Source organism: Apodemus sylvaticus, chromosome 14 (genome assembly GCF_947179515.1).
Source record: "Apodemus sylvaticus chromosome 14, mApoSyl1.1, whole genome shotgun sequence".
Lineage (NCBI taxonomy): Eukaryota > Metazoa > Chordata > Mammalia > Rodentia > Muridae > Apodemus > Apodemus sylvaticus.
Window position 1 is genome coordinate 29,736,511 of NC_067485.1, and position 144,179 is coordinate 29,880,689.

At 43.2% G+C, this 144,179-nt stretch overlaps 1 protein-coding gene across 1 annotated transcript; it reads right to left on the reverse strand.

The window, feature by feature from the left end:
• Positions 1 to 24,212: 24,212 nt before the first annotated feature.
• On the reverse strand, positions 24,213 to 87,320 carry Ly86 (lymphocyte antigen 86). Its single transcript, XM_052156700.1, has 5 exons — positions 87,112 to 87,320; positions 55,488 to 55,574; positions 54,448 to 54,576; positions 29,572 to 29,624; positions 24,213 to 24,664 (listed from the first exon to the last, which is right to left on the reverse strand). The coding sequence occupies exons 1-5, from the start codon at positions 87,245 to 87,247 to the stop codon at positions 24,581 to 24,583; spliced, it is 489 nt and encodes a 162-aa protein (XP_052012660.1). The 5' UTR covers positions 87,248 to 87,320; the 3' UTR covers positions 24,213 to 24,580.
• Between the last annotated feature and the right edge of the window lie 56,859 nt (positions 87,321 to 144,179).

Below are 144,179 nucleotides of genomic sequence, written 5' to 3' on the forward strand. Positions count from 1 at the left end.
CTGTTTACTGGATGTGACTCCAGGGCAGACAGTTTGCCAGGTTCCTGGAAGGCAGAAGCTTACATTTGCACACCTGGCAGTGGACTGGGGCATTTCACAAGACCGGAGGAGAAAGCTGCAGCTGGCATGTCTGAGAAAGCAAGGGGAGAGAAAAATGTGAGAGCAAACCGCACTGGGGTGGCGTGGGTCGAGTCCCTGCCTTCTGTCTCCCCAAGACTGGACTTGCCTCTGCCACCAGGGAGAGCCTGCATCTCCAGCATCTCCAGCATCTCCAGCATCTCCAGCAGCATCAGCATAGGGTGGGGCCGAGTCTGGACCAGATACTGTTCTTCAAAACACCATTGTTTTTGGTCAAATGCAAAAGATAATGAGAAGAACAGTACTAAAACTGGCCCCAATGTTAAGCTGCTGTTTTCTCTGCATACTGGGGGAAAAGAAAGTAGAATTATTATCAAGACAATTTGTGCCCACCTGGGAAGCTCAGGGAACTTGACAAAGGCAAGCTTCAGCTGTGGCTTCTGCCTCTCCTTAGGTTCGGTTTTACTTTCAGCCTTCAGGATGATGCTTGACAACTGCACTTTGAGTGTGGGAAAAGTGGCGGGACCACAGTGTCCTTGGCATGTTTCAAAGGCATTCACACGCTTCGCTTAGCGCTTCTGACGGTTCTGGGAGGCACGTATTACACTCATCCATCCTTTACAGATGAGCACGAAGAGTTTAGCAACAAGGTAAGTAAGGTACGCTGAGAGTCACTAGGCAGCCCCACCCTAGCCCGCGCTCTTTCCATCCCCATGGAGAAGCCTCCCTGGCTTCTGAACCTTGGCCGTTTAGTTAGCTTCCTGCACAGCTGACTCAGCCTGCTCATGAGCCAGAGCTATCCTGGAGAGTCCTGGGCATGATAATCTCAAATCACGGCTTTGTCCCTGGGTTTTCCCACCTTTTTATGTTATTCGGGACAGGTTTTCCTCTCTTCCTAGCATTTATCTTTGGCTAACTGTCAATGTACCTGACTGGAGCAAGGCAGGGACGGAGAGGTAGAAGGCAGAAGAGAAACACCTATTGAATGTGAGCGCTAAGTTTATTGATGGCAGGAGGAATTCCTTCACAGCCTGAAGACTCCTCCGAGCTGTGGGCTTGGTATTCTAGCTGGCATAGCTGTAAATACTATTGGTCCTCTGGAAACTTTACAGCTCTAAGAATTGGTGCCACGGGTTTGTTTGTAAGGAAAGCCTGAAGACTGACCTGTAGCTCTCTGTCTTTGAACTTACAATCCCGCCTGTGGCTCCAGAGTTCTGGGATGACTCCTTTGGGTCACATTAACCCAAGACAACACCCACCTTAAAATCTCCAGGAAGCTCTGGCCGGCTGGTAGACAGAGCAACAGTGTCTGGGAAAAGACATGAATCACAGGATCCCAGAGTGATTCAACAGAGTTAGATTGTGAATGGAAAGGGGGCTTAAGTATATCTCGACCCCAGTTGTTTACATACATTGCCTTTTTGTATATGCAGTGTGGTACATAATTTAAAAATATCATAGTCGAGATTTCTGTATGATTATTTTGTGCATGCGCATGCATGAGTGTGTGTAGGCATATCACAGAGTTTGTGTGCAGAAGGCTTCCATCCGTCCATCCCACGAGGCTCGGAATCAAAGCATGATCAAAGAGCTTGGGGGCAAGCAACTTCCTCTGTTGAGCCACCTTGCTGTAGTCTCCAAGATGATGAAAAGAAGAATGCTTAGCACGAGGGAACCCATGCAATGCACCTGGCTCCGTATCAATATTTCCCCTTCCGTGGACTTTCCTGAAATAAGATCTCCTATATAGATGGCAGTTTAGGTTCCATGGAATGTGGTAAGATGTATGCCTCATGTTTCAATAATTACCAATGTGTTTCTAATGTATTCATGGAAAAATATGGGAGCCATCTTGCCATTAAGCTATTTTTGAAATCTTGTGGAAAACTGCCAATGTTTCTGCGAGCTAGCTACGAAATACTCTTGCACATGAGAGGGAATTGTCGGGATGTGTCTTTGGTTGTCTCTTTGGTAAAGTCTTCGTTAAGCTAGCATTATTTTTAGAGCCAAAATAAGTATACAAGCAAGTAAAAAAAAATAGGGATAGGAACAATTAAAATGTTCCTATTGTGAAATGTGCAATTTAGAAATGATATTGTGTAGTATTTTTGCATTGTATTTCATTTTATTTATTTATTTTCCTTTCTTCTTTCTTCCTTCCTTCTTTCCTTCCTTCCTTCCTTCTTTCCTTCCTTCCTTCCTTCCTTCCTTTCTTTCTTTCTTTCTTTCTTTCTTTCTTTCTTTCTTTCTTTCTTTCTTTCTTTCTTTCTTTCTTTCTTTCTTTTTCTTTCTTTCTTTCTTTCTTTCAAGATAGTGTTTCTCTGTGTAGCCCTGGATATCCTGGATCTTGCTCTATAGACCTGGCTGGCCTTGAACTCATAGAGATCCGTCTGCCTCTGCCTCTGCCTCACGAGTGCTGGGATTAAAGGCATGAGCTACCAGTGTGTTTTATTTTCTTATGATGTCTTGCTTTGCAAGCTAGGCTGACCTGGAACTCAATTCATGACGCTCCTCCATCAGCCTCCAGAGTGCTGGGCTGAGAGGCTTGGTCTGACTTCCATGGGAACATTGTTGTTCAGGAGCCTGGCCCATTTGATCGTACGTTCAGTGGCTTTATAATGTGGGATCCACGCTCGCTTTAGTTCTCTCGATTTGTCCCTTGAGTATCTTTACGTACAGTGTGCTAACTTTATCAGTGGTGCTGTGGATGTGCACTACACTTGTTTTTAGAAAAAACACTATTCAGCGATAACAGTATCTCCACCAGGACCTTCTTCCTGTAAGCCTTAGTGCCCACGCAAGTTAAACCTGAGCCTAAGGGAGCATCAGACCCTGCTGACCTTATGAGGAACTTTGGTTTCTGCCATGATCCAGAGGACAACAGATGTTGCCACACAGGAAGGATCCAGTCCTTTGATCTGCACTGTTATTTTGAGTATGGCCACGGAGTTGTCACTGCTGTCTCTGGGCCAGTGGTATTATCTGGGCCCTGAGGGAACCCAAGTTCAAGAAAGCAGGATGCAGAGAGCCTACAGCTTCTGGGAAATGGCATTAAAGCGGAGACCTCCCTAACCCGTTTCTGACCTGGGGTGTGGCACCTGGGGCTTCTTGTTCGGGCATCTCCTCTCCTGCCCCCTGGGGCTTTCCTAGTTCTCACTGCTGAAGCCATGAGCTTCCTCACCCTTCACACCCATGGGCCCCACACCCTTCCTCCCATCAATTCTCTCTGCGTTCCCGAGGCCTCTATAGCTCCTGGTCTGGGTCTGTCTTGGCAGTCGATACTGCATTCCTTGAAGGGAAACCGGGTCAATCTTCTTGGTTTTGTTTTGTTTTCTGGCCGGGTGGCTCTACTCTATGTGATATTATTCATCCATAGAGAAGAATAAAAGGACCTTGTTTTTAAGAAAATGGAGACCAGTAAGGGGTTGCAAACTTAATTGCAGCCAGAAAGGCAAATACTACATATCTTCTTGTTTGTGGATCCTGGATTTTATAGCAGTAGACACAATCACGAATGTATGTCTTACATGAAGGAGAAGCAAAACTGACTAGGGCTAAGAAGGGGACCAGTGGGGGAGGGAGGGGAAGGAAAAGATAAAGTGGCATGTGGGGACCGTGGTCAAAGTACATCACACACTGTTGTGGAGATGTCCCTGTGAAAGCCAGTGCGATGCATCACGAATTCACACCAAACTCCTTCACATAACACTCCACTGTCTTCAGCGTTAGATCGGGCTTCTCTGAATCTTCCATCTTGTCCCTCCATTCCCCATGAGTTCTGTAGCCACTGTGCATGTGGCTCAGTTTCCCCAAATGCACAAAGCTTTCCTGTTAGCACAGGACTCTTTTTCCCTGGGCTTTTGAGGGGGGTCCTGGGATCACACTCACTCTGAGCCTCATTGTTCTAAAAATGCACATTGCACACCTACTTCAGAGTGCGAGGTGCAAAAGACCAGATTCACACAAGTGTTATTAAAGGAATCCAGTCTGTACACGCACAGCGGAGCCGTCCCGCTCCGTTCCTGACTCACGGAGCCGGGGAAGGCGGACTCTCTTACCCGGCTTTGGAAAACAATACAAGTTCCCGTGAGACTTCACGGTAGGAGCCAGGAAGTCCTTCTGCAGAGCTTGCTAAATAGTATATACTTAGTTCACTTGCAAATGACACCCAGGACTGGCTAAAGCTCTTTCTCTTAGGTAATAGGTGTGAGATCGGTGTTCCTCGCCAGTGGCTTTTCACTCCTGGGCTTCGGTAAATTCCTACCTCTCCATCGACCCCGGCAGGCCCTTCTTCCCGCCGGAGGGTAGAGGTGTTGTTTCAATCCTTCCCTTAAACCAGAGGCTTCTGGTGCGGTGGAAATCAACACTCCTTAGAGATGCTTATCCAAGTCAGCAGGTGCCTTTTCTCCGATTACAAGAAAAGGAAAGACTTGTTGGAGAGGGGTGGGGTGAAGTAGACTGGGATCGACATCGCCCCCCAGGAGCAGAATTTGAGAAGCTCTCCAGGGGTGCTCTGATGTATTTTCATGCAGAGAGAGAAGGTCTCAGACAGTCTTGGCTAAAGCAAAGAAGTCTTAGCAAGTCTGGTGGGTGTGTAGGGTGTGGGAGGGATTCCAGTTTGATTCTCTCTCTCTCTCTCTCTCTCTCTCTCTCTCTCTCTCTCTCTGTGTGTGTGTGTGTGTGCTCGCTCGTGCTAGTATTACAGGTGATGGAATAAGGCTCAGTAAATTTTCAAACTAGCACTACAATTTGGATAATTCAATGCCCTATAAGACTTATTAAGGCATGAAATGAAATATTATGCAAAATAATAAAAACACAAAATGGAAGTGAATTAGATTCTGGGAGGCATAATATTCTCCACATATTTTATAAAGAAATCAGAAAGTCCTTGCCTGCAAAGCAAGGGGACCAAGTCAGGTAATAGTCCTATGTAAATGTTATTTTCTGATTTTGATCATTGCTTCGTGCTTTCGTCTTAATGTTTCCAGAACCTCTAAAAGATATGTAGGACTTCTTTGTATAATTACTGAAAATATTTGTATAAGTCTGATTTTCAAAATTAAAAGTGCAATTATCTGATTCAACTATCTGGTCTGAACATCCTTTGGTGGCCACTTTGCGCTGCTTCCAGACGGTTTGCCAGTTCGGTTCTGCCATCTCTAATTAACATGCAAGGAAATGAGGAAATGGCGTTTCCAGAGTTTTCCTGGCTTTTCCAAATCCCAAAGCCAACCCCCTCTGGTCCTCCGACTGCTTCCTGCCTGCAGCAGAAAAGGAGGCGGACTTTCCTCAGTGTTCTTCAAGATATACTATTAGAGACTCTAAGAACGACCTAGTGCTGACACCCAGGGATAGAGACGTTCTCGCTTTTCTTATCTTTCTATTATCACTTCTAAGTTAATTTGATTATGTGATTCGCCCACCCCCACGCTTAACTTTTAACTTTGTCTGGACATTTTGCTGTGGCTTCTCCAAACCTTCCCTGTCTGAGCTGACCCACGGTTGTTCTGTATGTGTGCCAGTTCGCGATAGGTATTTAAACTCCATCTCTCAAGAAGGACGCCATGAAACCTGGCTTTGCATGCGCAAAGACAGCTGGGTGCAGCATCTGGGCAAGTATCCGGATTGAGCTGCTCAGACCTGGGAAAGTCGCTCTCACAGCCAAAAGAATTGGTCATTCCTGCAGCGTCCTTCCACCCCCTCCACTCCCCGGAGTTGGGCTCTCTGTAGTGACTGGATGGCAGCTGCCCCTAGACACACCTTCCTATCAGCCCAGAGGAAGTTCAGCTTCTTTTCTTGCTTGGCTTCCTGGACCGAACATGTAGTTGCTGGGAAACTACTAGACAGTCAAGCCATAGCTGGGAGGATTCGGCAACTGGAAAGGCACAAACATCCTTTATCTGTAGGGTGAGGTTGGTTTCTGTTTGGGCTTGTGCTTTTGAAAGGAGGAAATAGTTTTCATAAGCATCTGATAAGATGCAGGAAATGTCCACAAGACAATGAGAAGCTGTGGGAAGCCGAGCAAGAGGATTTTGTCGTTGATTACTACTGCCATCTCCTGGCAGAGTTTGAGAACTACAGGGTATGGGCTTCGCGGGTAAAGCTTGCTTACCTCTCCCTAGCTTTTTTTTTTCTTTTCTTTCTTTTTTTTTTCTTTTCTTTTTTGGATTTTTGGGTTTTTTCGAGACAGGGTTTCTCTTTATAGGCCTGGCTGTCCTGGAACTCACTCTGTAGACCAGGCTGGCCTCGAACTCAGAAATCCGCCTGCCTCTGCCTCCCAGAGTGCTGGGATTACAGGCGTGGGACACCACCGCCGGGCTCTCCCTAGGTTTTTTTTTTTTGTTGTTTTGTTTTTTAAAGCAAGTTCTTAGTGGGACGAATAAGAGAAATACCAAGAACTATTTAAGAACTATTTTTTAGATAGAGTATTTAGCACCATCTTTCACGTGTCCTTGAACGATAAACACAAGAATGAAGACTAAAAGTACAGTGTGTGGCTTTTCTTATCTGAAGCAATAGGGCATCGGTTCTCAACCTGTGGATTGCATATTGGATATCTTGCACATCAGATATGTACATTATGGTCCATAACAGTAGCAAAATTATAGCTATGAAGTAGTAACCAAAATAATTTTATGATGGGGGCGTCACCAACCACAACATGAAGAACTGTATTAAAGGGTCGCAGCATTAGGAAGGTCAAGAACTATTGCTTCAGAAGAAAAGAATTCACCAGGGTGGCTTATTATACTTCTGCATTAGTTGCTTTCTGGATAACATACCCGACATAAACATACCCAGTTTAGGGAAGGAAGGGTTTCTTTTCATTCATCCTGGGGGTGTGGGTGCAGTATTACAGGGCAGGGAAGACTTGGCAGCACCAGATTTGGCTGGAAGCAACAGAGGCTGGAGGTGACGGTGGCCTCAAGTTTCCAGTCCACTGATCAGGAAGCTCAGCCTCCTGATCTTCCTTCCCCCGTTTTTATTCTCTACAGGATTCCAGCCCACACGTTGGTGCTTTGCATATTGAGAGTGGTTTCTTCTCTCCAGCTAAACCTTCCCAGAAAGCCTCACCCACAGTTCCGCAGGTGTGTCTCCTAGGAGCCAGAAAGAGTGACCTGCTACTGTTCTCCATCCAAAGCAAGTGTTGCCACAATCTGGATTTTAAAGACCCTTTTTAAAAAAGGTTAGGGAAAGGGGCCGGAAGGATGGCTCAGTGGTTAAGAGCACTGACTGCTCTTCCAGAGGTCCTGAGTTCAATTTCCAGAAACCACATGGTGGCTCACAACCATCTATAATGTCATCTGATGCCCTCTTCTGGTGTGTCTGAAGAGAACTACATTGTACTCATAAATAAAATAAACAAATCTTTAAAAAAATATTGTTAAAAGTATAGGGAAATCTGGAAATCATGTTGGAAAATTAATGCAAACATAAGAAATTGAGTAAAAGTTGCAATATAAGATGGTGTGCCTCTTCCCTAAACCAAGCAATGAAAGTCAGGTAAGATTTGAGACTGTTAATCTCACAGATCTGAGAAGACTACAGACCCATATCATGGTCACATTAAATCAAGCAAGCTTTCTTTGTAAACACAGACTGAAGGGTTCAAGAGATCGACACTGGGTGTGGAGAAGATAAGGTTTTTATACCTCAGCAGTAGGGGCTTTCTAATAGGGGACTTGGCAGGCAAACAAGTAGGGGTCACAGAAACAGACCGGAAGCTCAACAAGTTGGTTATAGGAACTTCCTGAAACAAAGACATGGTTTCCAGGTGGTCTTAACAATGAGGTTGTCATAACAACTTTTTGAAAGAAAGGCCTGGTTGCAGAGAGACCAAATCTTTTGAGTTCAGACACCATCTTAGAGAACCTGACCTAAGGTTGAACTCAAGTTAACTAACTGGCCAGTATCTAGCACCAGTTTCCAGGTTATCCCCCACCCCATAAGACCTGCGTCTAGCACCAGTTTCCAGGTTATTCCCCAACAAATCTGCATCCCTAGGTTACAAGCCTGATCCTCCCCCCGCCCCCCGCCCGCCCCACCCCCCACCCCAGACTCAGACTCCACTTCCTAACCACCACAATCTGGAGGAATGCAGAAGTTAAGTTTATGGCTCCCAGCACCTGCTGACTATGTTAAAGGCCATAATGGTTCCCCAGTCAGATGCCTACCAGGCTAGATACCCCCTTCTTGCCTCTATAAATGCTTGCCCGAGGGCTGGAGGGGGAGGGGGCTATCATTCTCCTACATCAGAGACAGTGGTGTGGCAAGCTGTGGCTTGGATAGGGAGACTCTAATGTGATTGCATTGGAGTCAGCTCCTTGGTCATCTTTTGGGGGTTCATGAATGTTTCATGGCACAAGAGTCGCCATTTCCTGGAACAGGCAACATAGACTCTTTTGTAGTTAAGGCTACAGATGGGCATAGACCACTCCTTGAGAAACAGATATCATTATAAACAGGAGTGACTTTCAAGCCCAAGATGAAATCAGTCTGGTTTATCAGGCCCTGCCCCCCCCACCTCCCCCCCATTATTATTTGGTATTAATAGTTTTATACACTGGCCCTTACCCTCCTGGAAGGTAAATTCTCTTATGTAAGGCTTAGTGCAGCAGACACCTCATATACATACACTGGTAGACATAATAGGCCTTCCCAGGTATTAAGGGTTTGGTTTGGAAAGAAATTATGTTTTATATTTAATAGTGAAAGTGCTGGTACCATTGGTGTAGAATTTCTGAGCCACATTGGGAAGACAGCTCCGTGCTCTGTCTCTTCCCCACCAACAAACCTCAGGTTCCTGTCATGGAGGCCTCTCTGGCCTGACTATGTTCATAGAAGAGCGAATTATGTCTGACTTGTGTAAACCAGTGTGAGAATTTTTGTTACAACAGTGGTTTCTACTGACTGAAAAAAAAATCAAGATTTTATTTGGAGACTCTGAAGGTAAATCACATCAAATGAAAAGCTGAGGGCCAACCATGTGGCTCTCTGGAAGAGAGTAGCTTGTTTAGCCCAGCTTAGCTGTGAAAGAAATAAGAACGAAGAACTCAATTATCCAGAGCAATCACTGGGGGATTGTATTTGCTCTGCGAGCATCTTTAAGGTGCTAGCCTACTCCTTCCTTTTGCTGTCAGAAGGACACGCCTCCTACCAAGGCCTCTGAGTGGACCACGGAGAAAGCAGCCCCATGTCCCCACCTCAGCCAGGCTGGCGTAAGGAGGAGGGAAGAAGGGAAAGAAGAAAAGCACCTTGATTTTAACTGTCGGTCAACTCTGGAGAAATCCACCTTTCCCTAAACTAATCCCTCATGAAGTTCTCAGAGCTTGGGACCGTAATAAACACAGCCCTCTCTGTGGCTGTTTTCCTGATTGGTGGTATAGCGAATGGGGTTTCTTCCTTCCTTCCTTTGTTCCTTCCTTTGTTCCTTCCTTCCTTTCTTCCTTCCTTCCTTCCTTCCTTCCTTCCTTCCTTCCTTCCTTCCTTCCTTCCTTCCTTTCTTTCTTTCTTTCTTTCTTTCTTTCTTTCTTTCTTTCTTTCTTTCTTTCTTTCTTTCTTGTATAGAATAGAGTTTATTTGGGGCATGAGAAGGGGAGTTGAGAAGAGAGTAGAGAGAGAGAAAGAGGGGAAAGAGGAGGGAGAGAGAGAGGAAGGAAGGAAGGAAGGAAGGAAGGAAGGAGGAAGATGATGGTAAGGAACACGTGGAGAGGGGGAGGGGCGAGAGGGAGAGAAGGAGAAGGGGTCAGGGAGAAGAAGGGCAGAGAGGGGAGGGGTTTCTGAAAGGGTATGCTTATGAATTTATCCATCAAAGCCTTTGGGTTGGGCTGGCTGTGTAGATCAGTGGCAGAGTGCTTGGCCAGAGTGCACCCTAGTCCTGGAAAAGCAAAATGAAGTCAGAACATAAGCCTGTTTGATTATGCTGTTTGTTGATACATTCAGCCAATAAATGTTTTCAGTGTGTCCTTGATAACCTAGAGTTACCGAGTTCTCTAAATCTGCTGATTGCTTAGCAATATTAAGAAGTGAGGAGCCGTGAGCCAGGAGTCTGGAAGAAGTCTTGTCTCTGCTGCTCAGTTTCCTGTGTCAATCATAGGTGGATTTTCAGTCTGTGAGCCCGTTTCTTTATGTGGAGCATGGATTTTAGGATAGTCCTCGGGTCAGGGATTGCTACAAAGATTACCTCTGGTGAGCACACAAAGCCTCGAGTAGGAGGCAAGCTGTGAGCACACAGCAACATTATAAGCATATAGTAATGATTGACAGTTACTATTGTTATTTATAGGACTGAAGCTCTAGCCATGTGTTATCCAAAGTGATGTCAACTACCAGCTTCCTGTGGCTACTGAGAACTTGAAATGAGGTTAGACCAAAGTGGCATGTGCTATAAATATACAGCACTAGGCAGGCAGTGCACACCTGGAATCTCAGCCCTCCAGAAGTGGCAGCAGGAGAACCAAGAATTCAAGGTCATCCTTGCCTACAAAGTGAGGTGGGGGTCAGCCTGAGCTATATGAGACCCTTTCACAAAAGGGAACAAAAGGTAGCAAACTAAAATACAAAGTATAAGCTAGCCATGGTATAAGCTAGCCAAGGTAGTGCCTTTAATCCTAGCACTTGACAGGCAGAGACAGGCAAAACTCTGAGTTGGAGGCCAGCCTGGGCTGCAGAGCAAGTTCCAGGACAGCCAGAGAGACCTTGTCTCAAAAAACCAATATAGATATATTGTGATCTCTATCTATCTCTATCTCTATCTCTATCTCTATATCTATATATCACAAGCACACATGCATGAACACACACACAGTATTCTGTTTTTTAAATTTTTATAAAAGATTATTTTTAAGTGTATGATTGCTTGCTTGTATGTTTGGGTACTGTCTGTGTATGTGGTGTGGTATAGTGTGGTGTGTGTGTGTGTGTGTGTGTATGTGTGTATGATTATGTGTTGCCAGCAGAGACCAGAAAAGAGCATCAAATCCCCTGGAACTGAAGTTACAAACAGTTGTGAGCTGCCATGTGGGTGCTGGAAACTGAACCTGGGTCCTTTGTAAGAGCAGCCGGTGGTCTTAAAGTGCTGACCCGTCTCTCCAGGATCCAGACTGCAATGTAAATCTTAGTACAAAATCAAAAATGTAAAATTGCTTGCCAGTACTTTACAAAAATGTTGATTGCATACTGAAATGATAACACTCTGAGAAGCTAGGTTAAATAAAATACATTTTGACATTTGGCGTGTATTTAAAACGTTTGATTGGCATACAGATTGTTCACATTCATGGAGAGTGTCAATCCATGGGCTTCAAGTGTGATGTCATGTCTCATGTCTATGAGCTCAGGTAGTACTTATTTCTCTGGGTTGAGAATATTTCAAATTCTCTATACTAGCTGTTTTGTAATATTCATTGTCTTCTCATCCATAGTTAACCTACTGTGCTAGTCCTAATATACATTATTGATATGAATTCTACCCATTTCTATTTTAAAAAGGAGTTACCAGAAAATTATGACTTCCATGCTTTGTGTACCAGATTGTTGTTGGATGATCCATCCAATCAGGTGGGCTGATTAGAGGGGTAGGAGGCAGGGGACTTGGGATAAAGTGAGCCAGGAAACTTCAGTCCACTTTACCAGTATCTTGTGGTTATCATGGAATCTGACAAAGGAGGCAGCGGCTGCTTCTCATGAATGTTATGGTCACGGATACAATGCAGATGCAAACCCATAGGTATTGCCTGGGGTCACTGTGTGGTCACTTCAGGGAATGACACTCCATCCCAGGAGTCTAAAGACAGACTGAAGAGCTGATGGTTGAGACAGATGTGCAGGATCCAAGGTAGAATCGCAGATGCAGCGTGGAGCCTGTTGTTAACCAAGAGTGATAGCAGGCTGTTAACAGAGACCGGAGCAGAGGAGGGATATGATTGTGGGCAGGACATTTGCTTCCCCAGGGCACTGCGGGTACTTATATTTGATTCCATAGGCATCACTTGTTAATCTAACCTGTGCTAGATTCTCTATTATAAGCTGGAGAAAATGCAGTGTGTGCTTTCACAGTGCTCATTGGCTAGTGTTGAAGGCTGGGGACAAAACAGTTAGTTGTACATGGTGACCGGGGGCTAGAAGAGAGTGTGTCAGGAACTCTTGTCTGGAAGAGGAATCCATTGTGGTTTCTTTGGAGACTTCTGGGACAGTAGCCAGGGACAGGGGGAAAAGCACATCCAAGTCAAGGCCACTGGCATTGTGTGCTGGGGCTCCCAGATGCATTGTGTGCTGCGGCTCCCAAAATACTGTGAACTGGGGCTCCCCAAGATTCTGTGTGCTGGGGCTCCCAGATGCATTGTGTGCTGGGGCTCCCAAAAGCACTGTGTGCTGGGGCTCCCAAAAATATTGTGTGCTGGGGCTCCCCAAAACACTGTGTTCAGGGGCTTCCCAAAACACTGTGTGCTGGGGCTCCCCGATGCCTTGTGTGCTGGGAGCTTCATACGGCTCAGTGATAATGCTGAAGACAAGAGTGGTGTCTGGAAGATGGAGAGAAAAGGAGACACAGCAAACATGGAGGGTTGAGGGGCAGAGAGAGTGTAAGCAGGGGAGTGATGTGACTACATTTGTGGTTTAGAAAGCCTTCTGATTAGACTGTAGGGTTCTGGTGAACTCAGTTCTATGTCCTCTCCCAAAAGGGTTATAAAGTCTGGGCATAACTGATGTAAACCAGCCGTTTGAGGACTCCAGGAAATAACTAGTAGCAAGTGGACTGGGGAGAGGTGATTTAGAGTCCTGGAGAGTTGCCGTGTGCCTCCATGTCTTTCTCCTCTAGGACTTTCTTTAGGTTTAATTAGAGCCTCAATCCATCAGGGGCTTCAGGACCAAAAAAGATTTAGAAGTGCAAAGAATGGGAAAGGTGTTTCTAATATTAAAAAAGAATTGGGGAAGTTTCTGTTCTTACTTCCTGTCTCCATTCTGCAATCCTGCCCTGAAGCAATGTCGAGGTGGCTGTAGGGGCACCATTGACAGCACCAGTTTATAGAAGCCTGAAGTCCTGAGGAAGAAGAAACATCTGGGATTGGAGGAGCTGTGGTCTCCAGGGCACAGGGGAAATCCTCCTGGCTGTAAAAGATACTTACGTTATTTGGCCTTAGGTATGTGTCTGCATGCAGCAAACATGTGCTGAAATGAAGTAATCATGGTCCCACGTTTCCATCTGTTCTAGACTGGACAGGGTCAACTCCAGGGCAACTCTCACTGCTGCTGGGAAGAGGGAAGCAGCCTCAGAAAGCTGGGTATGAACTCTCCATTTCCTGGTGCCTGGAGCTGACTCTTCACAGGCTGCTATAGACTGAGAGGCAAACTGTAGGCTAGAGCACAGATGAGCGTCACACTCGCTGCTGGGAGACTGGGGGCACGTGCAGGCACTTTGGCAACTGAGCTTCCACTGAAACCGCTAGTAAATGGTTTTGACACAGATCACATCCGTGGAAGGCTGGCCAGAACTTTTAGCTTAGATCTGACCTGGTCTGCTGAACAAAATAGTTTGCCTGTCTGAGTGAAAGCATCAACATGCCCCCAAAGGGTTTAAATAATATCTAGAGTCTGCAGGCAGAGCATCCAAAAGAGTCACCATCCGTTCATTTGCTAATGTACAGCTTTCCTGGGGCGTGGGAGGAACCTGCAAGAAGTACTAAAGCAGAGAGGTCACAGAGTCAGAATTATCTAACGAAGATTTTACAGACGAGATTACAAAAAAGCTCTAAGCAGTAAGGGCAAACATCCCTATAATGAAGGAAAGAGTCTCAGCAAACAAAGGAGATGATATTAAGGGGAAGAAAGAACCAACTGGGCATTTTAGGAATAAAACACTATAATAATAATTTTAAAAACTGAATGGACTCTGTAGAAACAACAGAAACTACATGGCAAACCTGGGCTACTTAAGACCCCTACTCAAAAGAGCGCACGTGCACGTGTACACACACACACACACACACACACACACACACACACACACCAAAACAAAATCCCAGTCCAAACACCAGCTTGCGTAACTTGCAGTTTGTGCCTTTGCAGTTTGCAAAGAAGACATTCATCTAGACCATGCAGTTTGCTGTTCTGGGTAGAAGGGGAGAGAACCAGTGCATTCACAGTAGGAGACGATGACACTGGGAGGACAGGCAGGAACGCTTGCCTGGAGTAACGCAGTCCCAGTTTTCTGCCTCTGGGCTACAGAGGATGGAGAATGCATGGTTGTCACCAGCTTCCCTCAGCTCTCCGCATAAGAGTGTTCAAACTTCAGGAGCTTGGTGAACCGACTGCTAAATAGCAGCTCAGGATTGAGCACTGTGGAAGTATTTGTGCTATGGCCATTGGCAGAGCATTCAAATCCCTGAAGAGACTCTTGTGAGATTCCTAGCACAGCAATGCAGTCAGCCAAAAGAGATGCAAGGCCATGTAGGACCTTACCACCCACCCATGTTTAATGCTTGACACTGGAGTATGCGAGGATTTATGCCAGCGCAGGGTGAACCCGCATTGGTGGCATGCTACAGCAGGATAAAGAATGAGCCTTCATTTTCTATAAAGTGCATTGTTTGCTTATTTATTTATGTATTTATTTATTTGTGTGTGTATGTATGTATGTATGTATGTTTAAGTGCCACAGTGATTTTTCTTTTTTCTTTTTTCTTTTTTTTTTTGTTTTTTTTTTTTTTTTTGAGACAGGATTTCTCTGTGTAGCCCTAGCTGTCCTGGAACTCACTCTGCAGACCATGTTGGCCTCCAACTCAGAAATATGCCTGCCTCTGCCTCCTGAGTGCTAGGATTACAGGCGTGCACCACCACCACCTGGCATGTGGTGCCACAGTGATTATGTGTCACGCTTGGCAACAAGTTTCTTAACCTCATGAGCATAGCTCTGAGACTGAGGTGTTTTTTGAAATTTTACTTATTATTAGTATGTAGAAGTCTTATTTATTTATTTATTTATTCATTTATTCAATGTATATGCATGCCTTATCTGCATGTGCACCTGCATGCCAGAAGAGGGGCATCAGATCCCATTAAAGATGGTTGTGAGCCATCACATGATTGTTGGGAATTGAACTCTGGACCTCAGGAAGAGCAGCCAGTGCTCTTAACCCACTGAGCCATCTCTCTAGCCCCCATAAAAGTCTTCTTGACACTTTCAAGTTGCCTTTGTGTTTTTGCATGGCATAAAATGCTCACTGGAAAAACCAGAGAGAATCTGTCATGGAGCCAACTATATGATAAGATGAAGGGTCCTGCTACACAACTTGGGATAAAGAACAAGCAATTGGAGTTCTACAGACCAGAAAAGAAGAAGAGAGGCTGTGTAAACTTTTGTTTACACAAATAAATAGCTCATGACCCCCGATCCCCTCACTCAGTAGGTAGACAGCACATTGTGAAAAAATGGTTGCAGGTTTGAGAGCCTTGGGCATCATCTTTCAACTGACATATCCAACAGGCTATGTCCCTGGCCTCATCTCATTGTGTACCTGGTGCATAATGCACAGATTATGAAAGAAGCTTTAAAAAGTAGCTCTGAGGATCTGAGTGCTTAGTTGTACTGTACATCAGCTGAGGACTGACAGGTAAGCCAACCTAGCCATTTGGGACACGCTGCCTCCCACCCAAACAGACCTATAAAGAAGTGAGTTAGCATCTACTTTCAGGGCTACACCAATAGCTCCAGAGTGGAGACACCTCCTTCAACACAGGCACACTTAGTCTCTAGGCTTTAACAAAACCATGTCTCTGTGAGGAGTATACCTCCTACAGCCACCAGATTCTAACTTCTGCCCTAGTTAATGGGTAATTTACTTAACCTCTCTCAACTTTACCTCTAGACCAGGCTTTTAAATTGGGCTGGCAAATTTTCACAGTGCAATGGTAACTTCTGCATTATAACTTAAGAGAAAGCACCTAGCCTAGTGCCCTTAAAAGCAAGCCAGCGACAAGTATTTTAGGATGGAATAAAAGAAATTAAGTGCTGGGGTGAACTCAGGGCAGAGGTGTTCAGCTTAGGAGTCTTATGAAGGTACTTTACTGTGCTATCTTTCCAGCGTTCTGGAATATTTCATTCAAACCAATTCATTTGTTTATATTGTATCAGAGACCTAGAGAAAGAGCAGGGCTTTCTCACTGTTCCAAAGCCCAAATTCTCCAGTAAAGGATACGAACCTACTCACCTGTTCCATTGAGAGGCTTGTGTCTGTGCCCGGCCTCAGTTAAAGGGACTGTTACTCTGGTAAAGAATAAATCATTCTGAGAAAAATTTAGAGAATCTGTTTGAATAATTATTTTTATTATTATAGTGTCAACATCTGTCAACATTTCAGGATCAAAGACATTTGAGATTGGTACAATAGCAGACACTTTGTTTTAAAAATGGGTGAGGACTGGGAAAGTCATGCCAAGTCAAAGAGGGGCCCATTTCCTTTTCTTACCTTCCAAGGAAAATAAGTGCAGATCAAATTTGATTTTACTTAAAAAATTAATGCGAACATTTTAGCTATAATGTTTTACATTAAATAGATCAAACTGAGCACGGGGACACCAATGGAGGAGTTAGGGGAAGGACTGAGGGAGCTGAAGGGGTTTACAACCCCATTGGAAGAACAATATCGACCAATCAGACCCCACCCCCCAGAGCTCCCAGGGACTAAACCATAAGCCAAAGAATGCATATGGAGGGACCCATGGCTCCAGCTGCATATGTAGCAGAGGATGGCCTTATCTGGCATCAATGGGAGGGGAGGCCCTTGGTCCTGTAGAAGAGGCTTGATGCCCCAGTATGGGGGAATGATAGGGTAGTGAGGCGGGAGTGGGTGGGTGGGTAGATGGGTGGATGGGTGGGGGAGCACCCTCATAGAAGCAGGGGGAGGGGGATGGGATAAGGGGTTTTCGGAGGAGAAAATGGGAAGGTGGAAATAACATTTGAAATGTAAATAAATAAAATAATGAATAACAAAGATATAATATTTAGGACATAAAATGTTTTGTTTGAACTGTTTCTAAGTATTCTCTGGTTTAACACAATCACAGGGGTGTGTGATCGTCACCGCTGGGCATCCTGAGAACCCTTCCATCTTTGCACATCTGCCTTTCAAAGCTTTTAGGGGTGAGGTACTGTGCATGACACACAGGCACTCTTCACAAGGCGATCTGGAATTAGGCCTTTATTTATGTCAGTCCCTTGTGACCTGTGGCACAAGGTACAGAGGTCACACAGTGTGGAGTGTGCCTCCCTCCACACCCCGGAAAACCCATGAGACCCAGAACTCTTCCTTTATCCCTTCAGGAGCCCATTGCACTGTCTAGTGTGTAATGCTCTGACACTTCTCATGCTCTCCTGCCCCAAGGCTTGTCACTGAGTGTGGCCTGAGCTTTCATAGATTGGCTAATGCACACAAAGTCAAGGCTCTTTTCTTTTCTCTTTCTCCTCCCTCCCTCCCTCCCTCCCTCCCTCCCTCCCTCCCTCCCTCCCTTCCTTCCTTCCTTCCTTCCTTCCTTCCTTCCTTCCTTCCTTCCTTCCTTCCTTCCCTCCTTCCCTACCTCCCTCCCTTCCTTCTTTCCTTCCTTGTTTCTTTAGCACAGAAAGCCAAAGGCATGACGATTCTTTGTGTAATTGCTAACAAATGCTCGTTATACATAGTATCTACAATCTTCTCAAAATTTTTCTCTTCTTGTCATATCCTTAAAATCAAATACTTGGTACATTATTCTAAATTTGCAATTTCTTTTGCCACCCCATAGATTGGATTTGGAGCATGATACCTAGATCAGCCATGGGACCTGGGTTGTGCTTTGGCTCAGAGTGGCACAAATCATAGGCTCTGGGTTATGTCAGGGAGGGACTCTGTAACAGGAGTCTGCCTGTCTTTGAATGGAGGGAAGCAAGGCCCCATGGGGACAGTGTGGGTCTTTCAAGTGGACTTCCAGATGGCAGTAGGGGAGGGAAAGAGGAGCTGCGGGGGGGGGGGGGGGGGGAGAGCAGGTGGGGTAAAGTGGGATCCAGTGGGATCCTCATTCTGCTGGGGATACAAGGGAGTGGGGAATCCTGCTCACCAGGGATGCTGAGATTTCGGATGTGCTTGTAGCCTGTGGTTGCTAAGAAGATGCTGAACAAGAGAGACCTGCTAAAGAGTCCCAGGCAGGTCTGTGTGTGTGTCATGGAATGTCTTTAGGCACTCCAATTTCTACCTTTCTATTGCTAGGAAGCTATGGTCATTGTGACAGTGATTCTTTCCTATTCTACCTCTTATCACCCTCTTGCCAGGCTGTTGTTCAAAGTCTTGAATCTCCTGGAGGGCCAGGATTCATTGCCAGCATGTTGGGAGCAACAAGACCCCCATGCTCACGATTGTTTTATCTTCTCTCTTCTTTGTGTGACCTTCATGTTCAGGTTCATGGAACAAGTCTTACTCTCCTGTCAGTGGGTCCCCCACAGAATGCTGCAGGCGCCTTAGCATCTCTTGAAGTCAATTGAGAAAGCCCAAGGTTTGTTCTTCAGCCTGTTACAGGGAAGATGCAGTGGTCGGAATGGCTCTGGTGGCTGCAGAAGTGTGAGGCTGCTTGTTCATATCTTGGTAGATCAGGAAGCAAAAATAGGGTAAGAAATAGGGGCAGGCTATAATAACCTCAAGGTGTACCCACAAGTGACCTGGCTCCTCCAAGGGCTGCCTCATGCCTTGAAAGTTTCACAGCCTCCCAAAACAGCTTTACCACCTGAAGACCATGTATACAAGCACACGAGGCTCGATTGATATATAATTCCTTTTCCTGAAGAGCAAAGAGACCAAGACACTGAAGTAAAGAACTTACTTCCTCGTCATCCAGAGATAACCAGATCATAAAGGGAAAAGGTAATTATTTTTGGCTCGATTTTGTCATTTTAGTTCATGATGAATGGGTTGAGTTGCTTTGGGCCTTTGGTGTGCAGGGCATCGTGGTAGAAGCACATGGTAGTGTAAATCCACTGAAATTCATCAGTTGTAAAGCAAACAGGAAAAAGAAGCTTAGATCTCACAATTCCCCAAAGCCTTCCCCCAATAACCTAAAGACCCCGTGCTAGGCTCTGCCTCTTAAAACCTCTACCATACCTCTCAATAGCATTAAGAACACAAAAGGACCCCGTAAAATGACATGGGTCCCTGGAGACACACATGCATCGAACCATAGCACATCTTAAGCTTGAGGAGAAAAAAGTTATATAGATATATCTGAAAGTGGAAGAAGGTTCCTTTCAGTTCCAAACTTAACAACTGTAAATGCATGTAGACTAGAGGAAAAACAACTCTTTTCAACTCCCATAATGCCATGCCTGCGTGATCTAGTGAACAAGAGTGTAGACAGAGGCACTGGCCTTGCTGACTGAGAAACCCAGTTGGTTTGCATCCGAGCCAAAGCCCCCCAGTGACAGGCTGTCCATGTTATAATGAGGCTAAGAACCTTGGCCACCTCTCAGCAGCTATTTCTGGCTGTTAAGTAATTGTTAAACTGGCAGTTGCTACATTTGGATCTTCACGTCTTTGAGGTGTGTCTTTTATTTGTAGGGAAGAAGTTGAATTAAAATATACACACGGTTTCTTTCAAAGATCCTTTTGGCTTGGTTACAGTGTTTCCATTTTGGGGGAAACTTCAATTTCTCTTTTGGGGAAATGTATTTTTCATAAATATTTTGGAGAGCTCATGGGCTCCAGCCTGCAACTATGAACATGCCACCACCCTTGGTCTAAGAAAGCTAGCCATAGAATGCTTAGATAAAACAGTGATACACGTGTGTGTCAAGCTGATGAAGGCTCTCAATTGTGCTGGTCAGTATCTTTTGCCAGCTTGACATAAGCTCGAGTCATTTGGGAAGAGGGAACCTCAATTAAGAAAATAGAATATTGGGCTGTAAACAAGTCTGTGGGGACATTTTCTTGCTTATTGATTGATGAAGGAGGAACCAGCACACTGTGGGCAGTGCTATCCCTGGGCAGGTGGGCCTGGGTTGTATGAACAAGCAATTGAGTAGCAGTGCTCCTCTGTGGTCTCTGCTGGCTTCCCTCAGTGAGGGGTTGCGATCCAGATGTGTAAACCAATCAACACTTTCCTTCCCAAGTTGCTTCTGGTCAGAAGGTTTCGCTATAGCAAAAGAAATCAGCTAGGACAGGTATAGTTCCTGAAGTACACCTAACACAACAGAAGGGGGATGACCTTCCATTGTTTGGTGCCATTATGGAAGACAGGAGGTGTAAGATGGGAGAAAGGGGATAGGAGATGAGGCATTGCCTCTACCAGTGAGTGGCCATCTTGACACATGATGGTGCTGTGGCATCCCAAGCACCGTTCTGAGCTGTACATCATTTGAATCATTGGAATCTATCAAATGTCCATGAGTTAAAGTCTTGGGCTCAAGAACACTGCTGTTGAAAGGCGGTATCATTTGAAGAAGTGGTCCCTAATAGGGGGAAGGCAGGCCCCTGGGGCTCTGGATAGAGTCTAGACCTGTGCCTCATAGCTTCCCCAGGACACAAGAACTCCCTTTAAAGACACTTCAATAGGGGCTGGAGAGATGGCTCAATTTTCAGCAACTACATGTAGAGTAGAGGGAAGAGTAGAGAGATGGGGCTCATAACCATCTGTAACAAAGTCTGATATTTACTTCTGATGTATCTGAAGACAGTGACAGTGTACATACGTAAAACAAATAAGTAAATCTTTTAAAAAGATGCTTCAATAATATTCTACGCAGAAAGGTTGAAATTTCCCTCAGAATCTAAAGAAGGGCTGGTGAGGACTATGGCCACCACAGGTGAAAACTCCCAAAGAGGCCTTTCATTCTGGCAGACAGTGTAACCTCACTAAACTGGTTTTCTTTTTCTCTTCAGAGGTTGAGCAAGTTCTTGGAGTTGTCCATGGTGATTTTGAAACAGTATCAAAGTCTTTTAAGGAGAAGAGAAGTGAACTTAAATTATTTGATACACAATCTGGGTTCCTTCAGTGCTCTCTGCCGACTTACCACATCATCTAGATCTCTGGCTTTCGGTACCCACTTAAAAAGAAACTTCTTTATTTAATTCAAATATATCCTCCACCCCACCACCTCCTAGTTCTCCTACATCCTCTCCTCAAATTCAAGGCCTTTAATGACTCTTTAATGACTATTGTTACATGCATATGCAAATAAATATGCAAATGACACCAGCAGAGTCTGTTTACTGTTGTTTGTATATATTTTTAGGATTGACTGATTGGGGTTGGATAATCATTTAGGGGGATGTCCCTGGGGAACATTAATTCTCTTCCTTTCAGCAGTCTTTAATTGCTTATAGCTCCTTATCTAGGGTCCCATGAGACTCCCTGTCAACGCTGCCTTGTCAACCTGTATTGTCATTGTTTTTGGTCTTGCTTAAGCAGCCATGATGTTGAGATTCTACGAGTGTCCTTTTCCTGTCATATTTAGAAGACAGTCTTGCAATAGATGTCCTCCTAGTTCTCTGGCTCTTACAAGTTTTTTGCCCTGTGCTCTACAATGTCCCCTGTGCCTTAGGTGCAGGAATTGTGTTATGAATGCATCTGAATGAAAACAGAATTAAGGAATCTTGCCTGCTCCTAGGTATGCTGGAGGAGAGAGTTTACAGGGAGAGCAGCATAGCCAGAGACATCTGTGAAAGTCTGGCGTGAACAGGACCAGACTGAGTTTGGCCTTGTGAGAGGAGGGGGAGAGGGAAAAGGGAGAGGAGACAAAGGAGAGGGCAAAAAAGAGAGCTAGACCAATAGGCTAGGAAGGCAAAGGGTAGACAAAAACAAAGCCAAAACCAACAGGTCAGATGTAGGGAGGGCAGCTGGGGAAGTTTAGGGTGGGCATGGGGTGTGCCAGCCACACCCATCACAGGCAGGGCCTGAGGGATGCTTGGAGAACCTGGAGGCCAGTTCCACTTTGATATTTATACATTATTAGGCACCTCAGGTTCTCTAGGGTTTGAGACCTAGCCACGTCAGCTGGCCCGGCACCCACCCAGTCAGTCCTGTGTGTTCCGAGCAGCTGAGGCTCTCTCTAGCGGGCTCTGTGTGCTGCAGAAAGAAGCCATTTTTTTTTTAATGAGAAGTGGGAGCTCCACCCTCCTGGGAACCCCTTTGTAAAGCCCCCATTCTGCCCACCACACCAGGATTTACATACCATTTCCCATCAGAGCGAGTCTGGCCATTCTCCTATCGGGTCTAAATTGTATTTTGTAAGAGACTCTTAACTACTGGCTTTTTTACTCAGCTTGCAGAAATGAAACTGTGGTGAAAGCCAAGGCTTAGATAAGACATTAGGAAAGTAAATACGTGGAGGCAGAGGAACATTTTCTTTTTCTCACAAATCATGTGCTTAGTGAAAATGTGAGTATATTCATGCAGCCCTAATCGGGGTCTGCTCTGTAAATGAAAGTCCCTGTTTAGCCTAAATTTATAGAATCTGAATGTCTATGTCTCTGGCATGAGGTGTGCGAGTCACACACACACACTCACACACATATACTCAGACATACACACAAACACACAAACTCACACACACATATACACACACACATATATACTCCCACCATACACACAAACACACACACATATACACATATATACATATACATACACACACATACAACACAAACGCCCCCACATACACACAAACACACACACTCACACACACACACACACACACATATACATACATACACACATACAACACAAACACCCTCTTCGTATACACCTACACAAACACTCATACATACACATACCCCCCACATACACACACATACAGTACAAACACCCCCTCCACATATACACAAACACACACACATTCACACATACACATATCTACACACACATATACAAACACAACACAAATACACACATAACCACACCCACACATATACACACACATACAATACAAACACCCCCCACATATGCACACATACACTCACACATATGCATACACACATACTACACAAATACACACATACAAACACACATATACACACACATCCCACATACACACAAGCACACACATACTCATACACACTCACACATACACACACTTCCACATACATACACGCACACAAACATATATGTACACACACACATACATTTTTTTTTTTGTTTTTTTCGAGACAGGGTTTCTCTGTATAGTCCTGGCTGTCCTGGAACTCACTCTGTAGACCAGGCTGGCCTCGAACGCAGAAATCCGCCTGTCTCTGCCTCCCAAGTGCTGGGATTAAAGGCGTGCACCACCACTGCCCGGCCACACACATACACACACACACACACACACACACACACACATATACATACACACATACACACACTCACACATACACCCCCCCCCCCCCAGAGGTATCAGGTTTAAGGAAAGCAAACGGAGAGAGATGGCTGGGTCCCTTTCTTGCCTCTGGGAGCCTGTGGCAGCTGTTCTGAGCTGGTGGGAGTCTGTGTGAGTTCAAGTCTCCTGAGGGCTTTTCTCAGTCTCAGGAATGTGCTGAGAACGGCATGGGGCAGATGCCTGGAGAGAGGGGGTGGAAGGGCAGATGGCTCTGTAGTTAGAGGCTTGCTTCTAGGCCTGGCACGGCTGTCTTTGTCTTTTCTTGTGAGCAGTATGGATCCACTGTTATCATTTTCATTGGCCCTCAACCCAGGAAACTTCAACACTACTTCTGAAGCTCTGACTTTCTCTGCCACATGTTCCTGCTGTAAAGTGACACTCCAGCACAGGTCAAAGCGTAAGGCCACGGTCACCAACGGAAGAGTGCAAAGCTGTGGGCCGAGCGTCCACTTCCCCTTTGTAAGGTAGTTGTCCTAGGGATTTGTTACAGAGACAGAGGGCAGACAGACACAGGATGAAGGGAAAGAACAGGGGGACAAGTGGGACAGTGATGTCACACTTGGTGGGGTTTCATCAGCTTCTCCCCCTCATGGTCTTAGGGCCCAGGAGCAGCTATGACACTTAGAGCTCTGATTTTAGGGAGGCCACCATCCTCTTGGCTTTCTGAGACTTACTTGTTTGGCATTGGTGGCCGACACTTGAATCTGAAACAAATAACTCTTTAACCACAGATTGTACTTACAGTCATTGAGCAAGCCACAGTGAATAGGTACAGGGCAGCTTTTATTTTATTATTTTATTTTATTTCATTTTTTTATATCCCAGGCAACTTCAAGGAAGTGTTCCTAGGAAGTAGTCCTAGTCAAGGAAGTAACATTGATGAGATATAATTAAATAAGGAGTGCTGTTACAAATGGGGATTCAAGACTACTTAGAAATAGATAGTTTTGGAGGCTTTATTATATCTGTTGGGTCTGGGAGCTACATCTGTCTTTGGAGCTAAGATCAACAGAGTGACCCATGAGAAATTTCTTTGTAAAGCCTCTCTCTTTGTCATCAGTGGTCCTTGCAGGTAGCTGAGTCCAGGGGGTCCCCTGAGGCTGAGTTTCCTGTGCATTTTCTTGCAAGCCATGCTCAGGAGCAGGTGACGGTGGCATTGGCACAAGCCACAGTAGCACGGTTTTCATTGTACAACTCCAGCAAGAGCTGGTATTCTCCCTGCCAGGGACACAAGCAGAGCATTAAGACATGTGACCCACACCACCACCAACCACTTAATACATAGAGCATATCCCTCTCTACTCAAGGACTGAGTAGCTGCCCACTCCACCCACTGCAGAATGAAAATATCTGCAAGAAGTTTCTGTCCTGAGCATGTGTAGACTTCTTTGTCTTGTGAAGATTCTCTGGACAATCCAGTGTAACACAGCATAGAGTTTATAGATATCAAGTATTATAAGTAATCTGGAAATGATTAAAGTGAGCCCAAGAAAGAGCATAGGTTATATAGCAAAGATTGCTTTAAATAAGGATTTGGGAATCTGTGTAGTAAATGTTTTTCAATTACATCTATTTATTTATTTATTTGAATTATTAGCATGCACCACCATGTGGGACCTCAGGATAGATCTCAGATCATCAAATACCTTTACCTGTTAAGCCATCCTTCTGCCAATTATCTGTGAATTTTGCTATTTGTTTTAGGGGAGTCCTGGAACCTCTCCCCCATGAATAATGAGGAATAGTTGTATTTATTGAGCATCTTTTGTGTGCTTCCAGTCTCTGCAGATAAACTTAATTCAAGCCAACTCCTGGCCCTGCATAGCTTTCATCTCACCGAGAGCGATGAAAAGTCTACAGCCTAAGGAACTCTGCAGATGTAGTCACTATGGAGACATTGATGCAGGAAGTGGGGTGGAAAGGGCAGCTGGGACAGGTGGACGGATGTTGGCTTGCCTCTCTAAGTAGGATGATCAAAGGGAGGCCTTGGAGAGAAAATGACCCTTAGGCAAAGACCTGAAAGAGATACAAGAGGTGACATGCTCCTGAGGGGTTGATGTCTCCATACTGGAGAAACAGACAAGAGGCCAAAGGCACTTCATGGAAGGGGGAAAGAAAGGGAGATGGAAAGCCCATAGGAGGCCAGAGACTCCGAGCTTGGCAGACATGGTGGGAGAAGGACCCAGGTGTGACAGTCTTCCCAGGTATGTTAGAAGGATCTCTGTGGCTGCTCTGCTTCAAAGAGGCTGCAAGTGGCATTGGCCTAAAAGACGATACAGCATCAGCAGGAAGGGGCTGTAGATCATGAATGGCAAGATACATGTGTATCTATACAAGATATATAAAGGGTGATTTCCATCAGGGAACCAAGCCCTTCTGGAGGCTGATGGAGGAGGCATGGGCTACATGACAGGGGTCTGCCGTAGGGGCAATGGATAGAGAGCAGCCTGTGTCTGCTGCTGAGGAGAGCGCTGAGTGAGCAGGCTAGAAGTGTGTATCTGTGTCCTTGGCAATTCACGGTTCAGGTTCTACCAAGAAGGTGTCCGTATGTTTTGGAAGTCCAAAGGATTTCCAACTTTTAATTCAGAGCAGACACAGACAAATATAGGATTATATGCAGGACCCTAATTTGGGTCAAGGGGCTGGGTGTGTTAAAAAGAAAATAAGCTGGTGCTATCTTTTTTTTTTTCAACATAAGGAAATGATAGCAATGGGTATGCCAATTGCCCTGATCTGATCAATATATACTCTGCATGTACCCTGAGAGACACCACATTGGACCCTATAAACATGCACAGTTACGATCTACCAACTAAAAGATAAATTTTAAGTTAGGAATGTGGCTTCGTTGGTAAAGAGTTCAATGTGCCAGCTCAAATACTTGAATTTGTATCTCCAGAATCTGGGCAAAAACCCAAGGATGGCACTCCTGGCACTGGGTTGGTGGTGGTGTTTGAAGACAGAGATAAGAAGATCCCTAAAGCTTATTGGTCAGCCAGCCCAGCTGAATTGATGAGTGCCGGGTTCATTGTGAGACCTTGTCTCAAAAAATAAAGGGTCAGGGATGACAAGATGGGCCAGTGGCAAAGGCACTTACTGCCAACCTTGACGATTTGAGTTTGATTCTTAGAATGTATATGGTGGAAGGAGAGAACTGATACCTGCATGTTGTCCTTCGATTTCCACATATGTACTGTGACATGTGCACATAACACACACACACACACACACACTTGTGCATGTGCAACTGCATGCACATGTGTACACAAATACACTAGTCAGTATATACCACATACATATATAAGTAAATAAATAAATACATTTCAAGAAAGAAGAAAAATAACCAAGGTATTGAAGAGTACATGCCAAGTGGGAAGAATTTGGCGTAAGAGAAACCTCCATCAGCTCAGAGTCCATCTCTGGAGGTCTCAGTGAAGGAGGGGGAGTGAGTAGGCCTTCCACTAAAACGCCCTCAACTAGCAGTTCTTAGGAAACCAGAGCCTTTCCTAAAAACTGTGCAGAAGTTCTTTCCAAAGCTGTATGGCAGCCAATGGTGAGCTGAAGGCCCTGGGCACACAGTGACTGTTTGTGACCAGTGTTTACAGCCCCTCTTGGGATCAAGACCCCCAGTTGTTCTGCTACATAGGCCTGTGGGGAAGGTGTCCAGAAAGCTATGTTCTCTGTTGGGTCTGCAGGCTGGGTTAGAAGCTTGCCTGATGTCTGCTTCCCATGTACAGGCTGCAGAAGAGGGCTCAGGACATCTGGCTTACTCTGGGCTGTATCTCTAGGAGCACTGTTATTGGTTGAAGAAGGCAGGCAAGAAGTATCCTGCAGGCACTGTAGACTTGTTGACTACATATCGTTGATTACAATATGGTGCCTGCTTATGATGGCTCTACTTACACTGGAGAGAGAGGAAAATAGTCTCAGTAGCATCTGTGCTTTGTGTTTTCAATTCTCATTTTTTTTTCAGTCCTGTGGCACTCAGTTCAAACCTCCTATATCACCAAGCAGTGACAGTGAATCTCAGTGCCCAGTCATGAGAGAGAAGACATTATTAAATGACCAGCATTTTCCTGGGTATCCTGCCACTAAGTGAACATGTTCTGCAGGCTGGATGGAGTCAGTGCATTTTCAACTTAAGCTGTTTTCAACTCATGCAGAGTTTAGCAGATGTAATCCTGTGCTAAGATGAGTAAGATCTATAAAGCCCTTTATATCTCTGAGGGTAAATTTCCTTTCAAAGAGCTTCTATGACTTTAAGAGTCCCCTCCCCTGATGGTGCCTTCATTGCATAGGGATTATGAAAGGTAACTGATTTTTAAAAGCCTGCAAGGCAAAATGAAATCCAATTGTTAGCAATTATTACATCAGTCTCTAGTGGGGTATCAGGAGAAAAATGAGGAAAGGAAAAGCGTTCAAGTAGCAACAATGTGAAGAAATCTCCCTGGGAGAGTTTGGTCCTGTGTTAGGAGTGAGGAGCGCCTGAGTTTCCCTTCTTGGAAAAAGTTGTTCCTTTCACAGAAAGGCAGGAGAAGATCACTGGAGAATTCCAGAGAGGGAGGGAGAGAGTCCAGTTGTGAGAAGGAGTCCTGTAGAAACCGAAGTGGACTCTGACACCTAGGAGCTCACAGGGCAGGACAGGAGGGAAACAAACTTAGAGCAGAAACTGAGCTGAAGAGACTCCTTATGCAGGAGACAGTGTCTCTCCTTCGTGTTTCAGATGACTGAGAAGATGCAGCCAAAAGCAAGATGCTTAAATGATGACATTTTTATGATGTTCCAGATTGTTCTTTCAAGGAGCATCAGGGAAACGCATGGTGATGTCAGAGCAACTTGAGTTCATGCACATTAGAAATAATGTTATTTCGAATAAAATGAACTTCATGGGAAAGCCTAGTCTTAGCTTTGAGTCTAGTTCGTGGTTGCTCAGGGCAGTCATCTTACTTTGGCTTGACTGTCCCCATTATAAAGTCTGTTGAAGCAATCCCCAGAGTAAGGTCAGAAGATGTGGGATCTTTAAAAGAGATCTACCTTTGTGAGTGGATTGATCATTATGGACTAATAGATTAAGGAGTAATGGGTTTTCTTGGGAGTGGGTGCATTATAAAAAATTTGACTCCTTTGTCCTCTAATGTCCTGACTTATGTCCCCAATGTGCTGACTTAGGATGTTGCAAAGTCCTCACCAGCAAGAAGACCCTCCCCAGATGTGCCCCCATTACCCTGGATCTACCAGACTCTGGAGTGGTGGTCTAGGTATACCTTTATTCTTTTGTCACCTGTGTTATGTGGTTATGTTTGTGTGTGCAGATGCATGTGTACATGGAACACATATAATTGTGTGTGCACATGCCTGTGCAGGCCAAGGACAACTGTGGGTGTCACTCCTTGTGTATCATCTACCCTTTTCCTTTTTTTTTGAGTCAAGATCTCTCACTGAGCTGAAACTCCCTAGGCTGGCTGTCCAGCAAGTCCCAGGAGCCTGCCTGGTTTTGCTTTTCCAGCACTTGGGTTATAAGTATGTACTGTCTCATCTGGCTTTTCTAATGTGGACTCTGGAGATCAAACTCAGATCCTTATGTTTGTGAGGTAGCACTTTCCCAGCTGAGCTATCTCCCCTTCCCTGTTCTTTATACCTTATACAGTAAATAGAAGGAGACTAACATCCCAGCTTGGCAGTCACAATATGGCATGGTAACCAGTGGGACATTGAAGCCTTTGGGGTTTTGTAAACTCTCCTTTCTCTAGGTTGCCAGAAGCTAGTTGCCTCCTACACATCCCACCCAATGCTAGTCATATGGAGTCACCCCACACAACCCCGATCCTGTGGACATGATGCCAGCATTTCAACTCCAGTAGGTTTTGTTCTGGTTCAACCTAAAGGTTCAACAGAACATCAACATGAAGCCTCAAAAGGACAAATCAGCATGTTAAGCATGCCTCCTAATTATTGCGTGTGCCAACGCTTTCAACTATATAAGTCTAGTTCTCCTCTTCTTTGCCTCCTCCTCTTCTTCTCCCTTCTCCTTTTTCTTCTCCTCCTTCTCTTTTTTTCTCCTCCAAGAGGTGAAAATCAACTCTTTAACACAATAATACACAACAACACCAAACAGGAAACTTTACCTGTGGAACATCAAGTCCAGGGTTATTGACAGGGCCGGCATAGTATATCTGTTCTGAAAAATATATAGATCATAGATAATATTATTCATTCATTTAAAACATCCCCCCAAATAAGGTTTTCATATCATCTGTGACCATAGAGATGTAGATCAAGTCTGGGAAATAAAAGAAGAGTAGCCATTGATATAAAAGCTTTAATTTCCTGACTTCAAATGGATCTCAGTCATTCATGAAGAATAGTCTCTGCCCACATACATGTTGCTTGCTTCCCAATGATGAGGCTGACAGTATAGGAGCCTCTGAACAGAGCACTGTCCAGATAGTGAGAAGTGTGGAAAGGAAACAAGCAGGTATGGAAAGACTCTGGCTAATTGAGAATCTAGACTGGAGCTAGAAATACAGGGTGAAATTTTTGAGACCTGTGACCAGGAGTTCAAAGACACTGCATTAGTCCCAGGAGAAACATCCGATAGCTGTGATGCAGGCAAGGGTTGGGTTTGGTTTTTTTTTTTTTTTTTTTTTTTCTCTAAGTACAGTGTCTGTTACTACTTACTGCTGAAAGAGTCATGTGGTATCATTTTCCCTATGTCCAGGCACACCGAAGATGGCGGATTATCAGCTGTCCTCTTTTCAAGAAAAGAACAGCAAAGAATTCAGGTTCACTTGGTGGTGTATACTTGGCCCAGGGAGTGGCACTATTTGGAGGTGTGACATTGGAGTAGGTGTGGCTTTGTTGGAGGAAGTGTGTCACTGTGGGCATGGACTTTAGTCTTCTCCTGTCTACCTTCAGAACAAGATGCAGAACTCTCAGCTCCATCTGCCACATGCCTGCCTGGATGCTGCCATGCTCTTACCATGATGATAATGGACTGAACCTCAGAACCTGTAAATCATCTCCAATTAAATGTCCTTTATAAGAGTTGCTGTGGTCATGATGTCTCTTCACTGCAATGGAAACCCTACCTAAGACACACTCTATCCCTGAATTAAGAAGAGTATGTTCATTCTTTCTTCTGCTTACTTCAAAGAGTTCAAGGTATACAGAGCAAGTTTCAAGATAGCCAGGGCTACACAAAAAAATCCAGTATTGAAAAAAAGTTAAGACAACACCACCACCACCACCACCACCACCAACAACAACAACAACAACAGCAAGGCAATTAAAAAACAGTCCAACTGCTTGTTTTTAGTTTGCATAAAAAACAATGGGTTATACCATGACTTCTTCTGTGTCTGTTTATTTTGAGACACGGTCTCATATAATCCAGGCTGGCCTTGGGTTTACTAAGAAACTGAGGATGATCTTAAATTTTTCATCTTCCTGCCTCAGCACCTCAGGTACTGTGATTGTATGAATACCATTGCCAGTTGATATGTCCATTTTCACCTATTTATATTATGGTTGGAGAGTTGGATGGAGTGGGGCTCTATAGGATCAGGATTAGCTTGGAAAACAATGACGACGACAACAACAACAACAACAACAACAACAAGCCACTGGTTGAAAGACTCGAGGCCATTTCTTACCAGGGATACAAGTAAGGGACAGCATGTGTGAGAACATACTTCCAAAAGCCAGAAAAGGTAAATGCTATGTGAATGACTGAATTTGGTGACCTGGAGATCAGTCCTAGGTGTCTGTTTGCTTCTGTTTCTGTTTCTGACTCTGACTCTCCCCTCTTTCTCATATTAAAACAAAATGTGTTCATCTGTATATGCACATTTGTGTGTGTGTGTGTGTGTGTGTAAGTGTGTGTTTGTGTTTGTGTATGCATGTGTGTATCTTTTCCAGGGTGACCACTGAGGCTAGAAGAAGGTATCAGATCTTTGGGACTCAAGTTATAGGCATTTGTAATCTGCTTGGTGTGGGTACTGGGATCCAAACTCTGTTTCTCTGATGGAAATACTTTTAACCACTAAGCCATCCATTTCTCCAGCCCTGCCTTTCTTGTAGATAAGCTACTTCCATTTCTAAAACTATCTAGTGTCCCTGGTCCAGTTCTTTGTTCCTGGACACATGGACCTAGAAATCTCAGCAGGTGCCTCTGGATTCTGATCCATGCCTATAACATACATATGGAACTTTGCTTATTTTTTACCTCCTAAAACCCTCTTGCTGGTCCCCTTTCACTCCAAACTATCCCCCTTATGTTTTCTCTCTGTGTGGTTGGGTCCCTGTGGGTATGCATACTGTATGTCTATGTTATTGCTCTTGTGTGACCCAGGGCAAATGGCTTGAGCTACGATGTATCAGTAGTTGCTACACCACTTTGGCTCCTGGTGGGTCACATGCACACACCTGCCCAGGAACTCTTTGGATACTCAAAATCACACACCACACACACACACACACACACACACACATACACACACACACACACACATACACACCAGTGAAATTTTTGATGTACTGTGACTAGCTCAAAGGTTGGGCACTCTTAAACTTTCTCCTACTAGCAAACACTCCCCTCCAGTCTTCCTGAGACTTCTAAAGCTTCCCCTGATACCAGTCCCATTCGGGAAAATGGCCAGTGGCCACTTACCCAAATCCTTACATGGCTGGTTGGCTTTCTCTCCTGCAGCTCTTATATCCTCCCCAGAGGCATGACAATTCTCTCTCTTCCTTTCTCCCAGTTCCTAGCTCAAGAAAATCTAAAGGTCCTGCCTCAGTCTACCTGCCCAGCCATTGGCTGTTGGTTCTTTATTGATTGATCAAAAACCAACTGGGGACAAGGACCTTCAGTGTTTGGACATGCAGATTCTTGATTTTGGGGGCCAGATAAATTCAAAGCATTGGAGCCAATCCCCAGCACTAGGATGCAGAGATAGATGGGTGTCAGGCCCAGCTCTCTTTGTTACTAGCAAGGTGACAGTGGGTAATCTTGGCACTCAGATTCTGGACTCAGAAAATAGAAATAGAAATCTTGCTGCAGGGCTCAAGGAGGACTAAAGGCCTTGTCTGTAGCCTCATCCAGCAGTGTGGTCCTCAGGAGGGGTGATGATAGTTGTCACTAGTGGATTGTTAGCCAGCTCAGAGGAGGCTCACTTGATGGATTCTGGAAGTTTCAGTGACCCTCAGTTTGGAAAGTCTTGTGTAGAAACATCTGTTTTTCTTTTTCACATTTTCAGTTTCGAACATGGAGGGGGCTAGCTGTTTGAAGAACACTGCTCAGATGATACTGTTCTTCCCTGGTGCCCACTTAGTGCTCCGAGCTTTGCCAGTGTGAGTTCTTTTTCACTCCTAACAGGTCCTTCTTTGGGAGAGGTCTTCATTAAATTGGTGTCCAATGCTTCACACCTTCAACTAGAGCTTTTGTGGGGTCCACGAAGCCCCTAAGAATAGCTGCGAGTAACTCAGGGAAGTGACGTTTTGTTGTTAGCTCGACAAAACAACACCTAAAATTAAACCCTCGTTCCTTCCCTTCTCAGGCCCTCTTCGTTTCTGAGATTCCTTTAATTAACATTCTCACCCTCTATACTATAAAAAGATTCCCAGGATATTCTCACCTATTTCTTCCTTTCCCTCACTGAAATATTTCTAAAAATTGGCCTTTCCCTTTCTCTTTACTAAAGAGAGTAAATTGAGTTTAGTTCAATTGAACTTAAGTTGATTGCCTTTTTGTTGGTCCAGGTATTGACATCATGTTTACTATGCAAGTGCTGTACCAGTAAGATCCACTCCTACTCCAGAAAATGACTTCTGCAGTGGGAACACAAAGGCCCCACAGGGTCTGGAAGACACAGGCTTGGGGTGAAGGTCTGTGCCTTGTTCCTTCCATTGACTACTCCTGGTCTCTGCTCATAGTGTATCTGGTACTGGTACTGCCTCTGTCTCTCTCTCCAGTAATGACAGAGAGAGTGGGAGTACGTCTTGGTTGAGTGAGTCTCATGACCTCAGTGAGAACCCAGTACACTGAAACTCTATTTCAAGGTCTTTAGTTCTGGCTGCACTGTTCTAGTCCTTGCTAGGCTCAGTTAATCATTCTGTACTGCTGGTGTGTAGGTGAGCCATGTTTACAGCAGATTCCACTGAGCTTAGCCAAGTGCTCCATCTTTTTGTTCTCTGAAACCAAGGAGAGGCTGGAGCAAATGAAAGTGCTCCCAGAGTGGAGAAGTTCTGGAAGTGGTGGTGCTCCCAGATTGGTCATCTTGATTGGCAGCATTAGTACCCTTCCTCAGACCTGCTAGGCCCTCATTAGAATCCTTCTACTTTCTTAATATGTAAGCATTGCTATTTTAATATTTAGTGTGGACTAACAATTATGATGCCAAGTCTATTAGTTTATAGAACAAGGGCTTTATTCACAAAGGTCATTTTTATGTGCTATGCTGGGGATTGAACGGAGCGTTTTCCCGTGTTAAGCAAGTGCTTGACTACTGAGCTACCATTCTCAGCCCTTATTTATGTGTTCACTCAGACTTTTTCTCAGGGCTTAACACCAGCGATTTACTTTATGATTGACCAGTGAAATCCTCAAGAGGAATTGGATGTGCAATAGCTTCCGTCTTGGGTGTAGCTGTTGTTGCTGTGTGGAATCCACATCTGAATCTGCCATGGGCATCTCACCCCATCCTAGGAGGGTTTCTTCTCTGCCTGGGCTCTCCAGTTATACTTTCTCTTGCCTTGGCATCTGTTTGAAACACCCGGACTTCTAAAGCTGCAACAGTGAGCCTCCAAAGGCTATAAAATTACCTGTGGATGTGTATGTAGCCATTGTAAAGGCACCTGTGCTGGGGAGTGTTTTGTCAACACCAAAGGAGCGAGAGTCATCTGGGAAGAGGGAATTATGCTTGAGAAGATGCCTCCATCAGATTGGACTGTAAGCAAGTCTTTGAGAAACATTTTCCTTATTAATGATGGATGTAGGAGGGCCTATGCCACTGTTGCAGTTCCAGCCCTAGATAGGTGGTCCTGGGGTGTCTAAGAGAAGTAGCTGACCATGAACCTGAGGAGAAAGTCACTAAACAGTCTTCATCCATGGCTTCTGCTCCAGTTCCTGCCTCCAGGTTTCTGACTTGGGTCCCTGCTTTGGCTTTCCTCCATGGCTGATTATAATCTATAAGATGAAATACACCATTTTCTCCTTTGGTCCTGATGTTTATAATAGCAATAGAAATCAAACTAGGACAACACGCAAGCAGTCCTTTCCTTTCTTTTGAGAAGCTCACATTCGTGTTGTGGATGTGACCCCTGTCCTTCCTTGGGCCTCCTTTTCAACACCTGACCTTAAGTCTACAGTGTGTACACTCTCTGCTTAATAAACATACTCATTTTGATTTACTCTCTTTCCTGTGATATAGTCAATATATCTGAGCAGAGATTCTTAAGGATATGAATATAGATGTAGGGGGTCATATGAGTCAGGCTGTGGGTATCAGTGCTGGTCTGTCACCCTCAATAACTACTGACCTTTTTTTTTTAATTATAAAGGCAACGTTTATTGGGGGCAGCTCTCCTTGGGTGGGTTCACTTGTCTGAAGGAATAAGGGGAATAATGCCAGGGAAGTTGCCATGTAGGAGAGAGAGAGAGAGAGAGAGAGTGAGAGAGAGAGAGAGAGAGAGAGCGAGCAGAGAGGGAGCAACTGCTGACATTTTGAAGCCATTTTCTTCTTGGTGGGCCAGTAGGGCAGAATGGTTCTTTCAAGGTATACTGATCAAGTGTCTATTGAAGACATTTAAAGCTACCCAAGGTAACTACACAGTCCTAGTGTCATTCCTCCCAATAAAGACAACTAAGATCCACCCTGTCAGCAAAATTCCAATAAACAACACAGGGCTGTGAGGTATAGTTTCCACATTGTGTGTCAGATCTCATGAACTGGTCTGTCTCATGGCTGGAAGTCTGTATCTGTGAAGGGCAAGGATGTCAGCTTGACAGGATGGAGAACTTGCTAGGAGAGTGGCCTCCAGGCAAATCTGTGAGGAGGTTTCTATATGGAGTCAACTGAGGTGGCTGTTGAGCTATTCTATGGTCTGGAACCTCAGACTGAAAAATGATGATGAAAGTGGTCAGTGCGCCGGTGTGCACCTTGGTCTGCATCTTGTCTGTGGATGTGATGTGGCTAGACACCCCCTTCTTCAATGCCATGATAAACTGTATCTCCTGGACAGTGAACCAAAAGAAATCCTTCCTCCTTTAGGTTCCTTGTGTTAGATTTTTGATCACATCAGTGAGAAAAATTAACTTTAACTTTAGTGTAGTACCCCTGGACCAAGGTCACCCTTCATTTCTTGGGTCCTTACTGGTAACAAATTTTTCCTCTCTGAGTTGATGAATTTGACTTTTTTTTTAACTTTTCATTTACATATGTAAAGGAAACCGCTATCCTCTCTCTGCCTTATTCTACTTAGCACACTGTCCTCCAGTTTTAATCATGGTGTTAAAAATGATGGGATTTGCCGGGCAGTGGTGGCGCGCGCCTTTAATCCCAGCACTTGGGAGGCAGAGGCAGGAGGATTTCTGAGTTCGAGGCCAGCCTGGACTTCAGAGTGAGTTCCAGGACAGCCAGGGCTACACAGAGAAACCCTGTCTCGAAAACAACAAAACAAAACAACAAAACAAAACAACAAAACAAAAATGATGGGTTTCCTTCTTTAAGGTAGAATAGCAATCTTCTGTGTAGCTCCATCATAATGGCTTCTTTCTCCCACTGTGCTGTTTCCACTTCCTGTCTACTTGGATACTTTTTTTTTGAAGAAAGGGAACACTTACACACTCTTGGTGGGAGCATAGTACAACTATGGAGAAAAAAAATGGAGATGCCTTCAGAACCTTAATCCCCCAGAACACTCTGCACGCAGAGAAGGCCTGTGAATCTGGGAGACACAGTCTGTGCTCTGCAAGTACACAGTGGGATGGAGCTCAACAAAACCTAAAGTGAGAGGCTAGGAAAACCAGAGAGAGGCAAAGGTTAGTGGAGCAGACTGCCTGTCTCTGGAAGGAGAGGCAGGGAGTGAGTTACTTCACTCCAGTGAGCTATGAATAGGAGACAGTTTCCCCTCTCTACCTCTGGGTATTTCCTGAGCCAAATCTAGACAAAGGCTGAGCGCAGTTTCTCCAACACAGCTCTTCATGTAGCATGCCCAGTTCTCCTTTTCTTTCCTCTCCTCTCCCCCCTCCCCCCTCCTCTCTTCTCCTCTCCTCTTCACCCCTCCCCTCTCTCCCCTTCCTTGCCCTCCTTTCCTCTCTTTTTCTTCTTATCTCTTTTCTACCCCACTTCTTACCTTCCCTTTCCCTCCCTTCTTTCCCTTCCTGTGTGTGTGTATGTGTGTGTATGTGTGTATGTGTGTGTATATGTGTGTGTGTGTACTTGTGTGTGTTTGCACATGTGTGCAAGCTAGGGATTAGACCCAGGTCCTTGCCTGTTTCTGGGACATTTTACCATTGACTTCTAGAGTTCCTGAGTCATTTTTGAGAATTTTCATTTTTGTTCTGCATATATGGGTATTTCATCTGCACACAGATCTATGCAGCACAATGTGCCTAGAGCCTTGAGGCCAAATGGGGCCATTGGATCCCTTGTATCTGGAGTTACAGGTAGTTGTAAGTGACCATGTGGGAGCTGGGGACTGAATCCCAGTCCTCTGGAAGAGAAACTTCCTTCTTGAGCCATTGCTCCAATCATTTTCGATTTGCTTTAAAGGGCACCCCAGGAATTTCTGCCACACATCTGCTTCAAGTCTTAGATGGGTCTGCAGGACACTGCCACGTGCTTGTAGGGAGTATGTGCTGAGGGATGGGAGACATAGAAATCCAGAGGTGGCAATGGCCCTCTCTGGTCATCCCAGGTCAAGGGATTGCCACCTGGGCATAGGATTCTGCTTTAGAGATGACATGGAAAGAAACTAGAAAATCAATGATGTTAAATTCCAGAGGATGCCTTGACCTAGGAGCCTCCTCACCTTGAGAAGGACAAGTCTGAAAGACCCACCCAGTTCCCCCAAGCCCCCCAAAATGGTGATCAGATCCACAATATAGTGATGGCTAGCTTTTCCTCCTCCCTGGGTCCTTTTCCCAACCCTGCCTCACCACTGTCTATTTTAGGCTTCTGAGCCTCCTACTTCTGTGTTTTCTCAGGGAGGATCCCAAAGGTAGAATACTCCCTGGTAGACAGTGCCTGTTATGCTTTGAAAAGTTGGTCTGCAGTCAAAGCCATGTGATGCCACAGTATCAAGAGGGAGTGGGATCTTGTTGCCTTTGGGTCACCCCCTCATAGAGGGATTGCTGCCCTGGCTCTGCAGGAGCTGCACCTGTAAACAGGAGAGCAGGTTTCCAGTTAAAGCAGAGCGGTACCCTTCATCTGTTCTTCTTGCTCCTCCTCCATGCTATGAAGAGGCATGACGTGGGCATCCTTAGCTTGGACATCCCAGACCTCAGAACTATGGATCTAAACAAAATTCTTTCCTTTATAAAGTATCCATAAGATTCTGCTATAGAACTAGAAAATTTGCCACATCAGTGCCCTATATTCCTTGTGTTAGGGTTTCAATTGCTATGATGAAATAGTACTACTCAAAGCAACTTGGGGAGGAGAGGGTTTGTTTCATCTTATACTTCTAGGTAACAATCATCACTGAGGGAGTCAGGACAAGAACTCAACCAGACCAGGAACCTGGAAACAGGAACTTATGAGAGGCCATAGAACAGTGCTTACTGGATTGCTTCCTATAGCTTGCTCAATCTGCTTTTTTACATGACCCAGGACCACCTGCCTATGGGTAGCACCGCCCACAGTGGACTGGGTCTGCCCACATCAATCTTTAGTCAAGAAAATACCCCACAGGCAGATCTTATGGAGGCATTTTCTCAGATGAGGTTCCCTCTTCTCAGATTCATCTAGTTTGTGTAAAGTAGACAAAAAAACAATACCAAGGCTACATTTGAGCTAGTGCTGGTTCAGGAAACTCAGCTGTTGATTCATTTGGACCTGTTCCTGAGGACAGGCCACCTTGTTTACGGATCATGTTGGAATGATCTGAACTTGGTTCCCCGACTTTTAAGCCAAAAACCAGGAAGGAGAATTTTTATGTCTTGAACTGTGCCTGTGAATTCTCAGAACCTCACACTTTGGGAAAAGGTGGTGGCTGAGAGAGAGGAATTTTAAAAAAAAATGTTTATTTTCTTTTTGAGAGAGGGTTTCACATGTGTCAGGATGTTCTTTAACTCACTTTGTGGCTAAGGATGGCTTTGAACTTCTGATTATTTTGTGTCCATCTTCCATGTGCTGGGGTTTCGGGTCTGTGCTACCACACCTGACTTATATCGTGCTGCAGATCTAGCCTAGGGCCTTGTGTATGCTAGACGTGCATGCTGTCATCTGAGTTACACCATAGCTAATACCTACTGGCTGTGCGTAGGGTCAGGTGCCCTGGGAAAATATGTATGGTCTGCTTTGTGAAACCATAGCCCTACTTTAGAGACCATAGCTGTATAGCAACCATGGTTACTTTTCCTCTAGATGAATTATTTTCATTTTGGCTCAATGAGTTCTACTTTGAAATCTTCCCTTCCACATGCAGCCAGACTTCTGACCCCTTTGTGGGATTACACTGTCTAGGGAAATCTAATGGTATTGACAACTCAGAACCATTCACATTGCAATCTGTGAAATTGCAACGGATCATTACAAAATTATCAAACAAGCACTCTCCTGGGTTGAATAAATCACAGCCTTCTTCTCACTCCTCTCTAGTGGTTTAGGGATGTGGTCATTGGCAATCTTTTCATTTTAAACAGCAAGCTAATTTTGAAGTAGGAATGGTTTCAACACATGAGTAGGTCGTTGACTTCTGGCCACATTGGTTCTCTTCTGGGTAAGGGCTATGCCAAATAAGGGTGGTTATGAAGTTGAGAAACAGTGACAGTCATGTCCCAGTGAGGCGAAGCTTTGATATGAAGCAATGATCTGACCTCCTAACAGAAAAAACTCCTATCTTGCTCTGGGCATGTGGGCAAGCATATGGTCTAGGGAGTTCATGGCGGTTTGGTTTTCACAAGGTCATTTTAATCAAAAACACAAGGAGCTCAAGGCTCCTTTGGATTATATGTAGCCACTTGGGCTCTTGACATGGCCAGCAGAAATCAGGAAAAAGTGCTGTTTTTCTCAGGAACAGTTGCATAAGCAGCAATGATCACTCACAGATGGCCACAGACTGGTCCCCAGAGACTGTATATGCCATATCATGTGGCAAAAGGGACTTTGCAGATGTAATCCAATTAGGATTTTGAAACAGGGAGGTAGACCTGGGTTACCTGGATGGACTCAGTATAACTAGAAGGTGAGAGGGAAGAAGGATCTGAGGAGAAAGAAGGGAGGCCATGTATAGGTGGAAGCAGAGTATGGAGAGGTGTGGCTGTGAGCCAAGGAATACAACAGCCCCAGAGACTGAATGGGTAAGAGAGCGGCTTCCTTAAGCTTTCAAAGGCATACAGCTCTCCAGATACTTGAGATTTAGGTTTGTGGCATTCAGACTCCAAGAGACCAAACCAGGACTATGAATTGCATATTCTGTGACAACTTGTTACAATAGCAGTAGGAAGCCAATACAGAGGTGTTGGATTAAGAGAGGACTCAGGTAGTCAGCCTGAGATGGGGCCACAAGTGGTAGCTTCCTCAAAAGGGCACTTTAGTGCCATGACACAAACATATTCTAAGAGTTGAGCCCAAGAGAAAATATTAGGGTTTGAACTGGACTGCGGAGTGAGATTTCTAATGCAAGTGATGCCAATGAGTTCAGGACAGACAATTATAAGCAATACAGAGCAGTATGAAGCACTAGGTCAGATTTGCCCGATAGAACATTTTGCAAAGATCCCATCAAATATGACTGTCCCCCCCCCCCCCCCATGGCCATAGAGCTTACATTGTGGCCAGTGCAGCAGATGAGTTGGCTTTTTAATTTACTTTAAAAACATTTTTGGATGACTCTATATGCTTTGTGGTTATTTTGCTGGACAATGAAATTCTGGGTCAACACTAACAGAAATGTGACATGAGACACACGGGCCATGTAAACGTTTCAGGTGGCCATATTTAAGAAAGGAAAAGAAAAAAAAAACAAGGTTAGTGAAATATGTTGTTTAACCCAGTTATTTAAAATACTATCATTTTAAGCATGCAACTAATATAGAAATGAAGTATGTAGATTTACAGCATCTCTCATTTTGGATTTGCCATGTTTCCAGGGCTTCAGACCCTGGAGGCTGATGGCTACCATACTAGTCAATGGATGAGGAAGAGGATCCTGGGAGGAAGTAGTAAGACTTATTTGGAACTTCCTTCCTCTTGCCGGGTTTTATTTTCCTTTGCTGCTTAAGCTTCATGTGAGAAATATGTAACTTCTGGGAAAACCAGAAAAGAGAATTCAACTTGTTCATTATTTTTCTCTCTTTCTACCACCCTAAGCCTGGATTTCTGTAGACTCTAAATATCATACTCAAATTTTACCCTATCAATTGGTGGAGTGAAGGGGCTTCCAGGTAAAGAGAGAAGGACATGGGAGAAGAAAGAAAGGGGCTTGATCTGCAGAAACCTGGGCGGGGCTGGCAAGAACACCTTGGCTGAGGATTCAACATAAGCTTTGAGGAGGCCTATGTGTCTTGGCCTAGGAAACTCTGCAGCCCTGCAGAGCAGAGTCCTGGGAAATGTTTTAGTTAGTTAAAATGCAAATACCAGCAACCTTAGGGTCAGATTGTGTTAAAATGGAGGAGCTGAGCATTGTCTTTTTAAATTAGCTTCCTAAATGATTATTGCATGAAAGTGTGTGAGTCACTGAGTTAGATTTATGGAATTTTATAACTGGGTAAGGACTAGGAAAGAAGCTAAGCATTGTCTTAGAAAATTAAAATTGCTTCTGGTACTAGGCCATCATTAGCCTTACTAGATTGGGCTCAACCGTACAAACTGACTAATGTTAAAAGACAATTTTAGACCCAAACTAGACCATTTGCAACTATACTTGAACTTGAGAATGGAGACAAACACCAGAACGACACCCTAACAATCAGGGTCTCTCCTTTCATTTTAACAAGGAAGAGTCCCCCTTGGCTTGGTCATTGCTCATATCCTCTCTTTCATGGCCATTGTTCTTGGGCCTGTGTTCTGCAGTCTAAGAGTGCAGTTCTACTCATTCAAGAAGGAGCCTATTGCTTTTGTTGATTCTCCATGAATTTGCAGCATGAATTTGTGGCTGCTGAGGAAACCCAGAGCTACTTAAAAAAAGGCTACAAACAAGGAATAAAACATGAAGATGAGAAAGGTTGAAAGCAGAGTGACAGAAATGCAAATGGAACTCTCCCTAGGGTATAGGAAGGCCAGGGAGACATCACTGACCTCTGGGGAATATGTAGGCTTGGACCAAAGACATTTATTTTCTTGCTACCTGTGAGGAAAAAGAGCTTCAGCTTCTAAGCCCCCAAGGCCTCTAGTGACTCTCCAGGTGCCTCGTTAAGATGCAGACTTCCACCCTGAGACTGATGATGTCTGAGAGCCTTTGAGCTCTGGCTTGAGATGCTGTCAGTAGTTGCTTCAGGTGTCTGCAGTGGATGGTATTCAGAATGCCTACTGTAGAGGCAAGGCTTCCCACACATTAGCCTACCTTTCTTCTTCATCATCTCATGGGTTCAGTCCCATTTTCCTTATTGTACAAATGAGAACACTGAGGCTCAGAAAATAAGTGGCTTGCCCAAGGTCACACAGTTAAGTCTCTAGATCTGGGCGTAGTCCCTAGATGAGTACCATCATTTTTGTAGGTGAGATCTGCAGTCATCCGGGCTCCGGAGACTTGCCTCCCACTCACAGACCTGTAAGTAACTCCCAAAACTTATTGGTTCATCAAGTTAGATTTTGGGAGTGTCCTCTCTGTGCTGGTTTGAATATGCTTGGCCCGTGGGAAGTGGCACAATTGGGAGGCATGGCGGTGTTGGAATACATGCGGCCTCATAGGAGAAAGTGTGTTACTGTATAGGTGGGCTGTGAGGACTCCTGGTACTCAAGTTCTGCCCAGAGTGGACGAGAACATCCTCCTGGCTTCCTGCAGAGGACAGTCTTCTGCTGCCTTTGGATCAAGATGCAGAACCCTTGGATCCTCCAGCACCATGTCTGCCTGCCGGCTGCCATGCTTCCTGCCATGATGCTAATGGACTGAACCCATGAAACTGTAAGCCAGTCCCAACTCAATGTTTGCCTTTATAAGAGTTGTCTTGATCATTGTGTCTCTTCACAGCAATGAACCCTATGATAGTCTGTTACTGTTTTCCTATCTGAGGTAAGCACCCATCGCTCTAGGAACATTGCCACTCAACAGGCATGTATGTCTTCAGAATTCTTTCCATGAGCCTGAAACTTCAGGATGGTCCATCCATCGACAGCTAAACAGTCTCCAAGCAAAGCTCATGTCTGTTCCATGGTGAGAGTTGCTGGGGTGAGCTTAGTCCCGTTCTATCCCCCAGGAACCATGCAGAGTGATGAGGCAGGGAGCAGGACATTGTCCTGGAATGATATTGCTTTGGGTGACATGCTGCCTGCAGTGACAAAATGACAGCAGGAATGAGGATGGCGGGAGAGATTGTGCAATTTTCCAGGTAGGTTCATCCATGGGAAGAGGAATGGAGACATCTTGTCATTTAGGCTATTGAGAAGGTTGATGAAGGTCAGGACGAGAAGCCCGGATCAGGAGAGATGGAACATATAGTGTGGGGACCATTGGAGCATAAAATCTGCAGCAACAGGGCTTGCAGAAGCAGGTGGTCTACGATGGCCCCAGAAGCCAGATAAGTGAACAGCTGGAAGAGGGGTGACATATTTTCTAATTGAGGCTTCAAATGGAGCTGCTTAATCTCCTTCTGTTAGGGCAGATATCAGTGACCAAAATCCCCGGGCTTGCATTTGTTAAACAAGTGAATAATGAGGCATGTGGACGTGCTGTGTCTCCAGCCTGCTTTATGGAGTTGTCAGGTTGTCAGCCTAGATCAATGCTCTTCCATGTTCTGCCTGGGAGGTAGTTGCTGGCCTTGTCTTCTCTGATAGCAGTGCAGGTAGAAGGCATTGTACAGAAAGTGCTTAATGGGAATTTTTCTAAATCTAGGCAATCAAGAGGATGCATTCTCCTTGTTCTCCCCCTCTTTCATAGATCATGGAAAGCGGCGCATGGAAAGAGAAGTAATGAAGGCGCTAGGGAAGTAAATGAATTCTGACCCGAGGATTTAGATGAATTTTGGATCTGTGTAGACGGCAAGGCTGAGGTATCTTAAGCTCATTAGATATAGATGCTCAGTGAGAACCAGGACAGCAGGAAACACCCCCAGGATGGGGCGGAATGGAGGACAAGTAGTTATAATCGAGTACCGAGTACATTTACACTTTTGACTTTTGCATATGCAAGATCAGTAAGCACCATAGTCCAAGCCCTTAGATGTTCTCAGGGCTAATATCTGCTCTAAGGGCAATATCATACTTATATATAGCTCTGGGTGGATCTATTGGGTATTAAATTTCTTGTAGTTATGATGTATTTACCATATCGGGCAAACAGTTAAAATAGCAAAGTTGATTTATGCAGAAGATATGTCAGAGAGCAACTTTTTTTTTTTTTTTTTTTTTTTTTTTTTAGACTGAAGGATTATTCAGTGGCTTGGGTTGTGGCTCTGTTGGTAGAGTCCTTGTGTTGCATACATGAGGCTCTGGGTTTGATCTGTAGCACTGCACAAACTGGGCATGATGAAGTCTGTAGCCCCAGCACTCAGGGGAGAAAAGCACCAAAAAGTGCTCCTCTGCTATGTAGTGAGTTTGAGGCCACCATGGAAAACTTGAGATCCTTCCCCAAATTTAAAAAAAAAAAAAAAGCAACCAGTTAAACACTCTGAAGACATCAAAAAGCCCAAGAATTTTTTACTCTGCAAGAAGTGTCACTATGATCTGTCTTTCAATCCAAAGAGTTTAAAGTTAATGAGTTTAATATCCAAACACAATTTTGCCCTGTATCTTACTTACATGGTACACGAAGTGTCATATCTTCCCATCTGTTGTATTTTGGATATATTTAAGTTCTATAGTTTTGAAGGAAAGTGTCTTGGCCAGGGACAGAGGCACCATGAATCAGCAATCCTTGTGGGGTGAGCACTGTCTCTTGCACCTCTCCAGGATTCTAATATGAAAGTGACATTATTAAGTCCTTTCGGTGTCTATTGCGTTGTGCTGTGCCTGTTAGAGATGTCTGTCTCAGAGGAGTCATTTATACATATACGTACAGATGTACCCAGTGCCTTTACCTGACTCTCATACTTGCCTCTCCTAAGTATTTAAAGATAGTTTAGTTGGGGGCTGGAGAGATGGCTCAGTGGTTAAGAGCACTGACTGCTCTTCTAAAGGTCTTGAGCTCAATTCCCGGTAACCATATGGTGGCTGTACCATCTGTAATAAGATCTGATGCCCTCTTCTGGTGTGTCTGAAGACAGCAACAATGTACTCACATACATTAAATAAATAAATCTTTAAAAAATAGTTTAGTTGGCTTGGGGAATAGGTTGGTGCTTTATTATTCAATGTAATAGATATCAGAGCTAGTCCTATAAGAAAAAGAAAATATGTATTTTGTCTCAGCATATGAGAGGCTCCTGTCCATGATCAGGTAGCTCTACTGCTTTGTGCTTGTGAGAGCAGAAAGGAGTATGTTCAGAGGAAATCCATTTCACTCATGACTAGGAAATCAGAGAAAGAGACCTGGGGTTCCACGCCTCCAAACACCTAAGGTCCTCCCATGAGACCCCCACCTCCTAATGGTTCTGTCACATTTGAGTAGCACCATCACCGCAACAGATCCTTTAAAGTAGGGGTCCTTCAAGGACATTTAAAGCAAACTGTAACAGCTATGTACAGCAAGGTACCCACAAACCAATTCACTAAATATTGAGTTATTTCTAAAGTCCTTATTTACTGGGTGCTGTGAGATCAGTACTAATCTTGACCACTCTGGCTAGAATTCACAGATGTTTAGCCAAGACCAAGTTTGACAGCCATATGCAAGTTATCACCAGGACTGGAAAAAAAAAATCTCATACTCATTGTTTACCCCATGGCCTTAGTCTGGGCCTTTGCTCAAATTTCTGTGTTCATTTCCACTTATGGTCCTACATAAAGTATATGAGTTACCAAACTCCTTTGAGTAATTCCTCCCATTTTTTTTTTTTTTTTTTGTTTGGGTGGAGTGTGATGTGGAGGAGGCCTCTTCCTACTTTCCTGCTAATTTAGTTTCATGGTCAGTAAGTACCATAATTAATTTTTGGCTCTATTTAGCTTATGTAATTCTCACCATCCTGACATGGGATATTTTTGGAAACTCTTTGAACTACATTAAACCCACTGAAAAGAGACACAGAGAAGCAACATGCACACACACACACGCACACACACACACACACACACACACACACACACACACACATACACATACACTGAACTATTGGTAAGTCATATCTTTTTTTTTTGTTTGTTTTTTTGTTTTTTGTTTTTTTTTTTTCGAGACAGGGTTTCTCTGTGTAGCCCTGTCTGTCCTGGAACTCACTCTGTAGACCAGGCTGGCCTGGAACTCAGAAATCCGCCTGCCTCTGCCTCCCAAGTGCTGGGATTAAGGTGTGCGTCACCACTGCCTGGCAGTTTAAGTCAGATCTTAAGGGGAGCGGTATGGCTTTGTTACAAGTAAGATTGTTGGGTCTATAGTATGGTGTGAGTTAAAGTGGGAAAGACCAAACTTGGGGCATTTCCTCAGTTAGATGTCTAAGGAGTTATCTTGTTGGGGCTCTCTGGAACTCCACCTCATCTGTTAAAATAAAGCTAGGAAAAAAAAAAAAACCCAAACCATTTCTTTCTCTTCTGTTCTCAAAATATTATACTTCTGACTGCTAGATATGTGAGATTTACTCCCATCCCATCCACTTCTTCAGTAGCAGCTGGGTATTGAACAGTTCAACTTCAGTTCTGACAATTATCAGGTTAGTGTTGGCCCCAAAGGTCAAGTCCCACAAGACTGCCTTTCCCCTCCATCTCAGATGCTAGCCACAAGCAATAGGCTCTCAGAATAGTCACTCTTCCTCTGCAAACGAGGAACTCACCCCAGCCTTTTCTTTTGCTTGGTAATTTGCTAAAACAGCTTGCAGAACCCAGGAAAATGCTTGCCAACATTTCTCTGTTCCATACAGGGGATAGACGTGAACACACAGTCGGGCTATGTGCAAGGCTGTGCAGAGCTTCCATGTTTATTCTACACACCTTACCCTCTAGGGACCCACACCCATCCTTTAGGGGTTACTCTAGGGACCTGCACCCACACTTTAGGGGTCACTCTGGAGCTGCCCCCAGCATGGACATGATTTGGTATTAACTAAATCCCCCACATCTTATCAGAAGACAGAAGTGCGCAGTGGAATGGATGATTTCTGACTTGTAATTTGGCTTTGCATTTCTGATGATCAGCTAAAGAACCAACCAAGACTGACATCAGTAGAACAAAGATACTCATTATCCAAGAAAGTTCTAGAGATTTAGTAGCTCTATCAATGACCAAAATGAAACAAAAGATCTTCCCAGTCCTTCTGAGGCTCAGGAAGTTACAAACGTTTTAGAAGCTGCTGGGAACCAAGGACAGAGGACATTTACTATAAATCCACAGCACCACAGAAACCAATAACAAGGCTTTTACATTTCCTAAGGTCCACAGAAGCTTTGGTTATACACATGACACCCTGGTACAGGCTCCTAGTGCAGTCCAGTGCTATGATAATGCTGACTGATACCTGTAATGACTTTCTGAAATGAACAGAGCGCTCTTCGGCTATGGTGGGGACTGGACTAACTTAGTTTGCTTCTGACTTCCAGGGATTTTTATTTAGTCTAGGATATAGTCCAGTGATGGGATCCTCAACATTTTAAGAGGAGGTAATATAATAAATATAATATAAATGTTATACTAGTTAATACACAGCATAATATTATCCACTATATAATATATAATGTCATTATATGCAATATTATTATACAATATAAATACATATTTATGAGTATATTATATAGCATATTATTGTTATATATAATATTATGTTTATTTCATTATAGTACTGAACAATGTTACACTATATTAATAATACAATAATCCTATATGATATATATTGTAATATATGTGATATAAAATATGCAGCCCTGCCCAGTATGATTATAACTCTTTTTTAAGTTGATTATCTCAGGTATTGTGATACAGTAATAGAAAATGACATATCAACCATGTGCCAAACATTATTTCAGCATTGCTATTGTTTGAAGGAGTCCTTCAAGTTTTATATGCTGGAAATTAAATCTCTGAAGTTGTCTATGAATGGCATTTGGATGTGTGACTCTTTGGGAGGTAATTTGGATTGGGTGATATAGTCATTTAAATGTGCTTGCCCCAGGTAGTGGCACTATTAAGGGGTGTAGCCTTGTTGGAGCAAGTGTGTCACTGTGTAGGTGGGCTTTGAAATGCTCCTCTTAGCTGCTTAGAAGAGCTGGTCTTCTTCTAGCCACCTTCATATCAAGATGAAGAACTCTCAGCTCCTCCAGCGCCATGTCTGCCTGCCTGCTGCCATGCTTCCTGCTATGGTGATAATGGACTAAACCTCTGAATCTGTAGGGTAGTCACAATTAAATCTTTGCCTTTATAAGTGCTGCATGGGGTTTCTTCACAGCAATGGAAACCCTAACGAAGACAGGTGAAATCAAAGAAGCGGAGCCTTCATAATACAGTTAGTGGTTTTAGAAGAAAAGGAGGAGAAGCCTAGGCTAAGAGCTTGCTCCATTGTCCTATCTGATGCTCTCTTCCATGTCCTGATGCAGCAAGAAGGCTCTGACCAGATGCTGAGCAGATGTCTAGGAATTGGGTTTTCAGCCTCTAGAGTTATGAGCCAAATAAAACCTCCAGGTTCTGGCATTGCTAGACTATAGAGCATTTGTATAGCATAAGCGAGGCTCTTGGTTTCATGCCCAGCAGTGCAAAGACAAACAAACAAACAAACTTCAATTCTCCAAAAATCACTAGGCCTCAGATGTTGCACTACAGCAACGGAAAATGAGGGTGAGCATATTGATGGTGGTGACGTAATGTTTTTATATTGTATTGCCTTTAAAAATTGGGCCTGTGCTTTAGACTTACAGTTCACTACAGCTCAGTCTGGCGTCATGCCAGAGGCTCCATCACTATATGTGGCTTGTGATCCCTGCATAGGACATCAGAGGTCTAACTAAATAGAACCCTAATTAATGGCTGCTTAGGCAACCATGGCGAACAGCTACAGATCAGATTGAGGCTAAACCACCCAATGGCCGGGTATTCTGACTCTATGACTGTCCTTGAGTGTGGTAGGGACTACTCCAACTTGTCTCTTTAAGGTTAGTAATTAGGTGTGGTCATTAAGAGTTGTTAAACCCAAGTTAGTCTTAAATATTGATATTGGGCATATGCAGCAAAACAATGAAAGCGAATGAATCTATTGACCTAGGGTAGAGAGTAATTGGCATAGAAGATGGCTTTGCGTCTGTGTTCCTAAGCTCAGAGCCTGGAGGAAGAGGCTCAAGGGCTTCAGGAGCAGAGGGAAGGGCCGGCATTCGATAATAGCCTGATGGTCTATGTGACTCTGATTCAGAACTTTCTACAGATGCTCTTGGAAACAGCTGGTTTGACTGTAGACCACGGCATCTGGATACACGTAAGTGTTATGCTTGTACTGTACTGTGGTTTGCTCAACGTGCAACAGCCTATGTCTGCAAAAAAGATGGATGTACTTTAGTTTAAAAATACCTATTGCCAAAAAAGTGTGAAATACAGATACAAAGCGAGCACATGCCGTTGGAGAAACGGTGCCAAGAGACTTGCTTGTCACAGGGCTGTCAACTCTTCAATTTGCTAAACACAGTCTCTGCCAAGTGCCATGAGCTGAGGTAGGATAAGATGAGGTGTGTCTGGATTCAATTCCACACACCACTGAATCTGAACTATGCTATGTTTTTCTTTGAATTCTCTTAGATTTCTGTGTGGGAGGATATTTTGTCCCCCAAAGTATGAATGATGGACAATCTTTGGGCTCAAGGATGGCCACTTGGTTTATCCTACAAAGGGCCTCTTGCCCTAGAGCTAGCTGAGGTAGGGCAGAGGAGAAGAAAACTACAGTTTAACCATTAATTTTTCCCCAACCTGAGCCACTTGGTAGGAGCTTTCTTTTTCCAGGCCTGGAGGGTAGCCAGAGGACTCTAGTTTGCAGGAGAGTGCGTGGTAAACATCACTGAGCACTGGACTTGCAGATGGTGGTAGGCTGTCTCACCCGCAGGACAGGACTATAAGTTATCCTCCCCCTGCTAAAAAGAACTGCAAGCCCCCTGGGACTCTGTCCCATGCCTGATGTGGAAAGAGCAACTTGTGTTTGTGTGTGATGACTCTGGTCTCTCTGGTGTCATTTGCCGCTCCCAAACCCAGCGCTAATCACAGCAACTGCCCTCCCTGCAGTAGGTTAAAACTCACAGTGACCCAAGAGGCCTCTGAGTTTTAAGATTTCACTTTTCTGGCTTATTTAATTTACATAATTATTCGTTCAGCGTTTGAAAATCCCTTATTTGGTTGTTTTATACTGAGCAAAATTTCCTGGCAATTCCCCAAATGGTCGCCCCTCTGCCTGCCTCTGCAGTCATTGTCCCCATAGCAATAAGGGAAGTAACTGACTGCGGGCTCTCTGCCCAGCATTCAGATAAGTCCAAGGCAAGCTTTCTGAGCTGCTGAACAGATTTAGACTCCTAAAACTAAGGGAAGAGCATTTCTCCTGCTTTATTAATTCTATTAAAACCGTGCATGGGATAAAGGGTAAGGTTTCCTTGAGCTTGGAGGAGCAAGACGATTTCCTCCATGTGAGGATTTGATAGCCTCTAGTATCTAGCAATGCAGCAGCATCCTTATCCACTCTCATCTGATGTGCACTGGTTGTTCTGGTATCCAGTCTATCATCTGCCCACACCAAAAGAAGTGTTCATTATCTCTTTGCTCTGTGATAGCTCTATCTGCCAGGTCCACAAAGACAAGAAGCCAGAAATTCTCTCTCTCTCTCTCTCTCTCTCTCTCTCTCTCTCTCTCTCTCTCTCACACACACACACACACACACACACACACACACACACACTGCTAAAGTTGAGATCAGGGATAGGAACCATGAATTGTTTCGCATCACACAACAGCTATTTTTTCCCATCCAACTGCATCCCTGTAATGGTTGATCAGTATCTCTGCTTTCTGCATCCCCATACCATTCCCTTGTTCTGGCAATGACTGAAGCAATGAATCTGGTTGGGTTCGAATGAAGGATTGTTAGCTTATATCTCATGGAAGACAAATGCAAGTAGGTGTTACAGGTCAAAGGGACCACCCATTCACAGTTCCTGTTATTACACAGGCTGAGGGCAGAAAGTTATAACCTTCTGGTGAGACGCTAAAGGTACAAACGGGGCTTGGGGCAGGATGTGACTGAAGAAGTATGACAGTCAAGGTTATGAGAGTTTTGCTCATTACAGAATATAGACTTTGGAATGACCTGAGTTTTCAGCAACAGATGAATGGATAAAGAAAGTATGACCCACAAAAGAGTATTATTCAAATATGAATGCATACAGCCAAACAAAGGTGTAACCGGATTCAGATAACTTTAAGGCAGGCAGGAAAGCAATTCTTTATTCAGATTCCTTGTTCACTTTCTCAGAGGTGGAACATCAGGGGACGAGCTACCTCATAGGCTGGCCTGCCATTTTGTTTATTCCTGTTCAATGTAAACACCACATGTGGTAATTTTGAATCATGGTTTTATAGATCTCTTATAAAAGAGATGTGGTAATTTTGAAACATGATTTTTTTAGAACTTTCAGACTAATAATGTCCAAGATGGCAGAAAACATGCTAGGTTCACCTTGGCTTTTTCGGAGCACTTGGCACTAAGTGTGGGACTTAGTCATTGAGGTAGGGGGATGGGAGTCAAGGAGGGATGAAGCCAGGAGAAGAAATAAGGCAGTATGGCCCACAAATGAGAAGAAGGAAGGGACAGGGGATTGAAGGAATTGTGATGGGGTGTTTAGTAAGTAAAACCAGGAGGGTTGGGGCTAGCCTAGACAAGGACAGGTAGAAAAGATTAGACAGACTTTTTTCCCAATAAAAATACTTGCCAATCAAATTTAAGAGAACATAAGAAAATCATTCATCACAAGCTTTTTTTATTCCAAGCATGCAAGGATGACTCAACACATGTAAATTAAAATCACAACAGCTCATATCATGAACTCAAAGAAATCACATGGGTATTTCAACAGATGTAGTAAAAGCTTTTTACAAAATGCAACGTCTCTTTGTGATAAAAATCCTGGAGAAACTTGGAACAGAAGGGACATACTTGAACATAATAAACATAGGACGGATCCACAGCCAATACAATATCAGAGCAGAGAAACTCAAAGCATTTCTATTAAAGTCTGAAGTAAGATACAGGTATCCACTTTACCACTCTTTTAAAATATGGTGCTTGGAGTCTTAGTTAGAGAAATAAAACAAGAGGCATAATGAGAGAGATACAACTAGAAAGAAGTCAAACTATCTCTGCAGATGATCAGATTCTGCACATCAAATCTCAAAGACTCTACCAGAAAATTCTTTTAACACAGTAAAATGGCAGCACATAAAATCATCATACCGAAATCTGTTGCCCTCCTGTCTGTCAAGGACAAGCAAGCTGAAATGAATAGGGGAAATCTCACTGACAATAGCCATCATAAATGTAAAATAATGGGAATAAATCCAACCAAGGAAATGATGACCTCTATAATGAAGACTTCAAGACACCCTGAAGAGGCCCATTTCCCAAGAAAGAAGACACTGAAAGATGGAAGAACCTCATGCTTGTGGGTTGGAAGGATCAATACTGTGAAGGTGGCCATTTTAACCAGAGACTCTCTAAGGGTTCAATTAAATCCCCATCAAAATGTCAACATCATTTCTCTCAGATACTGAAAACAATTCATTCAGAAACATAATGCTTAGATAGCCAAAGTGAAATGGAGCAAAGAGCAATGCTGGAGCTACCGTCATATCCGGCTTCGAGTTGATGCAACAGAGCTATGGAGTAAAAGTCGCTAGCAGAGGAACACACATGTAGGGCAACAGAAAACCCAGACTTACGTAAATGCATACAGCTGTAGACGCTTACTAGACTCACAGGGAGAAAAGCTTTCTTAAACAAATGGTGCTGGGAAAACTGGATATCCACAGAGAATAAAACCAGTTCATTCTCTCTCTCACCTTGATAAAAAACTAACTCCATGTGGATCAGAGAGCTTTAACATAAGGCCTGAAACTCTGAAAATTCTACAAGAAAAGTAAAAGTAAAAAAAAACAAACACTTCAAGATATAGGCTTAGGTAATGACAGTCTGAATAGGACTTCCAAAGCTCAAGAAATGAGGCCAAATACTGACAAATGGGGGCCTCACGAAATTAAAAAACTCTTCTGTATGGCAAAGGACATCATCGTTTGGAGAAGGTGGCAAGCTATAGAATGAGAAAAGATCTTTAGCAATTACATATGTGATAGAGAGTTAATATCTAAAATATATAAAGAACAAAAAATTGAACAATAAGAAAACATTCTAATTAAAAAAATGGGAGACAGAAGTATACTGAGAATACTTAGAAGACAAATCACAGGATGACTGACAAAGAAATGCTCAACATCCTTAGTCATCAGGAAATGCAGATCAAAATTACTTCGAGATTTTGTCTTGTACTAGTGAGAAGGACAAAAGGCAATAAAACAAATGATTTAGCTTACGCTGGTGAGGATGTGGGAAATGGGGAGAGCTTATCCACTGCTTTCAAGAGTACAAACTTGGACAGCCACTCTGAAATCAGTGTTACAGTTCCCAGGAAGTTGGGAGTAATCTTCCTCAACATCCAATGCTCTTGAACATATCCCCCAAAGACTCCATCTGACCAGAGAGACACTGCTCATCCATGTTCATGGCTGCTCTATTCATATCAGCCAGACGCTGGAAACAGCCTAAATGTCCACCAACAGGTGAATGGACAATCGAAATGTGGTCCATTTATACAATAGAATATTGCTTGTCTGTTAAAAAGGAAATCATGACATTCATAGGTGAATGGATGGAGCTTTAAAACATCATCTGGAATGAGGTAACCTGGACCTTCCCTCAAAGCATCTTTGGGTCTGGAAGGGGAGGGAAAGGGAAAAGGAGAAGTGGAAACATGTGGGTGAGCTTGTCTGTGCACCTGGGGACCAAGCCTAGCAGAGAGAAAACTTAGTGAACTAGAGCGAAGGGAACTCATAGCTCATACAATGCGATTTCTGCTTCTTTACTTGAAGCACAGCTACCTGATGTCACCATCAGGCAGTCCCGCCCCCTAAGAGCGCGGGTGGACAGCAGTGACTTTTAGCACGACTTGTTCTACTTTCTCGTTCTAAGTTGTTGCTGTTTGGGTGAGACATTAGTACTGTAGAGATCATCAGAGAAAACCTGGAAACATGCTGACTCCTCATAGGTTTTTGGAAACTACTGCTGCCAGTCTTTGAGTAAGATGCTGTCATAAGGGAGGAAAAAGCCTCCCTTTTGATCTTCTATGCATCTTTCATTTCAGTGCTTACAACATCCCTCTAAGGGAGGCTCTCAGCGCAGCACTGCCTGGTATTTGTTGCAGCTTTATGCAACAAATGCTGATGAGTAGGGTGTGGGTTGCCCAAAGGTGAGTCGGGGTGAGCCAGGACTCTGTCCACTGGGACCCTGGTGTCAGGTGCAAGCAGTCAGGAAGGCTTACCTCCTTTCCTCCTTCCACAGAAAGAGAACTTGGGCTGGTCCTCCTCACAGAGGGGATAGGAGTAATTCAGAATAGAAGAGCCTTTTGCCGTAAGAGCTATGTCCAGAAACAGCTTTCTGATGTCCTGTCCTATAAAGAAGAACAACTTCAGCACTCCATGTCTCCTCTGCAGGGAGGCCACTCGCGTGATTGTACCAAAGCATAGCTGGGTGGGCATATTCCCACCACTGTTGCCTGGCAGATGTGGCACATGACTCCCCAGAGAATTCCAGCAAGCTCTGCTGGCAGCGTCCATGTCTTCCTGGCCCCCTTTCCCTTCTCTTGTCAACCACCCACTCCTCTTCCCATCTCTGTTTCCCCGCCCATAGCATTTCTCCAGACAGTGTGAGTCCAGATAGCATGCAGAGCTTTAGGAAGACCCAGTCACATCCCAGTTCTTGGTCTTTGAGAATATTCCTCTCATTTCTCCAGTGCTCGGTTTACTGAAGGCTTCTGCTGTGTTTTGAGAAGACTGGTCTTCTACAAAAGAGGATACTTTAGTAGCTATGACAAACATACTGGTTTACTGTAATGGCACGGGCAACCAAGAAACTATCAGGCAGTGTGTGGTCTCACAGCCTGAGGAGGGAAGGAAGATTTGACCCCTCTTTTATTTTTTTCTTCCAATTTATAAGAACTTCTTCCATTAGCTGTTTGGGAAGCAAACTAATATGGGTAACAGACCATGCTGTGGGTAGAGCATGTTTGTTTGTGGCAAAGGTAATAAGTAAGCCTTTTGTCTGTGTAGCAACTGAACAATCATTAATTTTTTGATGTCTCTGCTGACCAGGAATTGACAGTAATGAAATGAGCAACTGGAACCTCTTTAATACAAAAGCCCAGAATTTCATGACCTTGAGGGGTTAACTTGAGGGTGTGTGGAGAGGCGAAGGTAGGATAGTTGGTGCAGCCCACTGTGCTAAGTCAGTGTGAGTCATCCTATGTGCAGAGGAGGAGAAGGCTCTGCTCTGCCTCAAGTCAAGGTAATCTCATCTACTTACTCAGAATGATGCCAAATCTAATGTTGAGATTCGGTTGGATCTGTTTGGAGCACTGGTCAATGGACAGGCCAAAATCCTGAAAGGGATCTGCCAAAGAGGACACAGGAGACTAGTCACGAGGACACGGCAAACTCATCTGCAAAATCAGCACTAATGATTTTTACAGGAATCACTGAAGTGCCCGGTACTTAGAAACGCCTGGAACATTTCAGCAGCTCCTCCCACTCTGACCACAGTCTCTGTCAGGTCACTCTGACAGCAGGGCCTCGGTAACAGATGACAAGTTTAGTACTTACTGTCTTCATCATTGCTTATGTTCTTTTAGCCCCTGACCTTAATCTTGCTGACAGAGGGAAACGTGTGTAGATACTTAGTTGCAGTAAGCCTTTACAATTCTGCTTAGCTGTCTGTCACCCCTCCCATTCAGTGTCTCCTCTCTGCTCTATGGAAGGCATAATGCTAAACAGTCGGGGCTAAAGATAATGCGTTTCACATGTAATTTTTATTTATTCAAACAGCACTTTATGTGCTACAATAAAGAGCAGAAAGAGCCTATCGCCCTCCTCCCTCCAGCCAGGTGGCAGTGCGCTGTGCATGTACACACACACACACACACACACACACATATGAAAACTCCAGCTTTCTGATTTGCCTGTATACTTTCTCTCATTTCAAACGTTTCTTGCTAATTTTTGACTTTTGTGAAGCTTCCCTCATAGTTTTGGGAATAGTTGTTTATTCTCTGAATTAAAAAACCCAGTCATGTCTGATATACGCTTCAAATTGTGCAAGTATGTCTAGTCATCCCTCGATATCCATAAAGAATGCATCAGGGCACTTATATACCAAAATCCATAGATGCTTAAGTTCTTGATATAAAATATCTTATTTTCATAGAATCTGTGCAACCCTCATAGACACACACACACACACACACACACACACACACATTATATATATATTCATTTTTAAAATATATGTGTGAATACCTACATGTTTGTATGTGTACACATGAGTTCTTGTGAAGGCCAGAAAGAGGAGTTAGATAACCTAGAACTGGAGTGTACGGACAGTTGTGAGCTGCCATGTGGGTGCTGGAAACCCAAAGTGAGTTCTGTGCAAACCCTTTTGACCAATGAGTCATGTTTCCAGCCTCCTCTCCACACAGATCTTTAAAGTCATTCCTAGGAGACTTACAGTAGTCTCCTACTTCAAGGCAAATGCAGTGTGTGATGTACTTCAAGGCAAATGCAGTGTGAATCATCTTACACTGTTTTGTTTAAGAAACACGGGAAGAAGTCTGCACAGGCTCAGAATACACATATTCAAACACTTTAGATCTGGTTTTGGTTGGATCTGAGGATGTGGCAGCTGTGGATATAGAAACCCAACTGCATTGCTTGGTAATTCACTCTGTGCCTTAATCCCATAACACCTAATGTAAACTTAGACTTAAGGCAGCATCTATTTTTGCATCTTTATTTTTCATTTCCCTTCCATTGTGCATATCTCTGGGCCTGAGGGAGGAATACCATCTTGAGCTGAGAAACTCCTAAGAATTTTCATCCTCTGTTCTCAGACTCCCCATTACTCAGCCTATCCAACACATAGGCACCCCACAGACACACATGATGAACATGAGTCTGGGTCACCATTAAGCTAGCCACATCTCAGTTCCAGATGCAGAATTTGTACTTTGTGTGGCTGCTGCTCATCTACAATGGTTCCTATGCTGTAGGCAGCCAGGAAGCCAGGGAGAAATGGAAGCTGGAGCCAGGGACTGGGCTTGCTTATCAACACTTTTTAGGGGCTCTTGCTTCCAATAGATGCTTCGCTTGCACCTTTCTGGAACCAGCCGGGCTCAGCTCTGAGGGTTCCCAGACCTCTGCAAAAATAGCATCTCAGAGGTAGTTAGTCTTCTCCTGTCTTGCACCACAAGGTCTGCCTTCCAAGCATCCAGGTTTTCATCCCACCAGATTTTGCCCTTAGCTCTCCCAGCACTTGAGAAGACAACTCTTTTTTTTTAATTTATTTATTTCATAAATAAGATGAGTACACTGTAGACACACCAGAAGGGGGCATCAGATCCTGTTACAGATGGTGGCTGGGATTTGAACTCAGGACATCTGGAAGGGCAGTCAGTGCTCTTAACTGCCGAGCCATCTTTCCAGCCTAAAGAGACAGCTCTTATTCAGTGTCATTTTTTCTTTTGGTTTCTCTTATTTTTCAATTCAGTTAATTAAAATATTCTCCACATTAAATGATTTATGTTAAAATTAACTGATTAGTTATTACTTCTTCTATAGCAGCAGTTCTCAGCCTGTGGTTTGAGGACCATCAGAAAATGCAGTCTTAGGGACTGAGATACTGCTCAGTAGCAAAATCAGTTATGAAGAAGCAATGAAAATAAACTTATGCTTGGGGGTTCTTAAGACCATTGGAAATACGTGCTTTCTGATGATCAAGACCCACAGGTTGAGGACCTCTGCTCTATAGGCTCTAAGACTATAGAATCAGGAAGAATCTGGGAAAATGTGTGACTCTTCCTTCTGTCACGGACTGCGTCATATGGACTCAGAAGGGTTGTGTTAGCTTACCTAGATCCCAGCATGGAAAGCGCCCGAGTCAAGTTGTCAACTCAGCATTAACCAAAGCACAAACAAAACCACATTGCTGCTTAGTAAGTATTATATATCGGAATCAATAAGGAAATCCTAAAACATGCACGTTAGCTTTCTTTTTAAGAATGCCTGGAATGTTTTCTCTGCAGGTATATGGCATTGGGTAGTGCAGTCTTCTACCTGCTTTCTGCTGCTGCAGACAGTGTTATGACCATCCATATACTAACCTGAGAGATGCTTCATTGCCTCTGATACCTGTGACGGCCATGTTCCCTAGACAAGTCCAGCCTGGCAAATCTAATACAGGTATTGTTCTGGTTGGTTTGCCCCCCAATTTTCTTAGGGAAACTATTCCTCTTTTCTGATGCACTTTTTGACTTCTTCCTAAACGCTTTATGGTGTCTCAGGATTTCTTTCAGGTTGTTAAACAGTGGTGGGGATGAAGAAGGCAATTGCTTTTGCTACACACTAAACACTCAATATTGACAGAAAGAAATAGAGGTCACTTAACGGTAGATGTTTAAGAAAGTGCACCCTCAAAGCTATGCATTAATTGCCTTCTGAGGCAAAATGAACAAAGGTATGTATTACTCAGTTAGCAGTTACATAATTCCGGGGTGTGTTTATCATCAATATTATAAAGCTATACATAGGGTGAGCTAAAAGGAGAGGAAAGGAATAAAGCCTTTTCTTGGTATTAGAAAAATAATTTTCATAAGAGACAAAGTCACAAAGGAATCCTTAGGTTGCTTGTCTCCTCTCTCGAAGGAAATGTATATGGAAACAAAAAGATTATTTTAAAAGTACTTAGGGAATTTTCTGAGTTTCCCTGGCAATTTTTCTCAAGTTTTTATGCAAGATTGATGTCTTTGAATGTAAGTAGGCAGTCTACAGGAAAGCTATGCAGTTTCTAGGAATAGATGACATCACTTTCCTGATGTCCATCCTCACACTAATACTCTGTATTTTCTTATTTTTCCATTTGGGTGCTTAGCATGCTCGGACTTATGTGTATTACACACCCACCATCCCTCTATTAGACACAAAGTCCCAGAACCAGGAGCATCAAGTCTTAATATGACATTGGCTCCTCCGTAACTATTGGAAGAAGGAACAATGTAAATTATTTGAAATAACTTGAGAACTTTAAGTTATTTGGAATAAGGTTGAGAACCTTAAAGCTGAATGAATAAATGACTCATGAATTCATTCATTCATGATTTTTGTCATTTAGTCTCATCTAATGTTATGTGGACCAAGGCAATCAGCACCTCCAGGTGCTATCCACGTGATAGAAGCATCTCTGTGACAATACATAATGTGACAGAGCTGCTGAAAGTGGACCACCTCTGGGCACCAAGTCACCCTCAGTGAAGAAGCATTGGCTTAAGGCATTACTTTCCTGTGGACAGGGACCTGTGTAGGACAAGGAAGGGGGGGATGTAGATAAAGCAGAAGTGGTGAGGTGGACCCAGGGACAGATGTAGGAGCATGCAGGAAACCAGGGATGAAAGGAATAACTGACCCAAAGCCATGTGGAAGCTACTCTCCTATCTCACAGCCCGCCTTAAAAAAAGAGTAAGTGGAGGGATAGTAAAGTACATGGACAAAGGAAGAGGAGAGGAAATACTGAGAGTTAAAGCATTAGTTAGGGATGGAAGGGGAGTGGGGAAGGGGGCACAATGGGCAGGTGAGCAAAACAAAACAAAACAGAACAGAACAAAAGAAAAACCAACCTACAGATGGCTTGGGAGGTTTTAGGCCTTGATATGGATGTGGATTTTAGTATTTTACTAAATGACAATGCTCTCAAGTTGTCCTCTAAATATTTATGTTTACATCCTCAAACCTGAGTTGCTCTTAATCCAGAGAGCTTTGCTTGGCTGTAAAGAGGAGTCAATGAAGAGATACAGAGCTGGTCAAAGTGATAAAAGACTGAGCGAGTTGTCACTGGGGCATCTACACTAACCCTCCCACCACTAAGACTCACGGTAGACCAAGGGAGAGGAGGCATGAAAAACGTAAGGATTCAGATGGCGAGGCGGAGTTTTTTGAACTGCGGTCTTCCAGGCATGCCGTGACTATTTCATTCATGAACTTACAGATGCTGCAATTACCTGCACAAGATCTATACACAATGAAGCTTGCTCAAATCCCAACATAGCTGGAGTAAACAACCTTTAAGGCTCCACTCCATAGAGAGTAACTATAGGAAGGGTGGTCATTGAGGGACGGATTCAATTCTTTATTGAATTTTGGTCACTGCACTGGTAGGTTTTTCATGCTCTTGCAGGCCCACATACATGTGTATATGGGCACCACACATATAAAAGCACAAATTGGTAGGGCATGGGGAAAGCTGTATATGAGCGGTAAATGTGATCATATTTCATTGTGTATGTATGTATAAGAAATTATCAAAATTAAATAAAAAAAATCTAAAAGAAAGAATTATTTTACCACCAAAGACTTTACCTACACTCCAAGCACCCAAGACCACCTTCAAAAGAGAGAGGAGTTTACATCTTCTAAGTAGTTCTCCTTGGACAGTGATAGAAGTGTTTGGGGGTCAGAGCCTTTTCGTTGGGCCCATGACTCAAGCAACTCAGATCATCAAGCGCTGAACTTTTAAGACAAGAACAAAAATAACGTAAAGGGTTGTGAGAGCTGTTCCCATGCCACAAGGGCAGTGACAAAGGTCTCCTCCCCCCACCCCTGCACTAGGGAGAAAGGAGGAGGCAAACGGCATTCTGGGAAATTCGAGAGATATTCTTTCTGAATGTTTTTCCTTTGTCCTCCATGTTACACCCACTTTCCTGTCTGCTCGTTGGTTTCCATGGCTCCCGTCTACGCAAGGACAGCACTAAGCGAATGAACAGGCATGCTCCCCAAACTTCCTCTGCTGCCTCCATCCACTGTGTTATGTGTACCCCAGAAGACCCTAAAAAGTTCTAGAAGACAGGCTTATTTTAACCAGGTGGGTGTCAATCTTGCTGGAGAAGAAGAATGCTCTCTCAGCTAGCAGCCGATAGCATCTATTTGGCTCACAAAGGTCAAGAATACCATATCTGTCTTGGACATTCTGGTCTATTTGTGGAGCAGAACTGCAAAAGCCAGTGGGGTTTAGAGAGAGCAAGGTCCCAGTGAATACCAACCCCAGAGATTTTCTTGTGCTTGTACTTTATTATCTGCCTGGGATCTCCTGGGCTGGATCCATTAAGGTGGCGACCTAGAAGATAACACCTTGGGTTTGTTACTTTGAATAGTGTGTGTTTGGGGGAGATGGAGTTTTCAACTGGAATTGGTGGGGAAAAAAAACAAAATGATTTTGGAAATGCAGTTCTTTAGTTGAGGATGGTGAGGTATGGGGGCACCCCTCTGGTCTTTTCATTGGCTTTCTCTCAGGTAGTCCGATGGATGTGTATCAACCGTCACCAAGTCGTAGAATCTCTGGGCCCTCTGAAGTCTTTGTGTTTCCCATTGGATAACTCAAGTCCACAGAACTCATTCAAAGTTCTCCATTGTTCTAGTTTCATTCTGTCACTGGTTTATTTGGCTTACTTTCTGTCTGTCACTGAGGGGAAATCAAGGCAGAAACACAGTAACTTGTCATATCTCACCTACAGCCAAGTACAGAAAGAGCAAAATGGAGCGTTACTTGCTTACTTTCTGAAAAACTAGCTTTCTCAACTCTTATATAATTTATGGGTTAGCCCATAAAACTGCTGCCCATAGCAGGATGAGCCAATTGGCAACTGTCTTAGTTAGGGTTGCTACTGTTTACGAATTACCATGATCAAGGCAACTTGTTGAGGAAAATTTTTGTTTTATACTTCACTGTTGATCATCAAAGGAACTCAGGAGAGGAAGTCAAACAGGGCAGGAACAAGAGGTAGGAGCCAATGAAAAGGCCATGGAGCGGGTGCTGCTTATTGGTTTGTTCAGAACCCAAGACCAGCAGGGGTGGTCCTATGCACAATGGCTGGGCCCTTCCACCTCAATTGCTAATTAAAAATGTGCCAGCATAAGAATGATCTTATGGTGGCATTTTCTCAGTTAGGGCTCCTTCCTTTTCAGTGACTCTAGCTTATGTCAAGTTGACATAAAATTAGCTAGCACAACAACTTCTCTCCAAGACAAGGCCACAGGTTAGCTTGATCTAGATTATTCCTCAATAGAGACTTTTCCCTTGGGTGATTCTAAGTAGTGGCAAGTTGTCATTAAGACTAACCATCACACCAAGTTTTACAATCACGTGTGTGTGTGTGTGTGTGTGTGTGTGTGTGTGTGTGAGAGAGAGAGAGAGAGAGAGAGAGAGAGAGAGAGAGAGAGAGAGAGAGACAACTACCCTTATCTCTAGTTCTACTGCTTGGATTTAAAAACCTGTTGGAAATTAATTGACTTTCTCCCACAGGGGAGGAATCCTCTTTAAACACTCACCCAGAGAAGGGGCAGTACCCACCTACCTCACTTACACCAACTTTCCTTGAGCTTTGTATCTAAAGCCAGCTTCAAGCTTCTGGACTTCCTGCTCTGGGAAGGCCCTCTCTCTCCCTTCTTTCTCTTCTTCCTTCCCTTCCTTTTCCTACTCTGCTCCCTGCCCTCCTTGATCTCCCTCTCTCTACCCCTCTCTCTTTTCCCCTGACACAGGCTCTCCAGGGTTTTTACCTGACCACACTCTAGAGCCCCAAACACCAATGTACCCCTCATGGATTAAACCTCTGTGTTCTTTCTTACCTCTTCTTGAGACCTGGTTTTGCTTCCTGCATGCAATGTTAGCAGAAAACAGGCTGACCCGGGAGAATGCTAATGTGAGGGCTAAGGATGCTAATGTGCTTGGCTACTTTCCAATAAATAAATTAGTGAAAGGTTTACCTCACATAGCAAAGCTCTAATTATCTCTCTCCTGTAGTTTCTCCCTTCATACCTGGCTCAACCACACCTCTCTAGGATGCCCTCAGAGTCCCTAGTTTGCCCTTCTTCTGGCTTCCCACAGTCTATTTTGGTTTTTTTTCAAGACAGGGTTTCTCTGTGTAGCCCTGGCTGTCCTGGAACTCACTCTGTAGACCAGGCTGGCCTCAAACTCAGAAATCCACCTGCCTCTGCTTCCCAAGTACTGGAACTACAGGCATGTGCCACCACCACCCAGTTTGCCTCTATCATCCTTAATCTGTAGAAGTTAAGGCTCTGTTGCTCATCCTTGTGGCCCAGAAGAGCTGTAGAAGTGGCTCAATAAATATTTATACATTTATGTATGTATGGCAGTATGGGTTTTCTTTTGGTGAACTTTTTTTTTTTTGTAGCTCAATTGTGCCATCCTCTGACATGAATTTTGTTGCAATGTCTGAAGCTGGATACACCCACTTCTAGCTGTAAGCTGTCATGTTAGGAATTGTGTTTTATTTATTCATGTTGAGATAACTGGTGTCTGTGTTAGTGGACATGCCCAAGTTGGTTGAAAGGACAAAGTCGGATGATTTGAGAAGAGCAGAAGGTGTTAGGCAATGACTCCAGCCTTGTGTTCTTAGATTTTTTTTTTTTTTTTTTTTTTTTTTTTTTTTTTTTTTGTCAATTTGGCTTTCCAGGAAGCTTCAAGTGCATTAACTTTTCTTGTCAACAATGGAAATATTTACTTTGGTGTTTGAGACATAGTTCCTGGGTGTGCTTGAACAGCCAGTAGTCCAAGGTCAGATGCGACAGTCACTCCCCTGTATCTTTCACCAGATAATAACAAACAGACCTTATTTAGACATCATCCACATAGGCTCCCTGGTTTCCAGTTCTGCAAGCTTCTGTTCTGTTTATGATTAAACTCTGGTGTGTGTTGAAAGTTTCCCTTCTCATTTGGTGGTGTTGACCGAGGGCTTAATCCTCTTGTTGATATTCATATGATATCACTTGAGGGTCAGTAGTGTCGCTGATGATGTCGGCATAAGGCTTGGGTGAGACACTGTTGCTAGAATCCATCTACAGCAGCTCAAAGCCAACTTTCATCTTCTTTGTTTGTAAATTTATTGTCTTGTCTGCACACCCTCCCCATTCCCCGCTTCTTTGTGCTATAGGAAAAAGTAAGTCTATCGTGGGTGGATGTATTCTATCTATCGGTGTTTTCCTGATTTCTTCTTTTTCTCACTTGTCAAATCTCATTATTAGAGATGAGCCTAGCAAGGCCCCAGTGGCTCACTTTCAAATGATACTAGCTCTGTTCCCATTCAAGTTTCTTCTCCCAGTGTGTTGTAGGGAATTTACTTATTCAAAATTGAACCTCCAATTGCTTCTGTTTTGAGCCAAGGTATGCAGATTCCTAGATATGAATCTTTGCTTTAGATGCAATGAAAACAGCATTGACACCATCACAGTGTATTGTTAGTGAGTTGAGGGCTTAAACATTTCAGGACTGTGTAGGCCATTTGGTAATAGCGGTCAGTGTGCCTTTGAGTATAAAGTAGTGTTTGGGCTACTGATGGAAAATTCTGGAACCTTTACTAGTTTCCTTTCAATTGTAAAATAAATGAAAGTCATTAATAATAGCCTTTTAGTGACAGGAAAGAGGAGGGACACATATTGCACTTTTGGCCTCAGAATAACTGGTGTGCCTTCCCCCAGCAGGGGAGGGAATGGTCTGTGTTTCCTGTCCTGCAGTTTTGTTTTTCATGTTTGTCATTACTTATGATTAGTTATTGTTCAAAATTATTAAATAGAAAATGCCCCCAAAGTATACCATAGGTAATTTTCAAATTGGTGCCACTGAGTGCTAAGACAGAATCTCAACACATTCCCTTTGGGAGGTGAACAGGCCTTTTATCTGGCATATCAACATTGTATACATAAACCACCACTCAGCAGTATCTTGGTTATAAAAACTACTGTCTCAGGAATGTAGTAGGTTCATGTAATCCTTATTTGATTTACCAATGACCTTGAGGCAAAAGGACAATAATGATAAAAATTCAGACGTTCCATAGAGAAGCTTAAAAGCATCTCTATGTTAGAAGATGAGTGGTTTTTAGTCCAGAAAACAAATCACACAAGGAGGTGACCAAGATCTATGTAAGAATGAAATATGTGTACATAGAGTTAAGTCTTCTTCATTGCTTAACATCCATTGGAGGGATCTAGACTTCATTCCCTTAGAGGAGGAAACTAAATAGGATTGCACTGGGTGTGACTCTGGTCAGAGTGTGCTCTCCCACCAGAGATGGCCAAGTGGTCATGACTGTGAATATGCCAGCGTCTGAGTCGATTCAGCCATTCTGACTTAATGTGTCTGGATGCTGCCTCAGCATGGAGATGTTTAACAGTCCCCAGGTGATTGATTCACTTATCTATTTTATTTGTAAACCACTGTTTTAAGCCATAGGAGTCTTTTTGCTAATCTTGATGTACAATTTTGTAGACAGGTCTCAAGATATAATGTGTTTCACCACACTTTCAAAGCTTAACTCTGTAGTAGATTTCTAATCCATTTCTTTGCAAACCACATCCCATGATTTGTGGAATTTATGAGAATTTGAGGAGCTCCACATGGGAATTCTTTCTATCCAGACCAAGGATTATTATCTGTGCCTGGCTCCCTCTCTCCCTCTCTATTCATCTTACTGATTTCTGTCTCTAGAGAAACAGTGTTTCCTCTATTTGTCATGTCTAGGACTGTAAGCCACTGGGACCCCAGCAATTACCCAGGTGGCTACACTAGAAGTCTTCAAGGAAAGGCACAAATCTGCTTAGTGAAATTCTTGTAAAATGGTCTTAAGAACTTTTCTTTTTTTATTGCTTGAGCACCCTTTCTCTACTGGTACCATACTATCCAAGGAAAGGCCTAACATGAGAGGTCCAGGAGGGAGAAGACAGAGCTAAAAGGGAAATGATGATACTCAATAGAGGGTGATAGGGAACCAAGCATAGGATGCATCTGTAAGAACTTCCCAGTGGGGAGTAGTGGAGTCTTATGCAGATGGTAGTGGAAGGCTTGGAAGCTGGCAGAGCCAAACTAGAGAGGACTGGGGTAGCTTCAATGCCATATATATATATATATATATATATATATATATATATATATATATGTATGTATGAGGCATGCATGCATATAGGAGATTCATTGTAACAATTTACAGGCTGTAGTCTTGCTAATCTACCATGACTGGCTGTGAATGGAAAGTCCGAGAATGTAGTAATTGCTCAGTCCATAAGGCTGGGTAGCTCAGCTGGTCTTCTGTCTATGCTGGAATCCTAAAGAACTAGGCTCCAATGCCAGTGAAGCCTAGCAAGGATATGCTAGCAAGGTGAGTACAAGTAGGCAAAGAGCAAACACTTCCATCTTCTATGTCCTTATATAGACTTCTAGCAGAAGGTATGGCACATACTAAAGGTGTGTCTTCCTGCCTCAAGATCCTGACCAAAGATGTGTATGTTCTTGCCTCAAAGGTCTGGACTAGAAGTTCATTTATCCACTTCAAACTAAGCAAAAAACAATCCCTCACAGGTGTGATCTCCATTTCTGAATTGTAGTTCATTCTAGATGTAGTTAAGTTGATAAAGAATAACGGTCATCGCAGATGCTCACTGTTGTATGAACTTTGGTGCAACAACACTGTAGTCTGTCATTGGTTTCCCTACCTTGCCTAAGTTCCACTTGAAGAACTAATTAGTTCACTGAGCTTACTTACAGAGCATGCATCCCTTACTGAGTTACTTACAGGAGCGTGGGTGACCCTAAGGTAACTGCATTACCAAAAAGTCTCACTTCAGCGTGCTGCGAGGATAGAGTCCCACCTCTAGTTAGCCTTCCATACTATGTACTCCATTACTGCCCAAGACTATGAAATCATACACAGCTCAGGCAGAATTACATACAGCTAGGAGGGAAGTGTAGGAAGGTCATGGCTTGAATCGCAAATGAGCGTCTACTGACCCTCCTCACCTTCTCCTATTATGAACGAATACCAATAACCTTGATCTCAAAGGTCTCTTGCAACTAGTCACAGCTGTTCTGACGAAGAGAGTTATGGCTGCCATGCTCAGAGGAGAACAGTCTATAACACACAGGGACCACAAAGTTCCCAGAGTTGACTCCAGAAGAGTTCTACAGGCCATGGCATTTGGCCACGTCTTGTCTAGTACTGATAAATCTACCGTCAACTCACAGATTGGTTTTTGTATTGTTGCTTTTCATTTCTCTAGAATAAATATACCCATGAGTAGAATTTGTGGGTGATCTGACAAGTATGTGTTTAGTTCCCTTAAAAACTGCCAGCTATTTTCTACAATGGCAGGGCATTTGAAGCTCTCCTTCTAGGAGATATCCAGCAGGCAGGGTCCACTTGAAAGAAACTCTTGCTAGAGAAGTAGGCTCCTGAGGGAGAAATTACCGGAGCCTGGTAATCCAAGGTATATTTGAGAACTTCCTGAGAACTACGCCTACTCAGATCTTGAAGAACAAGACCCAGGACTGCCCTTGGTACCACAGGGGTGGAGCTGTTAACATGGCAACACACAGAACAAGGACACCAAGGATCTCTGGCATCCATGTTTAGCCACTTCCTTTCTTCCTGAGGCTCTGTTCAGGTTCCTGACACAATTTTGGCCCCACTCTGATGCCTAAAGCCTGGGTATTAACTGTTAAGATATATTTCCCAAATGCTTTTGATCATGGGACCAGCCTGACGTGTTTTCTGTTATTCCTGTATATCTGGTAATGAATTGTCCACTGCTGTCTCCAATCTCTCAGCCTACTCATAGGAGGAAAAAGATTCATTTATACTTTTTCCAGGAAGTAATCCTGGTGATGGAGCTGACTCCTAGTGAGAGACTCCTTTTCTGTTAGTGTGTCTCAGAGGACCACTGAGGATGGTACTGGTGAACATGGCTGCCTCTGATTTAAGACAAGAGTGCCTCTGCCAAGTAGCCCTGGATTCAAGGAATATCACAGCAGCAGATATCCAAAGCGATAAAAACCCATTATCTCTCTCTCAGGTGTAAACTCCTAGGCTTCTTACAGCTACAGTGCAGCTTTCCAAAGGAGTTGAGGATGCCCACTGGGAACACATCTCAGGATTTCATGAACTAAAATCAGGGGAAATGGATTCTTCCTGCATCTCTTACCTCAATGAAAACAAGTCAGGCTGAATCCATCAGCTGCCTGGCTCAGCCAGCAAGCTGTCTTCCTTCCAGGGAGGACAGAGATGCTTCCCTGGGAAACTCTCCTCACTGATTGCATCTTATAATTGGCAGAGCAAAGTGCATGGAGAACAGGGTCCCAGGGGCAGGAGTGATGCAGGATTACAAGCTACTGCAAGTCCAGGCTGGGGGAGGAAAAGAAAAGATGCTGGAGATTGTTTTGTGCCAGCAAAACAATTCTTAACAGAGTAGAAGGTTTATTTCTCTGTCTCCCCAGTCAACAACTCCTATCGCTATTCCCTCTCTTCCTATTTGGAGGATGACAAAAAATTGGTTCTCCTAATAAACATATAAAGGATTATATGGAAATATGGAAAGCTGACATAGAAAAGAAGCTGGCAACCTGAGCCTCAGATGAACCCAGGAGACTGAACAGTTGAATAACTGCAGTCTCCAGCCCCATATTTTTGGACACCCTGCAGAGTTAAGCACACAGTAAGGTTGGGGATGACCTTAGCTTCACTGCTAAGTTGCAAGAAGCTGGACAACATTCTGTTGTTTCCCTCATATCTTTTCTGTAACCATTTGGATACTGTTCAGCCTGCTCTTGCCGTCTGCTAACGTGTTTTCAGGGCGTAACTTAGCAACTGTTAGTGTGCATAGAAACATCACTAGAGAAGTCTTGATGTCAATATAGCTAAATACCTTTGTCCCAGCTTCTGCTTCAGAAGAGTGGACAGAGCAAATACCTGGGCCAGGAAGCATTTTCTGACGTAACAGACATAAATATGCACACTCACACAGAGCATGGGAGCAGAGACAGGATAGCAGACTACAAGTTTGAAGAAAGTCTGGGCTACATAGAAAATTGCAGCCAGACCTGGGCTGTATATGACTCTGTTTCAAAATAAAACAGCAAAACCAAAACAAAACAAAAAATGATGTTCACAGTAGTTTATAAGGACAATATCTTGGGCAGTCTACTTATACATCAAAAGAGGAATGATCAGTTGTAGTCTATACATGTAATAACACACTCTACAGCTGAGAAATAATTTCCTTGGATGAAACATACTATCTGCCCCCTTAAAGAGTGTATTAAATTTGTCTCCAAGAGAAGTTGTGAATTCAATGCTCACTGCATTAACTGGTTGACTAGGTTTTTCTATGTGGACAGTCATATTGGATACACATTGTACAATTTTTGTATGTTTTGTTTACCTCTCAAGTCCCTAAATATATTTTATCTCACAACTGTGGTAGGGGCCTTCAGTGGAATGTTGGATTGAAGAGATGGTGGACATTTTTGCTGTCTTTTTAACTTTAAACAAAAAGCGTTTTATATTCTGCCATTAAACACAGCACCCACTGCAGAGTCCTAATCTAGATAGATTTCTTTAGAAGATAGATAGCTCATTTTAAAAAGGCAGTCTGGCTTTCTTGGATATTTTTTAAAAATTAATTAATTAATTAGGTCAATTTTTTATTTATTGTGACCCACCTTCCCCCCAGAATTGACTTCTAGTATGATTGCTGGAAATGCTCTAGATTTCGTTTGCCCAAAAGATCTTTAATTCTCTTTCATTACTGATGGACATTGAACTAAATGTAAAATTCTAGGTTGGTAGTTCTTTTCTTTCTTTTCTGGGGGTGTTGAAAATACTCTTTGTACGTCTGGCCTCAGCCTAATTGTGACCTATTGTTAGGTAATCTGTTTCCCTTTGGTAAGTCATGGAATCTCTCTTTTGAGTCCACATGGGGAATGGTCAGAGTTCTAGAAAGGAACTGTCAGTGTTCTTGCTTAGAACTTGCCCTTTCCTTAGTTTCTTCTATAGCAGCTTATATTTTCCATCTCTTACTTATCCTTCCATGGTTTATATTGAATAATAATACAGCTCTCAAAATCTCTCCAGCTATTCTTTTTTGAAATTATTTATTATTTATTTAATGTACATGAGTACATTGTAGCTGTCTTCAGACATACCAGAAGAGGGCATTGGATCCCATTACAGATGGGATGTGAGCCACCAGGTGGTTACTGAACTCAGAACGTCTAGAAGAGCAGTCAGTGCTCTTAACCACTGAGCCATCTCTCCAGCCCTTTCCAGCTATTCTTAACTTAGCAACTGTTCTTTATTTCAGCCATTAAATATTCCATGATAAGTGGCTTTCTTTTGTCAAATCTCCCTGATATTTATTGATATTATATTTTTCTTTTCCCATATTTTGAAATCCCCACTTGTAATTCTTTAAACAGTTATCTTATTATTCATATTATGTGTCTGTATTTCCAAATTCTAATATCTCTCAGGGTATGTCTCCTGCATTTGTCTTCTCTGCCAACTCTAATTTATTTCCTTCTGTTTTTAGATTTTGGTCTCTGAGCTCATGGAATCTTTAGCATGCCAGTGAAACATAAACTGAGGGTGTTTGTTTCTCTGCCAATACACTCCAGATGTTCCCAATCAAAAACCACTTTAATTTCTGGGTTTGGGATTTCCTGAATCCAAAAGATAGTACATATATATTTGGGTCCAAGCCTGTGTGTTATCGTGTCTGGAACTGCTCACTCTCACAGATATTTTCCCTAGTGACCTGGCAGAGTTAGCCATATCTCCTTGTCTAGTAGTACTTTAGTTTTGCTCAATTAAAAATAGATTTATGGCTACTGCACTTAGAAGATTGCATCTTCATGAAGGGTCAAGTTTCTGTCTTATGTGGTGCAGGTCACGTTGCAAACTACTGCACAGTCATTAAGATCTTACTTCTAGTTGATAGAAGGTGAATGGTTCTCTGAGGGTACCCAAAGCTTCAGGATCCTCTCATAATTCTTTTTTTTGGCTTTGTAATTGTCCTTGATCCTGTGGCCCTTTCAATATAAACCCAGATATGCACTGAAAACAGTTTGTGCCCATGGTGGCCCTTACATTTAGATATTATCAAGGAAGACAGATTTTTACAATAGCGCTCAGGAAATTGGTCATTCCATACAGCTTCCCTGTGTATTACCTTTTTAGTGAGTGATGTAAATATCTCTTTTACCAGTGTCCTGTTCATCAACATATTCATGTGAATTCAATAATTCAATGTGCAATTCAAATGTTCAAGAGGACTACAGGATTACTGCAGAGCACTAGTCTAAATGCCAACCTTCAAGGCAGTGTACTGCATGGTAGTTAGGTACTTTACAAAAAATGCCCAAGGAAACTTGTATGCCCCTTCCACCATGAGGGAAAAATCAGAAGGCAGCACCTACAAAACTGAGATCAAGCTCTCGTGAGATGTTAAATGTAATATTACTGTGGATTCTTAGCCATTATCTACTTAACCAATATAATTCAATAAAAGAATGCATGCCTGTTGATACAATGGTGGCATGCCTGTGGTAGGGGTAGTCAATTGGTTTCTGATCAGACTTGATGCCCACTCCATAGAAAGGGGTTCATGACCAGTTGAACAAATAAATTGTAACTGAACATTAGAATTCTATTGCACACAAATTACCCCGAGCTAAGATATTTTGTTTGAGTAGCTTGAATGAGCTAAAACCCATAGCATTTAATGCCACCAAACATTTCCTCCTGAAAACTCTTGACTCTTTCTACTTACACACCCATTGCTGTAGGAGTAAGCCTGCTTATCAACACAGTTAAGGCAGAAGTGTTGAAAACCAGTGCCTCTGGGACCAGCTCCTGGGAGTTGACAGATCAATACCCTAGCTCTTCGGGTTTTGGAGGTATCATGCACAGGGCCCTCCTGACAGGTTGCCCCCAGTACAACTGAGAATCTTTGCTCACAGTGGCCACTTGGATTGGCCTTACTTTCTTTCATGTTTAATTTTCTCATTCTCATCCCGGGGTTTCCTAGGGAACAGTTCTTAAATAAATTTGTGCTCTGCCTTGTTTTGTGCAGCCATTTCCAGATAAACCTTTAACATCAGCAATATTCAAGCCAAATCTTCCAGTTTATATTGAGTACAGGCTGTGCATTTAGTTCTAAAATAAGTCAGATGTGGTTTCAATCTCTAGCATAATTTATGGTTGCTTTCTTACTTTTCATTCCTTTTAAGAAATATATATTTCAACTTTCCAGGCAAGGTGTGCCTATTCAGGGTGCAATAGTGGCATGATTATGGAGAAAACAACTGACTTCTGCTTGATTCAGAGCCCCTCTCCACAGGAGAGAAGCCCTGCCTGGTACTGGGGACCTACACAAAGGCCTCTGGCTGGAGTGGTCATAGGCAACAGTGGTATATCTCCTACTCTTGTTTTGCTAAGGTCCATGCTGTCTCACAGGGATGTCAGGGTTCTGACATTCATGAACTCACAGCTGGAGTTGCCTACATAAGTTTTTCCCAGTAGCGAGCCTGCGAACATTCAGTCATAGTTGTGTGATGAGCTCAGGGAGCACAACCCTACCCAGGGGAACAATTAGCAGTGGTCAGACTTCTAGAAGAGGAAATCATTGTCTTCAGTAATGGTAGCTCTGGGTGAATTAGTCATGCTCCAGTGGAGAGCTTCACCGCTGTGCCTACCTGCCTACTGGAGTGGCTCTGGTTCAACCTGGTGGGTTATGAAGCCAACCCAAAAAGGTATGAAAATTGGATGGGGTCTTAGTGGGAGGAGAGAGAGTTGGTGGGGATTGGCAGGAGTAAGAGGGGCAGACTGAGTGTGACCAGAATGTATTGTATACATGCACAAAACTGTCAAAGAATTAATTAATTTTAAAATTAAAACAAAAAAATATAATTTAATGACATTTGTACGTATCAAGAAGCATTTTTAATAGACCTGGGTCAAAATTGATACTAAACGGAACCAACATGAACTAGATAGACTTGATCACTTGGAGGTTGGGCTGGTGAGGTTACTGCTAACTAAATGAGGGGATGCAGAGCTATTTTATGTTTCAACCCCTTAGAGGATTCATGTGGAAGCTTGCTTAACACAAAGGGTGATGTGATGGTCAAACTGGTCTTGAGGTACTCTTTGAAATGCTGTGCAGACCTCAGAGTTGTGGGTAGCAAGGAGGGAGTGGTGTAGAAGGGCATGACCCCTCTGAACCCTTCCCTCTCTAGCAGAGGGTGGCACTCAGTGTTGTTTGTGGCTTCCAGGTATGTTTTGTTGATTTACATCATGCTCAGAACCAGACTGTTTCCCATATATGTGCATTAGGATATTGTGTCTGTGGGTTAGGTCTTGGTTTCTCTTGAAAATTTAGGAAATAAGACACCACAGACCTCACTGTTCTATATAGCTGTTAGATGGAGATCACTATTAGAGTCCCATTGGGAATGAGGCGGGTGCTCAAGAATTCACATTGTAAATCACAATTAGCCCCTTCCCATTAGATACAGACATAAACTTTTTAATGATGGTGACATAGCCTTATAAGCTCAGCAGAAGTTGAAAAGGCATGTAATACCTCCAACCTAGGAACATCCTGGCTTAGCATCCTTCCTCCTATAACTGGGCTGACTGGCCTTTGTTCATCTGAAAAAGGCACCACGTCAAATTATCTCTAGTTGAGGAAGCGATGAGAATCCATGGCCCTTGTGCTTCTGACTTTAGCTCCACCAACTCTGACAGAGGTGAAATATGGACTCCTGGCTTAGCAGGAGAGCAGCAGTTACAACAGCCTAGCTTTCCCTCAAGCTCCTGCCATCTTTCTTGAGGCTTACTGTCCCAGGAAGAGAAAGCTCTCCCTCAGACAACCCACAGAGGGGCTGCCGTCTCCTTCTGCTCGATGCTTCTGAAATCTCAGACACAGTTTTGGTGGGACCCTGGACCAAATGACTTAAAAGTGACAGTTTTCTCCTCAAGTATGTTCCGAAAACACCAACACTTATTTGTCAAAATTATCTAGTCAAAATTTAATCCACATGTGAGGTGGACAAGCCACTTCTGCCATTGGAAATGACCTTTTTGTCCACTCCTCTTCTTGGGTCCCAAACAACTCAGTGTGGGTCTGCCTGGGACTTGCTCTCCCTCTTAGAACACCCTCCTCCCAGGGATTCAGACCCAAAGTAGATGACCCTAGTGGAGGGCATGGTTGGGGCAGCCTTTGGTTATTTGTCTGATGCCTGGGGTTGGCTGTCTATGGCTAGCATTTCCACAAATGGAGAAAGGAACAGAGACGCAGGTTCTGAAGTCACACTTTCAGGCTTAAGGGCCCAAGTCACTGTAATAACTTTCACAGCTCTCCCCTGACACAGTGTGTGTTTACTTTAAGCCGTTAGGTTCCCAAGGGAGGTTCCTGTCACAGAAGATGCAGCCCTTTCTCTAAACAAGCATTTCCCCCTCTGACACTCTGAAAAATACGGTAGCTGCTCACCATCTGCAGCTTAATGGCTTGCAATTTGTTGCCATCATGAACCAACAATATTAAAATGGACAGTTCTAGAAGCGAGCCATTTCTAAACTGTAAATCGTACACGCACAGTGAACTCCCACGCTATCCCACTCTGTCTCACCCGTGTGCAGCACATCCACCCTGTATGAGGGACTCACAGATCAGTCACTGTGTGGCCATCTCAGTTATCAGATAGGTTGTCACAGAATCTGGGTGTTTTGTAGTCAAATGACTGTTATTCTATTTTGTAATGCCCCTAACGTGCAAGAGTAGTGATGGTAGCAATTTAATTAGAATGTGTTGTTGTTAAAATGATTTTATTACTGGTCTCTAGTTGTTGCTTTTACTGGGCCTATTTATAAATTAATCTTTGTCATAGGAATTCATGTGTAGAAAAAGCCAAGTACATATGAGGCCAGCACTCTATGACTGCAACTTGGGGGTCTTAGACCGTGTCACTAAAGGGGGAAATAACACATGTCATTTCCATGTGAAGTCCACAATTATAGTACTTTTATAAAATTGTTGTTCTTCTCAATTAGAGGTGAGTCCCATGGACTGTTTGCAACTGTAAAGCGTCATGATTTAAAGGGTTTGGGGCAGGAAAGGACCCGGACAAATTATTTTACAAGATGGGCTTCCCTGAAAGAAGAAATTTTGTTCTTCTGAGACTTAGGTCTGGTCTTGGTTTATTTGGTAACTCTGATGTGAAACTGGGTGAGTTCTCTGGGCTGTTTCATGCTTGAAGAGGAGGCTGAGCTTGCCCAGGAGGGTCCTATTGTGTTTGTCCATTGATTGGCTCTGTGACCAACTATAGTTAGAAATGCTGCCTTTCAGACTCAGAGGTTACCCTTTTCAACAAGGGGGAGTTAGATCGAAACCTCAAGGCTCTTCAGGGCCTGGCCTTATTCCAGTCCATAAGAGAGCTCCTGGCTTGCTTATCAGAAGGACTGGCAGGAGGTTAACCCATCCTGAAAAATGCCAGACTTTGGGGTGGCAGTGTGGGGAGGATTAGTCACCAAGTAACAACTTTCCTACACCCCAGTGTTTCACCAGGAGCTACAGATAGACTGCCAAAATCAACAGTTCTACCTTGGGAGACACAGAACTCATCACCAAGAGCTGCCCAGCCCCTCATTCCACCTACGGACACGTTTCCCTCAGATCCTATCCACTGCAGTGATGGTGATCTAGACTAGTGTCCTCCATGTCTTTACTTCAGGCAGTCTAGCGTGGCCTGCAATGTCTGTTAGAGAGAGTACCAGTCAGGAAGAACACCGCAGTGTCTTAGCTGATGATGGCCAGTGGCGGGAATGGTACTAGGAAGCCGCTGGTGCTGGATGAAATCTGGTAAGGCTATTCTGACGTCTCTGAGATCTCCTGTCTCATGATTCCGTCTCTAGGGGTTACGTAGCAGGCATGCGTGAGTGACAACAAAGACGGGAAGGAAACTGGGTCACATCCTGAACACTTTGTATGCACAGAGCCTCAGTCTCAGTTATTTGGAATTCAGAATGCTTTTATCCATATGGACGGACCAGAGAGAACTCCAAAGTTTTCTCTATCTTTGAACATGAGTAGGAGTGAGGACAAAGAGTTGTGAATGAGCCAGACAGACTTGGCAAAAAATAGAAGGGTGGATCAGTTCAAATGGTCGCATCTGAAACTCTAGGAGATGTGTTAAGGGTATCACTTGCTGCCGGGTGCTAGCCTGGCACACGCAGGGCTCAGAGGTCCTTCCCCAGCACACATTTCCCCAAAGTCAATAGAAAGTTGGACTGGCACCAGCAATTACAGGATGTACAAGAGGAAAGACAGCTTAATGCTAATCATGAGTCAGCTCAGCTTTATAAAGATGAGTTTTAATCAGGCAGGCAAGCTCTATCTTCTCCTCTAAACGACCCCTTGATCTTTTTTAATTGAGATGTCCACAGTAGACATAAGCTTCCAAGCACAGGATAATGGCTGAGTGCTGAATCGCAAAACAATGACCCAGCTGACCTCAGTGTACTTTTAAAAGAGAAAACGGCAGAGTAGAAGAAGGTTTGTGGGAAGAGTCTTCAGAGATCTTCAAGTTGCAGGAAGCATTATAGTCTAGAGAACTTGAGCTGATGACTGGAGACTGAGCCCAGAATTGACTGGCAGATAAGTCAAAAGAACATGTATTCACTGAGCTGGAACATGCTAGATACACAAAGAAATACCCCAATACATAGCCAACAACTGCAAGAAAGCGTAAGTCTCATAGATGAGAGTGATCATACTGGTGCCATGGTCTATACCTGCGATACCAGTTACTTGTGAAGCTGAGACAGGAGGATTGAGAGATTGAGGCAGCACTGGTGAGACATCAATCAAATTTAAAAAAGAAAAGGAAGAGGAGAAAATGAGTAGGTGCCAATACAAAGATGAAAAAAAATTAGGCCCATGGAGCCAATGTTTAGAAACAAATTTAAGAAACGTCATAGTGAAATCATTTTTTAATAGTCAGTGCACACTCCCTCTGCTATTCGATGTTTTAAAATAATCAGGAAAAGTCTGTTGTAGTCGACCAAATGCTTAAGGAAATTCCATTGACAAATTCGTGGATAATGTGTACATCTGCAAAAACTTGTTAAATGAACAACACATTGGAATGGCAGTTGTGTGGGTAGAGCTCACATGATTAAATGGGCATTTCAAAACTCAGTAATAGAAGGACTGAATCATCACCTACGTGATGAAAGCCTCTTGGATGAGAAAGGCCTCAGCTACCAGGAAAGGGGGCAGCATTTGTGCTCACCATACAAAGGTTGTTCTTGCACTCTATCCTCAAGGTTAAGAGACAAAGGGACTCCTGCTACACCCTAATCTGCACATTGTCTTCTGTGCATTACTCAGTCATCAGCCTAATACGAGTGTGCAGGCACCAACTTCCTGGTTGACTGCTGTATACTTCTAGCACCTGCTTGCTATTTCCAGTTCTCTATCACAAAGTGACTGGGTCAGATCTGACTTTAAGAGGTATCTAGGAAAGGCAGAACACAAGCCTAGAGTTCTTGAAGTCACTGAGAAAGCCACCCTTCTCTTCCTGTATAGAGCCCTGCCCTGCTTGGGTCTTGAAGGGAGCACCTGTTGCTCTGTGTCCTGGAGACGCTGCCATCAATATCCTAACACCTTCTGACAGCTGCATGTGCCTTCACAGCTGTCCAGATGGAGCTCACAATGGGCTTTTCACTGAAGGCCACTTTCTCCGACTCTGGTGTCCCATGCCCTGCACCCATCTCTCCGCCCAGGCCTGATGGAGGCCATGCCCAGGATCCCATGCTGCCTATGGTGTTGATGATATGCTGACTCTGAAAACCAGCTGCTGACCTGGAGGACAGCCTTCCCTAGCTCAGCCTCTCCCAAGATTCTCCTCGCAAAACACAAATGGAGCCAGGAGCCCAGGGAGATTTCATTTGGCTGCAAAGGGCAGTGCATAGCCTTTCACAACACACCTATTTCCTGCCTACTAAAGAGGCCCCTTTAGAACTGCAGCCCTGGCTTACTTTCCTCTGTTTACCAGGTTACTTAGTATCTTCTTTGGAATGTGCTCAGGAGAATTTACACTGTTCTGCAGGGTTGGCTTCTAAGTGGTTTCCATTAAACTTGCCCACTGGAGAGTCCCTGTGGTGCCTCCCAGAAACCTATCTATAAGGACAGCCTCCTTCAGCAAGTCTTTTTACTAGTTTCAAAACAAACACTTGCATCGGTTGTATTTTCTAAGTCAGTATCTGTTTTAAAATTTGACCACAAAGCTAGTTCTGCTCCAGGTCAGTCTGCTGTTCAACCTGCATCCTGTATGTCTAAATTTAGCACCCTGAAATCCATATTCTCTGCCTCTGCCTGCCTGCCCGCCTGCCCGCCTGCCTCCCTCCCTCCTTCCCTCCATCTCTCCCTCCCCTTCTCTCTTTTTCTCCATTTCTCAATATTTTCCTTAATTGTACAACAGCATAATCTAAGAGAAATTACTTTCTCTGCAGGATTAGAAATCATGGCTAAATGACTATATATGGCCTGCGATTCTGTTTGATTTTATTATATCGTTTCTTTGGTATTGGTTTTATGCTCCATTTACTTCAGAATTGTCAGATTCCTGAGAAAGAAGTCCCCTTTTCCTCAGTTCTCACCTCCCAGGGCACCTTAAAACTTTTTGATGAACAGTTTATCTGTATGTCTTGTTACACTGAGCTATGGGGTAAGTCCTTCATAGTTTTCCCTCTCTCTATTCTATGGGAGATTTTGCCAGCATTGCTTTGCATTTTTAAAGCCTGATTAATTGTCCTGTTTGACAACCTTGATGGATTATGCAGGTACATGTGCGTGACCAGATTTAGACTTTCATAATTAAGGGACATTTTGGAGGTCAGTTAGATTGCCCCACTTGAAACAAATGTCAACAACTTATAAATCCTATTGAGACAAGTGAATGAGGCTGGTTGCCTTAGAGGACAGGAGGGGAGACATTAAATTAACTCTAAGTGTAAAGCCTGAGGCCAAAATGCAGCACTAATCTGACTCTGGGAACTCTCAGGAACTGGCTGGTCCTGTGGGATTACCCACAACACACTGCCCAAGACAGAGCATCCTTCTTTTCTTCACTAACTGCTCCACAGGGGAACCTGTTGTTGTACATGGGAAATAGGCTTCCTTATGAAATAAATATGCCAATTGCACAGGAGGGCTCTGACTGGCAATGTATAACTCTTACTGGTAAAAGAATCCTCCATTTTTTAAATTTGGGGAATGCCATTTCTATGTTCAACCTTGTAACTTGAGATACATCATTACAAATGTTAGTTATGGAGGGAGTGTCCTCCTCTATAGCTACTGAAGGTCCATGATGGCTGTGTAACAATAGCAAAATTGGGCCAATTCTGATTATGTAAAGAGATGGAGAGAGTGGAGATTGGGGTAGGGGGACAGAAAAATCTGTTTTTTAATCTGGAGTTATTTCCTTCCTTCTCTTTCTCTTCCTAGATGTTTGACTATTAGAACTCCAGAAGAAGGGAAGCTGGAATACTTAGGTTTATATTAAGCTTAACATATTATCTTATTTACTTACTATATATGCCCCCCAGTTTCCACATCTACAAATGGAGATCTCCAGGATTTTTGTAAGGGTTATGTGAGGCATTCTAAGTGACTTATTAATTTTAAAATAGCTGCAATGGGAAAAGCCTACACCAACCTGAGTAAGACTTACAAAAGCTGGAACTCTAGATACTTAAGAGGAAGATTATAAGAACAAAGAAAATTCTCTGAGAGAAATCCTATAAGTTTCTTATTAACATGGTAGTTTTGGGGTTCATTTCCAGCCACTCTATTGCTAGAATCACTCAGAAGATCCAGCACTTGTGGATCTGTTCTAGTGCCAATCTTAAGAAATTCTTTCCTACCTTTGGCCAACTATGTCTATAGATGGTTAGTATTTAAGGCTGTGTGTAGCATGTGATCAAGGTCACACTTCTCAACAATGCTGTTATGACACACGAGTAACCCTCAACAATGCATAAAAGAATGGACATAGCTGTGTGCCAATAAAATTTTATTTAGGGACTTATACATTTGAATTTCATGCAGTCTTCATGTACCACAGTGCTTTAGTTTGAATCTTAAATGTCTCTCAATGGCCTATGTGTCAAAGGTTTGTTCACTAATGTGGAGTTATCAATGGGTATCTTAGTCAGGGTTTCTATTTCTGCACAAACATCATGACCAAGAAGCAAGTTGGGGAGGAAAGGGTTTATTCAGCTTATACCTTCCACATTGCCATTCATCACCAAAGGAAGTCAGGACTGGAACTCAAGCAGGTCATGCAGCAGGAGCTGATGCAGAGGCCATGGAGGAATGTTTCTTACTGACTTGCTCCCCCTGGCTTGCTCAGCCTGCTCTCTTATAGAACCCAAGACTATCAGCCCAGAGATGGTACCACCCACAAGGGGCCCTCCCCACTTGGTCACTAATTGAAAAAAATGCCCCACAGCTGGATCTCATGGAGGCACTTCCCCACCTGAAGCTCCTTTCTTTGTGATAACTCCAGCCTGTGTCAAGTTGAGACACAAAACCAGTACAATAGGTGATAGAACATTTAAGAGGTGGGGCCTAGTAGGAATTTGCATAGTAATTTCCTACAATTGGCTTAATTGTGGAAGGAAACTCATTAAGACTCAGAAAAATCCTTAAGACGCAGGAAGAAGACAACTCAAAAATCTCAGAAAGTTCCTGAAACTTACCAGATGTACAAGATCCCTTCCATCCTCCAAGATAATATAAGCAGTAAGGATTCCTGAGGAGACAAGGCTCTGACCTGTCAAGTTGCCTACAAGTGGTATTGCCTCCAGGTCTTGGGGTCCAGCTTTTTTTAGTCTCACTTGTATTGGAGTGAGCTTTTGATGATGCAACTCCCTTTGAGTCATCCTTGTTCTTGTAAGTAATCCATACACCTGTAAATAACCCTCAAATACCCATTGCTTCACTAAGTTGGACTTTGGTGGCATTGTTACTTTAGTCTGTTATCAGTTAGTTTAGTCAGTCATCTTTGGTGACTTGGTTCAAAAGTCTTTCCAGGAATAGTGTCCATAGAAGTCCATAGGCCAGTGTAGAGATGCCCTCCAAGGGAGCTGAGAGACCTAGTCTCTTCTTGCACCATTTCACTTCCTGCTCATGTGGTATACTATTTTCTTCACTCCTGATAGTAAAAGCATCTCACACAGCCCTAAAGTAATGGGTACAAAGAATCACAGACTGGAACCTCAACTCTATGAAGCAAAATAATCTTTCCTTTTAAAGTTAATCGTATCAGGTATGTTTTGTAGTAACAGAGGTGTTATTCTTATTTTGAATTTTTTAATCCTTTAAAAATGATGGAGCAGCTCTTAGCTCACAAGCCACACATGTGATTTAGCCTACGGGCAGTCTCCTGCTGCAGACTATTCCCCAAAACCCTTTCCATGGCCAGGTTGCCTGTGAGTATTGGAGAAAACAAAAGGGAACATGAGGCTATTTAGTCACATGACACAGATCGTATCTTCTTTGCCTCCTTGATGACGAAGCGTGTGAAAAGTATGTGAAATGGCAAGCTTGGAGCCTGTTCTCAAGCTTTGCCAGGAGCTATCACCCAGATCCCTGCAATCTAACCCGTGTGAAGAAACTACTAACAAACCCCACAGCAGCCGCAACAGCAATAGTTACGCAGGACTTCTTAGGGAGTGAATGGCTCATTTGTTTCTATGACAACTGAACTTTCAAAATGAGCGGGTCCTCTGAGTGCTACAGCAGGGAAGGGTCTCCAATGGCTCATTACAGTATGTGCTGATTCTAGGCCTTCAACTGCACCAAGGGGACAGTGGTGTTGCTTGGAGATGTCATCCAGGAAGCCAGTTATTTAGGGGAAATTTTCTCTCATTGTTTATACCTCAGAATCAGTTGACAATCCTCTTGAAAACTGTTTTGTTTTGGAAATGTCATTTCTTTGTTTGAATTGCCTTCTATGAAGCCTATAGGCAGATATGCCTCTATTGCAGTGGTTCTCAACCTGTAGTTTGCAACCTCTTTGGGTGTCACATATCAGATATCCTGGGCATATGACGTATTTACATCACAGTCCAGGACAGCAGTAAAATGACAGTTATGAAGTAAAATGAAATAACTTTATGGTTGGGGTCACCACCACATGAGGGATTATATTAAAGGGTCACAACACTAAGAAGGTTGAGAATCACTGTTGTATTGATTATAATATCATATAAAGTAACCAACAGCAAAGATTTATTAAGCACGTAGTATATGAAGAGAAAATTTCCCATAGTCCTTTTCACTGAATCCCTATAAGATAAAATATTGTCTCTCTTATAGTAAGCTGAAAATGGTCACTCAAACCACCCATGTTCTTAGATTTGTAACCCATGAATGCTAATGTGTGTGGTCAGAGGCTTTGCCATTGCAGTTACGAATCTTGTGTTTGTGAGGTGGTCCTTATACAAATGTCCTCATAGGAAGGAGGTAGAGGGCTTTGCCACAGCACAGGAAAGCAATGAGATGACTGAAACAGGATGCTACAGGGCTGCCTCTGGAGATGAAGGAAGAGACTTGAACTACAAAGCAAAATTGCATGCTAAAAAACACAGGAGTTTCCTTAGAGCTTTCAAGGAAGTGAGGCCCAGGTAGCACAGTGACCCAGAAACCCAGTGAAACCCTCAGAACCCTGAAACAATAAATACATATGTGTATATATATATGCATATATGTATATATTTTTTTATTTTATTATAAATGTGTGTTGTGTTTGTGTCTATGTCCATGTGTGTGCATGTATGTAAAGGTCAGAGGTCAACCTCAGCTGTTGTCAATTTTTGAGACAGAGTCTTTCATCTGTCCTGAAACTCAATAACTAGGCTGGGCTGGCTTGCCAGTGAGCCTTGGGAATATAAATCTCTTCCTCCCTGGTGCTGGGCTTACAAGCCTACACTTCCACATCTAGAATGCTTATGTGAGTTCTGGGCATTGAACTCAGGTCTTCATGCTCGTATAGCAAGCAAGTTACCAGTTCAGCTGAGTCCTCAGTCCCCATGTGTTCTATTTTAATTCAAAGAGTGAAACTTGGAGTGTGACTGGGGACAACTATCTCAGCAACAAGGACCTGGGATCTAGAGTTTTCCCCAACAGTTTGAATGAGATCTGCCCACTCTAGATCCATAGTCCTTGTCTCTCATCTGACTCATCTGTCATGTGTGTTTTGACCTTACTTGCTTGTCTCTCTTGACTTGGGTTGCTGTGACACACTGCCATAGACAGAGTGGCTTGAACAACAATCCTGATTTTTCAGAGTTCTCAAGGTTGAAAGTTCGAGATCAGAGTGCCCTGCAGGGTTGGGTTGTTGGAGCTATCTTCTAGTCCTGGAGGTCTCTTTTGTAAAAGAAAAATTCCATTTCTCTACATTAGACTTTCATGCTCTAATTGCCTTACAAAAGCCTTACCTCCTAATACAATCATTTTATAAGTAGGATTTAACATACACATTAAATTTTGTTATTGTTGTGTGAGTGTGTATGTGAGTGTGTACACGAGTGTGGGCCTACCCACAATATAGTGTGTATGTGAAGGTTAGACGGCAACTGTGTAGAATCAGTTTGCCCTTGAACTATAACACACACATGTTCCAGGAGTCAGCTGAGGGTTATCATGCTTACAGTCAGAACATTGGTTTTAATGTGTAAATTTTTTGGTGGGATGCAAGTTCTCTTTATAACACTGTTTTTTTTTTTTTTCACTCACCCCATTTCTCCTACTGCTATTGATAGCTCTCTTGAGGTAAGTATTTTTATAATCCACATTATATCTTGGTGTACTAGAGGCTTCATATGAATAAATTCACTAGTGGGCTTTGGGGTCATATCCCTAGGCATGCACACATCTGTATGTTCTTGTACTATGACAACACTGGCTTTCTTCTTTTTCTTTTCAGTTCTCTTACTTGAATAAGTTAGAACTTCTGCTTTTTGGAACATCTTGCTTACTTCCTGGTCAGATTTATTTTTTGTATTTTTGAGACCAGGCCTCATATAATCATACTGGCCTCAAAGTCACTGTGAAGTCAAGGCTGACCTTGAACTTCAAGATCCTTTAGTCTCCATCTCCCAAGTGTTAGAATTCAAGGCATGAGCCACCATGCCTGGCTTCCTGGTTCGTACCAAACATTTAGAAGCTGCTTTCAATGTTCCCTTTCTCTTAAAGGGTTTTTTTTTGTTTGTTTTATTTTGTTTTGTTTTTAGAAAGCAACTTCTGGTTTAAGATCTCCTCCTCTTAGAACTAAAATCACAAATGAAATGAAAAGAGACAAACCAAGCATAACTCCCCAACAACTCAGCAACTCTGTTTCCGGGTGCATAGTAAAAGCCTAGAAGCCCTTGATGTGCGCTAATACTGCCTTAGCAGTACACTGGACAGAGTGTCACACCAGGTAGCCTGTGTCTGAGGCAGCTGTCCTGCAAACCAGTGATTCAGCCTCCAAAAGCTCAGGGCCATTCAGAAAGACAGAGTGAGTACTACCCTTGCCAGAGCACCGAGGCTCCAGCTTGCCTATCTGCTCACCCTAGAGTCTATCCACAATCCTCTTAGTCTAAAGACTGTTGAATGGTTTTCATGATGACCATACTTTTCTTCTTAAACTTCTTGAACATCATGGTGTCCAGCTACAAGCGCCATTTCCAGCCACACCCACACCCCTAGTAATTCCCCAAGGGATTGTTCCAAAGTGGAGGCTCCTCAAACCCAAAGGCAGGCAGCCCCTTGTCTAGAGCTCTGACTGTATCTCTCCCTTCATTTCTCGGCCCCCTGAACTTGGCCTGGTCATGCCATACCTCTTTGCCTTTATACAAGCTTTTCTCTCTGCTGAAATTCCTTCTCTATCCTCCTCTGTACCTCTCTGCCCAACAACAAAACTCTACACACCAGGGTTGTTAAGATCATGGCCTTTGGATTTAGAGAGGCCAGTGATCAATGTGTTTTAACTCCGCAAATATTTACTCAGTGTTTTGTCTTCTCTGGGCCACTGGAGTATAGTTTCTACAGTATTAGCTCCATAGCCTTTACAGTGTTAGCTGGCATCTCTAGCCCCAGATTTACACATTTACAAAGCAAGGATCATGCTAATGAGGCACTGTGCATGGCCCTCAACTCACACAGGCACACCCTTCCTATGGGAGATGTGGTCCAGTTACTTTTTATCATTGTTTTAAGTTTCAATTAACATTTGATAATCCAAACCTTGCTCTCTTCAAATCACTGTGTCTCCTGGTAACTGACATCTGCCTCTGAGACGTCCCTCCCACAAAGCTGTTATCCCTTGGCTTCCTGGGCTGAGTCTCCCACACTTCCTGGATGAAAACTTCATCTCCTCTGTTCCTTTATTCCAAGTGCCCAGGGTTTATTTCTGAGATTTAACTACTCTGCAGAGAAGTCGCACCTCCAAATAGATGCAGCATCCTAGACATATGATCCCAGATAGTAAGGTGCCCGTTCTTTCCCTGACAGGCCCAATCTTCTTGCCTCTTGCCCAGGTGAGAGAAAGGACACATGAGACTTGGCTACAATCTGAGGGAGCCACAGAAGAGCCAGTCACATGAGGCTTAATGTCCTGGAAAATCAAATCCCAAGTGGTCCATGTGAACCAATCCATCTGCCATCCTACTCGTTAAGTGAGCATATCCCCAGCCGTCTAAGCTCCCATTTATCCTGAGAACAGCAAGCATCATGAGGCTAGCACCTTCTCCACCCAACCAGTCCGTCTCTTTTTCTTATTTTTAATTTTTTAAAAATATTTATTTATTATTATATGTAAGTACACTGTAGCTGTCTTTAGACACTCCAGAAGAGGGTGTCATACCTCATTAAGGATGGTTGTGAGCCACCATGTGGTTGCTGGGATTTGAACTCAGGACCTCTGGAAGAACAGATGGTGCTCTTAACTGCTGAGCCATCTCTCCAGCCCTTATTTTTAATTTTTAAAGTGCACTTCAACATTCCTTTTTAAAGGAATTTAAGAAAATCCATTGAATTACCCCAGAAACCACAGCTGGGTGGCAGAATCCGGGCTCAGCCATTTGCTCGAGAGTTGCTTTCATTTACTCTCGGTGTATGGTGGGACCAACACAGGGACTCAGTGTCTCCTTTTCACAGCCATTAGCTCATTTGTCCCACTTCCCTATGGATTTCCAGGTTTCATCATTTCTGCCTTTGCACAAGCCATTTGTTCTGCTGGCCATTGGAAATCGATCCGAAGGCTCATTTCTCTCCATAGCATCACAGAAGGAAAACGTGAGATGAGGTGCCCAATTCAGACTCTATAACTAACCCACTCCGACGTCCTGGTTCACAGTGCCAACAGAAGAGCTCTCCCAGCTGAACTCGTCTCAGTATATGCCACCTCTCAAATAGTTGCCCTGGGCTAAAGTTTCTAATACATGCTTCAGGACACAGGCACACCACAGCACTGGCCTTTGCTGCCCTTGTCCCTGTGGAAACCAGGGCATTGGATGCTACTTCTGAAGTGCTTGCTGCTTTAATGGGTGTCGCAGTATGGCCTGACAAGAACTCTAGAGGGGATGGCTGACAGACAGAGACTCTGACAAAAGTGACTTGATGTTCACCCAGTTTGCAAACTGGCTGAGGCGGAAAGCCAGAGCAGGCGCAGGATTTGGGAAGAAAGGCTTATTGCAAGATCACTGATCACATGTTCTCAGGGGGGGAGGGGCTGAGGTCTTAGGCCTGACTCCATATCTAGACTGTTGATTTTTCTCTTTGTTATTTCCAGAAGGCTGTCCCACTCTTCCTGACCCTTCCCTCCTCATAGCTCCCACAAGGGCTCTCCTTGGCTCTCAAAGACTCACCATAGCTGCAAAAAGCACTGGGTTGTGATAACCTCATCCTTCACCCATACCAACCCTCTGCCCGTATTACCCACCTGTAGCTTTAATTTCCCCATAGGCACAAGCGGCCATTTCATAAGATCTTACCACAGCTCTGGTAGACTACTTCCAAGCCCCCACTGCTGCAGGCCGTGTGTGTGGGCCAACGTTTTTCTTGGCCATGGCTACTGCTGCTCGGAGTACTCAGGATCCACACAAGGAGGGCAGCTGCGACACCGTTCATGGTGAGGGGTTGTGTGTGACCAGTGATAAGGCAGCCCAAAAAAAGGCCTCTGAGGTTCTTCCTCTCCCGTCGTAACAGGGGTGGTTCGTTCAGTTTCACTTCTCGAATACTAGTCTCTGGGGAATGCACTGTGAGGGGACAAGACAGAGAGCAGGGAGGGGCATTTGAATATTGTTCCAGCAGGCCTTCACACACTTGATAAAGTGTGTGTGTGTGTGTGTGTGTGTGCGTGAGTGTGTGTATATATAGATATGTGTGTGTATGTGTGTGTGTATAGATATGTGTGTGTATGTGTGTGTGTGTGTATGTGTGTGCATGTGTGGGTACGCACGTGCATGCCTACACCTATACCTGTACATGCGCACATGTGCAAGTGTGCAGGTATAGCTAGTTGCAAGGTGACTTCTTGCTTTCACAAGAAGAGGTCCTGCATGACTCTCTAGAAAAAGCCCTTTTTAGAGTCTTTGTCCCCTAGTGGAGCTAAATTCAGGAAGAATGACCTTTGGGCCACCATGTGTTTTCTATCAGCATACATACCTCTGATGTGAGTCTCAGAACTGGTTAATGCCAGCAGGCACATTTGGCATTTTGAGGGTGGTATATTAGCACTTAAGATCTAGAATGGGGTTTTTGGATTTTGTTCTCTTCTGGATTTGGGCCTGGGGTTGGGATGGAGAGTCAGCAGTACACTGTCCAGGGGAATAGGACCTTGCCCTTGGAGCCTCACAGAACAGCTCTGGAGTTGGGTGAAACATTCCCTAGAGAAGTAAGCCATCTTCCATTTCTGAGCCCACAGCAACAGGAGGAAGGATTTCCCTTTGAACATTTTTATTTTATTTATTTGTAGTATATACGTGTGTCGTCTCTCTGTGTGTATGCGTCTGTATGATCATGTGGAAGACAAAAGGTAACTTCTGGGAGTCAATTCTCTCCTTTGCCTGTGGGTTCTGGGAATGGCACTCTGGTCACCAGGCTTGTGAGGTGAGTGCTTTTGCCCACTGTACTGGCTGGTTTTGTGTGTCAGCTTGACACAAGCTGGAGTTATCACAGAAAGGGGCTTCAGGTGAGGAAATGCCTCCATGAGATCCAGCTGTAAGTCATTTCCTCAATTAGTGGCCAAGTCTTGGTTCTATAAGAAAGCAAGCTGAGCAAGACAGTAAGTAGCATCCCTCCATGGCCTCTGCATCAGCTCCTCCTTCCTGACCTGCTTCCTGACTTCCTTTGATGAGGAACAGCAATGTGGAAGTGTAAACTGAATAAACCCTTTCCTCCCCAACTTGCTTCTTGGTCATGATGTTTTGTACGGGAATAGCGACCCTGACTAAGAAGACACCCCCTGAGACATTTCTTTGGCCCATGGCCTCCCTTATGGCTAGTTCAACTCTAGGTCACTGCAAAGGTCACTGGTGCTTCTCACACCAAGATGCTTTCCTTCACCACGGACTCTTGCTGTTCTTCCTCAGCATAGTAAGCTTTCATGATCCTAGCCCCACTCTCTTCAGTTCATCAGACTCACAGCCAAGGCCAGAAATGCTTCAGAGCAACAGGAAACACTATTTCCCATGCTAGGAAGAGATGAATTATAGTCCATTGAGAATGTACAATATATTTCTAGAAGACTTCTCAATAAAAATGTTATCTCCTTGCATGACAGATGGCATTTTTCTATAACATGTAATGCAACCTCATAGGAAAAGGGAGTAGGCCACTCCTTCATGGAGGGAGTGATGGGAATTGTTTTGTCAACCAAGAGCCAGGACTTGGCACTGACTAGTGGTTATTGGCTCACTTGTTTCAGAAATCAATCTACAATGATGTCATCTTGTGTTCTGTTATGGTTTGGATATTAACCGTCTCCCAGAGTCCCATGTGCTGCTAAGTGCTTGGTCACCTGCCTGAGGCACTATTGAGGTGTGGTGGGACCTTTGATTTAGCTCATCTTAAAGAGGATATCAGGATTCTAACTCTTCCTATCCCTCTTTTTGATTTGCTTCTGAGCTGCCACGAGGCAATCAGGTTTCCTCCACATGTAGCCCCACCATAACATGATCTCCCCCCCAACCCACAAAACAATGGGCCACATGTCCCGTGCTATGAAACCTCTGAAGCCGTGGGGCAACACCAACTTTTCCTCCCTTTGTTTATTTATCTTAGGCACTCTGTCACAGTGACAGAAAGCTAGCACAAGTGCAGTGGTTTGAATAAGCATGGCCCCACAGGCTCATATGTTAGAAAGAATAGTTGCTATCAAGTGGAACTGTTTGGGAAGATCAGAAAGATTGGAGGTGTGGCCTTCTTGGAGGAAGTGTGCTACTGGGGGTGGGCTTTAAGGTTTCAAAAGCCCATGTCATCTCTCTCTCTCTCTCTCTCTCTCTCTCTCTCTCTGCCTTCAGCCTGTGTACCAGGATATAGCTCTCAGATACTTCTCCAGTACCATGCCTGCTTGCCACTGTGTTTTCTGTCATGATGATAATGGACTAAGCCCCTGAAACTGTACACCAGCCCCCACATAAATGCTTTCTTTTATAAGAACTGCCTTGCTCATGGTGTCTTGTCACAGCAATAGAACAGTGACGAAGACGAGTTTTTAGCCAGAAACTTTATAAAGACAACAAAACATTCTTTGAGAATGTCCTGTTCCTTACTATAGAATCAGATTCAAATCATCTTATGATAGCTATTTAAAATATGGTTTATGTATATGTAAATGGTAACCGAACAGTCTGCCAGGCTCTGGTATCATCTCCCCCTACCCCGCCCCCACCTCGGCTAAAACAGCAATGTCTCTACTCTTGGCTGCGTTTCTCCTCTGCTTTTTTGACAGTTCTCTTCCGCTGTCTCTCACTGTGCTCCTCTCATAGTGGTCATATTGGGAGTGGTGCCCTCCTTTTCCCTCAGGGTGAAAATAAGACTGACTAAAGATGGAGAGAGAACAGCAAGGAGTGGAAGGAGGGGGGGAAGGCAAGGTGAGCAGGGAAAGGGCGGCTGCTGAGTGGGCTGGAGCATCCTGTCCATGGGCGGCAGGAGCCAAAGATATCTAAGAACAGAGTGTAAGCAGCACTTAAGAGGCCGCTATGGGAGGATTAGGACTTCGAGGCCGGCCTGAGCTACGTAGTGAGAGCCTTTCCCAAAATGGTAATTGTCCAAACAATACCAAACAATAAGAAAACACGCTCTGACTCATTTGGTGTGCAGTGGGAGAGCCCCCTTCAGATCACCTTGCATACCTAGAAATTCATATCCTCCCTGTCTCCATGGCCTGTGTACACTGTGTGTGTGTGTGTGTGTTGTGTGTCTGTGTGTTTTAAGGAAAGAGGTTCATCTTTGCATCAATTTACTTGGAAATAGGAGGTTAATGTCATGGAAATCCAGCCCTTTGGGAAGGCGATTCAGGTTCAATGTGGATATTGTACTTCCTTAGGACGAGGAAGTTAGCTTAGATCAGTTTTATCTCCCTCTTCCATGCTGCTCTTGACATTAATGCTGGCTTCAATGGCAGCAATGCTTTCATTCTTCCTTGATTTCCCTGGTTCCCACCATCCTCTAACTGCCATAGGATACTTATTACAGTCCAGAACCACACAACTGCTGCCAATCATTGCCCATATCTACAAAGGTGGCCAGCAGGCCAGCCTTGTATGTCTTGTGTTTATCACGTTGTTGGCTTGCATCATTTTCTCAGTGCTAATTTAGTCTCAGGTTGCCTTGTTTAACATGTTCCTGACAGAGCCCACTGCTAATGGTGTCAGTAAGAGGCCACAAGAAGTAACTGACCTAGACAGCAAGTTCAAAGTGATTACGAACTACAAAGGTAGAGAAATCAGAGGCCACTGCTTACCACATCACGTGGGTGTGAGCTTCAGGAATAAAATTCAAGGAGGCCATTGAGTTTTTGAGATGAGATTCATAGCAATCTCAACAGTAATGCAATTCACAGACATTTAAAGTGGGCCTATACTAAATATGGAGAAACAAACAGAGATGCTATGGAAGATCAAACACAGAAGTGCATTTATCCTAAGACTATGACAGTTATGGTCAGACAAGAAATTTGTTTTCAACATTGCAATAAAAACTTTGACTCATGTGCGCATTTGAATTTACTTCTGTTTGAGATTGGAGGATCTTTTTGCACAGTGAGGAGAGTCTGGAAGGCCTATGTCTTGGCATTTTGGAAGGAGTTTTGGAAATGGTAGATCATTTACCTGTAGGAGAAATTTTTCTCAGTGGGCTGAATCCTCAGTGCCATCCAGATCTGTGTAATGCTCTCTGTGACAATCACACAATGGCCCAATATTTCTGGTGACATATTTCTCAAGCATGTCCCATTGTTAAACATCCATGACAGGACAGAAAGCAAAGTGTTTCTCACGCTTTGACCCTTGTTTCTTTCTCCTTTCCACTGTGTCCTGACTCTTGGTTTCTGTCACACCATGGTGAGAGAAGACAGGCATTTTAGACTTCTAGATTTCATGAAAAGTATAAATTGCTCTTATGTGAAGGTCAAGGAGATAGGCCTTAGCGGATAGTAACAATAGATATATTCAGCACAAACTTGCTTAATAGAGAAAAAAAAAAGACATGTGTTATTTTACTTGCATGGATTGAGTGTGTGTGTGTGTGTAAATGCATGCAAGCATGTATATGCATGCTGCCCACACTCCCCCTCCCCCCACCTTGTGCAGATCAGAAGACAACCAACTGTAGTCACTTCTCTACCATGCTGATTCTAGGGATCAGGTTATCAGGCTTAGATCTCAGGTTTGTTGGGCTTAGTTCTCATCACCCTTAGCCTCTCAACTCATTTCCCTGGCCCTGTTTGTTTGTTTATTTATTTTAGGTATGCTCTCACTCTTTATCCATCCTGACACAGAATTCACAATGGATCCCAGGCTGGCCTTGAACTCTTAGCAATTCTCTCGCCTCAGCTTTTATTTTTTTTTTATTAGATATTTTCTTTATTTACATTTCAAATGTTATCACCTTTCCTGGTTTCCCCCTAAATCCCCCTATCCCATTCCCTGTCCTCCTGCTTCTGTCAGGGTGTCCCCCATCCACCCACCCACTCCTGCCACTCGCCCTGGCATTCCCCTACACTGGCATCGAGCCTTCACAGGACCAAGGGCCTCTCCTCCCACGATGCCTGACAATTGCCTCAGGTTCTTAAGTTCTGGGATTTTAGGTATGAACTGCCATTCCCAGCTGCAAAAGAGATTTGAAGACTGAATAGTAGGGTTCTTTGATTGAACTTTCTGAAATATTTCATTGGTTGCTGCATATATGCAATAAACTATAAAATTTCCCTAGCCCAGTAGCTCATTAAGTTTTTTCCATTAACCATTTTCTCTAATGTATTAACCATAGCAGGCTTCTATGAAATGCCAGTCTCTCCTCATTTTGGTATTGTTGCTGCATTTGTTATCATTATTAATGCCTAATTATTCCAGGAATATAATATGTAAAGTATTCTGTTCCTAAATGGATCTATAAATTCTATAGCAAACTCTAAACAGAAATGAATTTTGTTTGAGGAATGTATTTGCTATTCAAGGGAAGAGGAAGGCACTATAGATCAGCTAGATCAATTTCCCAATGATTTAAAGGGCAGTACATTGCAGCATCTGATTAAAGCAGAAGAAATTACTCAGAGATTCAGGGCGTGGAGGTCTCATTTGGAAAGACTGATACTCATTGTACTCCGGAAGCATGGGATAAATTAGCAACTTGTAGCTAAAACTCTGCCCCACAAATTGAGAATGCTTTCAAGATTGAAAGAATTTCAGTAACTTCAAGGAGTGGACCTGGGGGGAAACTAAAAGCATGTAAAGAATAGGGAGGTGGCTGTTACTTAACAGGTACTGGGGAGATGGCTCTTCTGTGGCAGGTGCCACAGGTAGAACATGGGACTTTGACTTCTATATATGCCTCCAACTCTGTGTGATTTCAGAATGCCCAGATGTTGCTATAGGATGTGTGCTTGCCACATTTAAGCCAACTATCTGCATTGCATATGATGCTGGACTGGCAGATGGTTGCTGGAATTAAATAACTTCTTACCCCAACAGCAGGCGTGAAAAAGCCCTCTGTTTTTTGAGATGTTGGTCAGGGTTCACCTTTTGTCCAAGAATCTCCCCAAGCGTTATAAGATATTGGTGTTGCCCAACAAATGTGGAAGACAAGTGCCTATTGCTGAGTACACCACACATTTCAGATAGAGGGTTCAGAGCTGGAACTCGCCTAAAAGCCTCCTTTCTGGGGACTATCTTTCATGGTACCAGAAGACACCACAAAGAGAAGCAATAAAAGACCTACCCAGATGTGCTATCTATGAACCAGAGCAAGGAACCAGCATGGCACCAGTACTCTAAACTGTAGCAGTGGCACAAATACCTTGGCTGTAACCAACAACTCTTTAATTGGACTTAAGACATGATGAACAAGAGAGAATCCCATTGTTGAGGGAAGACAGGGCAGGAATCCAAATACGGAACTTAGAGGCAGGAACTGAAGCAGAGGCCATGGAGGGGTGCTGGCTTCCAGGGTGGCTCTCCACACTCGTGTTCAGCTGCCTTTCTTATCTCCCATGGTCATCAGCTTCAATATAACACTGCCCACAGTGGACTAGGCCTTCCCACATCAATTATTAATCAAGACACACTACACTGATGAGGATGTTTTCTCAACTGAGGGTCCCTCTTCCCAGATGACCCTAGTTCGTGACAAGCTGGCAAAACCTAACCATCCCAGAATTTCTCCTTTCTGCAATCTTCTGTTTCTCCTTCTCAGTTTTGTATGCTCACTGTCTAGTGTGAAATAAGTAGCCAATAAAACAGTTTATATTGAATGGATGAAATTCCAATGTCATATGGACCAATGGGCTTTTCGGTCTTTTTGGTCAAATCTGCTGGTCTTCCAGATCCCATTTGTCACCATCAGAAAGGCAAGACAAGGAACTTGTCCTTATCAATGAGTTCATGGCACAGACAACATTAACAAAAAGTGCAGAAGCATCTTTTACTAAAAGTAGGTCAGCCTTTTTATTTTTCTCTTTTTGTTTCTCATGCATTTTAAGTGAAGAACTTTTCAGGCAGGGAGGCTAAAGAAAGGCAGAAAGGAAACACCAGTAACCTCAACCTCTGACCCTCTCCATTGAGGCTTGATGAGATTTCATGGACACACATCCAACCTACACAATTTACCCTGGGTATCTGTCTCCTTCCATTATATAATCTTAATGACCGTGTGTTCTGCTGTATAGACTGCATCTGTTTATATTTTGGACACTCATCTACTTGTCAATAGCAAAATAATAAGAGTTAATGCTGAGGGGGATTTGTTATATTTGAACTTAGCCATGATTATTTCTTCAGATAAGTTTCTCAAAGTGAAGTTCTTGGTGAAAAGAATTACCAGGCATTTTAAAGCTTCAGACACATACAATCATATTTTTTACCCAGAGACACCGGGCAATTCAACAATCCTCTCAGCAGTTGCGTATTGTTATTGATTGTTTTTTGGCCATTTTAGTAGATAAACATTAGTGTCTCCTTATGCCTGTTTACATTTCTTTCAGCATAATAATCCAAGAGGACATCTTTTCACAGTGCTGTGCTGGTTGTTTGTATTTCTGCCTTTGAAAATTCTTGCATATGATCACTGACTATTTTTCTCTTATGTTAAATTCAAATGAAAGAAATGACAACTAGGCATTTAGACCATCTTGAAGATCTCGTCAGTAAGCATTATTGCCCCCTCATTCCTGCACAGTGATCCTTGTCCCTGGATAAACTGCTATGAACTGACGTGAGCATGGAAAATCTGCTCTGAGGTGTCCTTGAGACTCAAGTTCACTCAGAGGACAGTGCCAGCTGTTAACAAAACACAGAGTGCTTATAATACATAAAAAATAAAAGATTTTGGAGGTAAGAGGCTGCATTTGCTTGGATCATACTCTATCTGAGCTTGATTAACTGGGAAGTTGTGCAGGGGTCGGGGGCAGGGGGGGGGACCTGATTTTTCCAGCAACGTTCCTCCAGCCATGGCTCCTGTCAATGCACACGATTTTGATTCCTAGAAACACTTACTTACTTAGCAGCGCGGGCTTTTGATTACTAGAAACACTCACTTGGCAGCGTGGGGTGCTTGGTCTCTTGCAACCCCTGTGTGTTTTGTAAGAGCCATTGGAGGCATGTGACCCTCTTGCTATTCTTAAAGAGTTCAAGAATTATTGCTCGATGATCGCCTTTCCTCAAAAAGCCTCAAGAGGAGGAATGCTTATAAGGAAGAGGTTGCGAAGGTGATGGAGTGAGACCAGTGTGGTTACTGGTCCCACCGCTCTCTGTTTTATGACCTAGCTAAGGCACAGACTCTTGCTGCAACAGGAGTTGTATAGCTTCCCCGTTTGAGTCCACTGTACCTGGCTATTTGGAGTTAAAACCTTGGTAGCCCTTGTTGTGAATTGAATGTGAAAAGGCACCATTAAGGCTCATGTGTTTGAGAAATTGTTTCTCACCTGGTGGTTTTGTTTTGGGAGACTGTGGGAACTTTAGAAGTTGGAACTTCACTGGAGGGAGTTGGTTAAGGGGCTGGGGGTTGGGGTGAGGTGAGGGGGCAGGGGACTGAGGTTTTCTAGCCCCACCCCACTTCCAGTCAGCTCTCTTTCCTGACACAAAGATTACCTGCCCCTCACTCCTTCTTGCCACCCTGCCATGCCTGGTCTGATGGCTCTGTTCCTTCTTGAACTGAAAGCCAAGCAAACCTTTCCCAGTTTAAGTTGCAATGAGAGAACTGGCATTACTGTCTTGGTTTCATTCCCCGTGGCTGAGATTAAAATAATACCATCATTAGGGAAAAATGCTTACAGGGTAAATTAGGGGCTGAGGCATAAGTGTGAACAAACATATTTAAAAAGAACAGTAGTGAAGAAAAATATCAACGGAATGCTATCCCAATTGTCAGGGCTGGACAAGGTTCAGAAGACTTGGGTTTCTTGATAAACAAATAGGAACCCTTTTCTTAAGTTAGATAAAGATAATTCACCCCCCCCCCCACTTACTGGCAGAATAAAGTCTACACATTTTTGGTACGATGCCTAAGTAAGATCCATGTTTGTGGTTTTATTCAAGATTCTTGCTTTTCCAAGGAGGAAAGATTACACACTGCGATGTAAAAGCATATGCGGCAACTTTTTTATATTCCCTCCATGTCCCTATAGTTTTTTGCTCTTGCAGCATCATCAAAATAGCCATTCAGTCAGACAGCCAGACATCATGTGTGGCTTCTCACAGAGGCAAAGGGCTCGCTTTTGATGGTGTCGGAACTTTAGTTCGTGGTCCTTAGTGGTAGTTAATTGAACAACAGTAATCAACCCTGAGTGCCTGTTTTCACAGGGATTTGAAGTGGGAATTGTGTAATACTTTTGCTGTAAGCTAGAAGATGGCAGTTTAGAGACTGAAGTCATTTAACCAAGGTCTCCTCATGGCAGCACTAAGATTCAAGCCTGGATGAGAGCCAAGGTTTGGTTTTGTTTTGTTTTGTTTTTTGAATGGTTGATGTTTGCTAGAGAAGTGGGCATCATTTTCTTAAATGCTGGAGCCACTAGAAAATTAGGTAGAAAGAACAGAGGGCTCAGAGAGAAAGAAAGGGGGATACTGGAAGGCAATGGGAGTGAATATAATTACTTATAGTGTATGAATGTAGGAAGCGCTCAAAAAGAAAAAAATTCTACTTCCTCCCAATACTGACACTCTGAATACTGTGCTTCCAACACATAGACCTTTGGAGACACTCAAGTTGATTTCAAACCACAGCAGGCAATAAAAGAAAAGAGTAAACAAATTGGACTTTATAAAAATAACAACAACATCAAAATGCTATTGAATTATACGATCAGCGGAGTAAGCAGGTGTGCCACAGAATAGAGAAATTGTTCACAAATCACACACCTAAGGATGAGTATTAGGAGCCACAGCACAGCAGCACAGCTCAACAGTGGGCCTACGACTTGACGTCCATTTTCTCTGAAGGTTCACGGTAGGTGATAAGAGGCCCAACACCATCACTCACTAGATGCATGTAGGTACCAAAGAAAACCAGTTCTACAGCATTCTCCTTCCTTAGGATGGGTAATGAAAAAGAGCAACAACAACATGTCAGTGCTGGTGCTGCACCTCTGTGCATGTGGGGGTGGGGGGAATGCAATGATTCAGATCCCACAAGAAGCATTTGATAGCGCCTTTAAAAGCCAAACAGAAAATTCCAAGGAATCTGGAAATTCTGCAATCACATGGGCTGAAAGAGGGGCTGAACCGTATCCCTGTGCAGGAGTGTTCCCCATCTTATTCATAGCAGCCCAATGTCCATCAATAGGTGAATGGATAAGCAAAATTATATACCTATCTCTCTGTGTGTAATTATATATGTATATATGAATAGCCACACAATAGGGTATCATTTAGCTTCAAAAGCATGGAAGTATGTGATGTTACTAAATCTTAAAACCAGTATGGTAAGTAATATAATCTGATTACAAAAGGACAAAAGGCAGACAGTTCCACTGAGTTGAAGTACTGTCTCAGGGTTTTTATTGCTGTGATAAAACCCCATGACCAAAAGCAAGATGAGGAGGAAAAGGGTTTAGTTCTTCTTTGAGAGTTACAGTCCATTATCCAGGGCAGTCAGGGCAGGAACCTGAAGATGGAACTGAAGCAGAAGCCATACAAAAACACTGTTTACTGGCTTGCTGCCCATGGCTTGCTCAGCCTACTTAATTATCGTACCGAGGACCACCAGCCAAGGGGTGGCGTTGCCCCAGTGAACTGGACCCTCCTACATCAGTCATCAACAAGAAAATTGGCCACAAGCCAATCTGGTGAGAGCCAGTGTAGTGGGGTCATTTTCTTTACTAAGGTTCCTTTTTTCAAAATGTCAAAATGGCTTAAAACTAGGTGGTATAAGTAGGCAAATGTATGGAGACAGAAACTACAGCATGGCCACTAGAGACTTCAAAGACAGGGATAGGGAATTGTTTAATGGCCACAGAGCTTCTATTTTGGACAAAAAGAAAAATCTGCAAAGGGTCTTCATCACTGTAACTAAATTACACATCTAAAATGGTTGAAAAAAAATGAGGTCAAATTTGGTTTTCAAAAATGACGTTGGAAAAGAAAGTTCAAAGTACTGTGACTGCAATTATGCTGGCAGAAGAGAGAGTTTAAGAATCCCAAGGAAAGCAGGGTGTGTTTGCAGGAGCTCAGCACAGCTGGCAAACTCACCCAGGCATGGCATTGGTTTTATTTCTCTTAGTGGCTTGGGTCTGATGATTGTGTTTCCTGTGTATCTTTATGTCTGTAGGCAGGGTTTTCAGACCCACTGCTAATCATCTCAAAAAGGTTTCACCGAAATTATAACACTAAGGTCAGTTCATGGGAGCACAGAGTCAAAAGTGACACCAGGAATACATACAGAATGCGTATATTTCTGCTGAGATCTATTTCTATATTCTATATTCTACATTCTACATTCTATACTCTATATTCTAATTCTATATTCTATATTCTATGTATGTATGTATGTATGTATGTATGTATGTATGTATCTATCTATCTATCTATCTATCTATCTATCATCTGTCTGTCCATCTATCTCTATGTCCACCACAATCTGATGTTCTGTGACATGCAGTGAAAAGAACTTCTGTATTAGTTCCTTTTTTTCTTTGCTATGACTAACTCCTTGACAAAACAGGAAAGGTTTATTATTGCTTCATGGTTTGAAGAGATCTAGTGAATCATGGTGGGGAAGGCTTGACAGCAGGTACTTGGGGTGTTTGCTCATATTTTGTCTTTTAGCAGGAGACAGAGGGAGAGGAAAGCTAGTGCTCATTCACTATTTTCTTTTTGTTCAGTCCAGGACCCCAGCCCACTAGACAGTGCTGGCTCCTCAGGACGGGTCTTTCTCCACTCAGTTAAACATTTCTAGAAATAGCCTCCCAGACATGCCCCGGGCTACATCTAGATGATATCAAATCTAGTCCAACCCACAGTACAGAGTACCCACCACAGGGTACTCAGTGTCTACATCTTTCACAGTAATCCAGTTAGCACTTGTGTGATTGGAAAAGAAAATCTGAAAATAGAACTCCACTTGGTGCCAAGTAGAGATTGCTGCTTTCATTTCAAATGTTACTTCCTCAAACCTTAAATAGCATCCCTGGGGGTTTCAAAAGTCAACTTCCCGTGTCAATATCATCCTTTTTGATCCATCTTTTACAGTTTCCATGAAAAGAGGGAAATGCAGTGGCCAGTTTTTGTTTGTTTGTTTGTTTGTTTGTTTTTTGATTTTGTGAAAGGGGATGCTGATGTTTCCCAGCTGCCAAGAGTTGCCTCTAACAGATTTAAGAAACTAAAGCCATGGCCTCTGAAAATATTGAAATAAACTAAGATGTAAGCTAAAATGTAAGAAGTGAGAATTAGAACATTTTGTCCTTAGGATCAACGAGCCTCTGCCTTGTGCGTAGCCAGTGTTTGAACCTTCTCCAGGGACGGTGCTCTAGACACTTGGAGGAAGTGAAGACACATCCATGAGGAGTTACTCGAATGTGAGTAGTTTGGAAGTGGCTATGACATTAGAGGCAGCCATGACAGTCTTTTTGAAAGAAAGGCAGAAGCAAATCCTTTGTGGAAGGTTAGACACCTTTTTGTTGGATCTGCAGTATATCTCCTGGACTTGCCCTCTCCAGAGACAGTGGAAGTCTGTTTGTATTGAGTATCTTTGCCTAGAAAATCAGTTGCAACAAGGAATGAGAAGCTGCAACCAACAGTTTCTGTAACCTTTAAGGACTAGCCTTCACATGGAGGAACTGAAGACACCGCTTTGTTCAAACAGGGAACAGATTTCAAAATGTCACAGGCAGCTGGGGAGTGATTCTTTCAAAGTCTCAGGCCTCAAATTACTTGCCAGCCTGTGAGAACAAGGAGAAAGAACATGGACTCCAGCTGCTGCAGGAGAAACGGTTGCCTCCTAAAAAGTTCCCTTTAAAAGGGGTCATTCCTCTTTCTGCCCATGATGTTGTAAAATAGATAGCTGGTCCTTGTCCCTGTCTCTTTGCACAGATCCCACAACTCTAAGAATCTCAAGGGCGATGAGTATGTTTTCTGTGAGAGTGGATAACTGAAGGCTTGAAGTCTCTGTGTATTTTTAAGATGGCTGTTGAATGGTTTAGCTTCATTTTACCAGCAAGATCAACACAGGAATATTATGAATACTTTAAACCCCAACTTTTCACTCCAGGGAAAGAAAAGGAGCCAAAGGAAGGTGGATCACCAGTGGCCAATGATATCACTAAATGCCAAAGCCAAGTTTGATGGTGGTATCTTCTGGATAGCTAGCTGATCTTGTGGAAGTTTCTGGATGGTGGCCTACACAGGAACCACCTGATCTACACAATTGCCTATGCATCTCCAGTGTCTGATTGCTCATCTGTAGACTTTCCAACATCTTCAGAACAGATGGGTAATTACGTCTCTCTGGGTTCCTTGAGCAGCAAGCACATTAGTAGAACTCAAGGAGGAGATTGTGAATCTCTGATTTAGAGCCAGTGGATAAAGACAGTCCACAATGAGGACTTTGTGGGGGCCACTGGGAGGAGTCCTTGAGCTAAAAGCTTCAACTTGTAGACAGCTTCCAGGTGAGACAGTCTGGGGTTCACAGGAGCCTTACTTTATCAGTACATGGAGGGAATCCCAGCCATCTGCCATGAGAGGAACCGCGTTGAGTGGCAGTGGTGGAAGAGAACATTAGAAGCAGAGCAGTTTGGATTAGTTGTCTTCCAGTGTAGCTCCGGTGGACCTCTCTATGTTGACATCCAACCTCAGAATCCATGTTACACTTAAAAGCATTTCCTGACTCTATCTCTGACTGTTCATGTAGTCAATGTGTTGTGTAGAAAGGCAATGGACCCAGGAAAACAAAGCTTGTGGAGAACCCTGGAGGAAGCTTTGTACCCAGAGGTGAACATCTTCCCTTCCTAAAGCCTTAGTGTCTATGCATGTTGGGAAGATGACTCCTTTTGTTTTCTCAGGGTTGTCTGAACAGGAACTCAAATAGTCCTTGAGAAAGTGTGTACTTTAGGCTCAGGAGTCAGCAATGTGAGAACACGCAGATGCATACACAGGTGCACACACTCACACACACACACACACATACACCTTACCCTGGTTCTTTGACTCATCCCTTTTGTGTTCTCAGTCCTGGCCTGTGTGATCTTGTATCTGAACTAGTAAATTAGCTTCCAGTATGGTCTCTCTACCTAGAGTCTCTTTCAGAGTCATCTTCTGTGCTGCAAGGACCAGATGTCCTGCACATTTTATCTGAGACTTCACCATCTCCTCATGCACATGCCTTCCCTTTGAGTGCTTTTGCTCTACGATGCTTTATGATGCTGCTATATATTCTTTAGTCTGGTACTCACAGCTTTGAGTTGATTGCTCCAAAGTAGCGGTCCATCCAGGTCACCCTGTCCACAGCGTGGGGGGTTGCACTCTCTTCCCCTTTCACAGCAGGACACATGAGCTACTGCACCTCATCCTTGCTGTCCTTCTATTTCTCTTCTCTGCTATAGTTTCCCCGGACCCTCCCCAAATGAACCATGCACAGGGATTTCTCTTCTCTGTGCTATCAGCTCCATTGCTCAGTGCTTAATAAAAGTTGTTTTCTGTGTCATAGGGGGATCCTTCTCCTTCTCTGGATAGGAACCTCATTGAAGGACTGTCACTCTCAGCTTGAGACTTCACAATCACCAGAGTGCTCCCAGGATCACTGCATTTGGGTTAATTAGGAGAGAGAAAATGGGGAACATAAGAACACCGCTCTCTCTGATCCACTCTTAGTCTCTCTCGTGACGCCTGTAGCTTGTCTCAGATAATTGCTTGATACTATTTGAATATGGGCTTTGCTGGCTATTTATTTTGTAATGAGTTCTTATTGAACCCATGGGTGTGTGTCAGACACCAAGGTGCCACAGTGAATAAAGAATCTCCTAAGTTCATTTTGTTTGTAGAAGCTTTATTTCAATTTGCTCCGTGGTCACTTGAGGACGGGCCCATGCTTTGTGGAGTCTAGAATATTACAACTTATGAGCTTTCTCGGGTTAAATAAGATACAAAAACGCAGATACCATAAATATTTAAACTGAAAGGAATACAAGTCCCAATAATATTGCAAAATACATAGCATCATATTTTATTCAGTCGCCTATCTAGTTTTGCTTGTATTATCTGGTTTTGCTTATATTTGTCTCATGTGAGTCTTTTGGCTTTCTTCTCTTCAGTCATCAGTCTTGTAGCATATACCCATGTAAGACAATTCAGACTTTCTGATGGCATTATTGAGCAAATTGATTATTCATCATCATCATCGTCATCATCATCATCATCATCGTCATCATCATCATCATCATCGTCATCATCATCATCATCATCGTCATCATCATCATCGACTTATGAAAGGGATCTTATGGTTTCCTAAGTAATCATTCAGTTTTTTGGGTTCTTATGAAACTCAAGTCTCTATCTGTTTTTTGTTTTGTTTTGTTTTGTTTTGTTTGTTTTTTCATAAGGACAGTTAGGATTTGTAAACTTTCTCATATGCTTGTTAATGTCTGAAATGTCTTTGAGCAGGTGACACTGAGCAGCTGTTCTGCCACAAGACCCTCATTAAGTGGCTTCCTGGGTGTTATCTAGGGTATCACTGCTGCTGTCACCGTACCAGATTCTCAACCGTCACCCCCTCCTCCATTTGTTTCTGGGGCGCATCCTTCATTGACTGACGCGTCTTGTAATCCCCAAAGTTTGCTCTTTATCGTTCTCCAAATGTCTCACTTTGCTTAGCTCGATTTGCTGCTTTTGGTTTAAAAGAACTTTTTAGAAGATGGTTTTGTTTTTGTTTTTGTTATAACTTTCTTCTTGGTACCTAACTATTTTCTACCGATTGAACTGGTCACTTATAGCTTCTGTCTATATCGTGTTAATTCCATGTTCCATTTTCCCCTTAGCTCTTTCAAAAATAAACTTAATGGTGGTTGCTATAGGTACTTTGTCAGCATTCAAATTGAGGCTTGGTAATTTTTCATTTTATTGATACATTCCAAAATTTCAAGTTTCAGGAGGAGTGACATTTTTTCAAGGTTTATTACAATGAAACAAAACAAAAACCAAACTCCATTGTCCTTACACAAAAGGAAAAAAAAGAGGGGTTGCCTGTAATTGTTTCCGTTCAGTCACCAAGTATATTTCTAATAAACTTCCATTTTGACTAGACGCCTGTAAGTGCTACCCCCCACTTACAATATTAAGCATCTGCTCTCTGGAAATACTCCCACGGCTCCCCATTTCAAACCCCATTTTGCTCCTGCGCACACATGGGACCGAAGTCTGGTGAGGTGGAGAATCTGTGAGACAGTCTTCACTCTAAACTTTCTAGTCAATGTCCAAAGGTCATCCGTGAGCGGGTGGGAGCGTCTTTGGGACCAGTTCCTATGTGAGAGCTAACGACAGAGTGTCCCTATAAAGAGACTTCAAGAGATTAGATTCGCAGTTCAACTCCCCATCATTTGTCACATCACACACAGGTCCTAGCAGGCTCTGAAGGACTTCACAGAAAGTGTACACATGCCCAAAGGCACATGTCCACCACATCCTGACCAGGACAATGCTTCCTGGAGTGAGATCTCTGGACCATATGATTAGGATGCAGAACCCAGGCGTGTAGGCTTCATCTTCCTCCTGGTGAATGAGGAAAGGCCTTTGGCAGTGCCCCCACTGAAGCAAATGGAAGGAAACGGTCTAGCGCTCTGCGACCATGAGGCCTTAGCTCCGTGTACTGCCAGGACTTGCCATTTCCATCACTGGAGAGCGCTCCTTTAGCATCCACGTCACCTTGGTGGACCCCATTCTTTTTATTTATCAGCCAGTTATCCATTTCAACCAGATTGTCTTGTGCCGTGCCAACCTTTACGGTGTTATGTGTGCACCTTTTCATTTATGAGCTGTGTGAACTTTGGGCTCCTTTATCATCTATGTATGTGTATGTGTAACCACATAGCCAGATGAAATCCACAGCATACCAGTGAGATATACACAGGCAAACCACTTCTACTGGATTTTTTTATTTGTTTGTTTGTTTTTGACATAGAATCTCATGCTGCCAGCCTAGCCTTGAACTTTCTACGTACCTGAGGCTTACCTTGAGCTGCTGACCCTCCAGTCTTTCCTTCCCAAATGCTGGGATCACATGTGTGAACCACCACGCCCAATTTAAGATAAACCATTCTTACCAAGGGATATAGAAATTTTCCTCTTTTTGTAATTCTATTTTGTGTGTTTGGCTTAACTCATGCAAAAATACTGTAAATGTATTATGAATATCTGATGTGGGGAGGGAGGGGCAGTAAATCTATTTTCATTTCATGTGGGTCCATGGCCTTCTTCTATGGGTAAATGGGAATAAATATTATTTTGTCACAGTTGCAGTGACTTGTGACTTAACCTTTGCAGTGTTTAAGCAAACATGACCCAAATTAGCTTCTATATATCCCTACAATAAGTATTTTGATTCAATAAGAAACATATATAGCTGGGGCCCTAGCTTTTCCTTGTCCACTTTTGTATGTTAACCATGGAGCAAGTAATGGCTACTGCTGCCCGAGGCTGAAAAGGAAGAGGATCCTTCAACCAGGAAGCCTGTTTACTGAAACAACTTTGGAAACATATATTTACTGAAATAATCTCTGTCTCCCTGTCTCCTTGTGCACAAACACCATAGTGTGCTTGAGATAAACATCAGAGGCAGGGAAAATGGTGCTGATAACGCCATTCGCTCAATAACGCCAAGATGAGAGCCAAATTATTCCACCTACTTAAGTCGTTTTTATCTGGCTCATGGAAGGAGGGTAATTTAATTTTAGGAGATTGGAAGCATTGATTGAGCTGTGAGTCCCTAAGGCATTTATTAGACAAATGAGACCAATGGAAAAGAAATGTATTTTTCATCTTTAATTTCCATAAAAGATTTATAGCCAAGCTTGGAAGAAATGAGTTTTAAAATGTCACATTGCTCCTAAAAGTTGACGCCCACGGAGCACTCCATGCAAAGACGTAAGAGAGGAGCTGACCAAAAGTGGTTTTGGGTTTGACCTACATTGATGGCTCAGCCCTGCATTCTTTATTGTGAAGCCGAAGCTGTGGAGATGAGGGGCGGCCAGGCCATTTTCCTGCATTCAAGCTTGCAATGTAGCTTAGAGCCATCAGCATGAGGTGCAGCAGCAGTATGTGGTTTTGTTTTGTTTCGTTTTTTCCTCCATCGAGATGAAAGAACTTAAAAACTTAAATTCAGTTTTAATAAATGTTTCAATTTGGGCTTAGTGGAGATGAGAATGGAAGAGAATTTGTCTCAGTGTATCAAGCTTTTCCTAGTGTTTGGCGACAAGGGACACACCCATGTCTCTCCTCACTTTCCCCCAGGCCCTGCGCTGCTTTTCCCACCCCGTATGCTCCAGTCCCAGGCTTGCACATTTTCCTCTGCTTACACCCAAGGCAGATGCATCCTCTCTGAGAGTGGGGAGTCAGCAAGGCCAGGGAGGAGATGCTTCTGCAGGAGCAACCCCTGAGCTGTGCGTGCCCAGGGCAGGCGGGGAGGAGACAGCTCCTGTCCCCACTCCGCCAGTCAGTATGAACAGTCCTCCCCTCTGACCCTTGATCCTCCTCCTCACTGCTGCCCGAAGCTGAGAAGAGAGAGGATCCTGGAACTGTGAACCCACTTAGCTGTGGCTTTCGGTGTCCACCTCCAGTGGATCTCAAAGGTCCTACGGGTCTGTTCACAAGAGCCGAGGAGAGGTCAATGGAGATGTGGATTTTCAGAGCAGAGAGAACGAGTTTCAAAGTCACATCACGCCTCTCAGAGGCCATAACTGGTCTCAGTGGCCCTGTTTTCTTGTTTGTCAAATAGTACAGATATACAAATTCATAATTCTAGAAACATGGCATTCTTTCTGTCCTGTTCTACTAAAAAAGAAATCACCCACCATTTTCTTTTTAAAACTATTATTGTAACCCATGGATCAATGGCTTTTCGGCCATGGGATCATTTTTAATTCTTTTCTCTGTTCAACCATCTCTGGTTCAAGTATAGGTACAACGGCTCGTGTCACTACTGTGTGGGCTTCAGACCCACAGGCTTTCGTGGTGGCTCTAGGCCCTTTGTGGGCTTCCCTTTGTAGGCTGGTGGGAAGTGTGTGACAGATGGGTGACTGCCGGCATCTAGGGATATCTCTTTCCTCACATGGAGGGCATTTTATGCAGATGAAATGATGTGGAATAATTTTCTCTTTCTCCTCTTGTGAAACAGAGACACAAGCTGCACACACACAGCGATTCACTGAAAGAGAGCAGAGGGATTTAGAAGGACTGGGGGCACAACATAGGCAAAAGAATTTCAGATTGCCTCCGAATGGATGTCCTGGCATTTCTCAAACCCCAGCACAGTGAGGGGACGCAGATGAAGGAGCCCCACTGCTCCAGATTTGGACTAGAGATGTTCTGATTTTATTAGATCACACAGGGGATGGTTCCGGAAAGACTCAGTGTAGCAGTATAAGGCAAAGCCAGAACAGGGAAGTAGGAAGGGGTGGGTGGGAGAACAGGGGGAGGGAAGGGGGATTATGTGACTTTCGGGGAGTGGGGGACCAGAAAAGGGGAAAGCATTTGAAATGTAAATAAAAAATTTATCGAATAATAATAATAATAATAATAATAATAATAATAATAATAATAAAAGATCACACAGGGGAGCAGGGAGGAGTCCTAATAATGATTGACCACCAGGGGGAGCTCCTTGTCAACAGGGGTTAGAAGACAAGAATGGAGAGGGAAAGGGTGTGTGTGTGTGTGTGTGTGTGTATGTGTGTGTGTGTGTGTGTGTGTGTATGTGTGTGTGTGTCTGTGTGTGTGTCTGTGTGTGTGTGTCTGTGAGTGTCTGTGTGTGATTGAGCACAAGAAGAGAAATAGTGGCAATCAAAAGAAGGAAGATTTGAGAAAATAATGGTTAAAAACTCCCCAAATATACTGAATTACGGGTCCAAAATAAAGAGAAAGCCTCAAGCAGTAAACTCCAAAAGAACTTTATGCCACTACGTTTGGAATTCTAATATTTATTATCATATATTAATAATATACTCTAATAGGCTTCACTATGTTATGTTTATTCATGTACATAATGTATTTTGATTGATCCACCCCTCTAGTATCCTCCCTTAAAACTTTGAACACTAAAGACAAAGAGAGAAAACTCTAGAAAGCCACCAGACATGCTCATCCTGCCCAGTAGGGCCTACAGTGTTAATAGCATCTTGATAAAAATCAGAAGGGCAATATTTTCATAGAAATAAATTATTATACAACTTAGAGAAGCAGCCCCTAGGATGGGTAAAATGACCTCAATGACTAAGAATAAGGACAGCTGTGTGCCAGTTGGTCTTAGCATGGTAATCATGCCCCGTGGAATGGATGGAAGGGCAAACCTACAGAAGAACGGACCTCGGGGAGGAGACAGAGCCACGCTAACCTGTCTGAGAGTCTTTTGACATGCAACTCAATGAAAGAAAAATTTACAATGGTGTTGGGGAAATGGACATCAATCAGTAAAATAGTAAAATATAACCTAAAATTGTTACAAAATGTTAAACTTCTGTAGAACATTTGATGAAATCATTGGAGCCTAGGGCTAGACGGACAATTGCTAGAATTGTTATCACAAGCACAACTCATCGGAGAAATATTGGCACACTACCCATCATCAAAACAAAAACTTTGGCTCCTGAAAGTCTGTATGGGGAAGATAGGAATATCAGGAATATTTGCAAACTGTATGTCTTAAGTGATTGGTATCCAAACTGTGCAAAGAACTCTCAAAACTCAATAGCCAAAACCTACGAGAAACTGCGTGCAAGACCTGAAGAACAAGTCCATCATGGGGAACCCAGAGCTAAGGAGGTAGCGTAGGCTGATTACCACCAGCCACTGGCTCTAAACATATTAGTGACTCCAGCGCTTATGGTGGGCTCTTGAACAGTCAGTCCTAAAATTATCCCAGATGTACTTCAGCAGGGGGATGGTTAGGCATTCTGGGGTGGTACACAGAGACTGAAATGCAAAAGAATGCACTAGTGATGCTTGCAGGAAGATGAATAACTCTATAAAGAAACATTCTCAGGGCAAACAACAGCAGAGCCAGTCACAAGATGAAGCAGAGTATTTGTATGATGTCTGTATAACATTGGCACATTCATTTATATAGTGTGGCATAATTTCAGGAGTGAAGTAGGGTGGGTGCCACTCTTGGTTTGAGCTGTGGGGGGGGGGGTGAGAGAAGGGGGTGTACTTATCAAGGGAGCAGAAAGAGCCTATAATGTGTGTGTGTGCGTGTGTGTGTGTGTGTGTGTGTGTGTATGGGGGATGTCCAGTATTTTAACTGTTAAGGTCTGGAGACAGGGGTACCTTGGTTGGTAAAGTACATGGAAGTGCCACTCCTTTCATATCACACTCACACCCAGGGAACAGTAACTAAAACTAGAGAAATCCAAATAAGAGAAAGAGATTGTGTATGGGTTATCATATTATATTATAGCTATGAAAAATGTGGCCTTGGGGGAAATTAGGTAAAATATACTTAAAAGTTCTTGGCTAGTAATTAATCATTGATAAAGTAATTATTGGTTAGTAACAATAACCTCTCTCAATCACTGCTTATCAGAGAATCTGATTCTCAATTATCTCAGACAATTTTAATTTTGAAAATAAAGCTCCTACCCACCAATTCCCAAATCCTATGTTTGGAGGCTTCAACAAGATGACAGTTTCTGTAGGACAGAATGCCCTGCCTCTCCCATTTGTCATATCCAAGAGCCATTCTGGAAGCTTTCTTGGGATGGTTTTCCCAGGAGAACTCAGGGATTGTCACACCACAGTTCCCTACTAGCCAATATTAAATTCTGCTCTTTCCAAAAGTCATGGGGAGAGAAGTTCCTCTTGACTTGGCTACAGGTCATTGGGCACACACATTTGATCTCTAGATTTTTGTGGAAGGACAAAGAAGGCACTTTAGTTAATTGTGGAATATACCAGAAAACACGAGGGAGGGCAGTCCTTCTGCAGGTGCTCTGCAGGTGTTAGCCTCCTTGTGATAACCAGGCTGCGCTGTAGATCCCCATGAGGGAGCGGCAGTATTCTTTGAGGGTGTGGGTAGATCAACCAGGCTCTACTGGGAGGCCACAGACCCAAAAGTATATGGGCAGCACAAATTGTGCTACACACACACACACACACACACACACACACACACACACACGAATATGAAAGTTGGGTGAGTAGGGAAAGGGGGCTGGGAGGAGTTGGGGATGAGGAGAATATGATCAAATTACATTGTATGAAATTCTCTAAGAAGTAATAAAAAATGAGAAAGAAATGGAGTTTACAGACACAGTTGGAGAATTGGGTAAGAGATAACTTAGAAACCCTTTTGACAGAGGCTCTGCTTCACTCCAGAGTTCAATGGTGGCACAGGTTGGGGCAGTCAAGGTTATTAAAGGGTAGGGTCTCCTTGACTGAGTTTGTCCTTAGCATCCACGTTTCATAAGAGCTGTGATATCAATTGACTGGCCACATAGAGACCTTGAGATCCTGAAAAAACTTCTGTGAAGGGGACAAAATGGAGCTCAGGGCACGTGAGTCTGCAGCAGCACGGATGGGACGGGTGGATGCTTCCTCTGGTTGCTCTCGACAATCCCACTCGACGTTGGAGATGAGCAGTTACTGAGCACAATGAGGTTCTTGAGTAATGGATACAGGTAGAGTCCACACTTGCTGGCAATCTTGCTCTGGGAAAGACCTAACAGAGGATGGAGTTGGGGGGGGGGGTGTTGGGGAGCCTGCTTTAATCCAAACCAAGGGAACTTAAAGGATTCTAATACAGAAAAAAATCTTTTTCTGTTCTGGAAAAGCATCAGCATTCCAATGACAGCCATCCCAGGATACTATTTTGGCTCTAGGAAACCTGATGGGCCTGGTGAAGGGCTGAGGGGTGGTGGTGTTAAAAGGGTTTCAGACTTTCCCCAGGAAGTGTTAGGAGTGATCCAGAGTAGGGAGGCCTGGAGCTGGTATTTTTTTAACAGTTCTTGGAGTAGCTGGCTACATCTGGTGCTGTGAAGGTGTGTTAGGAGTTTGGCGTCAATATGCTGTAGGAGTCATAATTAGCATACTCTATGCTGGAAGCTACCATCAAGCAGTTCACAAACTTTTGGGCAAAAGTCTCTGAAAGTACATTCTGAAAGGAAAGCAGTCAATTGAAATCATGTTCTAAGTGCAAGGATTCCAGGGAGGTCTTTTTCAAAATGTGTCAGTCATGGTCCCTGTCATCAGTAATTTTACATGTAGCTGAGAAGATGCACCACACACAAAATCAGAGCCAACTAAAGAAACAGGGAGGGAGAAAACCTCCTCATGCCTTCCAGCCAATGGACACTGCAGGAGACACAAAGGCCCTCTATCCTCTTCTAGCATGGCCAAGGAGAAGAACATGATCTGCAATATGGAAGAATGGAATGATGAGATTGAGAAGAAGGCATCAAATTGATATTTTCAGATGGGTGACTCTTAAGTCTTAGCCACAAAGGTAAGGGGCCACTCGGGAATCGCATTGGTTACAAGCAACAGAAGCCAGCTTGATGGCTTCAACTGAATGTGCTATTACTTCTCTCTTGCAACCTGACATCTTAAGATAGATCAAAGTCCCCATAGCCTGTGTTTCTGCCTATCCCTTCTGAGTTCATGGCTTTGGCCTGTCACTACAGCTTAGGATGGGAGTGGCCTTGGAGCCTGTCCCCTCACAGGAAGTCTTTGTAGAGGTCCTGCCTGAGACATCTACATTCTCTCAGAAATGTGACCGGTGACCCCACTCGCACTAGCCACGCATGAAATGACATCAAGGGTGAAACAGAGGCTTTACTCTCAAAGACAAGGAGGCCGGAGGGGTGTGGGACAGCAGGAGTGTGCAAAGCATGCTGGGAGGCTGAAATTTGGATGGGGCTGAAGTCTATGATTTCAGAATGTGACAGTCAATTGTCTGTTAATTCTTTAAAATTTAATTGAATTTTATTTATGTGTGTGTGTGTGTATGTGTGTACATGTGGATGTCAGAGTAGTGTGAGAGTTAGTTCTTTTTTTCCGTCATGTGGGTCCCAGAGGTTGAACTCACTCATCCACTTAGCAGCAGGCACCTTGGCCTCCTGAACCATCTTGCCTGCCATCACTGACTTATTATTGCCAGAATTATCCATCAATTCTTTTGCAGATTTATTTATTTTTTTAATGGCAAGAAAAAATGCGGGATACAATCAATTGATCAGAAGCCGTGAGTGGCTACCACCACTTGGGGCTGGAACGTTGCCCGGAAGATGTATAGTTTCCACCAGCTCTGGTCCCTGTCCTTCGCAGCCGCAGGAACTGTGGGCAAGGGCACTTTTGTATCTCGTGGAGCCTGATGCAGCAGCCAGGTTTACCAATGCTTAGATCTCTTCCTGAGCTTCGATAGGGTTGGAGACTTGTGAAGTTACCTTGTGAATAAACGTATTCCCTGGGTCTCTGAGTTGCTGGGACAAGGCATGATTTCGCAGGCTTCCATCTGGCCAGCACATTGTTACCAACCCTGCTGTGCTGGGGACAGTGACTTCTGCCTGCAAAATGGCCAGCCCCATCCCTGAGCCACCAGGGGAGCATGTGTGCCATATTCTCCACTTCTCTTGATTATGGCGGTAATTAGCTTCTCTTGTCTTACAACCAGACGCTGTGTCCCTTCAACTGCATGAGCGACACTTGCACTATCTATCCTAAATTATCACGTCCCTTTAATGGCCAAAGAAGTTACTATAATCTCTGTTTTGGTAAACGTGTATCCTTTCTCATGATAGACATTATTCTTCCTGAGATCCTTTAATGTCCCTGGAATATGGACTCCAATCCTTACATTGGGTAGTGAAAGGTTTTTCATCATGTAGGCATTTCTGATATACAGGAAAGACAAACACCTTTGGGTTGAGCTAACCTGTTCTCTCATCCCACAAGTCTACTTTGATGGAAAACAGGTGCTAGCTCCTGTATTAGGGCCCAAGAGTAAGCAAACCTTATTACTGGGCTCAGAAGGCTAATAGATGAGGACCCCACCCTCTCTGTCCAGTCTGCTACACCCTTCTGTCTAATTTATTAACTGTTCTGGAATTCTAGAGCAAAGTACTGTTGGCTCTGGGGGCTCCTAATTCACCTAAAGCACACATCCATTGATTTTTGCCAACTTTGGAAGCGTTGTGCCAGGTAGAGCTGCCCTGATGTCTTTCGCCCTCACATCTACTCCATCTTCAAATACTTCTGAATTTTTCTTTTGCACTTTCTTAAGTTTCAAACCCCAAACCATTGCTCCGATTTAAATTTCATAGCTCAGCAGTTGCATTAAATCCTTGTTAGTCTTCTTTCTCTATCCCTACGATCTCCCCCTCTTAAAAAGATTTATTTTCTATACAACGCCTGAAGCAGTTTTTAAATGATTTTTTAAAACGATTTTAATGAAGTGATAACAAATTTTTAAATGATTTTCAACACCGATCTTTAAAGCCCTTCACTAGTTTCTCCCAAGCCCAGATTTATTCTATTTTATTTCATTTGGTCCAAAGTTTGCTTATTTGTTTTTCTTTTATTCGTTTATTTTGGTGCTAGAGATTGAAAGCACGGCTCACACATGCCAAGCGTCACCCCCAGCCAGTGTCTCGTTGTCTCCCTGCAGAACCTCTTGCTCCATCCTGTCTGTGTGCTGCTTGTTCTTACCTTTGTTTCCCTGTTTGTCAGGCTTTCCACCTGGCCCTCTCCACCCAGTGTTCTCTTCCAATCCAGTTCATCTGGAAAGACCACGTCAGAGAATTCTACCAACAAGAGACATCTTTTATTTCTTGGCCTCAAAACAAGTGTGGTGTTTGAAGAATAGTTATGTGCGTGTTGATGTGTGATCGATTAGGCAAATTATCTTTGCAGGTTGTGGGCATTAAAAACACTCTCCCTTTACCTTCAGTCTCATGTGGTACTTGGCTCAACACACTGGATCTAGGATCAAGAACTGGCATTAGTTCAGTCTTTGAATGAATGCTGTGGATGGATGCTTGCAAGGTTTGACTCCTTTGCCTAGCCTGGTGGTCCTCAACCTTCTCAAAGCTGACCCTTTAATACAGTTTCTCACATTGTGGTGAACCCCAACCATAAAATTATTTTTGTTGCTACTTCACAACTGTTACTTTGCTACTTCTATGAAAGATGACATAAACATTTGTGTTTTCTAATGGTTTTAGGCAGCCCCTGTAAAGGGATCGATTAAGCCCCAAGGGGTTGCAAGCCTCAGGTTGAGAACTGCTGGTCTAGCCCTTCCCTCCCACACTTCATTCTGCTTCCTTTGTGAGTTATATCCATGGTGTCTGTTTGTGGGTTCAATCAGCTTTACACAGAGAAAAGATCTCTCACATGGCCGCCTACTTCTTCCCCGCTGTTACGGGTTGAGTGTTTGCATCCTTCATAAATTTATGTGCTAGAATCTTCACTCTCCATAAAGGGAGGTCCTTTAGAAGATAGTACAGATAGAGAGAATGGAGTCCTCTGTGAATATTGCTAGTGTGCGTACTAGACAGAATCTGTAGAGTAGTCTGCATCCCAGAAGAAGGTCTTCATTTGAACTTAGCCATGCTTGTATATGCCAGCATCATGAGAAGTAAAATTCTCTTGTTTGTGGCACTAGATCTGATACTTTTTGCACTGCTGTAATGAAATCCCTGACAGAGGCAATATAGAGAGGAAGGGATTAGTGTGATTTGTGACTTTGGAGGGCACAGCATTTCAGTGAGAAGGCACAGCAGTGTTAGTGTCTCAGTCTGTGATGCATGGGCTTCTTCACATGGTTCAAACCAGGGGAGGCAGAGAGTAACAGACCAGAGCTGGCGGTAGGAAGAGCCTTCAAGGTCCACCAACAGTGCTCCTTTGCAGCTAGCTCCCATGTCCCAAAGGTTCAACAGCCTCCCAAACAGAACTACCTCTTGCGGATGAAGTATTTAAACACAGGAGACTGTGGGGGGACATTAGACATTCAAATGTGGTAGGAACTCAGTTTGTGGTATTTTGTTATTGAGCTCCAAGAGGCTGAGATCTCTCAGATCAACCTTCTGGACGTAAGGTGTCTTAGCCGCCTGTGCAGCAGAATGTTGGAACTCAGGAAAACCCATAATCAGTTTAGAGACACTTGGTTATAAATGTGTGGTGGTTGATTACTAAAATGGCTTCCATCTATAGCACAAAAAGACAAAACAATGTTGTGTTAAGATAGGATCCATTATGCTTTAGAAACACACACATCCTAGCATTTCAAAGGTTATGCAAGCACTGCATGATGGGAAATTCCCAGAGTAAATCTCTGCCAAGTGGTAACTCTGCAACCCAAGATACTGCTGCCACGAAGAGCTCTCTTCTCTGCAAGCCTCATCGCTGGGAGAGAAGGGAGACGCTCATATTTGCTTTGGTTCAGAAGGGACATTCATCACTCCCATTCATAGTCTGTTGCTTTGGACAAGTCACATAGCCTTGCTTACCACTAAGAGCAAGGCTATTTAGTGACGAGCATCTGTGTCTAGATACAGCTTCTCTCCAGTTGACAGGGATTTCAAGGTTATCCATCTCAATGGTCTGAAGCTACGTGTTCCAGACAGCCTTCCAGAAAGTGTGCTCTCAATAGTCTGGCCCCAAAATAACGGCACTCATATGAATTTGTGGTAGAAAATGGCAGCTAATTCTAGATGTGGTCACACATGACTGTAATCCCAGGATTCTGGGGAACAAGGAGAGGGGAGCAGGTGTTTGAGGTTGGCTTGTGCTGTATAGTAAAACCCTGTTTAAAATAATGCTGAATAAAGAGAATCATAATTAATTGTTGCTCAATCAACTTCTTCCTCCATGAATAATTCATGCCCCTCAACACTGTCATCCAATGCTTTACAATGACAAAAAAATACTGTCATTTCATCCTTACCATAAGTTTGTGTAGATAATGAATGTTCTATGAGAAACAGGTATGTGGGGGAGGTCTTTCCCTACTTGTGATGGGAAAGTTTCTTATTGAGTTTTATGTACAACAACCTAAAATTTGTATATGTGATTGACAATGTTGAATTATATGTATAGTATAACTGACAAGGATGTATATACATCATTAAGACAAGTTGTGCAGCTCCCCATGGTTTATAATTCCAAATTACAGTGTTTTCTGCTCTATTTCCAGATTCCTCTCTGTATTTTAACAATTATTTAATGATATACCTTCAGATATATAAATAACTACTCACGTTGCTACTTCCCATTTCTTAATTTCTCCCTCTTTAATGTTTGAGCCTCTGTTGTGGAACATGAAGTGTTAGATCTCAAGTCCACCAATCTTATGCGCATTCTCCCCAACTGCTCTGCCAATGTAATACAATTTCTCAGTTTTCTTAAGTTAATATTCAACATTTATATAATTATGACCATAGGAAGGGTTCGCAGCAAAGCCAGTATATTATGATTACGTTTGCTTTACTGTGTAACTTTTTGCTTTCTCTGGAGTCTATTATTGAGTTAGTCTTAAATTTGCATCGCTCCTCCTCTAGCTTTCTTTCCCTCTGTCAGTAACTCATTCCTCTGTACTGGAAGCTAGTCTCCTGGGACATTTATGTGTTGTATCTTCTAGGGGAGAGTCTACAGAAGACCCCGTGTCTCATTCTGCCATACTCTTCTTTCACTCAGGCCTGAAAGCGTGCCACCTGTACTCTGCAGAGCACTTTGTCAACCATAATCTCCTTAGGTATTCCCATTGAAGAAGGTCACAGTTTTTTTTGTTTGTTTGTTTTTGTTTTTAGAGATCTGCACCCCCCCTTTAAGCAAAAAAGGGATTTATTTTATTTTATTTGTATGAGTGTTTTGCCCGCATGTCTCTGTGGCCATCATGTGCATGCCTGGTGTCAGCAGAGGTCTTACAAGAGGGCATCAGACCCCCTAGAAGTAGAGTTTCAGATGTTGGTGAGCCATCATGTGGGTGCTGGGAATAGTACCCAGGTCCTCTGTGAGAACAGTAAGTTCTCTTAACCACTAAGCCATCTCTCCGGCCTTAACAGGATCTTAAAGTTTGGAAACACAGACCATTAGATTTCTGGCAGGGTGTTTTGAAGCAAATGTCAGTATTTGCTGCTCAGTGATATAATGGACCCTGGAAAACAGTGTCCACAGTGCCACAGGCAGCAATGTGTCTGTGTGCTGCAGCTAGCCTAAGACTATGAACCCTTGGAGCTCCTGGATAGCAGTGAAGAGGCACAGGGAATGGTCTCCCACAAGCACTGGCTCCTGAAGGTAGCAACAGAGGTGTGTGTGTGTGTGTTTGATGAAGATTTCTAGAAACACCTCTTTCCCAATTTGTTGTCTCATCTCGTAACAACCCAGTGACCCATGCTAAGTCTTTTTCATTTCAAAATAACTTCTGTTTTCTTGGTTGCTAATCCAACAGACATGTTTCCCAATGTGAACGAGGAGAATTCCCCCTGTATGGAATACTGAAACCCAGCTGCTGTAAAATGAGACTATCCAAGGAGCTATGCTCAATACACTAGCCCTGGGATCTTTGGTTTAAGCTCTGCTATTGTCCCTTTGGAATTATTAGAGACTTGTTGTTGAGACAGTTTTGCTGTGGAGCCCAGGCTGACCTTAAATGAGCTAAGCCTCTACTTGGGTTTGTTGGGCATAGAGATTACAGGTGTGCACAGACACATCAAGCCTTCCTAAAGACTTCTTAAGACAAATGTACTGGCTGGTTTTGTGTGTCAACAGGCTAGACTTATCACAGTAAAAGGAGCTTCAGGTGAGGAAATGCCTCCATGAGATCCAGCTCTAAAGCATTTTCCCAATTAGTGATCAAGTGGGGAGGGTCCATTGTGGGTGGTGCCATCCCTGGGATGGTGGTCCTGGATTCTATAAGAAAGCAAGCTGAGCATGCCAGGGGAAGCAACCCAGTAAGTAACATCCCTCCATGGCCTCTGCATCAGCTCCTGCTTCCTGACCTGCTTGAGTTTCAGTCCTGACTTCCTTTGGTGATGAATAGCAATATGGAAGTGTAAGCTGAATAAACCCTTTCCTCCCCCAACTTGCTTCTTGGCCATGATGTTTGTGCAGGAATAGAAACCCTGACTGAGACAACAAAGGATCTCATTTGATTGATATCAGTTTGCCTCGATCCCTTTAAGTTGTGGAGCTGATACTGTTTTTCTTTCTTCTTGGTTGAAAATTGGCCATCTTTTTGCCTTTTTATTGCACTTTTTGGGAAGCTTATGTGAAATGTTATGTTTTTCAATCTTTCATTGTTAGTAGCATTTAAAAATTTGCTATGCCTTTTCCATCTTCTGGGTATTCCCTTGTGTGTGTGTGTGTGTGTGTGTGTGTGTGTGTAATGCATTCAGTAATTTTATCCATTCTTATGAGAATGTTAATGGCCATTCTTTTGTTTTCTTAGGGGCTTCTTCTCCCTACCCCTGTTTACTTGCAGTCTGTAGTTTATGTTGCAGGTAAAAGCGGATGCACACGGTTTGCAAAGGATGAAAGGGTCTTTTGTTTGTTTTGTTTTGTTTTTTTGTTTTTTCCTCCTCAGAAATAAAAGAGAATAGAAGGCCAGGCAATGACACAACTACAACACTGAGGAAGAAAAGAGTGTCTGGAAAGTGGGAGGATTTGCTTCTGAAATAGCCAAGCATTGCACAGACAAAAAGCTAAAGAGGAGAAGAAAACTGAACCGATCTGCAGTGCAGGAGTCAACATCGGCTCACGGTCAAGCTGCATTGCGGTCGGTCGGTCTCACCTGAATCTTAAATGTGCAGCCAGCACACTCAGCGACCTTGGGCCACCTTTTCTACTTAGGCTTGGGTGGGATGAGGGGCAAGGCAGAATGGTGCTTGCTGCCAGATGTTGGTTAGAGGTAAGGTGGGAGGGGCAAAGGGTGGAGGGTCGCTGAGGACAGAAGCGCAAAGGAGCCGGGAAGCTGGCTTTTCTATCTAGATCTGGTAAAGAAAAAAAAAAAAAAGAGAGAGAGAGAGGAGTTACTAAGTTAGCTAGGGAGATGCTACTGAGGACGGGTCCCAATGCTTATAGGTAGTGTGAAGTCTGTTCCTCAGTCTCGAAGGAACTGAAGCGCGCTGTGAAAACACAAACAATTGTGCAGTTGACTTCTGGAGGGCGAAACACCTCGGGGAGTGGCTGTCAAGTGACCAACTTAGATAGACCCAGGAAGGATCACATAAGGTGTCCTGCTTCAAGGCTGTCAAAACCATTGGCTCTTTTAGGTTTAAAGTCAATTGATTCTGCAATGGGAGGAAACGTAAGGTATTAGTTCCAGGAAGGACCCTTGCTTACTTGGTGGTTCACCTGTGAATACAGCAAAACTCAATTCCCGAGGAATAATGCATCAGGTCAGGCCATACCAGTTCCGCAGCCAGCCAGCATCCCGCCCCTCAAGAAAAAATTGCAGACCATGACATCATTCCTTCTGGTCTCCCCACACCTGCTCGAGTTCCTCGATTAGACCACCAGATGGCGATGTTGGCCTAAGATCTAGTACATTCTCAAGTCCCGGGAAAGCCTGACCTGAATATAAAACTTCCCTAATCAGTACATTTGATTTCCCCAGCAAAACAGCACCAAAAACAAAACAAAACAAAACAAAACAAAACAAAAAAACAAAAAACCGCTGCAGATTCCAAAAGAGGCCAACATGGCATCTCACCACATTGCGTGGTCCGCAGGCCAGACATTGGTGCTTATTAAAGTTTGATTGCAAGAAAACAACTTTAAAATGCAGAGCCCAGGAGCGCCACCCTCACCCCCCGCCCCCTCCCCCGCCCAGCCATCCTGCTTCCCGCTCCCCACCCCCCACCCACGGTCCAGCAATCTCGGACGTAGAGCTTTCCTGTAGCCGCGGCGGCACGGCTGGCAGTGTGGCGCGGAGGTGGCAAGCTCTAGGGACCCACGCAGCGTCTGTCTGTGCAGTGCCCAGATGGCAGGGGCTGGAGAGGCCTCCAGAAACCTGCGACTCAGTACCATTTCCCCAACTCTGGTCCCTGTCGTCCTCCCTGGCCACCCCAGTTCTGTAGCTGCAGCTCCCATCGGGAACTTCAGGAGGCAGGCTTGGGGCCAGGAAAGGTGGGGGAGGTGGCAAGAAAGTAAGGCCTAGTTAGAAGGACCAGTCGCCAGGGTTAGAATTTTTTACAGGTTACAGGGCTTCCAGGATCCCAGGTGCCCACCCAATCGGGATTACTTCCAATGGGAGGTCGTGCCTTGGGTAGAGCAGTGTACGATGGGCAACGTGGACCGCAGGCGCCAGTAGCTTGCACCAAAAAGTCTAAGAAGGACTGTCCTTGGACCCCAGCAGCCAAACCTCAGTGGTCCTTCTAGGCCCCATAGGTGTGTGTTCAAGAAGCAAGCAAGCACACAGCCCAGCGGCGCAGTGCTCCCCGCGGGCCCAGGCTGGGCCCCCTCGAAGCGGCCAGACGGTGTCTCACAGCGGGCTTGCCCCCGTCGAGGTCATTTGCTAGGCGCAGCTGGGCCGCGGAAAGGAAGGAGCTGATGAATTTTTCATCGCGATTCCCTTGGCTGTCGATCTGAAGGCAGTTTCTGGGGCAGCAGCCATTAAGGACCTGTCTGTGCCAAGGGCAGCCCCTCCCCCACCGCTCTAATTACTGATGGACAGAAGACTCAGGTCCCAGGTCCCCTCCTCCTCCTTCTCCAGGGCGTGTCCTGGTCCCTTTGGCTTTGTTTGATTTCCGAGCATTGGGCAAGTGGGGAAGGCAGGATGAGGAAAAGCTCTTGTCTAGTTTAATAACATGTGTAGACAACCTACCTGGGCCCTGTCTGGAGAAGGAACACAAGAGGTGCTTTTGCTCTGACCTCCAGGAGCTGGCGGCGGCAGGGGGTGGGGGTGGGGGGGGTGGGGAGTAGGGGGGTGGGGGGGTGGGCTCTGCGGGGATAAACTCAGAAAATGGAGACGAAACACTCCAATGTGGCCAAGGGCTAGGTTAGTGGGGTTGTCTGTGAGTGGAACTGGGGCTCAAGGAGAGACATGGGGAAGGGACAGCTGAGAGAGGAAAGGAGTCCAACACCTGGGCACACCAAGAGGCGGGTCTAACTTTGACCTCTGGAGGGGAACAGAGGCACACGGGTGCAAGGTGTGTACAGCATCTATCCAGCACATAGGTTGCCTTATCACAGGTTGGAAACTGGCCTTACCTTAAGCCCTTCTTCTGTAAAAAGTATGATACAGATATATCAGGGGAAATCACTATCAGATAAGAACACTGAGGGCCTTTTTGTTCCTGAGTGGGGGGTTGGGTGGGGCTGCGTGGGGGAGGGCTGCGCCAGATCGTTTTGTCGCATGGATTGTTTTTGCATAACTGTAAGTTAAAAATACACAGTTACATACCATGCAGACTGTTGTGTATGGCGATGGTCTCTAGAAATACATTTTTGTTTGTTTGTTTGTTTGAAAAGGTAATGCAGGTATTTCTAAATTTGGGTGAAATAAACAATTAAAAAATTCATCCAGGTGTATTTCCTTATATTTTTTCTTTATATTTTTCCTGCGCAGACCTCATTTCATTGAGACCATGTATTCTTTTTTTTTTTTTTTTTTTTTTTTTTGGTAAGCATAGTCATTCGATAAATGCTGATAACTAGAGAACATAGCAGGAAAATTCCCTTAATCTCAAAGTGGAGCTGGGCATGATGGCTCCGGACTGAAATGCCTGCTCCTGGAAGGTGGAGGTGTTAGAGGTAGTGGTCTAGGCAGGGCTGAGCCATATGGAGTTAGAGGCAGAGTTCTGAACCTGGTTGAGCTTGCTGTGACTCTGCTTGAAGAAGGGAAAAGGTGGAAACACCTCCAGGTGCCTGAAGAGCTTTCTCATCTCACCTCCTAATGCTGAGGTGAAACAGCTGGCTGGAAGGAAGTTGTGGGACCCAGGATTCCTAGCGCCCTCTGCTCCCCTGCCCACCTCGCTCCCAGAGTTCCTGCACACATCCCTTACCAACCTCTTCCTCAGTGGCTGTGGCTGGGGTTCTAGGATTGTGCAATTCCTCTCCCCCTTCTACTCTGAAAACCTGCGCAGAGCCTGGTAGCTTATCTCATGCCTTCCCGTTGCTTTGCTGGTGGGTTTAATTGAATTAATTTTAACACCTGTTGTACCTGCTACAAAGATCAAAAAACTGAGCCTACATTAGAGTTTGCCTCTGAAACATTAAGTGACCAAATTAAAGATAGAGCAAAAGCTACAGATTTCTTTTTCTTCTTCTTCCTCTTCTTCTTCCTCTTCTTCTTCTTCTTCTTCTTCTTCTTCTTCTTCTTCTTCTTCTTCTTCTTCTTCTTCTTCTTCTTCTTCTTCTTCTTCTTCTTCTTCTTCTTCTTTGTCTCCTCCTCCTCCTCCTTCTTCTTCTAGAGAAAAGATGTTATTTGTGAACCATGAATGTTTGCTGTTTGTTAAATTAGCTTTCCCATTTTAAGCCACCAGAAAGACATTTTTATCAAATAAGAGAATGTGCCACCTGCTTTATTTCTTCGGGGGGTGGGGGGGATAGAGAGGGAAGGCTTCCATTTCTGGCTCTGAAGGAGGAGAGCAGAAAAAGCCTTGTACTAAAATACCAAAGGCTGAATTATAAAAGTATGAACCAGCAGCCGGAGAGCATCAAAGAGCAATCAAAGATGCAGGACTCCGGAGGGACCAGAACGGCACAGGCGAGCAAGGCATCCAAGTGAGTCCCTTAGAGCTCCTCGTGAGCCCTGGGAGCGTTTGCTGAGTCATGCAACGGCCTCTGGGGTGTAGAATCAAAACAGAGTGACAGCATCTTGCTTGTCTCCGTCAAAAAAATTGGAGTTCAGGATGCAAGGTTGCCAGGACTTGATGGACCATAAACACAGAGAGACGGGAACTGAAGAAAATGGAGTCTGTATGCAGTTTCTCTCCAAACCATTTCTCAGTCTTAAAGCTGTGCACGTGAAGAGTGAGATGCCAAGAAACCAAATAAAAGCAGCTGTCAAGAGGCTTAAAAGCTAAGCCAAGATGCTGGCATGCTTATAGTTCTGGGTAGGCATAGTGTATAGTTCTGGCTGCCAAGGAGGAGGAGCCTTATGAAGCCTTCATTGTCAGGTGAGCCCTGAAAACCAGTCCACAGAAATAAGCAAACACAGGACAGCAGCTTCCATACCATATGCAATGTGAGCTGCAGAGCCTCCCCTCTGGCTGGGACACACACACACACACACACACACATACACACACATGCTCACAACTATCTGCTCATGTTATATATCCTCTGCAGTCACTTCCAGCTTTCCTAGAGGAAGATGACATATTCTAATGCCACGAAGGTATTATATTCCATCCACAGTATTTAATACTAGACAAGTCATCGAGAGCAGCAGCGGGGCTGGCTGGTGAGATGGGACAGCAGGTAGTTGCTGCCTTGTCGGGAAAGGGGTGGTGTTTCCATGGAGAATCATAAGATCTACATCTCAAAAGCGATGTGGCCCAAATGTGACGAAGGGTTGGACCAAGCCATGTGAAGACCTGGCCAGAAAGGTCTAAGTGGAGGAGATGCTAGACTCCACCCTTCCATGTAATGCTGCAAAGAGATGTGCCCATCCTAGAGGCTGAGGGCATTTCAGTCAGAAGCAGACTGCTGCCTTGCAAACTTCTGCAAAACAGTTTAGCAATTTCTCACAAACCTGAGCATGTTCTCACAAACCAACAGTCAAACTCTTCCATGGGGTTGGACCGGAAGATGGTAAAAGCTTAAGTTCATACAAAAAACAAACGTGAGACCATGGTGCTCTCCGCAGGTTCATTCTCACCTGCTCAAATGCGGAAGCAGCTAAGTTGCTCATCAGGAAGTGAATGGGTGAAATGTGATAAATAAAGGTGATGGTGTCATTGCTCAGGGGTGAGAGGAACTGAGTTAAGAAGTCAGGCGAAGACATAAAGAAAACTTAAACAAGTCAAAGAGGCTAGTCTGAAAGGACTCCAGATGGACAACATGATTCTAAATATATGAAACTCTGGACAAGGCAAAAGTGTGGGAACAGAGAAAAGGACAGAGATTACTCGGGGTTAAAACGGGGGGGGGGGGGTAAGAAAGCAAAGCACAGAGAATTTGTCTGAGCATTGCAAATGCTCTGTGATGTGGTGCTGGGGTCGAATCACGCTGATGTCCTTAGAACACACAACACTAAGAGCTGGGGTCTGTAGGCCATCGATATTCTTCCACTCTGGTGGTGTGTTGAGAAGGTCCAAGGGGAAACACATGTAGGAATCACCTCCTTGGCTTCTTGAATGGAAAGTTAGCCTATGCCTTCCTTTCAAATTTCCTGTGAATCTAAAACTGCTCTTCTAAAAATAAAAAACCCTGCTCATGGCTCATCAGTTAGAAAAATCCAACCAAAGCCTTTCAAGAAGTTTCTGTGAAGCATGCAGGAAATGCCCATGAGGGTCCAGCTGTCTTTCTGGCACAGAGATAGTCTTGTTGTTTGAGTGACATTTTCCACCAATGTCCTCTTCCTCACCCTGATCTGGGAGGGGTCAAAGGCAGCTGTTAGCAAGCTGCAGTGAAAAGAAAATGCTGGAGGAAGAGGAACAGAAAGCTCTCTGAAGTGTGATTGTGTTTGTGACCAAATAGCAGTGAGCTGAGATATCACGATAAGTGTTTGCCTAAGGGCCCCAGGCACCTCACAAAAAGCAGACATAAATCACTCAGGTCAGGGGATCCCTCTGCAAGCCTCTCTAGATTCCCACAACACAATTTCAATTACATATAAACCCCAAATTAATGTGTCAATGCTCAGAAAAGGAGAGCCAAAGCTGGTGAGATTAGACCAGAAGTGGCTTTTCATAACTCCATCCTCCGGATAGAAGACAGGAGTTATCCATGAAGCCCTGTAATAAGAGCCTACAGTCCCAGTCATGAGTGAGAGAGCTAAGGTAGAGAGATTGCTGAAAACTCCAGGTCAGCATAGACTACAGACGAAGATGTATCTCATACAAAACAGAACAGAACAGAACAGAACAGAACAGAACAGAACAGAACAGAACAGAACAGAACAGAACAAACAAAAGACACAACCTACCGCATTTCGGAACAACAACAACAACAAAAAAGAATCAACCAAATGAGTGAGAAAACAAAAGACTATTATCAATGACTATTAATGATTTGGAAAAGAGATAATGTAAGTAAAACTTCTGGAAAAGTATGTGTCACCGAATGAATGTTCTTTTTGAATGTTACATCTTTCACAAATTATGAGGAGCCTCAGGAGTTGCTATCCACAGACAGCAAGAAGTTAGAAAATCACAGAAGAAAGGAATATATTCGTAGAAAGTGAAATATATGTCTAACCAGAGTTTAAATGAGACACTAGAGAGGATGGGGAAGGATGGAAGATTTCATTCAGAGAAGATGGAGTGGGCAAAATACATTTCACTGTATTATTTTGCTGATCATTGTAGTATAAGAAACAAAGAGATAACCTCGAAGGCTTTAAAAATAAAAGACAGATCATCTCCAAAACCTATGGGGGCGATTAATAGTAAATTGTCAGCAGCACCAATGGAAACCTGTGGGCAAAGAGAATATGAGCATTGAGAGTCAACAAGTGAGTAGCTGCCCAAGAGTCTAGCCACGAAACCACACAGAAATGGCAGAATAAAACCCCTTTTGTTTTCAAGCAAACATTCACAGAGGAAGTTTATTGCTAAGAGGTGTACACTAAACAAAACTCTGAATTTCTGTTTTAGAGAGGAGACAGTTCTGGAAGAGACCCATAATTAGCTTTTAAAAGCAGCAACATTGGTGTTGTCAGATCAGTGAGGTTTTAAAACCTAGATGAAACCAAGAGAAGTTGGAAAAGAAGTAACTGCAATGGTGGTCTGTAAGTTAGGTGTGACTGAAGAGGGGAACAGTTGGATTGAATTTGGCATGATGTTGATGTTTACATCGTTTATATGATAACATTTACTCCCACTTCTGGCCACAGAAGGCACCTGCACACACACACACACACACACACACACACACACAGGCACAGACATACATATATACACACCATAGTCATCATCATCATCTTGAAATTAGGAGGGTGTGGACCTGAAGAGGAAGAAGTAGGGGGTGGTAGGGATAGAGGGAAGGAGAGGGCAGAGGAAGAGAGAGAGAAGCTAAATGCAGAAACCTATGAAGAAAAACATGCAGCTGTTATACAGAATCAGGAAGCAGAGGTACTAGGGTCCAAACAAACTAAATTTATTTAACTATTTCAGCATTCACAACAAGCAAAGGGGCACTAAACTTATCAATCTAAAGGCAGAGATCATGAGATTGGATATCAAACACCAGGCTATTTGCTCTTGAGAACCCATCAACCAGTTTACTCTTTAGACAACAATAAATAATAAACAATAATCGAAACATTGATTAAAAATAAAAGATAAACCAGACAAACAAAACAAGCCAAACGAACAAATCCAAAGCTCCACAAATCCCAAGGCAACTAGAACACTAGTATAGAAAAAAAAAAGATAAGACAGCTTAATATACAGGGTAAGTAGGAAATGTAAAAAGATTCTATTCCTTAGCACATCATAGCAATTATAAATTTATATGCATCTAATAAAATAGTTACAAACACGGAAAGCCAAACACTACATAAGGTCAAAGAGAAGCAAATCTTTCATCAATTATCTGCTCCATATTGGCTTGGCTAAAAAGACATAAACAAAGGCAGAGAAGTTTTGAAAACAGTTAACAATTCAACTAATAGGTATTATTGAGATCCAAATATAAAAACATTAATGAGAAATCGCAAGAAGTTTATATAGCTCTGCATATGTCCCTAGACTTAGAGTCAACTGGGAAAACTTCAAAGATTTATAATCAGAGAGACAATACAAAATCATAATGTAAATACTGATTAACCTGAGGATAAAACTAAAAAAAAAAATAGTTGAGAAAACTATGATTGACTATATAGAAAAAAGAGAAGTGTTTAGACTGAGTTTAAAAGGTACCTTAAGTTTGGGGAGAAAATCAGCAATATGAGTAATCTTGAGGAAATAGAAGGAAAAGAAGAAGAGGGGTGAGCAAAAAAAAAAAAATACCAGGGATAACATACAATGCCAAAACTTGGTTTTTTAACAAGCTGAGGAATACAGAAAACACTCAATTAAAATGAGAGATGGCCCAAGTAGGCAACTGGTAATAAAAAGGCATATGGTCATAGATACAGGAGATAGAGCTAGAAAGAATTCTATGATAAATTATATGCTAATAATCAGAAAACTCAGAAAAAAGACAACTCTTCAGAACATCTAACTAAAATAAATCAAGGAAAAGCAGTGCCCTCTAGCTATTCTCAGAAAGTAAAAATTCGTAGCCTAGAATCTTTCCATTAAGAAAACTAAGCTTGAATTATTGCATAGATCAAAGGAGGAAATAAATACATTATAGAAATTCTTCCTTAAAGCGGAAGAGAGAATTTATTTCATGCTGTTAGTGCTATCTTGGTTCTCGAATTGTGTGAAGATTGTATGAGGTCATTTATGAACACTGGCGCAATCAATTTTATGTGCCTTTAATAAGATAGATATAAAACAGAAAGCAACATGCCATCAAAGGTCAAGGAGACACAGATAAATCTTCCAATAAACCATCTCCCTAAAATTGGATTGGTTAGAAGACACAAACAAAGGTAAATACTGGCAAATCAAACCTAGCTGTGTGAACAAACGTGGTCACATTGGGTCATACTAGAATGCAAAAACTGGGTTAAGGATAAACATTGCTTTTGTGATTTCATCTCCAACTAAAAGAGAAAACCGTTAAGATTGCCTCAATAGGTACAGACAGTATGTTTGAGAGCATCAATATGTATTCATAGTTAATATTGTTAGGCAACCAACAACCGTTGGCTGCCTTATGCATACTACCAAAAGCTTCTGGAAAATATTACAACACATATACACACAGATAAAGAAATAAGTGAATAAACAAAAAAATAAACATTGACTTGGTGACTAAAGCCATTTGGATATACAAGGGTAGATGGAGGTGAGGTGGAGGAACAGAACTTTGAAGAGTCTTGAGTGAATAGACGCTGTTGATAGCCATATGTTAGGGAAGGCATTCTAGGCCCATGATGCAAAGGATCTGTCAGACAAGGTATTTACCCAACCTGGAATATTCGTGTGCTCAAAAACATGTGATGATTGAAAGTGTGAGAGTGTTCAGTGGATGCATTACTCTCTCATAGTGCTATCAACAAAGTAATAGTTTGTACTGGTTATTTGTTTTACTATTTGTAATATTAGTAGAAACCATATAACCTCTCTCCCCTGAAGATCTCTCTCCATGAAGATCGAATCAAATAGCATCATAGCACAGCAAACAGATTTTTAGTTAATTTCGCCACTGTTGACATGAGACCTTAGAGCTGGTCATTTCCCTCTCCTCATTCCTCAGTGCTGCTTCTGCCTCTTCTGGCTTCTCTCTTGTTAAGACTGAACCATGGTGGCTCTGTGACAGTGGGGTTTACCACACGAGCTTGTTGACCTGGCTCCATCCCCGAACCTACTAAAGGTGGAAGGAGAGAACTTGCTCTGCAAAATTGTCCTCTTGCCTACAAATGGGTGCTGTGGTACACTTGCTCACACACATAGATCACACACACACACACACACACACACACACACACACACTTAAATATAAAAGACTGGAATAAATGTCTTCTGAGAGGGTCATGATTCAAATGGAAGTGACATGAAAAGAAATCTTTTTAATAGCTGCATTCTTATCAGGAACTGGTTCCATTTTTTTTAAAGTAACATAACAGATCACACGAGGCTAACAGGAGAAAAAAAAGACAATATAATTGTTAAATACTATGTCCCCAAATTACACATCATTTAAAGACTGAATAGAGAAAAGGCAGAAGGATGGAAGAAAGCTGTAATCAGTCAACAGTGATGGCAGAGATGTGATCAAAGGAGTTTTGGAAGCAACCTGCCCTTGTGTAGTTTCTGTAGTTTGCACTGATGATGACATAAATGTCTTTGGGTTCCCCAACCTCCAGAGCCTTGATGACATCAGACGGGTAGACCGCTAGTGTGAGCTCGGGTTTCAGTGTTTGCCTTCCGGGTTTCGTGATTTTCTGAAGATGAGGGGATGAGTTTCCACATCTGAATTAGTTTGGTGTAGAGCTGAGGCAACACGAAGGGGAGCTGATGTGATCTAAGGTGACTTGACTAACTCAGAACTGCAACTTGACTGGTTCCAATGAGGACAGGAGATTCCGCTGGGAAGCTGCCCACACCTCGGGATGGTATCAGATTACTCACAAATCCTGGTAGGCGGTTCTTGAGTCAAAGGCACGAAGAGATGAGGTAACCCTCAGCTCTTACCAGCTGTTTATAAATCAAACTTGCCTGTTTGAGAGCAATTGTGAGTATTCTGTCAGCAACTCCAGTAATACATGTGAAACTGTCACAGTCAAAAATGGATACCTTTGGGGCAAACAGAAGCCAAAACCAAACACAAAACCCATGAGGCTATGAAGGAGGGCCCTGTGCCTTTGGTAAGGACAATTACATAAAGACTGTCAGAAGGGCCACCAGGTCCACATGTTTGTTTTCTGCCAAGGGTTAGGGTTAGGGTTAGGGTTAGGGTTAGGGTTAGGGTTAGGGATAGGGTTTTAGGGTTAAGGTTAGGGTTAGGGTTAGGGTTAGGGTTAGGGATAGGGTTTTAGGGTTAAGGTTAGGGTTAGGGTTAGGGTTAGGGTTAGGGTTAGGGTTAGGGTTAGGGTTAGGGCTCACCATTTGAGGGTTAAGGATTGCCAGCTAATGTACAAGAATCCCTTTCTGTTGCATCACCATTTTAATTAAACTCAGCTGTGGCCAGGATCTGCATAGCCAATGTTCTCGATGAATCAGAGTAAAGCACACGTGCTCCCCATTGGAGCATTGGAAGCCCCTATGTCCTGTTGTTCATCTGAGTGTGCCGATGGCTCCTGGTGTTAACCAAGGAGTTTGCATGGTACTCTTGATCTCAATCAGAGGTGAAAAAGGACTCAGAGTAACATATCTGCGGTTGTGGGTAACTTCTTTAAATTGTTTTGTTGGAGGGAAATTCTATCTATGTATTCCATCTACTTGGCACTTACATAAAGAGAGTCTAATAACTCCTGATCTGGTTATTTATGTTTTTTGAGCTTGCTTTTAATGGAAACTTGGGAAAAACAGTGAGAGTTTCAAACCTTGGTTTGTATTCACAAATGAGCTCAAAGTTACAAGAAAAAGTTTTCAAAAAATGGAAAAAGCAACATTTTTTAAATACAAGGGATTTATTATTCCTGTCTACATGCGAACTAGTCAGAATAAAAGAGAGAGAAAATCTTTGGCTTAATTTTAAAAAGGAACCAGTGATTGATACATGATGTTTTGAAATATCTTCTTGGAAATTACACTTACCATCCAATTATTCTAAAATGAATAGAAAAAGTAATACCTGCAAGGTCTGGCGACACAAACCTTTAATCAAAGCACTTGGGAAGCAGAGGCAGGTGGATCTCTTTGAGTTTAAAATCCATTTGGTCTACAGAGGGAGTTCTAGGACAGTTAAAACTGATACAACTGAAACCCTGTCTCAAACAATCAAAACAAAACAGAAAAAGTAAAACCCATGGTTAACTTTCAATTTTTCATTTGGGTTGGTTGGCTAGCAAGATTCAAGGATGTCCTGTCTTCACATCCCAAAGCAGGGGTCACAGGGGTGTTCAGTCTGCCTGCCTATTTTATGTAGGTTCTGGGGATTTGAACTTGGTTCTCATGTTTGTAGAACAAGTATTCTCACTCATGGAGACATCTCCTCAGCACCAAGTTCTGAAAAATTTGCTTGAAAATACTTCTCCTTTAAGGAATGTAAAGATACAGTTCTGCTTGGTAGTATCTTATATCCATGGCTCTTCCGTGTGATAGCCGTTAAAGAAGAGTGAAAACAGGCCAGAGACAGCTCCTGGTTACTCCACAGCTGACTGTGTTGGAAGAGTGAATCTCTATGGACTGGAGGTGAATTGCAGAAACAACATGGGAAGCTGGAGAATAGAAGATGCCTAAAGACTGGCAAGGAGACAGCGTATTCCTAGTTTCTAATAACTGAGTTCAGTGCATTTACTAACCAATATTTTCTCTTTTCTCTTTTTGAGATAGGCCGTCAGGTTGTGAATGTTGTCCTCTAATTAGCTAAGGCTGTCCTCGAATTCCCCATTATACTTCACTATACTATAGTCATTATTCTATAACTTTTTTTAAAGATTCATTTATTTATTATTATATGTAAGTACATTGTAGTTGTTTTCAGACACACCAGAAGAGGGCATCAGATTTCCTTATGGATGGTTGTGAGCCGCCATGTGGTTGCTGGGATTTGAACTCAGGACCTCCAGAAGAGCAGTCAGTGCTCTTAACTGCTGAGCCATCTCTCCAGCCCCATCTATAACTTTTTAATCCACTTAATGAGATTATAGATGTGGAGCCTGGGGCCCTGGGTTCTCATGCTGGTGTTCTGGTGTGGCCAAACATTGCCTGAGAGCTGGGAGGAATCATGGGTGTTAATACTGGCATTCCAGCTTGGCTACACATTGCCTGATCTTTGTTCTTTAACTTCCTTACCTGCAAGATTGAACAAATACTGCCAGGACTGTGGAAGAGCTTACAGGAGCTATGAGCAAGATATTTTTGCAGTGACTGAAACATTACAAACACCATACCAGAAAACTCCCATAGATTGCTGCTGGGCATTTAGTTTCTCCACTTCTAAGTTACTACTATGATTGTCTGTGTGCATGATGTATGTGCACATGTGTGTGCATATATGCAAGGTCAGGGGGCAGCATTATAAAGTCAAATCCCTCTCTCTCTCTAACTCTATGTTCCAACTCATATCACCAGGTTTGCACAGTCAATGCCTTTACCTGATGAGCCATCTTATAGATCCCAGTTTATCCTTTTAATTGTAAGTATAATTATTATTCTGGTGAATGTTCATTTGTAACATTCTTCGAAAACATTTCTGGTGATTTTCTTACAATAAGCTCATAGGAAGAATCATGTCGAGAAGCTATATATAGTCTTGAAGCTTTTGGTTTCTATTTACAAACTCACAAGCTTTTCCCGTTTCCCCTACCAGAGAGGCTGTAAGTACCTGCATTGAAAATGATGTGTGTGTATCCCAAATTGCTGAGCTTAGAGAATGAGACAGTGGACTTTCAACAGTGCTTTCGGTCACATTCACTTGACTGGGCTTCTTTGCTTGATTAATGTCCCCTCTCCAATCTCCTATAATCTTTGTCCCTCCTGCCAGCCACTTCCCCTCATGCAGGTAGCCCTCCTGCCTCCCTCACAGGAAGATTATAGAGCACTCATTTCTCCCACCATTTGTCATGTGGAACACTTTCCTGAATGTAGTCCACTTTGTCATTTTTTTCCCCTCTGAAAATATGGCACTGGAGTCCGGCATAATAGTCCGTGTGTGGTCAGACCAGCTGCCGTCTGTGCCAAGGAATAAGATGGTTCAATTATAATGTGTTTACTTTTGAGAAGCCATTAGCATGCAGTTTGCTTTGAGTTTCTATTGAATCTTGGAGTGATGTGGGGTGAATTTAGGCCAGAGGAGCTTTTGTCTAAAAAAAGTGTTTCAAATGGCTTTCTCTTCTCTACCTCTTTAATGCAGCTGTGAGGACCACACGCATGGCGAACCCAGACTGCATAGCTGTGTCAGTGCAGGCCTGGGTTGCAGTGGTGATTTTAGCATCTTCTACTTTGCATCCTACACACAGCTGAAGCAACGTGGATTCTTTCTATGCAGAATAAGGTGGGGAAAAAGAATAAGAAGGATCTGTGCAGCTGATGAGTAACCCCAGAGGGGGAGAGAGGCATCTTTTTAATGGTTTCCTGATGGCTTGTCTGGTTCCTGATGGTGACCCTTTAGCATCCTTCTTTCATGAGGTGTGTCCTCCTTGAACATTAGCTTCTTGAGTTCATTCATTTTATTACCTAAAGATACTAAAGAGATGCTGATTGGTCTTGCAAAATGTCTAGAGAAGAGATAGATGTTGGAAATTTAAGTGTGAAGGTGACTCACTCAGTCCACGTATTTTATACAATTCATTCTAAGGTATTGGGCTACCATGACTTTTGAAGAGGCATTAGGGACCCAGTGGGTCTGTCAGACCTGAGAACTCTGGCTGTTGAATTTGAGTCTTATTATTGGAGCTGGGTGACAGGAGATATAGAATATGAGACCTAAAGAGAACTGCTGGGGAGGGAGGGATCATAAAGCCAGTGAAAGGCCATTTACTAGCTGGACTTCTAATTTGATTTGGGGACCTATGATTTGAAGAGCTTTCAGCCTTGGAAGCAGTGATGGAAGACCAATGGAGGAGATGATGTTTGCGGTTCCCAGTGAGATCTGGTATTGATGGAAGTAATGAAGTGAGGGCTTTTGGGGAGGAAATTCACTTGCATTGGACTCTGCAGTGGCAGCCACCCAGCCAGCACATGCTCTGCTTGTTTTAAAGATGTTGAGTCATCCTGTGGCTTTGGGAAGTTGTAAGATACTGCCCAGTAGCTAGGAATCTGGATCAATCTAGGTCAAAGTAGCTCTGGGAGAAGAGAAGGACAAGGAATGAACAAAGATCTAGAATTAGGATCTAATTTAGCCCAGGATCAAGTCTACTGGGGCTCTTAGACAATTACTCAGAGTAACTCATCAATACTATGACATAATTTGAGATCTCTAATCAATTTTCAGTGAAATTCAGTCCAACTATTCACATATAACTGTGAATAAAAATATTTGAAAATAATTTTTGGGGAGTCCCCCACCCCAGTAATTTTAATTTTCATGAAATGCTCTGTCCATCAGCTTTTTAGGTAGAATTATATTTCCCACCTTGCTTCGCCTTGCAGTTTTATAATTGACACACATCTCCAAATCTGTTGTGGTCAGTTTAAGGCCTTACCATTCAAACGCTGCAGCTGTAGTCATCAATTACAGATGCCATTTTGTCTGCAGACTTGAGGACATCTGGTCTGTTCCTCTTCTTCCCTGGAGGCTGAGAAAATAAAATAGCTTTTCCATCATAATGGATTATTTTGATTTTGCAAATTCATACACCCCCAATACTTTGTTCTGTGAGAGGACTAAGGAAGAATAGTACCATCATGAGCACCACTGCCCTTGAGACTCACGCTGTCCGAGAAGCAGCTCTGTAACGCACTGTACCTTCCTAAGTCAGGTCTGCTTGGAGATGTGTGTCCTGGTGTTGGGCTTGCCAGAACACTTTAAAAAGGCGAGAGCTTCCCTGCTGAACAAGGTTGTTAATTTTTCATGAACCTATGCTGTGATGAGGAGCATGAAAAGGAGGAGAGAAAGCATCAGGAAAAGAATGAGACAAAATAAAAGGAGCATTCGCCTGGTTCCAGGCGGAAAGATGGAGACTTGAATTTTTGCTTGTTAGAAGACTGACGTTACGTACAGAACCGTTTGATGAAATTAACTCTTTTGCTGTGTATTACTTTGAAAAGGGAGGGAGACTGCCAATTTAGAAGCCATCTGGAGACTGTAAAGATTATGTTTCCACTCTGGCAAGGGGGTTGCAGATAGAGTTGCCTAGTCAGGAGAGGAGTCTGCCATGTCCAAGAGATATCACTGGCCACCTGGACCTCTGATCTCCTACCCATTAATATGAATTTTAAAGTCTCCCCCTATTATGAAGTTACTCAAGTCTGCACTGAGACATTTCAAATCATATTTTTTTTCCACAATAAATTTACCTTTGAGATGCTATGTTTTCCATAAAAACTAGATTAATAACCAGTTTCTGTCTTTTGGTCTCTGATCTTAAATAATAAGATTTTAAGTTTTGGTTTGTGTTTCTTGATAGTTTCAGATACAGAGTCAGCATTTTGCTCCAAAAACAAAGGCTGAGTCTTGTCAGGTATTATTCAATGTCAACTAGCTGCATGTCTATAAGCATCTAAGCAGCACTGATTTTTTTTTTTCAGCCTGATTTTTTGTTTCTTTTATTTTTACCTTGGGGTAAACAGAGTTGATGCAGCCATGCCCCCCTTGTTTATGCCAAGGCATCCCTGTTGCTGACGACTGGTGAGCAGAGAGCATTATGGGTGGTCCCTGGTCCATGTGCACCTGTGTATCCCCTCATGTGTGGCCCAGACTTGCTTCTGGTAAATTGACGGTGACAAGCATAAGACTATCTTCCAGTTCGCACATCCTGTTTCCCACCCTGTCACTCATTCTGTGGAAATTGAAAAAGACATGCTGGCAAGTGTTTAGAAGGAGGCTTCTAGCTAATAGCCCATTGCTGTGCCTTCAGATAGAACCCTAAGCCAGATTCTGGCAATCTGGAAAACTGGAGTAAGAAGCTAGACCATACATAATTCCTAACCCAGTGAACTTTGTGATAACCAGTATTGATTGTATTGAAGCAACAAGATTTGGAGGAATTTGTTATGTAACAGTAACTAATACAAGTACCCACTATTTAAATTTTATGTGTACGTTGTTTTGCCTGCCTATATGCCTGGTGTGTGCCTGGTGTGTGCATAGACCAAAAAAAAAAAAAGTACATTAGCTTCCTTGGAATTGGAGTTATGGATACAGTTACAGTTATGGCTGGGAACAGCCAGTTGGTGCCTGGAATGGAAGCAGGCTGCTCTGGAAAACCAGGGCTCTCACCCATGGGACTATCTCTCTAGCCCCAGATAGGATTCAGATTTTTTAAATTATGTATGTGTTTGTTCCATGACTGCCTGTGAATTGTTGAGAAATTGGCATGCTTCTTTATGACTGTATTATTTACTTACATAACCAGCACCATGTTATATTTGCTTCTTCATGCCATACTTCTGAAATGTATTGAAATGACTGATGCAAATATAGTTCTGTTTCTGATTATGACCTGGTTCATTGGAGGCCTTTTGCTCTTCTGTGTTCTGTGTAGGTGACCTCCAAATAGCATTACCACAAAGCAGTCATGGGATAGACCCAACACTAGTCTCTTAGATGACTTTATGCACACAGCTAGAAGTTGAGACTAATAGGCCATTGTTGAGTGATTAAGGATGTTTATAACATTCAGGTTAAAAATGACCTGAGTCCTAAGAACCCAACTAGTCTCATGGTACAGGGCTTATAGAGTATATATCAGTGGCTCTCAACCTTCCTAATGCAGTGACCCTTTAATACAGTTTCTCGTGTTGTGGTGACCCCCAACCATACAATTATTCTGTTGCTATTTCCTAACTGTAATTTTGTTACTGTTATGAATTGTAATATAAATGTCTGATATACAGGATACCACATATGTGACCTCCAAGGGGTCATGACCCACAGGTTGAGAACTACTAGTATACATGTCAGACTCTCTATGGTCTGGTAAAGGATCTAGAAGAATCCATCTTTCTGTTCTATCGTCTTTGGAAAGTCAGTGTTGTTTTCATTGGTCAGAAGACTGTTATCCTAACACAATGGAACACTACTCAGTTGTTAAAAACAATGAATTAATGAAATTCTTAGGCAAATGGATGAAGCTAGAAAATAGCATCCTGAGTGAGGTAACCCAATCACAAAAGAACACACATGGTATGCACTCACTGATAAGTGGATATTAGCCCAAGAACTCAGAATACCCAAGATATAACTCACAGGCCACATGAAGCTCAAGAAGAAGGAAGACTCAAGTGTGGATATTTTGATCCTTCTTGGAAGGTGGATCAAAATATCCATGGCTCATGGGCATAATAGACTGAGCATAGGGTTCCCAATGTGGCAGCTAGAGAAAGGACCCAAGAAGCTGAAGAGGTTTGCAGCCCCATAGGAGGAACAACAATATGTACCAAGCAGTACCCCGAGAACTCCCAGAAACTAAACCACCAACCAAAGAGGACACATGGAGGGATCCATGGCTCCAGCTACATATGTAGCAGAGGATGGCCATTTCAGACATCAATAAGAGGAGAGGCCATTGGTTCTGTGAAGGTTCAATGCCCCAGAGTAGGGGAATGTCAGGTCAGGAAAGTGTGTGTGTGGGGTAAGCATGGGGAGAGGGAATGAGATAGGGAGTTTTCAGAGGGGTAACTATGAAAGGGGATACTATTAGAAATGTAAATAAAGCAAATATGTAATAAAAAAACCTTTAAAAAAAGGCTGTTATCCTAGTCTGGGCATTCCACAGGGACATGTCAAAGCCAGTGAAGGAGTGGTTATAGTTCCCCATGTACCTCTCATATTTTAGTGGACAAACATTTTATCAGAAGTCTTTTAGTAGGTCCTATAGGTCTCATTGACAAGAATTCTATTTGTTGTAACAGACTAGACTAGAGATTAGATAGAAGCTGCCTGGAATTTTGCCCTCAAAGTGAGAGACATTCTGCCAATAGGGGGCAAGTAGAGGCTGTGTGTACTTTCTCACAAATGATGTCTGTGCTTTTAAATATTCATAATGTAAGCATTTGAATGCTTTATCTGTAAGCTCTTACCAAAATGATTCTATGAAACCAATTGTCATGAGCAAAATTATTCCAAGCAATAGTTTATTATCAGTCATATTTATGTATAGGGTAACTGGAAATTCAGCTTGGTGTGACAGGCAATCAGGTTCAGGTTGGGTCAGGTCTGATCCCCACAGCTCTCATCGTCCTTGAACTCAGGTTATATAAATGGGGAATATTCTTATCATGGCAAATGCAGAGGCATGAAAGCTCAAGCCCAACCATATTAAGTTTTGCTCAATCTCTACTGTTAACACACTATTGGTTGAAGCCAGCCACATGCTCGGGGGTTAAAGTCCAGGAACAAGGGCACTAAATATGAAGTCTATCATAAGACTCAACTGAGTTATATAGTCAAGCCCAGGGGAGACAGGATGTATAGTTTTTTTTAATGGCATAGGATATGGGATCAAAGACATTTGAGCTACAAGTTCATAAGCCATAAATCAATATTTTCTGCTATAAGCAATGTAAGAAGTTCTATTTGTTAACATTGCCATCAACACTTGGCATTACTAACGTTCAATTGTTTTGCCAACCAAATGATAACAAACTTGTTTAAACCTATAACTCTATGAATATCAAAGGAAGTAGCTGATTATTTTTTTTACCTACATGTTGGTGTCTCCTCTGAATTTGGTGTTCCTATTCATTGGAAACTTAAAACTTGAGTTTCTTATATTTTCTTTTGTTAATTTATGGGGATTATCCCTTATATAACATTACAATTAACTCTTGATTCATTTTGAAAGTTGCACAGCCCTTAGCCTGTTCTGTTACTTAATGTAACAACTTTGTCCTGGTATTCCGCATTGTACAAGACTCCTCAATTTTGTTGCAATCAGCTTTCTTTTACTTCAAGTCTCTGGAGTGTTATGTAAAGGTTCTTTCCATATATCTTAAATGTTACATTTAAGAATTACATTGATTTTTATAATTTTAATTTTTCTCATCTGGATTTTAAATCAGCTTAGATTTATGCCACCAAGTAGACATTTTCTTTCATCTGGTGAAGGTTTCCAAAGATATAGTCACTGAAAAATTTCTACCCTTTTCTCTTTCATTTGAACTGCCATCTCTGTCATCTAACATGTTCTCGAACATTACTTGGCTTGTTTCTGGGCTTCCATCGATCTAACATTAAAGAACTCTGAAGAAGCCATATGGAAACCTGCTACTTGTACAAGCTTTCTAAACTCTATATAGTTTAAAATTAATTACCATATATTGGAAAGATAATACCTCTCCCAGATGACATAGGCTATCAAACAAAAGTCCATTGACAGGTGTGGGTTATCTCTTCTTGAGCTGTTGGTCAGTGGGATCTGATATAACCCCCCTAAATACAATAGGCTATTGCCATTGGTCTTGGTTACTCCCCAGAACTTGATGGTAAGACCCACATATTTGAGTCACAGAACATGGAGAGAGTCAGTACCAGTCTAGAAGCTTCCTCCTTACTAGTTAGCATTAATCATGCTAGGGGGTACTGTGCTCACTACCAGGGAGGAAAGGAATCAATACCCTTACCTCACTATGAACACTGTGAGCTTCAAGACTGAGTGATTTGGGAACTGCTCCTTTGTGCAATAGTGACATGGATATTATTAGAGTTACCAACAAGTTTTAAAAATTCAGTTTAGGTTCCATTCCACAAAATGGAGCTCATGCCTGGTACTTTTAACTGAGCCAAGAATTCAAGAAGTGATAGCTCATAATCCCTAGGGAAGAACCAACTATATTATTCTGCTAAATGGGCAGAGTACTAATCTGCCTCCTAAATACTTATCTTTCTACTCACAGAATAGTACAGCAGGCAGTTCTCATTAGAGGCGCTTCTTTCTTGCAGGAAAGGGTGATTAGTACAGAGAATCAGGTTGGTCAATGTGCAGAGAATTAACTGTGGAGGGCTTAGTCCTAAATGGAAAATCTATATCATATCTCCTCCTCTCAAGGCTGAGCGATCATTATGGAAGAGGGAGCAGAAGGGTCTTAAGAAAGAGAGGTAATAGATAACTGTAGCAAAGCCATGCTTCCCAGATATAACTGGACTGCTGCACACATACTACTATCAACCGTTACTATATGAACAAGTCCCATCTAAGTTGTATCCAGAAAAAAATTCCCAACTTCGTCTACTCTTTTTTTCTAAGCCTATTGAGTCTTCTTATTGATGCTTGTATGCGCCTAGGTGAGGAGTCACCCAGTGGAATGCAGGTCAATATTAGGTGCCACAGATGAAGAAAATTGATTTCTCATCCACACTGCACAGTTGCCAGTAGCTCCGCAATGAGGAGTTAGATATAAGTCCCTCTGGCATCCATGCTGGAATTTGGCTACTATTTGACTATAGCGATCTAGTACTACCTCTGGATCTCACAGTTTTTCTGCACCTCTTCCATGATAATCCTCTGGGAAACAGAGCATGCTATAGGTTTCCTATTTAGGGCTGATAACTCGACAATCTCTTATTCTTTACACTTTGACCAGTTGCGAGTCTCTGTATTCAACACCATCTGCTGCAAAAGAAGCTTCGTGATGATGCTTGAGAGCCACACTAATCAATGGGTATAAAGACAAGTAGTAAGGGACAATTTAAACTATGTCCATTTAGTAGAATGTTTGTAGTAGATTCTTTCCTAGAGCCTATGATATATCAAGCTCTGGGTTTTGGGCTCAGTTAACAGTACCAGGCGTGAGTTCAATCTTGTGGGGTAGACCTCAAATAAAATCAGAAAATGGTTTGCTACTCCAGAAGCATTCATGCCACTATCACAGTATTATGCTCTAAGAGCTGCCAGGCTGGTCACTGTTGTAGCTTACAGGATTCACCGCTGAGTAAACTATCTTCTACTTCTCTCCCACAGTAGTATGGACAATGCCTCTGATTCTATGAAAGTTAGCCAGTAGGGATGATGTATTCAGGGCAGTATCATTTGATTTCTCTGTGTTCTATGGCTCAAATATCTTTAGCAACTGGGTCTTACCATCAAGTTAAAGAAGGTAACAAGGATCAATGGCATAAGTTATATTGATTTTGGTGAGGGGGGGCTATGAGACCCTACTGATTACCAACATGAAGAGAAGTAATCCACTCCCGGCACTGTTTGGGGTTTTTTGTTTGTTTGTTTTTGTTTTTTGTTAACTTATGGCATTTGGGAGATTTTTTTGTCCCTAGGTATAGGGTAATTCCACTTAACTTCTTACATATATATACATATATATATATGTGTGTGTGTGTGTGTGTGTGTATGTGTTTGTGGACATGTTTTTGAAGTTCACACAATAGTAGGATTCTATAGATCATGGTATGTCTATGTGTGCACATGTGCATTTGAGGGCCAGTGGTCACCAGAATAAAGAGTTAGATCTTCTAGGGCTAGATATCCAGGTGGTTGTGAGTCGAAGTCTGACATGGGTGCTAGAGACTCAACCCATTGCTCTTGAACCGTTCAAGAACAATGTGAGCTCTTAAGGCCGAGTCATCTCTTCAGCCCCAGTCCCCTTCTTTATAGTTTCTGACTGTTCATGCAAGGACTTGTCCTACTGCACAGTTTGTTCAGGTCTTGAAAGGATAAGGCTTCCTGAAAGAATAATGCCTCCTCTAGATTTGCATTAAACATTTCGTGGAGCTATTTATAATCTCAAGTTTTCCCAGTGTGGCCTTTGCTCTGGCTGGGCTACCTAATTATCACACCGTGTTAAAGACACCAAGCTCATTAGAACCCAGCTCTTTTGGATTCTTTTCCGCTTCCTCTTAACCCTGGGTAGTCATGTTACAAGTACATGCTTTTGAATGGGGAAACCTAGAGGCATGCTTGAAAAACTTCAGATCCTTAGAAAATACCTCAAGAGTCATCTGCTTACTAATGGCCTAATTTTCATATATAAAGGACAGGACCTGATAGCTATTTGTAGCTCATTTAGGGTAGTTAATGAGGAGTTACCTAATGAAGGGGCTGAGCAGCAGCACAGGAGTCCTCTTGAACAGGCTTAATCATCTTCATCTGATAATAATCTATTCATCTTTTTTTTAACGTACCCAAAAGGATACTGAAGGGGTGACTCATTTAGAAATTTAGTAACTTATTCTATCCAGTTTGGATTGGTTTTGTATACTGAAAAGGAATCACTGTTTAATAAGTGTGCTTCTACCATATAATTCACCGAGAAGAGAAACACGCTATTTAAGAAAAAGAAACACATTAAATGGGCTCGGAGTTGTTAAGTAGCTTCATAAGTGTTTGGCAATTTTATAATTTCCCCCTTGCTTTGTCTGCATATCTCACTTTTCTTTTCAGACTTGGTTGGGTTCTTTTAAAAGTCATCATCTCCCAAAGCATGTAATTTTAAGTAACAAGACAGTGAAGTGACATATTGCAACACTGGAATTGTTGAGTCAGCCCTTCATAATTTCACAACTGTTAAAATACTCACACTGGAAACTATGACTAATTCCCTCTAATTCTCAAAAGCCCTCTCAAGAGAAAACTCACATTTTGTGCCACTCAAATGCCATAAAATGGCTCCCTCCTGGCTTCTAGCTCAGCTCAGCAGGCAGCTGGTAGAGTGGCACGTTGGTACCCATAAGCAACTGTGGGCTGCGTTAAAAGCCCGCCCCATAATTGTGCCTGAGAGTTGAATAGGGCAGAAGAACCCACTGTTCACACTCAAGGTTGAAAAAAAAAAAAGCTTAACAGATTCTGTTATGATTGCATCTTAGAAGACTTCCACCAAATATTTAAGATTGTAAAAATAACTGGTTTCGGTGGAGTTTGATGATGCTTTAATAAGGCATGTGTCAGATGCTGAAGTTTAGGGAAATTACAAAATTAAGTTCTTGGATTCCTTTAAAAATCTTTTTTTACCCATTTTATTTTAGGGGTATGGGTGTTTTGCCTGTATGTAAGTCTGCACAGTACTTGTGGGCTTGGTACCAGGGGATTGGTGTTATAATGGGTGCGAGCCACCATGTGGGTCCTTATGAAATTTATCCAAAGAAATGCTTTAGTGCTGTTGAAGGTGCTTTTAAAGTCCTCACAGATAGCCCAAGTCCTTCTCGCCTTACAGAAATCTCCATCTGGTCAACCGGTTTGTTCAGCCAGAGCCACAGGCCCAGTCGAAGTTACTTGCTGTCTTACTTGTAGGTGTAATAAGGAGTGGATATTTCTGGTCTTTAAAAGTACCCTTTCTGAGTTGTCATTTTGCCTAATGATGGAGACAGGTCCTGAGAGACGCACCATCAGATTCATGTGACTTCCTGTGTGGAAATCCTACGGATCACTTATACAAACCTAGACGCTGGAGGTCAGTTGGGGAATGTGGCCTCTTAAAGCAACAGAGAGACACAGCAAAGACCAGACTGGTGGAGCTGTTGACAGCATCACGGGGCACACTTTTACAATCAACTTTTTTTAAATAAGTAGGGGCATTCTCCACATTAACAAGAAAAACACACTATTATCAATTGCATAAATAACAGAATAAATATAAAAATGCATAAACAACAATCCAGCCACATAATTAATTGTTTGCTATCATGATCAAATATTATATACTCTCCATTATTTCATGTGTAACTATGCATTTTTTATTAAAAATTTTTTACATACAATACTTTTTATCATATTTTTGCCCTCTCCCATTTCTCCTGGATTTCCCTACCTCTCTTCATGTTCTCTCTCTCTCTCTCTCTCTCTCTCTCTCTCTCTCTCTCTCTCAAAACAAAACAGAAAAAAAACCCAAAGGTCAAAACAAACTACCAATAAAACAAACAAATACTGAAACAAAACAGACATCACCTTAAAAGCCCACGGAGTCTGTTTTGTGTTGGCCACCTTTCTCTGGGCCTGGAACATGACCTGGAGTATGGCTCATTGGAGAGAAATGATTTTCTCTCTCCCAGTAGGTATCAATTAAATACAGCTTCTTGTTAGGGGTGGGATTTTGTCTTCACTTCTTCTCAGTGCTGGCATGTGGTCTGGTTTGGAGCTTGGCAGGTCTTGTGGGTGCTGCCTCAGTCTCTGTGAGTTCATATGTTTATCAGTCCTGTTGTGTCAGGAGGATGCTACAGTTCCCTGGACTCACTCATCAACCACCTCTGGCTTTTACACTCCTGTTTCCTCATCTGAATAGTTTCCTGAGCCTTGAGGGAGGACTTTGATAAAAACATCCCATTTAGAGATGAGTGCTCCAAAGTCCCTCACTCACTTCACATTGTCCAGTTGTTGGTCTTTGTGTTAATTCCTACCTGCTGCAAGACCTGTGGGTACAGCAAGGTGTCATTAGAAGTCATTTTATTACAGGGTCCTCCGGAAGTGTCATGCCCAGTTTTCTGAGGAACTGCCAGACCTATTTCCAGAGTGGTTGTACCAGCTTGCAATCCCTAGGCATATACATAGAGGATTTCCTGGCATGCAATAAGGACACATGCTCCACTATGTTCATAGCAGCCTTATTTATAATAACCAGAAGCTGGAAAGAACCTCAGTGGAGGAATGGATACAGAAAATGTGGTATATTTACACAATGGAATACTACTCAGCAATTAAAAACAATGAATTCATGAAATTCTTAGGCAAATGGTTGGAACTGGAAAATATCATACTGAGTGAGGTAACCCAATCACAAAAGAATACACATGGAATGCAGTAACTGACAAGTGGATATTAGCCCAGAAGCTCTGAATACCCAAGACACAATTCACATATCAGATCATTCCCAAGAAGGAAGGAGAAGGCCCTGGTCCTGGAAAGGCTTTATGCAGCAATGCAGGGGATTACCAGGACAGAGAAGTGGGAGGGCGTTGATTGGGGAATGGGTGGAGGGAAGAGGGCTTATAGGACTTATGGGGGTGAGGAAACCAGGAAAGGGGAAATTATTTGGAATGTAAACAAAGAATATAGAAAAAAAGAACAACAACAAAAGAAGTCATTTTATTGCTATGAATGACCACCAGATCAGTATGTATGCTCACACCAACATTGCTGAAGCCAGGTAAGGAAATATCTAATGTCACCAGGCCAAAGGAACTTTTCCTTGCGATTATAATTTATGGGATCCTGTCTATGGGTGCTCATTGTTGGCTCAAATGCTATATGGCATGTGGCTAGTACTACATTACAGATTTCACAGAGA

Coding starts and splice junctions, on each gene's coding strand:
- Ly86 (XM_052156700.1), bottom strand. CDS start 87,247: ATGAACGGTGTCGCAGCTGCCCTCCTTGTGTGGATCCTGAGTACTCCG. Junction 29,625..54,447: donor CTGTGGAAGGAGGAAAGGAG/GTAAGCCTTCCT, acceptor TATATTTTTCAG/AACAGATATACTATGCCGGC. Junction 24,665..29,571: donor CTGGACTTGATGTTCCACAG/GTAAAGTTTCCT, acceptor TGTCCCTGGCAG/GGAGAATACCAGCTCTTGCT.